This window comes from Pleurodeles waltl, chromosome 6 (assembly GCF_031143425.1).
Source record: "Pleurodeles waltl isolate 20211129_DDA chromosome 6, aPleWal1.hap1.20221129, whole genome shotgun sequence".
Lineage (NCBI taxonomy): Eukaryota > Metazoa > Chordata > Amphibia > Caudata > Salamandridae > Pleurodeles > Pleurodeles waltl.
In genome coordinates, this window is record NC_090445.1 from 1,286,070,023 (window position 1) to 1,286,214,201 (window position 144,179).

Consider the following 144,179-nt stretch of genomic DNA (forward strand, 5'->3'; position numbering starts at 1 on the left):
CACAATTGCAACCTCCTAATACGATTAAGAAACTCCAGTCGTTGTTGGGATTTCTAAATTTTGGCAGAACTTACATTCCTGATTATGCTACACGTATAAACCCATTGTATGAGTTGATTCGTCTGGATTTCTCGAGTAGGTTTTGGACGATTGAGCATACACATACTCTTCGAGACTTGCAAACTGATCTCCTAGCTGCAAAGCATTTACACACACAGGACAATAAGACACATCTGGTCATCAGGGTTGTAGCTGGGGCTGTTGGGTTTACGTATGTCACCTTTAATGAAGGTGAGACAGTCCCGATAGGATACAAGTCTCACTTGTATTCTACTGCAGAACAACGATTTGCACCAACAGAGAAGATTCTCACTGCTGTACAGATGGCTGTTATTAAAGAACGACCTCTTGCCCAGGGCAAACGCATCATAGTCGTTTCCCCGATTCCGGCCCTAGAGGCTGTTACGAAGGCGAGTGTTCCTAATGCGATAGTATTACACCCGCAATGGATACAATGGGCTACGTCTTTGACAGCCACTGATGTAGATTACATTTTTGACCCAAAGCTACAGACACAGGAATTTCTCCAATATGAAATAGAATATCCAGTTCCCACTGGCACGTTGCCTATTGATCAATATCAAGTGGTCATGTACACCGATGGCTCTGCGCAACCTGCGGTGGGAACAAAACACCAATATTCTGCTGCATGTGCAGTAGTGAGTGGCCATATGCAGGGGGAGAAGTTCTGCCCCCAACATACTTATACACAGACATTGGGGGACTGTACGGTACAGTTGGCTGAGCTGAAAGCTCTATTGTTGGCCTTGGAACATACAGATCCGGCACAGTTTACACTGGTTGTTTGTGATTCATATTACTGTGTCCAGTCTTTTAATGAATATTTGCATTACTGGCGGTTGAATGGGTTCAGAGATTCAAAGGGTAACACCATCAAACACAGATTGCTGTGGGGGAAGGTAGCGGATCTGAAGGAGACGCTTCCTAAAGTCCATGTTGTACATACTCTTGGACACCAGCGCGTTCGAATACACGTTGCTGGAAATACTTTGGCTGATGAAGCCGCGAAATCGGCAGTGGCAGTTGCCACTGTGGCCACAGTTACTCGTTCGAGTTCCAAACCAGACACAGAGATTTTGGCAGCCATAAAAGCTACGGCTGATGGCACGCTTTATCCTAGGGGATTTCCATCTAAATATTATTACTCACTGGGTGGTATGCTGAACGCTGAGGTTAAGATTCCAGGCGTGGGGGTACGCGAAATGCCCAATAAAATAGTGCGACTTCAATTAATTACTGCAGCGCATGAGGGGGTGGCATCTGCACATGTTGGCGTGACCGCCACAATTTCGCTGTTGCAGGCCCGTTACTGGTGGCCTGGTCTCTATAAAGAGACGAAGCAGTATGTCCTTTGTTGTGACATCTGTCAACAAATTAAAGTTTCGCCGGCTAAACGCCTGCAGCAGACGCCCCTTCTAACATCAAATAAACCATTACAGTGTGTGTACTTGGACCATTGTGGTCCGCTGACACCAGATAGTGCATACAAATATATTTTGGTGGCTGTAGATTCTTGCTCCAGATTTGTGTGGGTGTGGCCACAGCGCTCGGCTGACGCTCGAACTGTTATTAAAGATTTGCGTATCTTTGTCGGTATATATGCAGTTGCGGCTTTCCATTCGAACCAGGGCCCTGCTTTTGCCTCTAAGGCATTCAGGGACGCCATGGCTTCGTTGGGGGTCCAGCTCCAGTACTCGTATCCATTTCATCCCGAGGGAAATTCTGTTGTGGAGCGTTTAAATTGCAATTTAAAGCAATCCTTAACGGCTAGAGTTATAGGTACGGGTCGTAGTTGGCTAACCCACCTGTATGGAGTACAGAGAGCACTGAATAACTTGCCTAGAAGGTCCCTGGGGGGTCGTACTTCATATAGGTGCCTGTTCGGAACACAAATGTTTGTTCCAGATCTAGATGGTCCGGGTGTGGAGGCGACGGAAATGCCTTATGACATAAATGATGATGTCACTGTTTTGCAGGATTTACAACAATTCCGTGATGATAACTCTTCTGCAAGGGCTGCCTCCACTGGAATTAAGGATGAGCCAGTAACGCCTACTGGTTGGATTCCCAGACTTGGGGATCTTGTGCGTGAAAAGGTCGCAGTGAAAAAATAATTTGGCCCTTCGTATCGAGCACCAGTACCTGTGCTGGGAATCCACAGAACAAGAACTGTGATTTTGCCACCGTTGCCAGGTGCCAAGGAAAATCGCTTTGTCTCCATCGACAATGTCAAGTTACAACATATGGCCGATTCTGCACAGCAGACCAAGAGGAACGCCCAGTAGTTCCCGAATCCCTCTCACTACTGGGGAAGATGTTCCGCTGCAGGTGGTTTGCACCAACGTTGCTTCCTCCCGGGCATGGGGAGGGTGGAAGATGATCTTACGATTGTTCCACTGATGTCAAATACTTTGGAATCCTTTGATCAAGTCACTGTGACTGCTGATGTTGCTGAAGGTGTTATCTACAGTGTACCACAGTGAGAGACACCTGCTACTCCTTTGTTTTCGGTGGCACCTTTTGCGAGAACTGCCTCCGGATGCTTTAATACCAATGACGATGGTCTAGCAGACTCTTTGTCCTCTTCAACACCTGACCCGGGTCCACGTAAGCTGGTGTATTGGCTTAAAGATACGTATTTTGTTTTTCCTTGGAACTATCTGTGGATTTTCATGACTGATGGCTTTTTTTCTGTGGATAGGGTTTGTCGTTACCTTTTTTCTAGTAATACATGGTCATTTTCTTCCTGAGAGATCAGAGGTTGAACAGGTGGAAGAGGTGTTGAAGCCACATTTTTCATCACATAAGGTTCGAAGAGACTTGTCCTTTGTGAACATTTCCGCTGTGCCAATTCCGGATGGGATTGTGTGGGATAGGGTAATGTTTGATATATATGGTCCCACTGAGATAATTCAAATACTGTATGTTCTAAAGTTATCAATGAATGATATCGTGATACCGGGCATTGTATCTGATGATTGGAACGTGAAGACAGTTGATTCTATGTTAACAGAGTTACAATATTATACTGTCTATGAAAATGAAGATGCTTACCAGTTTAGAGATAATTATGGTGACATGTTTTGTTACAATTATTATGGGCACCACTTTATTCATAAAGCCAGTAGTCCTAAAACAATATTTGACTATACGCAATGGGAGCATTGCCCGACTCCTCCGCAAGGGAGTTCTAAAACATATTCTGACAAATTTGCATATTTTTCTGGGCATCATCAAACCAGTGCTAAGACCTATTATTTTAAATTAACTCTGCATGCAAATAAGCAAATACTGTTGACTAATACGGAATTCCTGTATTCAAATTCGTTTGTTTCCCAATTGTCTATTGAGGGGTATGAATATTGGCCAAAAAATGTTGATTTGAAAAGTGTTTGGGGCACAAAACATTGGCAAACGCAGGGTAGAGAAACATTGTTTAGAGCATGTCTCATTCCTGTCCAAATGATTTTCTTAAATGACACTGTACAACAGACTAGCTGTTTGGGTTTAGCGACCATTAGAGAATTGAATATGCCTGGCATACCTGTCCCTTCAAAAATGAATGATTGGCAGCAATATATCAATGCCACTTTTAGTGAGCTTACAGAGTGGGTCCAGAATGGTATGTTTAACACTTCATTGACACGTCCAGGCGGGTGGTTATTGTGGCCCATAGACACTAATGGGTGTCATCACTGTTTTGTCACCTCCTCAGGGGGTTTCAGGACAAGTAGGGCAGACCCTCGCTACATATCACCTGAACATACTGATATCATTACTACATATAGCGTGGGGAAACTATGTCAACAATGGTTAAAATCATCCAGGCTAGATGCAGTTAAAACACATCTCACGCTTCTGTCTAATTATACTGACTTGCAAAACATTCTGTCAGGCCCGAGAGTGCTCCGGAGAAAATGTTTTTTGTACGAAGTGTACAATGAGATATGGAAACTTTCACAACAGGAGGTGGCGGCCCGGTTGAGGCAAATAGATCAGGAAAATTTGAAACAGGCATTATATGTTGTGGATAATGGAATACACACCCTGTCCGACCGTATATATATGATTGACAACATTGTTTCCTCTGCTATAGACATTATTAGATCAGATACGTCTTCTTTATATCACGGACAGAGTCAGACGCGGTCCATTATGCAGTTGGATTGGACACTTCAGACACTGAAGGCGGGTCGTGTTCCGTGGCAGCACATCAGAGCCAGGGAGATATTTTTTTCCTTTAATTTGACACGTCAACAACAGCTAATGGGGAAACAGGGAGCGACATATGTTATTTTGAATATTGAAAAATTGGAGAGGTTGCCTTTTACCGTGGCGAGATTCCCTCAGCTGAATGGTTAATACACGGGGTTATTAATCTGCCTATTTCCACATTACAATTCACTTCTTGTTTGAAACATGTTCCGGTGGGCAGATATGAGAGATTGGGAGACAGTTATATACATGAGGTGTGGGAGCTTCCCTTTTTATACAGATGTCTTAATGGCATGAGAGAGGTTTTTCTTAGCGGTAGTGAATGCGAAACTTCTGTCAGCCATTCGATGGTTTGTAAGCAGCTGTCCTTGCATGGGGCGTGTAATGCCTCATTTGCGAACTTGGCTTGCTATCTAAAGGGAGTTCCAGTCCCAGTGATTAAAAACACATTCCAGGTGCTTTCAAACAGCAGCTACATCCTTCTTAACAGTGAAGACTGTTGTGGCATGCGTGCCAGAATAGTTTATGTGGTTTTGGTCACCAAGGTCGTTACTTGCTGCGGAAATGTGTTATTTCCCCCCACTAAATTGAGGGAGGTGGCAGATATCTGGCCTCACATTGCTACTTCCAAGGTGAATTTTGACAAGTTGAGTCGACTAAAGGCTCTATTGTTTCAGAAGCATGTGGCCCTTACATCTGCACGCGATACCTACGCACTTCAGGTGGCGAGGTCATCAGCAGAAATACAGTCCCTGTTAAATACTAACTTTCCGAGCCACTTTGGTGAACTCGTGGGACGTATATTTAATGCGTCCAGCACTACTGGACTAGCACATTTTTTCAAAGCCGTTGGTGTTGGTTTTGCTCATACCTTCTCCTCCATATTCGGTTTGATACCTTCGGCTATTCATTCTATTTTCGGAAGCATTTTTGGAGGATTTCCGATAACTTTGGCTTTATTGGCTGGTGTTTTGCTGTTGCTGTTATTCTTCCGCAATGGCTGTCCCGCCGCAACAAGAGCGAATGTGGGTGCTCCCATCGGTGTAGCTGTGTCGTGAACGCATGATGCAGCATTTTGGAGCGACACTCCTGGGACATTTGGAGTGTGACTGGTCCCTGTCATTCAGACCAGTTTTGGATTATGTGCAGCCCGTGTTTCGGTGCCTTTGGTGCTCGTTTGAACATGCACTAGCTCTCTGTCTCTCACTGCAGCACCCCCCAGTGGTTGATGCTGATCTGTTGATGTTCCCGGTCAGGGCTCATTCTCAGACATGCGCCCTGTGACTGAGTTTGCTTCGTGAGGCAGTTTACGAGATTCCCTTCCTGGAGGAAGATGGTATTGAGTCGTTCATAGGCCCTGCACGGGATGCCGCCTTGGATAGTTATGGGGCTTTGGAACACACCTGCTCCATGATGGTGTTTGGCGTGGATTTTCCGGTCTTGTCATCTGCCGAAGTGGAGAATATCCTGCTTTCCGTGACTTCCATTTGAATTGGATTTGTTCAAAATTGACATTGTTATTTGAATTTGGCTCTCAAGTCACATGCTTATTTTAAATTTAGAGTTTTGTGCTTTGGTGTCCTCTGGACTTGTCGAAATGTGTGTTTTGTAGATTTTTATATATAGGGCATTTTTTATGCTTCGATTAGGACCACTTTCTACCGACAAGGGGAGGGTGTAGTATAGCCATTTTTATGTAGCCTTTGCGCATTTGCTTCAGGCGTTAGGCCTTTGTGCACTTTGCCCTGGATGCATTTTATTCCTTTGTTCGCAGCACCAGGCCTCTGTGCACTTTGCTCTAGATGCATTTTATTCAGCTTCGTACTGTTATTTTTTCAATAGCCAGTTCTACGGTCTTGTTTTATTTTTTATATCACACTGTTTAGCCTACTTCAGCACTGGAGTTCTCAATCTCACTCACTCTGTGCTTCAGTCAAGGACACGGTCTGGTACATTGCCGATAGACGTGGTAGGAGTTTAGTTCTTGGGATGTAGACAATACACATTCTTGCGTAGGGACGTTTTGTTACCACATCGACAGGTTAGTTATAAAAACACTTCCTTGTCCTAATACACGCAAGAGGGAGATTCCGACCAGGGAACCACAGCTATACACTGACTGCCCTGTTGCAGATGCTGATCCAGAACACAGGCCTTTGCTCAGGTATGAGGGTTGATGTCTTCCCAGGGAATCTGAAAGGCAAGCTTAGAGCTTAACATGCTGTGCTCGAAATAGAACTTAATTAGAGAGAACGTAATCTATTAACACTATGATAGCGTTATTCTTATGTTTCACTCTGCTCGTGACTATTTCAATCCTACTGTGTTGTATGGTTCTGGTTATTGTGGCTCATGCCTTATTATCTAAAATGCTGTCGTTTTATTAAATCAATCTATAAAACTTAAACTGCCTTTGTCATTTATATATGAGATCATACAGTAAATGAGAGAGCTGGTTGGGATCTGAGCGACCACGACTTCCCTGAGAAGTTCTAAAGATGTCATGCGCTCGGCTGCCCAATCATCCCTTCCTCTTGGGAGAGATGAGGCACTGCTAGTTAGCCGGAGCAAAACCGGATTGAAGGTGAGAGGGGTCCTTCTAAGTGGGTCAGACTTAGTCCCCCACAACAGGAACGACTCTGCTACCTAGAAATCCAGTAGTCTCATTTAGGATAATGAGAGCCAACGCGACAGGTCAACAAGGTTGGGTGCAAGTGCACTCTTGTGCTTCTTTTGCCAATAACTTTGTAGTTATTGGCATCACTTTCTCTGACAGTAAGTAGTCTATCCCTACCCTTTCCAGTGAAAGATAGCCACAAAATAGCAGCCCACTGCCTTTGAGGGACCAACTGTACCATACAGGCCCTCTCAAGTGCAGCAAACCACTTATTAATGTCATCCCCCTCCTTGTAAGGGGGTCTATCTTGTGTAGATTCCTGGAATCTTGCTCTTTAACAGGATTGCTATCAGAAATACTGCTGCTGCCACCAATGGGGAACTAACCCCAACCTCTGTCTTTCCTTCTCTATGTCTTGGGATTCCCTATCTAAGGTCAACTGCTGCTGTTTAAGCTTCAGTCTGGTCTCTTCAACCCTGAGCTTTTTGAGTTCCCTTTCTAACAAGTTATCCTCAGGGTGGGTGGGTTGGGAATGTTTAGACACAGAAGAAATGTGGGAAGTTTCAGAGGGAGACCTGTCCCTATCTGTCTGGACCCTAGTCATCTGGCCTCTAGGGGTGAAAGATGCCCTTCTGATGTGGGAGCCTCTATCACTACCAGCATCACTAGGTGCACTGCTAGGGGGCAGGACCTGGTAAGAGCCCTCCCCAGCTTTCTCATGGAACTCCCCTGAGTCAGACTGGGAAGCTTCCCTATTTTCTAACCTCTCCTGAGATGGGCCAGACTGGTTCTGGTCATCTACAACGAGCATGTTAAAGAGAAGCTCTTTTGTAGGATTCTTACCTATACTCAAACCTCTATCCAGGCAGAGACCCCTCAAACTTTTAAAGTTTAAACTCTCATATGTTGCATTAACAGTTTTGGGAGTGGGCTCTACAACAGACATGATAGTATAGGTTTAAGGATAGTGAGAAAGAAAAAAGTTTTAGAACTTTAGAAAGCACAGAAAAAACTTTTTCAAACTTTGGGAAAACTTTCAGAAGTTTTAAGAAACTTTTCAGAACTTTGTAAAACGTTTTAGAATAGAAAAGTAAACTTTTTTGGTTAAGTGTATACACACTGAACTATTTGGTATATGATTCTCTTATAAAAAGTACAAAATGACAAAGTGGTAAAGCAGTTGCAAGTACTTATCACACCGCTGCACCACCAATGTATGAGGCTGGCCTGGCTTATACTGGGTACCTTGTGGTACTTACACCCTGTGCCTAGTCCAGTTATCCCTTATTAGTAGAATAGAGGTGTTTCCAGCAGCTTAGGCTGATAGAGGGTAGCTATGGCAAAGCTTAGGCTGAACTAGGAGACATGCAAAGCTCCTACTATACCACTTATATCATGTAGCACCATATCAAAAGAAAACACAATACTCAGAGTTACTAAAAATAAAGGTACTTTATTTTTATGACAATATGCCACAAGTATGTCAGTGGGTACCCTCAGTAAGAAGGTAAGCAATATACACAAGTTATATGTACACAAATCCAAAACAGGTAAGTAAGAGTAAGAAAAGTAATGCAAACAGTGTAGAATTACAATAGGATGCAATAGGCAAACATAGGTCTTGGAGCAACACAAAACCATATACTCCAGAAGTGGAATGCGAATCATGAATGGACCCCAGACCTATGGGAGCTTGTAGAGGGTCGCTGGGACTGTAGGAAAACAGTCAGGATGTCCAAAACACCTTTAGGAGGCTGGACTGGCTTGTAGTGAGTACCAAGGGGTACTTGCACCTTGCACCAGGCCCAGTTATCCCTTATTAGTGTATAGGGTGTCTAGCAGCTTAGGCTGATAGATAATGGTAGCTTAGCAGAGCAGCTTAGGCTGAACTAGGAGACGTGTGAAGCTACTACAGTACCACTTAGTGTCATATGCACAATATCATAAGAAAACACAATACACAGGTACTTTATTTTTATGACAATATGTCAAAGTATCTCAGAGTATATCCTCAGTGAGAGGATAGGAAATATACACAAGATATATATACACAATAGCAGAAATATGCAGTATAGTCTTAGAAATCAGTGCAAACAATGTATAGTTACAATAGGATGCAATGGGGAAACATAGGGATAGGGGCAACACAAACCATATACTCCAAAAGTGGAATGCGAACCACGAATGGACCCCAAACCTATGTGACCTTGTAGAGGGTCGCTGGGACTATTAGAAAATAGTGAGAGTTAGAAAAATAACCCTCCCCAAGACCCTGAAAAGTGAGTGCAAAGTGCACTAAAGTTCCCCTAAGGACAAAGAAGTCGTGTTAGAGGAATAATGCAGGAAAGACACAAACCAACAATGCAACAACTGTGGATTTCCAATCTAGGGTACCTGTGGAACAAGGGGACCAAGTACAAAAGTCACAAGCAAGTCGGAGATGGGCAGATGCCCAGGAAATGCCAGCTGCGGGTGCAAATAAGCTTCTACTGGACAGAAGAAGCTGCGGTTTCTGCAGGAACGCAAAGGGCTAGAGACTTCCCCTTTGGAGGATGGATCCATCTCGCCTTGTAGAGTCGTGCAGAAGTGCTTTCCCGCCGAAAGAACACCAACAAGCCTTGCTAGCTGCAAATCGTGCAGTTAGCGTTTTTGGATGCTGCTGTAGCCCTGGAGGGACCAGGAGGTCGCAAATTGGACCAGCAGAGAGAAGGCGCGTCGCGCAAGAAAAGAAGCCCTCTCAGCAGCAGGTAGCAGCCAGAGAAATGCCAGAAACAGGCACTACGAGGATGCGTGAAACGGTGCTCATCCAAAGTCGCACAAAGAAGTCCCACGTCGCCGGAGAACAACTTAGGAGGTCGTGCAATGCAGGTTAGAGTGCCGTGGACCCAGGCTGGACTGTGCACAAAGGATTTCCGCCGGAAGTGCACGGAGGCCGGAGTAGCTGCAAAAGTTGCGATTCCCAGCAATGCAGTCTAGCGAGCTGAGGCAAGGACTTACCTCCACCAAACTTGGACTGAAGAGTCACTGGACTGTGGGGGCCACTTGGACAGAGTTGCTGGATTCGAGGGACCTCGCTCGTCATGCTGAGAGGAGACCCAAGGGACCGGTAATGCAGCTTTTTGGTGCCTGCGGTTGCAGGGGAAAGATTCCGTCGACCCACAGGAGATTTCTTCGGAGCTTCTAGTGCAGAGAGGAGGCAGACTACCCCCACAGCATGCACCACCAGGAAAACAGTTGAGAAGGCGGCAGGATCAGCGTTACAGAGTTGGAGTAGTCGTCTTTGCTACTATGTTGCAGTTTTGCAGGCTTCCAGCGCGGTCAGCAGTCGATTCCTTGGCAGAAGGTGAAGAGAGAGATGCAGAGGAACTCGGCTGAGCTCTTGCATTCGTTATCTAAAGTTTCCCCAGAGACAGAGACCCTAAATAGCCAGAAAAGAGGGTTTGGCTACTTAGGAGAGAGGATAGGCTAGCAACACCTGAAGGAGCCTATCACAAGGAGTCTCTGACGTCACCTGGTGGCACTGGCCACTCAGAGCAGTCCAGTGTGCCAGCAGCACCTCTGTTTCCAAGATGGCAGAGGTCTGGAGCACACTGGAGGAGCTCTGGACACCTCCCAGGGGAGGTGCAGGTCAGGGGAGTGGTCACTCCCCTTTCCTTTGTCCAGTTTCGTGCCAGAGCAGGGCTAAGGGGTCCCCTGAACCAGTGTAGACTGGCTTATGCAGAATTGGGCACATCTGTGCCCAAGAAAGCATTTCCAGAGGCTGGGGGAGGCTACTCCTCCCCTGCCTTCACACCATTTTCCAAAGGGAAAGGGTGTCACACCCTCTCTCAGAGGAAGTTCTTTGTTCTGCCATCCTGGGCCAGGCCTGGCTGGACCCCAGGAGGGCAGATGCCTGTCTGAGGGGTTGGCAGCAGCTGCAGTGAAACCCCAGGAAGGGCAGTTTGGCAGTACCAGGGTCTGTGCTACAGACCACTGGGATCATGGGATTGTGCCAACTATGCCAGGATGGCATAGAGGGGGCAATTCCATGATCATAGACATGTTACATGGCCATATTCGGAGTTACCATTGTGAAGCTACATATAGGTAGTGACCTATATGTAGTGCACGCGTGTAATGGTGTCCCCGCACTCACAAAGTTCAGGGAATTGGCTCTGAACAATGTGGGGGCACCTTGGCTAGTGCCAGGGTGCCCTCACACTAAGTAACTTTGCACCTAACCTTTACCAGGTAAAGGTTAGACATATAGGTGACTTATAAGTTACTTAAGTGCAGTGTAAAATGGCTTTGAAATAACGTGGACGTTATTTCACTCAGGCTGCAGTGACAGGCCTGTGTAAGGATTGTCAGAGCTCCCTATGGGTGGCAAAAGAAATGCTGCAGCCCATATGGATCTCCTGGAACCCCAATACCCTGGGTACCTTAGTACCATATACTAGGGATTTATAAGGGTGTTCCAGTAAGCCAATGTAAATTGGTAAAATTGGTCACTAGCCTGTTAGTGACAATTTGAAATAAATGAGAGAGCATAACCACTGAGGTTCTGGTTAGCAGAGCCTCAGTGAGACAGTTAGGCACTACACAGGGAACACACACATATAGGCCACAAACTTATGAGCACTGGGGTCCTGACTAGCAGGGTCCCAGTGACACATAACAAACATACTGAAAACATAGGGTTTTCACTATGAGCACTGGGCCCTGGCTAGCAGGATCCCAGTGAGACAGTGAAAACACCCTGGCATACACTCACAAACAGGCCAAAAGTGGGGGTAACAAGGCTAGAAAGAGGCTACTTTCTCACAACACCCCACCCCAAGATCTTGAAAAGTAGGACTAAAGTACCCCTACTACCCCAAAAGGACACAATAGTCGTTATAGGGCGATTCTGCAAGAACCACAAACACCAGCAAAGCACTGAAGATGGATTCCTGGACCTGAGGACCTGCAAGGCAAGGGGACCAAGTCAAAGAGTCGTGATAGTGTCCGGGGGGGGCAGGAGCCCAGGAAACCCCGGATGAAGTTGCAAGGAAGCTGCCTCCGGATAGAAGAAGCTTAGGATTCTGCAACAACGAAGAGAGATAGGAACATCTCCTTTGGATGGAAGATGTCCCACGGCATGCTGAATGTTGCAGAAGTGTTCCCACACAGAAATATTGCAAACAAGCCTTGCTAGCTGCAAGGGTTGCAGTAAAGGTTTTGGGATGCTGCTGTGGACCAGGAAGGACCAGGATGTCGCCCCTTGGAGGAGGAGACAGAGGGGGCGCTCAGCAACTCAGAGAGCCCCCACAGAAGCAGGCAGCACCCACAGAAGTACCAGAGCAGGCACTTAGAAGATTTGTGAAGGGGAGCTGGCTCAGAGTCACAAAGGAGGGTCCCACGATGTCGGAGTCCAACTCAGAGGGTTGAGCACTGCGGAACGGAGTGCTGGGGACCCAGGCTAGGCTGTGCAGGAAGGAAATCTTGGAGGAGTACCGGAGCAGCTGCAAATCATGCAGTACACAGGTATGCAGTCTAGCGTGGGGAGGCAAGGACTTACCTCCACCAAACTTGGACTGATGGATCACTGGACTGTGGGAGTCACTTGGATAGAATTCCTGTGTTCCAGGGACCACGCTCGTCAGGATGAGAGGGGACCCAGCGGACCGGTGATGCAGTCTTTTGGTGCCTGCGTTAGCAGGGGGAAGATTCCGTCGACCCACAGGAAATTTCTTCTTGGCTTCCAGTGCAGGGTGAAGGCAGATGACCCTCAGAGCATGCACCACCAGGAAACAGTCGAGAAAGCCGGCAGGATGAGGCGCTACAATGTTGCTGGTAGTCATCTTGCTACTTTCTTGCGGTTTTGCAGGCGCCCTGGAGCAGTCAGCGGTCGCTCCTTGGCAGAAGTCAAAGAGGGAAGTGCAGAGGAACTCTGGTGAGCTCTTGCATTCGTTCTCTGACGAATTCCACAGAGGAGAGATCCTAAATAGCCAGAAAAGGAGGTTTGGCTACCAAGAAAGGAGGATTGGCTACCAAAAGCGCTAAGAGCCTATCAAAGGGGTGTCTCTGACGTCACCTGCTGGCACCGGCCACTCAGAGCAGTCCAGTGTGCCCCCAACACCTCTGTATCCAAGATGGCAGAGGTCTGGGACACATTGGAGGAGCTCTGGGCACCTCCCCTGGGAGGTTCTGGTCAGGGGAGTGGTCACTCCCCTTTCCTTTGTCGACTTTCGCGCCAGAGCAGGGCTGCGGGATCTCTGAACCGGTGTAGACTGGCTTATGCAGAGATGGGCACCATCTGTGCCCATCAAATCATTTCCAGAGGCTGGGGGAGACTACTCCTCCCCAGCCCTTCACACCTATTTCCAAAGGGAGAGGGTGTAACACCCTCTCTCAGAGGAAATCCTTTGTTCTGCCTTCCTGGGCTGGGGCTGCCCAGACCCCATGAGGGCAGAATCCTGCCTGAGGGGTTGGCAGCAGCAGCAGCTGCAGTGGAAACCCCAGAAAGGCAGTTTAGTGGTACCCGGGTTCTGTGCTAGAGACCCGGGGGATCATGGAAGTGTCCCTCCAATACCAGAATGGCATTGGGGTGACAATTCCATGATCTTGGACATGTTACATGGCCATGTTCAGAGTTACTATGGTGACGCTACACATAGGTAGTCACCTATGTGCAGTGCACGCGTATAATGGTGTCACCGCACTCACAAAGTTCAGGGAATTTGCCATGATCAATGTGGGGGCACCTTGGCTAGTGCCAGGGTGCCCACACACTAAGTAACTTGGCACCTAACCTTCACCAAGTGAGGGTTAGACATATAGGTGACTTATAAGTTACTTATGTGCAGTGAAAAATGGCTGTGAAATAACGTGGATGTTATTTCACTCAGGCTGCAGTGGCAGGCCTGTGTAAGAATTGTCTGAGCTCCCTATGGGTGGCAAAAGAAATGCTGCAGCCCATAGGGATCTCCTGGAACCCCAAATAACCTTGGTACCTAAGTACCATATACAAGGGAATTATATGGGTGTACCAGTGTGCCAATGAGAATTGGTAAATTTAGTCACTAGCCTGCAGTGACAAATTTAGAAAGCAGAGAGAGCATAAACACTGAGGTTCTCGTTATCAGAGCCTTAGTGATACAGTTAGGCACCACACATGGAACACATATAGGGCACAAACCTATGAGCACTGGGGTCCTGGCTAGCAGGATCCCAGTGACACATAACAAGCACACTTCATTTCACTTCATTTTGTTTGTGCACTTTTTTGTTTCTTATTTGCGTTCATTACCTTGTTTGTTTTCCGGTTGATGGTTGTTGCGAGCTTCCCATTTACCAGACCCCTGTTGGTTTAATCATGGACGAAATAAAAACATTTGGATTTTAGGAAGAAGATCTGATTAAACTGTTAAGGCAACCTAGATCAGGAGTAGGATCAAGCTCAGGGTTTAATCAACCCAAAGAAGGCTGGTTTAGACTAGTGGAATTAAAAAAGAAGGCTAGACGAACGGAACTACATGCGGACTTCATGTTAGAATACCTGAGAGCAGGGGTAATACCAGCAGGCCTTAAGGTGAGAAATATACCAGGTCTTTTTACAGAAATACGCAAATTCTTAGAAAAATGGTCTTTAATATCAAACAGATGTTCCCGCGATTGGATGATTCTCATCATAGAAACTGCGAGGGAACTCATTGAAACATTAGCCACTGAAATCCAGACCCTTGAAGAAGAATTAAAAAATCAAGATTCCGTGCTTGAAGCTAAGAAACAACTAGAGATGGTTAACCAGGAATTAGATTCTTTTGATGCCCATCTGACAAAAAGAAAGTCAGATAAATTAAGAAAAGACATCAGATGGTTTACCCAGGAGAAAGCCTACCCCTATTTATCTGAGAAATATTATCAGAACTATAATCAAACAGGACAATCTGTAGACCAGCAGTTTTGGACCAGTAAAAAAATTGCCACTTTCTCAGACACATCTGAGTCCGAGGGGGAAGGTACTAGCAAGCGATTGGAACAGCCCGACAATAAGAGCCCCTACCACGATGGCTTTAATCAGTCAAATCATTTTTTATCTGGGAGAGGATCGCAACGGACCAGATACAGAGGCCAACAGAGAGGCAGATTTTACAATACAGAAAACCCCACACATTTTCTGCAGACGAGGAGACAACAATACGGGAGGGACTAGATCCCATACCAGTATTCAATCTTACATCTTTTCAATTGGATACAGATATGGAAGCAATCTTGAAAAAAGGCTTATCCTTTGTTGCCAGTGTATCCATTAATTATTTTGGACTCTTTACTTATTTACATGCCTTCTTTAGACGGATTAGACTCAGGAGATTTTTTGAGAATAGGAGTGACATCGTAGAGAACAATCTGTCTGGGTTGAAACATATTTCCACTTTTACTCCCAGTCTTGACATGGTGGGACCAGAAATAAGAATATTTGAGAATTTGGTGCTTGAGAAAGTAAAAAAATTGTGTGAATTTACTCCGAAGCCTAACCCGAACCTTACAAAAAATGAACAACAAGCCCTGTTGAAATTACAGCAAAACAAGAATATCGTTATCAAACCTTGTGATAAAGGGGGAGGGATTGTGTTGCTTGAAACAGATCAATATAAGCAGAAGGTTAATCTCATGCTAGGAGTATCAGAACACTATAGCAAAGCCAACAATAGTTGGCAAAGGGAGCTAAAAAAGGTAATTCATGAAGTGAGTCTAAAAGCATACAATGAAGGACTGATTTGCGACAAGGAATATGCATTTTTGAATCCCACAACCACCAGAGTTCCCATTCTGTATGGCCTACCGAAAATACATAAGAATGAGATAGACCCTCCTTTTCGCCCTATAGTTTCTACGGTAGGGTCCATCACTGAACCACTGTCCAAATTTGTAGAAAAATTCCTGAAAGTAAGAGTGGTACAACTCCCTGCATATATCAAAGATACGGGCCATATTATCTCAAAATTGGAAGGGGTCAGCTTTAATCCAGATATTGAATTCTTGGTGACAATGGACATTGAGGCTTTGTATACGAATATCCTCCAATATGAAGCCTTGCAGGCAATGCGTCTACTATTTCTTAAGGAGGCGATGACTGATCATCTGCTCTTTGTACTTGACTGTTTAAAGATCGTTTTGGAAGGGAACTTTTTTGAATTTGATGGGAAAGTGTACCAGCAGAAGAAGGGAGTAAGCATGGGGGCAGCACGTGCCCCGAGTGTTGCGAATATCTATGTGGGTCTATTTGAACAGACCCACATTTATAATGAAATGGCCTCTTTCTATGAGAACATCAGACTATGGTCTAGATATATAGACGATGTGTTTTTCATCTGGTCAGGATATGAAGAACAATTGAATGAATTCTGTGAATGGATTAATCTATGTGATTCCAATCTTAAATTTTCCATTCACAGAAGTAGGGATCAAATTGAGTTCCTTGATATTTGGATAAAAAATCACAACTCTCACCTAGAAGTTTTATTATACACCAAACCTAGGGTAAAGAACACCATTTTACATTTTGATAGCTATCACCCAAGATGCCAGAAACTCCGTTCAGTCAGTTTCTTCGGATCCGCAGAAATTGTACAGAACTTAGCGAATACAACACACATGCGGATGTTCTCCAGAAAAAATTGTTGCTGAGGGGTTATCCCAAGAGATTGATCAGGGAATCATATAAACGTGCAAAATATTTAAATAGAGAGAGTATGTTTCAACAACGTACAAAAGAAGTGAAAGCACAACTTGTTTGTGTTATTCAACATTCTAATATGAACGATAGAATCAGGAAAATTATCAACAGTAATTGGCAAATCCGGAATAGTGATCAAACTATTACTCCTCTAGATAGACCTATTTTGGCGTTTAAGAAAAACCAGAACATCCGCAATAAATTGGTTAAGGCAGCCTTACCGAGAGACAGTGAACTCAGTCAAAAGTCCATTACTGGACTAGCCCAGTTAGGGGAAATCACAAGTGTGGAACCTGTAAAGCATGTCCTAAAGCTGTGGTGGGTGACCTATTAGTGTGGAACCAAAGGAAGTATAAGCTGAGTGACATGACTAATTGCAAAACATCAAACTGTATTTATTTGATTACCTGTCCCTGCCCGGATGGGTATGTGGGAGAGACTGGACGCGAAATGAGAGTTAGAATTTCAGAACATCTATCCAATATTCGCAACAGGAGGGAGGGAGCTCACTTGGTACAACACTGGTCGAAAGAAAAACACTGTCTGGATAAATTGTCTTGGACGAATCTGGAAAAAATTAAGGACATACCAGGGAAAGAAAGGGAGAACACTAGAAAAAAGAGGGAAGTCTTTTGGATTTTTATCTTGGATACACATGGTAATGGGCTTAATGAATGTATGCCTTGGGAAAATGCTTTAGTTTGAATTCCTTTAGGTATTTAGAATTCTTTTCGGTCTAAATTCAGAGGTTTTCTATTAGTCCTGTGAGACTATGAATATTCTGTCTATGATCAATAGTGTTCTGTGTTATTTTCAAGTTCTCCCCTCTGGCTTTTTAAGAGCTGACTGATCCGCGATGGCCACTATAATACACCTGATAGTCTGTGTGGTCGTTTTCAGATTGTAAGTGAGTAGACCAAATATAAGTGGTTGTGGCCTAATGATTGTTACTGCGAGGCAAGCTTGTGACTTGTGAGTCAAAGAGTTTTTATTTTTATTTTTGCCCATTTCAATATAAGTTTGTTGTTTTGATGTCCCCGAGGAAGTCCATCACCATGAAAATGAACCATTAGTATTGGGGGAACTGGTGTACGTATTGGAGTGCATCCTTACTCTGGTACTATTAGAACCAAGGGATATCTGTACCCAGAGGCACTACAAAATGGCCGACACTGTTTCTTGTGTGAATCGGCAATTCAACACTCACGCGAGTAGTCTCGCGTTCTTTGAAGTGAGAACAGGAATTTGGTGCCTGACTTTATAATGGAGTCAGCACTATCGGGCAATATGTACTTCGGCACATATAGGGCACAAACTTATGAGCACTGGGGTCCTGGCTAGCAGGAGCCCAGTGACACATAACAAGCACACTGACAACATAGGGTTTTCACTATGAGCACTGGGCCCTGTCTAGCAGGATCCCAGTGAGACAGTGAAAACACCCTGACATATACTCACAAACAGGCCAAAAGTGGGGGTAACAAGGCTAGTAAGAGGCTACCTTCCTACAATTTGTGTATGTGTTTGATGAATGCTCGGTTCTGTAATTTATGTGTATTGTTTTGCAGTTCTAATCATCAACAATGTTTAGGCCAGGGTCCCTGCCATCCAATAATGACTCAGTGGGGGGGGTCCACTGATCTCAAAAGTGATTCAGTAGGGTTCCCTGGGTTCCCGTAATGATAAAGTGGGGGTTCATAGTGAAAAGTTTGGGAACCACTGTCCTATGGAACATGAAGTGCAAAGAACTCTCAGCAAACATAACTAGGGCCATGGCGTGGGGAGCATTCTATAGAGGTTATTAACTTGGTGAGAAGAACATGGGAGGGGGACAGGATCTCTATGTAGAAGACAAAACTTTTGACTGAACCCAACCCGCTTTTATCGCACAACACTATTTACCAAACAACCATCTGTGGATTTCCCTCGGGGGTCTCAGAGCCCTTATCTCTGCCTAGGCCTTACACTGGCACCTTCACAGGTTCCTTGAGCTGAGGTATCTCCTGAGTTATGGCCAGTATTCCAATCTCCAGACACCTCAAGCAGTGGTACCATGGAGTCCCCCACCCCGTTTCTGTGGCGGTCTCTCATAATCTCAGTGCTTTTAGATGGGCCGGTCCACTCACTAATCTTGGCTATGACTCGACGGAGTCCATCCCAAAACCCCCGGGCCCTTCGCAGGTGCAGTTGAGAACTCCCCTCATCCGTTCGGCATTTAGTGATGTTCCCTTTTGTCAGGGAGTCGTCCTTATTTGAAACATCTCATCGAAGGTCTATCAAATGGATTAGGCAGTATTTGCGGCCTGACCGGAATAGTTTAATAAAACTGCTGCCACCGTGCAATTTGGCTCTCTGGCATCCCTAGCTTTGCCAAAACCTGTCATAATTCTCCTCCATCTTCCTGCTTTTCCCTCAGTTTTCCCCTGACGCATTGTAATGTATTGTGTTGCTGAAAGGCTGGCTACCAAAAGTTTTAAGAAAATAAAATCAAATCCTATCTAGTCAGTCTTTAATGTCATCAAATCGAATTAAATATTGCCTGTGGAAATGTAACCTCAGTTAAAATGGTCGTAAATTTCAAAACGGTCATACTGGGCTCATCTTTCGTCCATCAGAGCCTTTTTATGGACCTCTTTGCGTCTCAAAAATAAAATGCGCGAGAAAAAACAGGTAAAAAACTCATCAGTGGCTCACAACAATTCTTAGTCTGCTTCCTTCGTCTTCGTCCACTCGCATGTTGCTGTTTCTTGTATGACATTTTGAATTCCTACGACATTGGTGCGGTACAAATTATCAAAAAAAAAGTAAAGTTCTTAAACAGTTGCTAACGTTTTCCAGAAATGAATTGTCAAAAACGTTGCTATTTCTTTAAATTCCTTTAGTTTATTTGGACTGCTTTGAAAAGCAATAATTCGGTGGCTTGTGTATTTGTACTAGGGTATTTGTACAGTCTAATACCATTTTTCCTATTTGCATAGCAACTATTTTTAAATCTTACCACCAGACACCTGCTTTTCATATAAAAATGTCGGCAGTGAGTTTGTTACTAATTTAGAAATTAATTCATACTTCTTACAAAGAAAAGCTACATAGTACAGTAAAGTACTGTTTTTAATAAAACCTAGAACTCTTTAGTACAACATTTATAATTACCTCTAGTAATCACATTGTTTTCAAAACTCTAAAAAATACAAGGCTTAAGTAGGTAAATTCGCCAGCGCTGCATTCAGAGACCACAACATTGTACAACTGAGTATGCCTGATATCTATTCAAAAGAACACATATAAATCATAATATATGATTAACTTTTTGTACACTCCAAATGAGCAAAGCAATTAGCATTCATCAAGTAATTGATGGTTTGGTTTTCGGACATGATTTAAAAAGTAATTACACCATTTTTTTCCCAGATGACTAATATTACGGTTGGGTAACTGATCCGCCATGTGCCACTAGGAAAGCAAAACGCCTTTCCATGAACTATCCTCCACAATGAAGCAGCATAACTTAGTGCTCCACTCCTTTATTTGCAACATATCTATACAACTTGTGTGTTTACAGTATTATTCTGTGTGCTTTATATTAATCATGTGTAGCAGATGGCTACATTCACCATAATGAGAAGTTTCCTGTATATCTAGTTGAACTTTATTTGATGTGTCCACATTCAATGGAACAATGTATAGTTTCTTCATATACAATCACTGCATTTGTTTACGCTAAGTGTATTTGCTTGGAAGCCATTTTGACTTGAACACTGGCCTGACTTATACCAAGGCCTCAATAATGTGAGCATCGTTTTATTGAATGCTTTGCCAGAGTTTTGTTTTTCTGTTCTCTGCAGGCGTCTTAGTGTGTGCCTCGTTAGCTAGAATAGTCTTATTGTTTACTGTACTAGACTGATAGGTAGAAGAAATGTGTTTATAAGTTGGCTTCGACATGAAGATTGAGATGGTTGGGTAGAGTTTTTCATACAAGGCAGGCCAGACCAATGCTACATCCAAAGCCATGGAGCTGTGCACCCTATAGCTAAATGCTGGGAAATTAGGGAGTCTACCTGCTCCCAAAGGGTGCTGTCCTGGGCAAAGAGTGGAGCTTCTAAGTGTGTGCTTGGGGTGTTAGACCCTTCTGATAAATGTAATTTCTGGTAAATACTTGGTGTTAGAAATGGGGTCTCTAGTTGGCAGGGGTATACACCCTTGTCCAAGTAACCACAATCCTAGTCACGGTGAGTCACACACAATCCACATTATCCTGTGCCCACCCGCTGGTAGCTTGGCACTGAGCAGTCAGGCTTAACTTAGAAGGCAATGTGTAAAGTATATGTGCAGTAAATCTTACAGTATCACAGTGAGAACACCACAAAAATACACCACACAGGATGAGAAAAATAGTTGATATTTATCTGAATAAAATAAGGTCAAAACAACAAAGATTCAATAAGCACAAGTTGAAATATCACTTTTGCAAGTTTAAAAAGAGTCTGAAATCTTAGAAATCAGCAGTAGTCTCTTGATTACACAAAGTACCTGGTTTGCATCAAAAATAACATGCACAGAGACTGCAGAGAAGGAGATGCATGGAAAAATAAGGTGTGCATCAGATTCCCTGATGCGGCACAGACGTTGCGTTGTTTCTTTCCACGCTGCAAGGGGCTTGCATCGCTTTTTGAGGCGCAGTCTTGATTTCTCACTGCGATGCGGGGATCTATTTGATGCCCAGGGATCATGCGGGTAAATCCTTGATGCGCTGGAAGCAGGCACGGGTGTTGTGTAGATCTGGTAGGCAAAGTGTCGAAGTTTACGTCGCAAGGCGGGAGCTGCGTAAAATTTCCACTCGGGAAGTTGGGCTGAGTCATTCTAGTTCGGATGTGGGGTGATTTCTCAGTCACAAGGCAGGCTGTGCATCATTTCCGGCAGGCTGTGCATTGATTTTTGCCACACAAGGAGTTTCTTGAAGAGTTGACGTATGTTTGGCCCTGAGACTTCAAAAAACAGGAGGCAAGCTCAATTCAAGCCCTGGGAGATCACTTCTCAGCAAAGCCAGAGGCCAGCAAGACACCAGGGCAACAGCAGGGCAGCAGTCCTTCTCAGCCAAGCAGTCCAGATGAGTCCTTTGGGCAGCCAGGCAGTTCATCTCGACAGGTTGCAGGTTCAGGGCTAGAAGTGTCTGAGTTGGTGGGATCAGAGACCTAGTTTATACACCCAAAATGCCTTTGAAGTGGGGGAGACATCAAAGAGTGTTTTTAAAGTGTGCAAGTTCCCCTTACAGTAGAGGTCTGTCTGCAGGGTCCCAGTAGGGGTTTGGCAGTCCATTGTGTGAGGGCAGGCCACTAGGCTTTGAAGTGTAAGTGTCAGGCCCTCCACTCTTCCAGCCCAGGAAGACCCATTCAGTATGCAGATGACTGCAGGTGTAACTGAGTGTCCTGTGTTTGTGGTTGTCTTAGTGAAATGCACAAGGGAGTTGTCAGCCAGCCCAGCCCTGACGTTTATAGGAGACAGGCTGTAAGGCACAGATGATTTTTAAGTGCAGAGAAATCCTCACTTTCTAAAAGTGGCATTTCTAAAATAGTAATATAAAAACCAATCTCACCAATAAGTAGGATTTTATATTATCATTCTGGCCATACATAATATGACCTGGTTACCCCTTTCTGATCAGAATCTATCACTCAAACACTATATGAGGGCAGTCCTAATGCTTGCATTTGAAAGGAGCAGGCCTCACAGTAGTGGAAAACAAATTTAGGAGTTTTTCACTACCAGGACATAAAAAACACACATATGCACATGTCCTACCTTTTACCTACATAGCACCCTGCCCTATGGGTTACGTAGGGCCTACCTTAGGGATGACTTATATGCAGAAAAAGAGGGGTTTAAGGCTTGGCTAGTACTTTTAAATGCCAAGTCGAAGTGACAGGGAAACTGCACATACAGGCCTTGCAAGAGCAGGCCTGATACACGGTTAAGGGGCTACTTATGTGGGTGGCACAACCAGTGCTGCAGGCCCACTAGTAGTATTAAATTTACAGGCCCTGGGCACATGTAGTGCACTTTACTAGGGACTTACAAGTAAATCAAATATGTTAATTGGGAATGAACCAATGTTACCATATCTAAGGGAGCGAGCATATGCACTTTAGCACTGGTTAGCAGTGGTAAAGTGCGTAGAGTCCTAAAACCAGCAAAAACAGTGTAAAAAAGTGGAGGGAGGCAAAATGTTGGGGGATAACCATTCTAAGGCCTTCAAGTCTAAGACGTGGGTACAGCTGCTTTCATTCTGGTATGGTGAGGTATCCGTTGAAATTCACCAGAACGTTTTATATACACACAGACATTAACGTGCACACACTCTCTCCCTCTCTCTGTTTTGAAGTCTTCAAATTTGTTGGTTATTTTACAAATATAGGCCCTCATTATGACCCTGTTGGTCGGTGGTAATATGGTGGAAAGTACTGCCAACAGGCTGGCTGTACTTTCCACCATATTATGACATTGGCGGTTTGGATGAAGCAAAATTGCCAATGTACTACACCGACCGCTACCGCCGTAACGGCCGCTGGGCTGGAGATATCAATCTCCAGCCCGGCGGCCATCACTGAACCGCCTGTGTGGATAATGATCCCGCCTACCGCCATGGTTTCGTGGCTTCCTTACTGCCACGAAAACCATGGCGGTAGGCACTGTCAGTGACAGGGAATCCCTTTGCTGTCACTGATCGAGGCCTTCCCTGCCCCACCCCCCTCCCCAGATACTCCCCTCCTTCCTCTCCAAACACCCCCTTCATTGACGCCCCTCTCTTCACACACGCATACACACACCGATTCCCACTGTCATCCATGCATGCATACATCCATTCACACACACACATCTGCACACACTTTCATACATACACGCATTCACAGAACCCAACATACACGTACTCACACATCCATACATGCACACACATACGACACGGAACACACACCCGCGTACCCGCACGCACAAACATTCACACACACCCTCACACACACAACACCCCCTGTTGGATCACCCACTTACCTGTGTTTAGGAGGTCCCCCGCAGGAGACGGGATGGTGCGCTGCTGCCAGCAGCAGTGTCTGCCAGCAGAACACTGCCAAGCCGTATTATTTCTCACAATACGGCTGCCAGCGGTCTACTGGCAACCTTACCGCCATCCGCCGGCAAGGCCACAGCCGGATTTCCACCATCCTTCTGGCGGAAATCCGGCTGTGGTCATGATACTGCTGACGGCTGGTAGCTGCGGTGACGGTCTTTTGTCGGCCATCGCCGCAGCGGTGGGTGTTTTTTGCAACTATCATCATAATGAGGGCCATAGTGTTTTCTCTCAGTAGAACCGTCACAAATCTGTGTTCCTCTCCCTTTCCACTGCCCCTAGAGCCTCCCTTATGTCCTCTGCTTAATTTTAACATGATATGCCAATACGATTGTTAGAATATCTGATACTAACATACCCCAAATCCACCAACCAAGCTATGTCCCAGGTCTCCAGATTAGTCCAGTTGGTGGGAAAAGATATGGAGAATCTTTCAGAAGTTACTTCCCTGCATTTGGTTATGAGTTATTAGAGTAGTTTAGGGCAGCTTCCATACTGAGTTCACTGAAAGAAGGCCCTCTTCTCTACTGATTTCTCCTATCCAGATTGCTCAGCTTCATGTTCGAGCTGCTTTGTTTCGCCCATGCACCTTAAATTTGGTCAACTAATGCCTTCCTCATAGGAATCTCTTTATCACTTTCAAAGCTTTATTTAAAATAGGGAAGTTCCTTTATGGGACATTTATATTTGGTATGTTTCCTCTCTTACATGTTTATATTTTGCATCCTTCTCCTCATAATATACAAATTATGTTTACATGATCATTTTAATATGTATGCTCCTATATTTTTACTAAACTTTGCTAACCAGTTTGGATTGTGATTTGACTAAAATTGTAAAAGCCCTTTTGGTTTGGACATCATTCTATCATTTCTGTAGAGCTGAATTAGTTGGCTGTATTGAAATGTATTGCTGATGCTTGCCCCTTTCTTCAGCTTCAGGTTCACAATCAAATACTCATACGATCAGTGGAGAGTCCTATTTGATGTTTTTTCTAAGCGACTGAGCTAAAAGGATGTCTGCTTGAGCAATAGTCTATTACATTCTTGTGTTGACTCTGCACATTGGGTTGTGTGTGTATGGGTCTTTAAGTATCCATTACTGGGATTTTGTAGATTTTGCAAATGCAGAATAATTGTTTGTCAATGTTAAACAACAATCACTTTCATGATCTGTCCTTCCTGAAATATCACCAGTGTGAAGCCGAATTGCTTGAGAGTTAGGATGTGAGCAAGGTATCCTTTGTCCTTATCTCACCTGCTTAGTGGTAACTGAGAGGGAGACTTGATGAAATCTTTAAAAAATGAACTAAAGTAGTTTTCTTCCTGTTCTGATTGACTTAATTTTCTGGGGCCCAGACATTTTTTGGAGTGACCAATATGTGTCACCAGTGCCCATTTCTGACAAAAATTAAATCTGACTAGAGGATGGGTACTTTTCCTTATTTTGATTGATTTGTACCATACTACATCCTGAAAGGAATCTGCTTAGAGGCACAGTGATTTAATAACAGACCTTACCTGTTGCAGTGTTTTCACTAGTTATTAGTGAAGATGCTGGCTGACTTATTGAAATGTATGCCATCTGCTGATTTCTGGACTTTTGGTCTCTTCCAAGTGCTGATACTAATAATGGACATAATTGTAAACTACATCCCTCAGAATGCACCGCACCAAAGTTTAAGAGTGCAGGATTGACTAGAGGAATCATATGTGAATGATATGTGGCAGGAGGCCACTGGGCAAATGTGGATGTATGTAACAAACTGGGAGTTTGTTGGCTGGGTAACTTGGGTAGTTTCTGTGGAGTATATAGACAAAGAATGTTCCATTTCTTTAGACCTGGCTACTTATTCAAGAGTGCAGCCTTGCTGGCTATGCCCCAGCCTTCAAGTCTTTCAAAAGTACATGTATTTTAGACAATGTCATATTTTCCTTATAAATCAATCTGCCTCTTTGTCACTTAGACAACTTACAGTTTTCCTAGGCTTCAGGAAGTAAGTTTATTGGAAGGTGTGGCAGAAAATTGTGATCTTAAGCCTACACAGCATTTCAGTGATTGTTTTTAGCTCTTAGGTTAGAAAAGAAAGATGGGAAAGAAAGATTTAAAAAAAATGTTTTGGTTATTTCCTGCCTCTCTTTTAAATAAGAATGTGTTCTTTTGTTAATGTATGTTTTTGGTGATGTGGCCTCAGGCGTAGCTGCTAAGTGGGTGAGTGTGAGCTAGTCCTGTGTTATGAAATCTCTCTTCTTGTGTATGTCCATGTGTTTGAAGTTGTGGGGAAATGTATGTGCATAATCATGTCTGTGTATATTTTCTTGCGTGTGTGAGTAATACGTGCCATGCAGTGAGTGTAATTATCATGTGTTTGGCTATGTGTGTAAGTAGAGCTTGCATGTGTCTGGGTATGTGTGTATGCAGTTGTAGGAAGCTGGCCTGGTTTGTAGTGGGTACCTTGGGTACATACACCTTACACCAGGTCCAGTTATCACTTATTAGTGAAATGTAGTAGTGCTCTAGGAGCTTAAGCTGATATAGGTAGCTATAGCAGAGCAGCTTAGGCTGAACTAGGAGACATGCATAGCTCATGCAATACCACTTATAGTTACACAGTAATTAAACACAAGTAAAGACAATACTCAGTGTTACCAAAAATAATGGTAGTTTATTTGGGTGACACAGTACCAAAATATGCTAGAGGTAATACTCCTTCAGGAGGTAAGTATTATAGACAATATATACACTAGACACCAAAATAAGGTAAGTAATTAGACATAGGATAGTGCACACAATAGGAAATGCCATAGAATGCAATAGGAGAAAATAGGTCTAGGGCCAACACAAACCATATACTAAGAAAGTGGAATGCGAATTTGAGAGCCCTCAGAACACCAGATAGCACCCACAGGAGTCCTAGGATACGGGAAAAGGAGGTGCAAAATGCAGCTGGTGCAGCACTACAAAGTAAGGCCCTACTCCGCCGGAGAACAACTCAGCAAGATGAGCGTTGCAGGATAGAGTGATGGGGACCTGGGCTAGGATGTGCACGAAGGAATTTTGCAAATAGTGCTCAGAGGCCTTATGAGGTGAATAAGACGTGGTGCACAGGGGTACTGTCTTTCTTGGGGAAGGCAAGGTCTTACCTCCTTCAAATTGGGACAGCAGGACCTCAGGACAGTCTGTATCGATGGGGTCCTGTGAGAAAGTAGTATCTTTCTAGCATGGTTACCCCCACTTTTGGCCTGTTTGTGAGTGTGTGTCAGTGTGTTTTTACTGTGTCACTGGGATCCTGCTAGCCAGGACCCCAGTGCTTATGGATAACAACCTATTCGTCAGTGTGTTGTGCCTGTCTCACTGAGATCCTGCTAGCCAGGACCCCAGTGCTCATAGTTTGTGGCCTAATATTTGTTTTGTCAGTAGTGCTTGTCTGTGTCACTGAGGCTCTGACAACCAGAGCCTCAGTGCTTATGCACTCTCTGCTTTTAAATGTGTCACTGTAGGCTAGTGACATCATTTACCAATTTGAATTGGCAAACTGGACCCCCCTTCTAAAGTCCCTAGTATATGGTGTCTAGGTACCCAGGGAATTGGGATTCCAGGAGATCCTTTTGGGCTGCAGCATTTCTTTTACCACCCTTAAGGAGCTCAGACAAACCCTTTCATAGGACTGCCAGGGCACCCTGCGTGAAATAGTGCTCACACTATTTCACAACCATTTTCACTGCACTTAAGTTTAGGGCTATTTTCCGGGACTTTGTGAGTGTGGAGACGCTATTACATGTGTGAACTACATATAGGTCAATACCTATATGTAGCTTCACAATGGTAACTCCGAACATGGCTATGTGAGGTGTCTAAGATCATGGAATTGTCCCCCTTTCCAAATCTGGTATTGGGGAGCCAACTCCATGCATCCTGGGGGCTCCACTATGGATCACCCAGTACTGCCAAACCAGCTCTCTGAGGCTTGCACTGCAGCTACAGCTGCTGCCACCTCACAAACAGGGTTCTTCCCTCCTGGGGTCTGAGCAGCTCAGTCCCAGGAAGGCATAACAAAGCATTTCCTCTGAGAGCAGGGTGATACACCCTCTCCATTTGGAAATAGGTGTTCCAGGATGGTGAGGGTTAGACTCCCCCAGCCTCTGTAAATGCTTTGAAGGCCACAGATGGTGCCCTCCTTGCATAAGGCAATGTACATTGGTTCAGGGATCTCTTGTCCCCTGCTCTGGTGAGAAACTGGACAAAGGAAAGGGGAGTGACCACTACCCTGTCCATCACCACCCTAGGGGTCGTGCCCAGAGCTCCTCCAGTGTGTCCCAGACTTTAGCCATCTTGCTTTGAAAGGTGTGGGGCACTGTGGATGGCTCTGAGTGGCCAGTGCCAGCCGGTGACGTCAGAGACCCCTCCTGATAGGTCCTTACCTGATAAGGTAACCAATCCCCCTTTCAGGGCTATTTAGGGTCTCTCTGGTGGGTTCTCTTCAGATTATGCTTGCTAGTAACCTTCAGGAATGATCTGCAAATACTACTTCATCCTCTGACCTCAGATCAACCGCAGCATGCTCCAGGAACTGCTGTAACAGCAACAAAGTATCCACAAGGAATACTTTTCCTCTGCAACTTGTGCTCCAGCCAGCAACTGCAACAGTTGCCACGGTCTGTACGCTCTGAGGACTCCCTGTCTTCACTCTGCACCAGAAGGACCAAAGAAATCTCCAGTGAGGTGATGAAGTCACTCCCCTGCTCACGCAGGCACCTTCCAAGATGACGACCGGTACTCTTGGAGTCCTCTCACAATGACGAGCATGCTCCTAAGGACACAGAGGGTGGACTCTATCGACGTAGACTGTCCTGAAATCCTGCTGACACAATTTGGAGGAGGTAAGACCTTGCCTTCCCTGAGAGGGACGGTACCCCTGTGTACTGCGTCTTCTTTACCTACTGAGGCCTCTGTGCACTATTTGCAAAATTCCTTCGTGTACAGTCTGGCCCAGGTCCCCAGCACTCTCTCCTGCAATGCTCAACTTGCTGAGTTGTTCTCCAGCGGCATGGGACCTTCCTTTGTTGTGTTGCACCAACTGCATTTTGCACCTCCTTTGTCCCCGTGTCCTGGGACTCCCGTGGGTGGTATCTGAGAGCCCCCTCTTCGTGCTCACTTAGAGTTGAGGCCCCCAGGTCCCTCCTGGGTCCAGCCAGAGCCCTATTGACACAAGACATATATTTGTCATAACCAAGGCTTGTTGGCGACTTCCAACACAAAATCAAATCTGCATCTATCTTCACATGGTGGGACATCTTCTGTATCATGCAGGAATCTGCTGGCATCTTCCTAGGGTGCATTTCTGTAGTCTTCGTCCAACCGGGGACTCTTCTTTTGCACCCTCTTCTGGATTGGCAGGGGCTTCTGCCATTCCTGGAACTTCTTTCGACTTCTGGACTTGGTCCCCTTCTTTTGCAGGTCTTCAGGTCCAGGAATCCACAATTTGTTGTTTGCATACTTACTTGGTTACTGCAATATCTAAATCACAAGGTGTAGTGTGTCCTAAGGAAACTTGCAGTTATTTACTCCTGCTTTTCTGGACTCTGGGATGGGGTAATTTACTTACCTTTACTGTATTCTTACTATCCCAGTGATTCTGCACAAACTACTCTTGTCTAGGGTGGAATTCGTGATTCGCATTCCACTTTCTTAGTATATGGTTTGTGTTGCCCCTAGACCTATTTTCTCCCATTGGATGCTATAGCATTTCCTATCGTTTGCACTATCCTATGTCTAATTACTTACCTTACTTTGGTGTCTGGTATATATATTGTGTATAATACATACCTCCAGAAAGAGTATTGCCTCAAAGATTTTTTGGGTACTGTGTCACCCAAATAAACTACCTTTATTTTTGGTAACACTGAGTATTGTCTTTACTTGTGTATAAGTACTGTGTAAATATAAGTGGTATTGCATGAGCTTTGCATGTCTCCTAGTTCAGCCTAAGCTGCTCTGCTATAGCTACCTCTATCAACCTAAGCTGCTAGAACACTTCTTCTTCACTAGTAAGGGATAACTGGACCTGGTGTAAGGTGTAAGTACCCAAGGTACCCACTACAAACCAGGCCAGCCTCCTACAGGTCCACTCTCTGTGTTCCAAGGAGCACGCTCGTCGCCAGGAGAGGAGTTCAAGAGAACCGTTCGTTGACTTGGAATGTGCCTGCTTTAGCAGGGAATTGAATCCGTCACTCCACAGGAGATTTCTTCGGTCCTTCTGGTTAAGGGTGAAGACAGGGAGTGCTCAGAGCGTGCACACCGTGGAAACTGTTGCAGTTGCTGACTGGAGCTGAAGTTGAAGAGGAAAAGTAGCCCTTCTGGATACTTTGTTGCTGTTACAACGGTTCCTGGAGCAGTCTGCGGTTGATCCGAGGTCAGAGGATGAAGTAGTAGTTGCAGAGGATTCTTGCTGGAAACTTGCAAGTAGAATCTGGAGAAAACCCACAGGAGATATCCTAAATAGCCCTGGGAGGGGGATTGGCTACCTTCTCAGGTATGGACCTATCAGGAAGGGTCTCTGACTTCACCTGCTGGCACTGGCCATTCAGAGGCCTCCAGAGTGTCCCCACACCTTGGAAAACAAATTGGCTAAAGTCTGGGACACATTGGAGGAGCTCTGGGAATCACCCCTAGGGTGGTAATGGACAGGGGAGTGGTCACCCCCCTTTCCTTTGTCCAGTTTCATGCCAGAGAAGAGACTGGGGGTCCCTGAACCGATGTAGACTGGCGTATGCAAGGAGGGCACCATCTGTGCCCTTCAAAGAAATTTCCAGATGCTGGGGAAGGCTACCACTCGACCAGCCTGTAACACCTATTTCCAAAGGGAGATGGTGTAACACCCTGCTCCCAACAGAAATGCCTTGTTCTGCCTTTTTGGGACTAAGCTGCTCAGACCCCAGGAGGGCAGAACCCTTTCTGTGAGGTGGCAGCAGTTGTAGCAGCATTGCAAGCCTCAGAGAGCTGGTTTGGCAGTCCTGGGAGTCCATGGTGGAGACCCCAGGATGCATTGAATTGCCTCCCCAATACCAGATTTGTAGTGGGGGACAATTCCATGATCTTTGACACCTTACATGGCCATATACGGAGTTGCCATTGTGAAGTTACATATTGGTATTGACCTGTATGTAGTACATGCATGTAATGGCGTCCCCGTACTCACAAAGTCCCGGGAGTTGGCCCTGAACTATGTGGGGTCACCTTTGCTAGTGCAAGTGTGCCCTCTCACTTAGCAACTTTGCACCTAACCTTCAGCAATTGAAGGTTAGACATATAGGTGGCTTATAAGTTACTTAAGAGTGGTGAAAATGGCTGTAAAATAGTGTGTGCACTATTTCACACAGGCTGCAATGGCAGGACTGTGGAAGGGTTTGTCTGTGCTCCATATGAGAGGCAAAAGAAATGCTGCAGCCAATAAGGATGTCCTGGAACCCCAATGTCCTGGCTACCTAGGTACCATATACTAGGGACTTATAAGGGGGGGTCCAGTGTGCCAATTGAAATTGGCAAATGAAGTCACTAGCCTATAGTGACAAATTTAAAAGCAGAGAGAGCATAAGCACTGAGGTTCTGGTTAGCAGAGCCTCAGTGACACAGTCAAGCACTATACACAACACACACATTAGGCCACAAACTATGAGCACTGGGGTCCTGGTTAGCAGGCTCCCAGTGAGACAGGAAAAACACACTGACACACACTCACAAATAGGCCAAAAGTGGGGGTAACCATGCTTAAACGAGGCTACTTTCTCACACAACCTCCCCAAACGAAGGACAATAAGGCTAACCTTGGCCAGTTGAGACTTTATTGTCTAAGTGGTGAGAAGAGGAGAGCAGATCTGCAATAGAGTGGTTACTCCCTTTATCATCCACTATATGGTTACCTCCCTGTGGGGATGTAAACCACCCTGTTTGGAGATTTTTACCTAACCAACAGAGTGAGTGTAAATTCTCAAAGTTTCTATTAGTATGTTTTAAAGTATGGCAGTGGGATCGGTCCACTGGGCCTATGTCAAATGCAGGACATGCTAGAAAGGGAAGCTTTCTCAATAAAGCTGTGGCTCGGTAGAACCTTTGTCCATATGGCTGAAAGAGAGAACAGGGTTGCTCTTTCTCTTGAGTTGGAGCAGAGCAAGGCTGCTGTCTTATAAATTCCACACCAGGACAGGGCTGCTGTCCTAGCTTTTTAGAGGTAATGCAGGGCTGCTGCACTAAAGTTTCTCTGGGAGGGCTGGAGGGATGCTCCATATTTACTAAAATGGTGCAATTTTGCACATCTGGATTAGTAATTCCACGGAGAAGTACTTTTACCTTTGGGAGTCAAACTGTGGTAGCTGAGGGCTCCTTTGGTACAGCTTCCAACCAAGGAGAGGATTCTCCCACCACAGGAATGGTATCTCTAGTGGCAGGGTGGGGAAGGGATACTTTGATACCCTTCTTACCTGTTGGTGGTGAGGGATCTTGAGATTTCAGGCTTTTTCTCTCCTTTGATTTTTCATTTTACCAGAAATGAGAGGAAGCAATTCCTCAGGGATACCCAGCATGGATGCATGGGTCCTAAACTCTACCTCAGCCCAACCTGAAGCCTCTAAATCATTTCCTAAGAGACACTCTACAGGTAAGCTAGGTGATACCACCACCTTCTTAGTGACAGGAACTCCATCCCAACTAAGTTGAACTACAGCTAAGGGAAGAGACTGAATGGGGATATTGACATCAGTAACTTGGTACTTCTGTCCAAGGAAGTGGTGTTGTGCAGGTGACAGTAGGTTTTCAGTCACCAAAGTGACAGTGGCACCTGTGTCCCTGTAGGCCTGGGCCTCATCACCATTTATTAAGATTGACTGCCTGTACTTATCCACGTTAAGGGGACAAGCATCCAAGGTGGCAAGGCCAATGCCACCGGGTGTGACAGAAACTGTCTTGGGACTGTCTACCCCAGTTTCTATTATGGTCTCAAAAGTGAACCCAACTACACATTTAGGGGGTTATTCTAACTTTGGAGGAGGTGTTAATCCGTCCCAAAAGTGACGGAAAAGTGACGGATTTACCACCAGCCGTATTACGAGTCCATTATATCCTATGGAACTCGTAATACGGCTGGTGGTATATCCGTCACTTTACCGTCACTTTTGGGACGGATTAACACTCCTCCAAAGTTAGAATAACCCCCTTAGTTTGAGTATTGCCAGTAGTCCCACCACTATTACCACTACTGCTAGTGGCACTAGAGTCTGATGTCTTAGTGGTGGTAGGCTGAGGGGCTTTATGTGTGCAAGATTTATCCCCTGGCCAATGGCCTTTACCTCTACACACATAGCACCAAGGCTTTTTCTGATTGTGTGGAGAGCCTGAAGAAGATGAAGAAGTTTAGTCCCCACCCCCAGAGGAGTGTTCAGGACCTGAAGAAGGATCTTTGTGTTTACTTTTATCCCCATGCTTGTCCTGTGATTTTTCACCATCTTTCTTTTTGATGTCTTTGTCACCTCCTGAATGAGCTTTTCTGCTCACCCTTGTTCTGACCCATTTGTCTGCCTTCTTTCCCAATTCATGGGGAGAGGTCAGATCTGAGTCCACAAGATACTGATGTAACAAGTCAGACACACAGTTCTTCAACATATGCTCTCTCAGAATCATGTTAAATAGGCTTTCATTGTCAGTCACCTTACTGCCATTTATCCAATCTTCCAGGGCCTTCACAGAACAGTCTACAAAGTCTGTCCAGTCTTGTGATGACTCCTTTCTGGTCTCTCTGAACGTAAGTCAGTACTGTTCAGTGGTTAAGCCAAGACCATCCAGGAATGCATTTTTCAGAATGTTATAGTTATCTGCATCATCCTCTTTGACAATAAGGAGTCTGTCTCTCCCTTTACCAGAGAAGGATAACCAAAGGATAGCAGCCCACTGTACATGAGGGACCCTCTGAACTTTAAAGGCCCTCTCAAGAGCTGCAAACTACTTGTAGATGTCATCACCATCCTTGTAAGGAGGGACAACTTTGTGCGTATTTCTAGAGTCAAATGAAGGTTCCCTAACATTTGAGTTTCCAAAACTGCTGCTGCCACCATAGGGAACTAAACCCAAACCCTACCTCTCTTTCTCCACAGCCAGAGATTCCCTGTTTAAGGCCAACTGTTGATGTATTAGCCTCGTTCTGACCTCCTCTAACCTCAGCTTTCTGAGTTCCCTATCTAGGGACTGGTCCTCAGGGATAGAATTGTGGGATGCCTCTGAAACAGAGGTAACATGACAGTGTGCAGAGGTAGTCTCTAACAGGGGCCACTCTAGTGACCTGGCCCCTAGGGGTGAAGGGAGCCCTACTTGTGTGTGAACCCTTCCCACTACCAGTTATACTAGGTGGCTTATTGACAGATAGATCTGTGGAAGGACCCTCCCCAGGATTGTCAGTTTGCTCCTCTGAGCCTTCCTGGGTGGAATCATCCTCTATCTCTTCCCCTGTCTGATCTGGTCCAGTGCTGACTCCCTGGTCATCTTGGAGGAGAAGATTTAAGAGGAATTCCATATTGGGGTATTTCCCAATCCCCAAACTTCTTTCAATAGAGAAACCCCTCAAACTTTTAAAGTTGAGATTTTCATATGTTGTTTTCACAACTCTAGGGGTAGCTTGTATAGAATACATATTGAAGGAGAAAAATAAAATTTGGGAAAGTGAGTAAAAAGTTAGTAGAATAACAGAGCTAACGTTTTAGAGAAAAGAAGAAAACTTTTCAGAACTTTGTAAAAACTTTTGCAAAGTTAAACAGAACTTTTAGAAAGTTAGAAAATTACTGCTAGGTATATATTATATATGCTCTAAGTATTGGAGCAAGCTTTTCTTGTGGAGAGCACAGGTAACAAAGTGGTAAAGCAATTGCAAGTACATATCCTGCACCACCAATAGAGGAGGCTGGCCTGGTTTGTAGTGGGTACCTTGGGTACTTACACCTTATACCAGGTCCAGTTGTGCCTTATTAGTGAAGTAGTAGTGTTCTAGCAGCTTAAGCTGATAGAGGGAGCTATAGCAGAGCAGCTTGGGCTGATTTAGGAGACATGCAAGGCTCATGCAATACCACTTATAGCTACACAGTACTTAAACACAAGAAAAGACAATACTCAGTGTTACCAAAAATGCAGGTAGTTCATTTGGGTGACACAGTACCAAAAATATCCTAGAAGCAATACTCCTTCTGGAGGTAAGTATTATACACAATATATACACTAGACATAAAAATAAGGTAAGTAATTAGACATAGGATAGTGCAAACAATAGGAAATGCTACAGAATGCAAAGGGAGAAAATAGGTCTAGGGGCAACACAAACCATATACTAAGAAAGTGGAATGCGAATCACAAATTCCCCCCTAGACAAGTGTAGTGTTTGCAGAATCGTTGGGAGAGTAAGAATACAGTAAAAGTAAGTAAATTTCCCCACCCCAAAGCCCAGAAAAGCAGGAGTAAAGTACTGCAAGTTTCCTTAGGACACACTACACCTTGTGTTTGGGATTTTGCAGTAACCAACCGACTCTGCAAACAACAACTGCTGAATTCCTGGACCTGAAGACCTGCAAAAGAAGAGGACCAAGTCCAGAAGTCAATAGAAGTTCCAGGAAGGGCAGGAGCCCCTGCCAACCCAGAAGAGGGTGCAAAAGAAGAGTCCCTGGCTAGTTGAAGACTGCAGGAATGCACCCTAGGAAGATGCCAGCAGGTTCCTGCAAGATGCAAAGGATATCCCACGACGTGGAGATGGAAGCAGATGTGATTTCAAGTCACCAACAAGCCTTGGTTACAACAAAAGTGTGTTTTGCGTCAAAATGGTGCTGGATGGGCCCAGGAGGAACCTGGGGGCCTCAACTCCGTGTGAGGAGGAAGAGGGGGCTCTCAGCACTTTAGAGAGCCCTCAGGATGCCAGACAGGACCCACGGGGGTCCCAGGACACAGGGACAAAGGAGGTGCAAAACGCAGTAGGTGCAGCACAACAAAGGAAGGTCCCACGCCGCCGGAAAGCAACTCAGTGAGTTGAGCGTCGCAGGATGGAATGCTGGGGACCTGGGCCAGGATGTGCACAAAGGAATTTTGCAAATAGTGCACAGAGGCCTCAGGAGGTGAAGAAGACACATTACACAGGGGTACCATCGCTCTCAGAGAAGGCAAGGTCTTACCTCCTCCAAATTGTGTCAGCAGAACCTCAGGACATTCTATGTCAATGGGATCTACCCTCTGTGTACTTAGGAGCATGCTTGTTGCTGTGAGAGGAGTCCAAGGGTACAGGTCATCATCTTGGAAGGTGCCTGCATGAGCAGGGGAGTGACTCCGTCACCCCACAGGAGATTTCTTTGGTGGTTCTAGTGCAGGATGAAGACAGGGAATCCACAGAGCGTGCACACAGTGGAAACTGTTGCAGTTGGTGGCTGAAGCTGAAGATGCAGAGGAAAAGTATCCCTTGTGGATACTTTGTTGCTGTTACAGCGGTTCCTGGAGCAGGCTGCAGTTGATCCAAGGTCAGAGGATGATGCAGTAGTTGCAGAGGATTCCTGAAGGAAATTTGCAAGCATAATCTGAAGAGAACCCACAGGAGAGACCCTAAATAGCTCTGAGAGGGGGGTTGGCTACCTTATCAGGTAAGGACCTATCAGGAGGGGTCTTTGACATCACCTGCTGGCACTGGCCACTCAGAGCCCTCCAAAGTGCCCCCACACCTTGCAAAGCAAGATGGCTGAAATCTGCGACACACTGGATATGCTCTGGGCAACATCCCTAGGGTGGTGATGAACAGGCCATAGGGATCTCCTGGAACTCCAATGCCCTGGATACCTAGGTACCATGTACTAGGGACTTATAAGGAGGGTCCAGTGTACCAGTTGAAATTGGTAAATGAAGTCACTAGCCTACAGTGACAAATTTAAAAGCAGAGAGAGCATAAGCCTTGAGGTTCTGGTTAGCAGAGCCTCAGTGACACAGTCAAGCACTACTGACAACAAACACATTAGGCAAACTATGAGCACTGGGGTCCTGACAAGCAGGATCCCAGTGAGATAGGCAAAACACACTGACATTTAGGTTTTTATCTATGAGCACTGGTGTTCTGGCTCGCAGGATCCCAGTGACACAGTAAAAACACACTGACACAGACTCACAAACAGGCCAAAAGTGGGGTTAACCATGCTAGAAATAGGCTACTTTCTCACAATCTTACAGCTTGGCTTGGCAATTAGGTTGTGGCAGATTAGGAGTGGTTGGGTATTGCATGACACATGGTGTGTTGATGTGACAGAAATGTTGCAATCAGTTTCCTTAGGCTGCTTGTGTGGCAATGGGATGTCTTAGGAGTACTAGCTGTGGTGTTTGTCCATGTGTGCCTCATGCATGCAAACAATTGCCACCTGAGATGTGTGTTGTCTGGCCTCAATAACAGGTTTTGCCAATTGTTGTATGGTGTGTGAGGGTGAAGTTGTTATGGTGCTTAGTCCAACTGGTGTAACTGCATGTGTGGTGGTATGGGAAGTGGTCCATGATGTGGTATGTATGTTCCAGAGGTACATCTTTTGTGACTATGCACTCAGTGGATGTGTTCATTTGTTTAACATGTGGTACATGGCCCTTTGTAGATGCCCTTAGAAGTATGCTAAGTGGTGATATATGTGTTTTGTGTCAGCAGCCCTGGCTCTGTGATGGAGTCTGTCTGCTCACATGTCTAAACCACACATTCCATATTACACATATGATGTGAAGTGTTTGGGTGTCTGACTGGCAGTGGCTAAATCTGAGTTGTCCTCCATGATGGCAGCACCATACTGAGTGGCCAGGCATGTGTAAGGGCAGGTAGATGATGTGTGCTCAGTGAGTGGAGTTGTCTTCACTGTTGTGAGAAAGTAGCCTCTTTCTAGCCTTGTTACCCCCACTTTTGGCCTGTTTGTGAGTGTATGTCAGGGTGTTTTCACTGTCTCACTGGTATCCTGCTTGCCAGGGCCCAGTGCTCATAGTGAAAACCCTATGTTTTCAGTATGTTTGTTATGTGTCACTAGGACCCTGCTAGTCAGGACCCCAGTGCTCATAAGGTTGTGGCCTATATGTATGTGTTCCCTGTGTGGTGCCTAACTGTCTCACTGAGGCTCTGCTAACCAGAACCTCAGTGGTTATGCTCTCTCATTTCTTTCCAAATTGTCACTAACAGGCTAGTGACCATTTTACCAATTTACATTGGCTTACTGGAACACCCTTATAATTCCCTAGTATATGGTACTGAGGTACCCAGGGTATTGGGGTTCCAGGAGATCCCTATGGGCTGCAGCATTTCTTTTGCCACCCATAGGGAGCTCTCACAATTCTTACACAGGCCTGCCACTGCAGCCTGAGTGAAATAACGTCCACGTTATTTCACAGCCATTTTACACTGCACTTAAGTAACTTATAAGTCACCTATATGTCTAACCTTTACCTGGTAAAGGTTAGGTGCAAAGTTACTTAGTGTGAGGGCACCCTGGCACTAGCCAAGGTACCCCCACATTGTTCAGAGCCAATTCCCTGAACTTTGTGAGTGCGGGGACACCATTACACGCGTGCACTACATATAGGTCACTACCTATATGTAGCTTCACATTGGTAACTCCGAATATGGCCATGTAACATGTCTATGATCATGGAATTGCCCCCTCTATGCCATCCTGGCAAAGTTGGCACAATCCCATGATCCCAGTGGTCTGTAGCACAGACCCTGGTACTGCCAAACTGCCCCTTCCTGGGGTTTCACTGCAGCTGCTGCTGCTGCCAACCCCTCAGACAGGCATCTGCCCTCCTGGGGTCCAGCCAGGCCTGGCCCAGGATGGCAGAACAAAGAACTTCCTCTGAGAGAGGGTGTGACACCCTCTCCCTTTGGAAAATGGTGTGAAGGCAGGGGAGGAGTAGCCTCCCCCAGCCTCTGGAAATGCTTTGTTGGGCACAGATGTGCCCAATTCTGCATAAGCCAGTCTACACCGGTTCAGGGGACCCCTTAGCCCTGCTCTGGCGCGAAACTGGACAAAGGAAAGGGGAGTGACCACTCCCCTGACCTGCACCTCCCCTGGGAGGTGTCCAGAGCTCCTCCAGTGTGCTCCAGACCTCTGCCATCTTGGAAACAGAGGTGCTGCTGGCACACTGGACTGCTCTGGGTGGCCAGTGCCACCAGGTGACGTCAGAGACTCCTTGTGATAGGCTCCTTCAGGTGTTGCTAGCCTATCCTCTCTCCTAGGTAGCCAAACCCTCTTTTCTGGCTATTTAGGGTCTCTGTCTCTGGGGAAACTTTAGATAACGAATGCAAGAGCTCAGCCGAGTTCCTCTGCATCTCTCTCTTCACCTTCTGATGAGGAATCGACTGCTGACCGCGCTGGAAGCCTGCAAAACTGCAACAAAGTAGCTAAGACGACTACCGCAACTCTGTAACGCTGATCCTGCCGCCTTCTCGACTGTTTTCCTGTTTGTGCATGCTGTGGGGGTAGTCTGCCTCCTCTCTGCACCAGAAGCTCCGAAGAAATCTCCCGTGGGTCGACGGAATCTTCCCCTGCAACCGCAGGCACCAAAAAGCTGCATTACCGGTCCCTTGGGTCTCCTCTCAGCACAACGAGCGAGGTCCCTCGAATCCAGCAACTCTGTCCAAGTGACTCCCACAGTCCAGTGACTCTTCAGTCCAAGTTTGGTGGAGGTAAGTCCTTGCCTCACCTCGCTAGACTGCATTGCTGGGAACCGCGACTTTTGCAGCTACTCCGGCCTCCGTGCACTTCCGGTGGAAATCCTTTGTGCACAGTCCAGCCTGGGTCCACGGCACTCTAACCTGCATTGCACGACTTTCTAAGTTGGTCTCCGGCGACGTGGGACTCCTTTGTGTAACTTCGGGTGAGCACCGTTTCACGCATCCTCGTAGTGCCTGTTTCTGGCACTTCTCCGGGTGCTACCTGCTGCTGAGAGGGCTCCTTGCCTTGCTCGACGTCCCCTCTCTTTCCTGGTCCAATTTGCGACCTCCTGGTCCCTCCAGGACCACAGCAGCGTCCAAAAACGCTAACCACACGATTTGCAGCTAGCAAGGCTTGTTGGCATTCTTTCGGCGGAAAAACACTTCTGCACAACTCTCCACGGCAAGAGGGATCCGTCCACCTAAGGGGAAGTCTCTAGCCCTTTTCGTTCCTGCAGAAACCGCAGCTTCTTCTGTCCAGTAGAAGCTCCTTTGCACCCACAGCTGGCATTTCCTGGGCATCTGCCCATCTACGACTTGCTTGTGACTTTTGGACTTGGTCCCCTTGTTCCACAGGTACCCTAGATTGGAAATCCACAGTTGTTGCATTGTTGGTTTGTGTCTTTCCTGCATTATTCCTCTAACACGACTACTTTGTTCTTAGGGGAACTTTAGTGCACTTTGCACTCACTTTTCAGGGTCTTGGGGAGGGTTATTTTTCTAACTCTCACTATTTTCTAATAGTCCCAGCGACCCTCTACAAGGTCACATAGGTGTGGGGTCCATTCGTGGTTCGCATTCCACTTTTGGAGTATATGGTTTGTGTTGCCCCTATCCCTATGTTTCCCCATTGCATCCTATTGTAACTATACATTGTTTGCACTGTTTTCTAAGACTATACTGCATATTTTTGCTATTGTGTATATATATATTGTGTATATTTCCTATCCTCTCACTGAGGGTACACTCTAAGATACTTTGGCATATTGTCATAAAAATAAAGTACCTTTATTTTTAGTATAACTGTGTATTGTGTTTTCTTATGATATTGTGCATATGACACTAAGTGGTACTGTAGTAGCTTCACACGTCTCCTAGTTCATCCTAAGCTGCTCTGCTAAGCTACCATTATCTATCAGCCTAAGCTGCTAGACACCCTATACACTAATAAGGGATAACTGGGCCTGGTGCAAGGTGCAAGTACCCCTTGGTACTCACTACAAGCCAGTCCAGCCTCCTACATTGGTTGTGCAGCGGTGGGATAAGTGCTTTGAGACTACTTACCACTCTTGTCATTGTACTTTTCATAAGAGAAAAATATACAAAACAAGGTCAGTGTATATACACATAGCCAAAAAGTTTTGCATTTCCTCTTTTCACTCTGTTCTAAGTGCTGAAAAGTACTTCTAAACTTTCAAAAAGTTCTTAAAAGTTTTAAAAGTTTTTTTTCTGTCTTTCTAAAAAGTTCTGAAAACTTTTTTCTCTTTTTCTATCACTTTAACTCTCTCTAAAAATGTCTGGCACAGGCCAAAATGTTGATCTGTCCAAACTTGCATATGATCACCTTAGCTGGAAAGGAGCAAGGAGTCTCTGCATAGAGAGAGGTTTGAGTGTAGGGAAGAATCCTTCCTTGGAACTGTTACTTAACATGCTTAGAGAACAAGATAAGGCTATAGGTGCCCCATCTGTTGAAAAAGTACCTAATAGTTCCCAATCTGATTCAGGGACTCCCCCAGGAAAAGATTCAGGAAAGAAACTTCCTAGCCTGCCCATTACTAGACAGTCTAGCATAGTTGGTAATGATGATGAGCCACACCATACAAATAGTGTTGTCTCACATCATAGCAAAAGCATTTATTCTTACCATACTGGTAGTAATGTTTCTGTTATCCAAGCTGTTAGGGTGGCTTCTGTAAGGGACAGGTCTCCTTCTGTTCATTCCCATCATACCTCTGTATCTAGGAATGTCCCTCCCACCAACCCTGATGACAGAATGTTAGAGAGGGAACTCAATAAGTTGAGGGTGGAACAAACCAGACTGAAGCTTAAAAAGCAACAGCTGGATTTGGATAGACAGTCTTTTGAACTAGAGAAGGAAAGACAGAAGTTGGGTTTAGAAACCCATGGTGGCAGCAGCAGTATTCCCCATAGTCATCCTGCAAAAGAGCATGATTCCAGGAATCTGCATAAGATAGTTCCCCCTTATAAGGAGGGGGATGACATTAACAAGTGGTTTGCTGCACTTGAGAGGGCCTGTGTTGTACAGGATGTCCCTCAAAGGCAGTGGGCTGCTATCCTATGGCTATCATTTAGTGGAAAAGGTAGGGATAGGCTCCTTACTGTGAAAGAAAGTGATGCCAATAATTTTACAGTTCTTAAGAATGCACTCCTGGATGGTTATGGCTTAACCACTGAACAATACAGGATAAAGTTCAGAGAGACCAAAAAGGAGTCTTCACAAGACTGGGTTGATTTCATTGACCATTCAGTGAAGGCCTTGGAGGGGTGGTTACATGGCAGTAAAGTTACTGATTATGACAGCCTGTATAACTTGATCCTGAGAGAGCATATTCTTAATAATTGTGTGTCTGATTTGTTACACCAGTACTTGGTGGACTCTGATCTGACCTCTCCCCAAGAATTGGGAAAGAAGGCAGACAAATGGGTCAGAACAAGGGTGAACAGAAAGGTTCATACAGGGGCTGACAAAGAGAACACTAAGAAGAAAGATGGTGAAAAATCTCAAGATAAGCATGGGGACAAGGGTAAAACCAAAGATCCCACTTCAAATCTTAAACACTCTTCAGGGGGTGAGGATAAAACAAATTCTTCCTCTTCTTCTCAACCTACACAATTTAAAAAGCCTTGGTGCTTTGTGTGTAAAAATAGAGCCATAGGCCAGGGGATAAGTCCTGTCCAGGTAAACCCCCTGAGCCTACCACCACTAATACATCAAGCTCTAGTGCCCCTAGCAGTAGTGGTACTAGTGGTGGGACTGCTGGCAACAGTCAAGCAAAGGGTGTAGTTGGGTTCACTTATGGGTCTTACATAGAAACTGGGGTAGTCAGTCCCAAGACAGTTTCTGTCACACCTGGTGGCATTGGCCTTGCCACACTGGCTGCTTGTCCCCTTACAATGGATAAGTACAGGCAGACAGTTTCAATAAATGGTGTTGAGGCCTTGGCCTACAGGGACACAGGTGCCAGTATCACTTTGGTGACTGAAAACCTAGTGGCTCCTGAACAACACATCATTGGACAACAGTATAAAATTATTGATGTCCATAACTCCACTAAGTTTCTTCCCTTAGCTATAATTCAGTTTAGTTGGGGTGGAGTTACTGGCCCTAAGCAGGTGGTGGTATCACCTAGCTTACCTGTAGACTGTCTCTTAGGTAATGACCTAGAGGCCTCAGGTTGGGCTGATGTAGAGTTTTATGCCCATGCAGCCATGCTGGGCATCCCTGAGGAATTGTTCCCTCTCATTTCTACTGAAATGAAAAAGCAAAGGAGAGAAGGCCTGAAAACTCAGGATCCCTCTCCATCAACAGGTAATAAGGGTATCACAGTATCCCCTAACCACCCTACCATTCAGGATACCATTCCTGTGGTGGGAGAAACCTCTCCTGGGGTGGCACCTGTTCCAAGGGAAACATCAGCTGGCAAAGCTGTACTCCCTGAGGTAGAAGTACCTCTCTGTGGGATAACTAACATTGGTGAGAAAAAGAGCACCATTTTAGTTAACATGGAGCATCCCTCCAACCCTCCCAGAGAAACTTTAGTGCAGAAACTCTGCACTGCCTCACAACACTTAGGACAGCATCCCTGCCCTAGTGTGGAGCTCATAGGACAGCATCCCTGCCCTGCTCCAATCCAGGAGAAACAGCATCCCTGTTCTCTCTTCCAGCCATATGGACAACGTTTTTGCCCAGCTATGGCTTTTCTGAGACAGCATCCCTGTCTGGCATTTCCATCACTACAAATAGATTCAGTGGACAATTCCCACTGCTCTAAACTAAAACTTACTGATAGAAACTCTGAAAATACATATTCACATTGTTGCTTAGCTAAAAAACTTCAAACAGGGTGGTTTACATCCCCACAGGGAAGTAACCATATAGTGGATGATAAAGGGAGTAACCAGTCTATTGCAGAGCTACTCTCTACTTATCACCACTTAGACAATAAAGTCTCAACTGGCCAAGGTTAGCCTTATTGTCCTTCGTTTGGGGGGGGTTGTGTGAGAAAGTAGCCTCTTTCTAGCCTTGTTACCCCCACTTTTGGCCTGTTTGTGAGTGTATGTCAGGGTGTTTTCACTGTCTCACTGGTATCCTGCTTGCCAGGGCCCAGGGCTCATAGTGAAAACCCTATGTTTTCAGTATGTTTGTTATGTGTCACTGGGACCCTGCTAGTCAGGACCCCAGTGCTCATAAGGTTGTGGCCTATATGTATGTGTTCCCTGTGTGGTGCCTAACTGTCTCACTGAGGCTCTGCTAACCAGAACCTCAGTGGTTATGCTCTCTCATTTCTTTCCAAATTGTCACTAACAGGCTAGTGACCATTTTACCAATTTACATTGGCTTACTGGAACACCCTTATAATTCCCTAGTATATGGTACTGAGGTACCCAGGGTATTGGGGTTCCAGGAGATCCCTATGGGCTGCAGCATTTATTTTGCCACCCATAGGGAGCTCTGACAATTCTTACACAGGCCTGCCACTGTAGCCTGAGTGAAATAACGTCCACGTTATTTCACAGCCATTTTACACTGCACTTAAGTAACTTATAAGTCACCTATATGTCTAACCTTTACCTGGTAAAGGTTAGGTGCAAAGTTACTTAGTGTGAGGGCACCCTGGCACTAGCCAAGGTACCCCCACATTGTTCAGAGCCAATTCCCTGAACTGTGTGAGTGCGGGGACACCATTACACGCGTGCACTACATATAGGTCACTACCTATATGTAGCTTCACAATGGTAACTCCGAATATGGCCATGTAACATGTCTATGATCATGGAATTGCCCCCTCTATGCCATCCTGGCATAGTTGGCACAATCCCATGATCCCAGTGGTCTGTAGCACAGACCCTGGTACTGCCAAACTGCCCTTCCTGGGGTTTCACTGCAGCTGCTGCTGCTGCCAACCCCTCAGACAGGCATCTGCCCTCCTGGGGTCCAGCCAGGCCTGGCCCAGGATGGCAGAACAAAGAACTTCCTCTGAGAGAGGGTGTGACACCCTCTCCCTTTGGAAAATGGTGTGAAGGCAGGGGAGGAGTAGCCTCCCCCAGCCTCTGGAAATGCTTTGTTGGGCACAGATGTGCCCAATTCTGCATAAGCCAGTCTACACCGGTTCAGGGGACCCCTTAGCCCTGCTCTGGCACGAAACTGGACAAATGAAAGGGGAGTGACCACTCCCCTGACCTGCACCTCCCCTGGGAGGTGTCCAGAGCTCCTCCAGTGTGCTCCAGACCTCTGCCATCTTGGAAACAGAGGTGCTGCTGGCACACTGGACTGCTCTGAGTGGCCAGTGCCACCAGGTGACGTCAGAGACTCCTTGTGATAGGCTCCTTCAGGTGTTGCTAGCCTATCCTCTCTCCTAAGTAGCCAAACCCTCTTTTCTGGCTATTTAGGGTCTCTGTCTCTGGGGAAACTTTAGATAACGAATGCAAGAGCTCAGCTGAGTTCCTCTGCATCTCTCTCTTCACCTTCTGATAAGGAATCGACTGCTGACCGCGCTGGAAGCCTGCAAAACTGCAACAAAGTAGCTAAGACGACTACTGCAACTCTGTAACGCTGATCCTGCCGCCTTCTCGACTGTTTTCCTGTTTGTGCATGCTGTGGGGGTAGTCTGCCTCCTCTCTGCACCAGAAGCTCCGAAGAAATCTCCAGTGGGTCGACGGAATCTTCCCCCTGCAACCGCAGGCACCAAAAAGCTGCATTACCGGTCCCTTGGGTCTCCTCTCAGCACAACGAGTGAGGTCCCTCGAATCCAGAAACTCTGTCCAAGTGACTCCCACAGTCCAGTGACTCTTCAGTCCAAGTTTGGTGGAGGTAAGTCCTTGCCTCACCTCGCTAGACTGCATTGCTGGGAACCGCGACTTTTGCAGCTACTCCGGCCTCCGTGCACTTCCGGCGGAAATCCTTTGTGCACAGTCCAGCCTGGGTCGACGGCACTCGAACCTGCATTGCACGACTTTCTAAGTTGGTCTCCGGCGACGTGGGACTCCTTTGTGTAACTTCGGGTGAGCACCATTTCACGCATCCTCGTAGTGCCTGTTTCTGGCACTTCTCCGGGTGCTACCTGCTGCTGAGAGAGCTTCTTGTCTTGCACGACGTCCCCTCTCTTTCCTGGTCCAATTTGCGACCTCCTGGTCCCTCCAGGGCCACAGCAGCGTCCAAAAACGCTAATCGCACAATTTGCAGCTAGCAAGGCTTGTTGGTGTTATTTTGGCGGGAAAATACTTCTGCACGACTCTCCACGGCGAGTGGGATCCGTCCACCTAAGGGGAAGTCTCTAGCCCTTTTCGTTCCCGCAGAAATCGCAGCTTCTTCTGTCCAGTAGAAGCTTCTTTGCACCCGCAGCTGGCATTTCCTGGGCATCTGCCCATCTACGACTTGCTTGTGACTTTTGGACTTGGTCCCCTTGTTCCACAGGTACCGTTGATTGGAAATCCACAGTTGTTGCATTGTTGGTTTGTGTCTTTCCTGCATTAATCCTCTAACACGACTACTTTGTTCTTAGGGGAACTTTAGTGCACTTTGCACTCACTTTTCAGGGTCTTGGGGAGGGTTATTTTTCTAACTCTCACTATTTTCTAATAGTCCCAGCGACCCTCTACAAGGTCACATAGGTTTGGGGTCCATTCGTGGTTTGCATTCCACTTTTGGAGTATATGGTTTGTGTTGCCCCTATCCCTATGTTTCCCCATTGCATCCTATTGTAACTATACATTGTTTGCACTGTTTTCTAAGACTATACTGCATATTTTTGCTATTGTGTATATATATCTTGTGTATATTTCCTATCCTCTCACTGAGGGTACACTCTAAGATACTTTGGCATATTGTCATAAAAATAAAGTACCTTTATTTTTAGTATAACTGTGTATTGTGTTTTCTTATGATATTGTGCATATGACACTAAGTGGTACTGTAGTAGCTTCACACGTCTCCTAGTTCAGCCTAAGCTGCTCTGCTAAGCTACCATTATCTATCAGCCTAAGCTGCTAGACACCCTATACACTAATAAGGGATAACTGGGCCTGGTGCAAGGTGCAAGTACCCCTTGGTACTCACTACAAGCCAGTCCAGCCTCCTACATTGGTTGTGCAGCGGTGGGATAAGTGCTTTGAGACTACTTACCACTCTTGTCATTGTACTTTTCATAAGAGAAAAATATACAAAACAAGGTCAGTGTATATACACATAGCCAAAAAGCTTTGCATTTCCTCTTTTCACTCTGTTCTAAGTGCTGAAAAGTACTTCTAAACTTTCAAAAAGTTCTTAAAAGTTTTAAAAGTTTTTTTTCTGTCTTTCTAAAAAGTTCTGAAAACTTTTTTCTCTTTTTCTATCACTTTAACTCTCTCTAAAAATGTCTGGCACAGGCCAAAATGTTGATCTGTCCAAACTTGCATATGATCACCTTAGCTGGAAAGGAGCAAGGAGTCTCTGCATAGAGAGAGATTTGAGTGTAGGGAAGAATCCTTCCTTGGAACTGTTACTTAACATGCTTAGAGAACAAGATAAGGCTATAGGTGCCCCATCTGTTGAAAAACTACCTAATAGTTCCCAATCTTATTCAGGGACTCCCCCAGGAAAAGATTCAGGAAAGAAACTTCCTAGCCTGCCCATTACTAGACAGTCTAGCATAGTTGGTAATGATGATGAGCCACACCATACAAATAGTGTTGTCTCACATCATAGCAAAAGCATTTATTCTCACCATACTGGTAGTAATGTTTCTGTTAGCCAAGCTGTTAGTGTGGCTTCTGTAAGGGACAGGTCTCCTTCTGTTCATTCCCATCATACCTCTGTATCTAGGAATGTCCCTCCCACCAACCCTGATGACAGAATGTTAGAGAGGGAACTCAATAAGTTGAGGGTGGAACAAACCAGACTGAAGCTTAAAAAGCAACAGCTGGATTTGGATAGACAGTCTTTTGAACTAGAGAAGGAAAGACAAAAGTTGGGTTTAGAAACCCATGGTGGCAGCAGCAGTATTCCCCATAGTCATCCTGCAAAAGAGCATGATTCCAGGAATCTGCATAAGATAGTTCCCCCTTATAAGGAGGGGGGTGACATTAACAAGTGGTTTGCTGCACTTGAGAGGGCCTGTGTTGTACAGGATGTCCCTCAAAGGCAGTGGGCTGCTATCCTATGGCTATCATTTAGTGGAAAAGGTAGGGATAGGCTCCTTACTGTGAAAGAAAGTGATGCCAATAATTTTACAGTTCTTAAGAATGCACTCCTGGATGGTTATGGCTTAACCACTGAACAATACAGGATAAAGTTCAGAGAGACCAAAAAGGAGTCTTCACAAGACTGGGTTGATTTCATTGACCATTCAGTGAAGGCCTTGGAGGGGTGGTTACATGGCAGTAAAGTTACTGATTATGACAGCCTGTATAACTTGATCCTGAGAGAGCATATTCTTATTAATTGTGTGTCTGATTTGTTACACCAGTACTTGGTGGACTCTGATCTGACCTCTCCCCAAGAATTGGGAAAGAAGGCAGACAAATGGGTCAGAACAAGGGTGAACAGAAAAGTTCATACAGGGGGTGACAAAGATGGGAATAAGAAGAAAGATGGTGAAAAATCTCAAGATAAGCATGGGGATAAGGGTAAAACCAAAGATCCCACTTCAAATCTTAAACACTCTTCAGGGGGTGGGGATAAAACAAATTCTTCCTCTTCTTCTCAACCTACACAAGTTAAAAAGCCTTGGTGCTTTGTGTGTAAAAACAGAGGCCATAGGCCAGGGGATAAGTCCTGTCCAGGTAAACCCCCTGAGCCTACCACCACTAATACATCAAGCTCTAGTGCCCCTAGCAGTAGTGGTACTAGTGGTGGGACTGCTGGCAACAGTCAAGCAAAGGGTGTAGTTGGGTTCACTTATGGGTCCATCATAGAAACTGGGGTAGTCAGTCCCAAGACAGTTTCTGTCACACCTAGTGGCATTGGCCTTGCCACACTGGCTGCTTGTCCCCTTACAATGGATAAGTACAGGCAGACAGTTTCAATAAATGGTGTTGAGGCCTTGGCCTACAGGGACACAGGTGCCAGTATCACTTTGGTGACTGAAAACCTAGTGCACCCTGATCAACACATCATTGGACAACAGTATAAGATTATTGATGTCAATAACTCCACTAAGTTTCTTCCCTTAGCTATAATTCAGTTTAGTTGGGGTGGAGTTGCTGGACCTAAGCAGGTGGTGGTATCACCTAGCTTACCTGTGGACTGTCTCTTAGGTAATGACCTAGAGGCCTCAGGTTGGGCTGATGTAGAGTTTTATGCCCATGCAGCCATGCTGGGCATCCCTGAGGAATTGTTCCCTCTCATTTCTACTGAAATGAAAAAGCAAAGGAGAGAAGGCCTGAAAACTCAGGATCCCTCTCCATCAACAGGTAATAAGGGTATCACAGTATCCCCTAACCACCCTACCATTCAGGATACCATTCCTGTGGTGGGAGAAACCTCTCCTGGGGTGGCACCTGTTCCAAGGGAAACATCAGCTGGCAAAGCTGTACTCCCTGAGGTAGAAGTACCTCTCTGTGGGATAACTAACATTGGTGAGAAAAAGAGCACCATTTTAGTTAACATGGAGCATCCCTCCAACCCTCCCAGAGAAACTTTAGTGCAAAAACCCTGCACTGCCTCACAACACTTAGGACAGCAGCCCTGCCCTAGTGAGGAGCTCATAGGACATCATCCCTGCCCTGCTCCAACTCAAGAGAAACAGCATCCCTGTTCTCTCATCCAGCCATATGGACAAAGTTTTTGCCCAGCTATGGCTTTACTGAGACAGCATCCCTGTCTGGCATTCTCATCACTAGAAATAGGTCCAGTGGACAATTTCCACTGTTCTAAACTTACACTTACTGATAGAAACTCTGAAAATATATCTTCACATTGTTGCTTAGCTAAAAAACTTCAAACAGGGTGGTTTACATCCCCACAGGGAAGTAACCATATAGTGGATGATAAAGGGAGTAACCAGTCTATTGCAGAGCTACTCTCTACTTGTCACCACTTAAACAATAAAGTCTCAACTGGCCAAGGTTAGCCTTATTGTCTTTTGTTTGGGGGGGGGGGGGTTGTGTGAGAAAGTAGCCTCTTTCTAGCCTTGTTACCCCCACTTTTGGCCTGTTTGTGAGTGTCTGTCAGGGTGTTTTCACTGTCTCACTGGGATCCTGCTAGCCAGGGCCCAGTGCTCATAGTGAAAACCCTATGTTTTCAGTATGTTTGTTATGTGTCACTGGGACCCTGCTAGTCAGGACCCCAGTGCTCATAAGTTTGTGGCCTAAATGTATGTGTTCCCTGTGTGATGCCTAACTGTCTCACTGAGGCTCTGCTAACCAGAACCTCAGTGGTTATGCTCTCTCTTTACAAATTGTCACTAACAGGCTAGTGACCAATTTCACCAATTCACATTGGCATATTTGAACACCCTTATAATTCCCTAGTATATGGTACTGAGGTACCCAGGGTATTGGGGTTCCAGGAGATCCCTATGGGCTGCAACATTTCTTTTGCCACCCATAGGGAGCTCTGACAATTCTTACACAGGCCTGCCACTGCAGCCTGAGTGAAATAAGGTCCACGTTATTTCACAGCCATTTACCACTGCACTTAAGTAACTTATAAGTCACCTTTATGTCTAACTTTTACCTGGTAAAGGTTTGGTGCTAAGTTACTTAGTGTGTGGGCACCCTGGCACTAGCCAAGGTGCCCCCACATCGTTCAGGGCAAATTCCCCGGACTTTGTGAGTGCGGGGACACCATTACAACCGTGCACTGGACATAGGTCAATACCTATGTACAGCGTCACAATGGTAACTCCGAACATGGCCATGTAACATGTCTAAGATCATGGAATTTTCACCTTTATGGCATCGGGGAGACAATTCCATGATCCCCCGAGTCTCTAGCACAGACCCAGGTACTGCCAAATTGCCTTTCCCGGGGTTTCACTGCAGCTGCTGCTGCTGCCAACCCCTCAGACAGGTTTCTGACCTCATGGGGTCCAGCCAGGCTTGGCCCAGGAAGGCAGAACAAAGGACTTCCTCAGAGAAAGGGTGTTACACCCTCTCCCTTTGGAAAAAAGGTGTCAGGGCTGGGGAGGAGTAGCCTCCCCCCAGCCTCTGGAAATGCTTTGATGGGCACAGATGGTGCCCATCTCTGCATAAGCCAGTCTACACCGGTTCAGGGATCCCCCAGCCCTGCTCTGGCGCGAAACTGGACAAAGGAAAGGGGAGTGACCACTCCCCTGACCTGCACCTCCCAGGGGAGGTGCCCAGAGCTCTTCCAGTGTGCTCCAGACCTCTGCCATCTTGGAAACAGAGGTGCTGCTGGCACACTGGACTGCTCTGAGTGGCCAGTGCCAGCAGGTGAGGTCAGAGACTCCTTCTGATAGGCTCTTACCTGTGTTGCTAGCCTATCCTCCTTTCTAGGTAGCCAAACCTCCTTTTCTGGCTATTTAGGGTCTCTGCTTTGGGGAATTCTTTAGATAACGAATGCAAGAGCTCATCAGAGTTCCTCTGCATCTCTCTCTTCACCTTCTGCCAAGGAATCGACCGCTGACTGCTCTGGATGCTTGCAAAACCGCAACAAAGTAGCAAAGACGACTACTGCAACCTTGTATCCCTGATCCTGCGGCCTTCTCGACTGTTTTCCTGGTGGTGCATGCTGTGGGGGTAGTCTGCCTCCTCACTGCACTAGAAGCTCCGAAGAAATCTCCCGTGGGACGATGGAATCCTCCCCCTGCAACCGCAGGCACCAAAAGACTGCATCACCGGTCCTCTGGGTCCCCTCTCAGCATGACGAGCGTGGTTCCTGGAACTCAGCAACTCTGTCCAAGTGACTCCCACAGTCCAGTGACTCTTCAGTCCAAGTTTGGTGGAGGTAAGTCCTTGCCTCCCCACGCTAGACTGCATTGCTGGGTACCGCGTGATTTGCAGCTGCTCCGGCTCCTGTGCACTCTTCCAGGATTTCCTTTGTGCACAGCCAAGCCTGGGTCCCCGACACTCTCACCTGCAGTGCACGACCTCCTGAGTTGTCCTCCGGCATTGTGGGACCTTCTTTTGTGACTTCGTGTGAGCTCCGGTTCACTCTTCTTCGTAGTGCCTGTTCCGGCATTTCTGCGGGTGCTGCTTGCTTCTGAGTGGGCTCCTTGTCTTGCTGGGCGCCCCCTCTGTCTCCTCACGCAATTGACGACATCCTGGTCCCTCCTGGGCCACAGCAGCATCCAAAAACCCTAACCACAACCCTTGCAGCTAGCAAGGCTTGTTTGCGGTTGTTCTGCACGGAAACACCTCTGCAAGCTTTTTCATGACGTGGGACATCCATCCTCCAAAGGGGAAGTTCCTAGTCCTCTTCGTTCTTGCAGAATCCACAGCTTCTACCATCCAGTGGCAGCTTCTTTGCACCCACAGCTGGCATTTCCTGGGCATCTGCCCACTCCTGACTTGAGTGTGACTCTTGGACTTGGTCGTCTTGTTCCACAGGTACTCTCATCTGGAAATACATTGTTGTTGCATTGCTGGTGTTGGTGTTCCTTGCAGATTTCCCCTATCACGACTTCCGTGCTCTCTGGGGAACTTAGGTGCACTTTGCACCCGCTTTTCAGGGTCTTGGGGTGGGCTATTTATTTAACCCTCACTGTTTTCTTACAGTCCCAGCGACCCTCTACAAGCTCACATAGGTTTGGGGTCCATTCGTGGTTCGCATTCCACTTCTAGAGTATATGGTTTGTGTTGCCCCTGTACCTATGTGCTCTCATTGCAATCTATTGTGACTGTACATTGCTTGCATTGCTTTCTATTGCTATTACTGCATAATTTTGGTATTGTGTACATATATCTTGTGTGTATTTGCTATCCTCATACTGAGGGTACTCACTGAGATACTTTTGGCATATTGTCATAAAAATAAAGTACCTTTATTTTTAGTATATCTGTGTATTGTGTTTTCTTATGATATTGTGCATATGACACCAGTGGTATAGTAGGAGCTTTACACGTCTCCTCTTTCAGCCGAAGCTGCTCTGCTAAGTTACCTTTTCTATCAGCCTAAGCTGCCAGACACCTCTTTTACACTAATAAGGGATACCTGGACCTGGTGCAGAGTGTAAGTACCCCTTGGTACCCACTACAAACCAGGCCAGCCTCCTACAACTGGTACATCCATATAATTCCCTAGTATATGGTAATGAGGTACCCAGGGTATTGGGGTTCCAGGAGATCCCTATGGGCTGCAGCATTTCTTTTGCCACCCATAGGGAGCTCTGACAATTCTTACACAGGCCTGCCAGTGCAGCCTGAGTGAAATAACGTCCACGTTATTTCACAGCCATTTACCACTGCACTTAAGTAACTTATAAGTCACCTATATGTCTAACCTTCACCTGGTGAAGGTTGGGTGCAAAGTTACTTAGTGTGTGGGCACCCTGGCACTAGCCAAGGTGCCCCCACATCGTTCAGGGCAAATTCCCCAGACTTTGTGAGTGCGGAGACCCCATTACACGCATGCACTGTACATAGGTCACTACCTACGTACAGCGTCACAATGGTAACTCCGAACATGGCCATATAACAAGTCTAAGATCATGGAATTGTCACCCCAATGCCATTCTGGCATTGGGGGGACAATTCCATGATCCCCCGGGTCTCTAGCACAGAACCCAGGTACTGCCGAACTGCCTTTTCATGGTTTGCACTGCAGCTGCTGCCAACCCCTCAGACAGGTTTCTGCCACCCTGGGGTCCAGGCAGCCCTGGTCCAGGAAGGCAGAACAAAGGATTTCCTCTGAGAGAGGGTGTAACACCCTCTCCCTTTGGAAATAGGTGTGAGGGCTTGGGAGGAGTAGCCTCCCGCAGCCTCTGGAAATGCTTTGATGGGCACAGATGGTGCCCATCTCTGCATAAGCCAGTCTACACCGGTTTAGGGATCCCCCAGCTCTGCTGTGAAACTGGACAAAGGAAAGGGGAGTGACCACTCCCCTGACTTGCACCTCCCAGGGGAGGTGCCCAGAGCTCCTCCAGTGTGTCCCAGACCACTGCCATCTTGGAAACAGAGGTGTTTGTGGCACACTGGACTGCTCTGAGTGGCCAGTGCCAGCAGGTGATGTCAGAGGCTCCTTCTGATAGGCTCTTACCTCTCTTGGTAGCCAATCCTCCTAACCTGGTAGCCAAATCTCCTTTTCAGGCTATTTAGGGTCTCTGCTTTGGGGAATTCTTCAGATAACAAATGCAAGAGCTCACCAGAGTTCCTCTGCATCTCCCTCTTCACCTTCTGCCAAAGGATCGACCGCTGACTGCTCAGGACGCCTGCAAAACCGCAACAAAGTAGCAAGACGACTACTAGCAACCTTGTATCGCTTCATCCTGCCGGCTTTCTCGACTGTTTCCTGGTGGTTCTTGCTCTGGGGGTAGCCTGCCTCCTTTCTGCACCAGGAGCTCTGAAGAAATCTCCCGTAGGTCGACGGAATCTTCCCCCTGCAAACGCAGGCAACAAAAGACTGCATCACCTATCCTCTAGATCCCCTCTCAGCACAACGAGCGTGGTCCCTGGAACTCAGCAGCTCTGTCCAAGTGACTCCCACAGCCCAGTGACTCTTCAGTCCAAGTTTGGTGGAGGTAAGTCCTTGCCTCCCAACGCTAGACTGCATTGCTGGGTACCGCGTGATTTGCAGCTGCTCCAGCTCCTGTGCACTCTTCCAGGATATCCTTCGTGCGCAGCCAAGCCTGCGACCCCGACACTCTAACCTGCAGTGCACAACCTTCTGAGTTGTCCTCCGGCATCGTGGGACACTCTTTTGTGACTTCGGGTGGACTCTGGTTTACTTTTCTTCAAAGTGCCCGTTCAGGTACTTCAGCAGGAGCTGTGTGGTTCTGTGAGGGCTCCCTGACTTGCTGGGCACCCCCTCTGTCTCCTCATCCAAGTGGCGACATCCTGGCCCTCCTGGGCCGCAGCAGCATCCAAAAACCCTAACTGCAGCCCTTGCAGCTAGCAAGGCTTGTTTGCGGTCTTTCTGCATGGGAACACCTCTGCAAGCATCTTCACGACATGGGACATCCGTCCTATAAAGGGGAAGTTCCTAGTCCTCTTTGTTCTTGTAGAACACCAAGCTTCTTCCAACAGGTGGCAGCTTCCGTGCACCCTCAGCTGGCATTTCCTGGGCTCCTGCCCACTTTCGACACTGTCGCGACTCTTGGACTTGGTCCCCTTGTCTTACAGGTACTCCGCTCCAGAAATCCACTGTTGTTGCATTGCTGGTGTTTGTTCTCCTTGCAGAATCCCACTATCACGACTTCTGTGCTCTCTGGGGGTTGTAGGTGCACTTTACACCTACCTTAAAGGGTCTTGGGGTGGGCTATTTTTCTAACCCTCACTGCTCTTTTACAATCCCAGCGACCCTCTACAAGCTCACATAGGTTTGGGGTCCATTTGTGGTTAGCATTCCACTTTTGCAGTATATGGTTTGTGTTGCCCCTATACCTATGTGCTCCTATTGCAATCTACTGTAACTTTACATTGCTTGCATTACTTCCTTTTGCTATTACCTGCATAATTTTGGTTTGTGTACATATATCTTGTGTATATTTCTCATCCTCATACTGAGGGTACTCACTGAGATACTTTTGGCATATTGTCATAAAAATAAAGTACCTTTATTTTTAGTATATCTGTGTATTGTGTTTTCATATTATATTGTGCATATGACACCAGTGGTATAGTAGGAGCTTTACATGTCTCCTAGTTCAGCCTAAGCTGCTTTGCCATAGCTGCCTTCTATCAGCCTTAGCTGCTAGAAACACCTCTTTTACACTAATAAGGGATAACTGGACCAGGCACAAGGTGTAAGTACCTCTGGTGCCCACTACAAGCCAGGCCAGCCTCCTACAGCCTGTAGTGACAATTTTAAAAGCAGAGAGAGCATAAACACTAAGGTTCTGGTTAGCAGAGCCTCATTGATACAGTTAGGCACCACACAGGGAACACATAGAGGGCATACTTTATAAGCACTGGGGTCCTGACTATCAGGATCCCAGTGACACATAGGCAAAAACAAACATACATACAGTAAAAATGGGGGTAACATGCCAGGCAAAATGGTATTTTCCTACAAGGTCACCGGATGGTTGGGTGAAGAGCAGTAAGGTAACAATGTATGAGAGATTTTACAATTGCTTGGGAGTACTTGCACAGTTTTTTTTTTCCAGAGCTGCACCAGCACCTGATTGACAGCAAGTCGATAGATCCCAAGAAGCTTGCACAGGAAGCAGACCATTGGGAGAGCACCAGGGTCCAGAAGAGATATGGGAGCAACCACGCCAAGGGTGGGTCACGCCAAGGGTGGGTCACCCCCATTCTCACAGAAGAACGGGGGGTAAGGGTATACAGGGGGAGTTCTCTAAAGGGCCCCAACCTAGTTTCCAATGTAAGGATTCCCAGACCCCCAGTGAAAAGAAGCCATGGATCTCCAAAGGGAAACCTTCAGAAGGGGGTCCCTGCAATTGTTATGCATGTGACCATGTGGGTCATGTAAGAGGGGATCCCAAATGTTCCAAGGGTACACCGGCACCCACTGATGCTCAGTCACATGGTTTGGCTAGTATAGCTCTGGATGAGGAGTTGGTTCCAGGTGGGTGGGAGCCAGCTGAAATGGGTTATCTCACTAGGGGACAGTGAGATGGTCCAGAGAACCCTTGTGCCTGAGAACACTAAGAAGTACAGGCAGTGGGTGACCATCAATGGACAGAGGGTGGAGGCTCTGAGAGACACAGGAGCCAGTGTGACCACAGTGAGGAGTCACCTGGTGTCTGAAAAGCTGATAGATCCCCATGTACTTCACCAAGTAGTTGTAGTTGACAACTCTGCGCACCTGTGCAGAGTTTTGCAGGTTACCTTTGAATGGGGGGGGGGTCTCAGGTTCCTTAAAAGTAGCTGTGAGTTCAACCATGCCTGTAGATTGTATGCTTGGAAATGACCTGGATGGTTCCCCTTGGAAGGAGGTGGAACACAGGTCAGACTTGGAGATGTTGGGTCTGCCTGGGTGTGTGTGTGTGTGTGTCTACCCGATCAATGGCAGCCCGCCAGGGTGGTCAGAAGCCCCTGGAGTCTTAAACATTGGCCCAGAGGTCTGCTAGTAGTAGGAACGGTGAGGGGCACGGGAAACAGGCCCCAAAAGTCCCCATGGTGTGAGAGGAGGCTGAGCCTGAGAGTGATGCCCTGGAGCCTACAGGGGAACAGGTGGCTGAGCCGGAGAGGTCCCTGAGCTGTCACAGTGGCAGCAGGAAGGGGGACCAACCAGGGAAGCATTCTCTGAGGCACAGAGAGTATGACCTACTCTATGACCTACGCTTGCAAAGAGCTAGGAGCTAGGATCACACCTGATCTATTAGGAGGAAGGACTCCTATATAGTGAGCCTAAGGTTGCTGAGCCTGGGTCAGCCTGTGTACTGGTGATTCACCAGTGCTTCAGGGCCTTCCTTCTCCGTCTGGCTCATGATATGCCTTTAGCTGGACATTTGGGGCAAAACAAGACCTTTGACAGGCTTGTCACCCACTTTTACTGGACCCTAATGTGCAGGCACTCAGATGCACATTGTGGGTCTTGCCAAATTTGTCAGGCAAGTGGTAAGATTGGGGGGAAATGCAAGTCTCCCCTCTAATCTTTTCCTGTGGTTAGTACTCTCTTTGAAAGGGTTGGTATTGACATTGTGGGGCATATGGATCCCAAGACAGCCATGGGCAACAGGTTTATCTTGCTCTTAGTGGACCTTGCGACTCGGTACCCAGAAGCCATTCCTCTGAAGTCACTCACCTCCCCTATGGTGGGACGTGCTTTGATTTTTACCCACATGGGGTTCCCAAAGGAAGTGGTATCTGATAGGGGTACCAACTTCATATCTACTTATATGAAGTCTCTGTGGCAGGAGTGTGGGGTAGCGTATAAGTTCACCACTCCTTACCACCCCCAAAGTAATGGTCCGGTTGAAAGGTTCAACTGCACCTTGAAAGGCATGATCATGGGCCTGTCAGAGCCCTTGCGGCGGAAGTGGGACGTCCTCTTGCCATGCATTCTGTTCACCTACAGGGAACTGCCTCAAAAGGGGCTTGGATTTCTTCCTTTTGAGTTACTGTATGCCTACCCTTCTAGGGGACATTTGAGTCTGGTTAGGGAAGACTTGGAGAAAGCCTCCAGTAAGCCCCCCTCAATGTATTCAGTTACATGCTGGCTTTTAGGAACCAGACAGCTCGCTTCAGGAAGTTCTCCCAATGGTATGAAGCGCTGGTACTACCAAAATGCCATTCTGGTTGAGTACCAGCCTGGCCAAAAAGTGTGGGTGATGGCACCTGTAGAGCCAAGGGCGCTCCAGGACAAGTGGACTGGGCCATTTGAGGTAGTGGAGTACAAGAGTGAAGTCACCTACCTGGTGAACTTTGGGCTCCCAGGAATCCCTTGAGGGTCCTACTGGTGAACTGCCTCAAGTTGCACTTTGAGTGAACTGAAGTGCCAATGCTCCTAGCAACAGATGATGTGGTGTAGGAAGAGAGTGAGCCTCTTCCTGACCTCCTGTCTGCTAAGGAGAAGGATGGGTCTGTGGAGGGTATGAACCTCTCCCCCTCCCTGACCACAAAACAACAGAAGGACTGTCACCAGGTGATGGGTCAGTTTGCCTCCCTTTTCTCCTTGATCCCAGGGGTCACACACTTGTGTAAACATGATGTGGACACTGGGGACAGTCCACGTGTTAAACAGAAGGTTTACAGAGTGACTGACAAGGTCTGGGCTAGCATCAAAGATGAGGTATCAAATATGTTAGCCTTAGGAGTAATTATGCTTTCCAGTAGTTCTTGGGCCAGCCCAGTGGTCTTGGTCCCAAAGGCTGCTGATCCTGGTGCCACACCAGAACTCTGGTTCTGTGTGGATTACTGGAGTCTCAATGCAGTCACTAAGACTGACGCACACCCATCAGCCGAGCTGATGAGCTCATTGATTAGTTGGGAGATGCCAAATACCTTAGCACCTTTGACTTGACATCTAGGTATTGGCAGATTGCCTTAACTGAGGGGGCAAAGGAGAGGTCAGCATTTTCTACCCCAGATGGGCACTACCAGTTTAAAGTAATGCCCTTTGGAATGAAAAATGTCCCTGCCACCTTTCAGAGGTTGGTCAACCAGGTGTTGGTTGGACTGAATGATTTCAGTGCAGCCTATCTGGACAACATTGTTGAATTCAGTTCTACGTTGGAGTAACAGTTGTGCAGCACCTCTACAACGTGTTGGAGGCCCTGCAAAAGGCAGGCCTCACTATTAAGGCAAGTAAGTGCCAAATAGGGCAGGGTTCTGTGGTGTACTTGGGACACCAGGTGGGGAGTGGCCAGGTGGCATCCCTACAGCCAAAAATTGACACCATTCTGGTTTGGGAGCCTCCCAAGACCCAGACAGAGGTGATGGCCTTTTTATGTCTCACTGGCTATTGTAGGAGGTTTATCAAGGGCTATGGCACCATTGTTGCTCCCGTGAATGAGTTGACTTACAAGAAGCAACCAAAGAAGGTGATCTGGACAGAGTCTTGCCAGACAGCTTTTGATTGCCTGAAGTCAGCCATGTGCACAGCACCTGTGCTGAAGGCAACTGATTTCTCCAAGGAGTTGCTTCAGAGCATGGTATAGGAGCAGTGTTATCACAGCTAAATGAAGAGGGCCTAGATCAACCTGTAGCCTTAATTAGCAGGAGGTTATTTCCCTGGGAATTTATGTGGTGTGCTGTTGAGCGTAAGGCTTTTGCTGTGGTCTGGGTGCGGAAGAAGCTAAGACCCTAATTGTTTGGGACTCACTTATGGGTTCAGATAGACCACAGGCCCCTCAGATGGTTAATGCAGATGAGGGATGAGAACCCAAAACTGTTGAGGTGCTCCATTTCCCTACAGGGGCTAGACGTTACAGTGGAACACCGTCCTGGCCCAGAACACACCAATGCTGATGGTCTGTCCAGATTCTTCGACCGTCATAATGAGAAACTCCCATGAGGTTAGGTAGTTTCTCCCCACTTTCAGCTGCGAGGGGAGGTATGTGTTAGTCTTGGCATCCTTGGTGTGATCTCCCCTAACTTTTTGACTCTGCTTCCCAGGTTGTTGATTTGTGGTAGACTTTTCTTTCTGTTTTTGATACTCTAGGCACTTTACCACTGTTAACCAGTGCTAAAGTGCAAGTGTTCCTATGTAAAATGTATGTTAAATGGCTTATCCATGAGTGGCATATTTGAGTTACTAGTAAGACCCTGGTAAAGTGCATTAGAGGTGCCCAGGGCCTGAAATTCAAATGCTACTAGTGGGCCTGCAGCACTGGCTGTGTCACTCACATGAGTAGCCCTGTAAACAATCAATCAATCAATCAATTTGTAAAGCGTGCTACATACCTGTGAGGGTTTCAAGGCGCTGGGGGGGGAGGGGAGGGTGCTGCTACTGCTCGAAGAGCCAAGTCTTGAGGAGTTTTCTGAAGGAAAGAAGGTCCTGGGTCTGTCGTAGATCCGACGGGAGGGTGTTCCAGGTCTTGTCGGCGAGGTACGAGAATGATCTGCCGCCGGAAGATTTGCGTCGGATGCGGGAGATGGAGGCGAGGGCGAAGTTAGTGGAGCGGAGATGCCAGGTGGGGGTGTAGAAGCTGAGTCTGTTGTTCAGGTATGTTGGTCCGGTGTTGTGGAGTGCCTTGTGTGCGTGGGTGAGGAGCTTGTAGATGATCCCCTTGTTGACGGGGAGCCAGTGAAGGTCTCTTAGGTGGGGGTGATGTGGCAGTGGCGAGGGATGTTGAGGATGAGTCGGGCGGAGGCATTTTGGATTGCGTTGGAGGCGTTGGAGGAGTTTAGATGAGATACTGGTGTAGAGGGCGTTGCCGTAGTCGAGTCTGCTGCTGACGAGGGCCTGGGCTACTGTTTTTCTTGTTTCTGTTGGGATCCATTTGTAAACTCTGCGAAGCATGCAGGGGGTGTTGTAGCAGGAGGAGGAGATGGTGCTGACCTGCTTTGACATGGAGAGTGAGGAGTTGAGGGTGAAGCCGAGGTTTCGTGTGCTTTCGGTGGGTGTCGGTGGGGGACCCAGCGTGGTCGGCCACCATGAGTTGTCCCAGACGGAGGGGGTGCGCCCAAGGATGAGGACCTCTGTTTTGTCCAAGTTCAATTTTAGCTGGCTGTCTCTCATCCAGTCGGCGATGGCTTTTAGTCCCTCATGGAGGTTTGTTTTGGCGGTGTGCGGGTCCTTGGTGAGGGAGAGGATGAGTTGGGTGTCGTCGGCATAGGAGATGATGTTGAGGTTGTGCTGACGGGCCACTTGTGCGAGGGGGACCGTGTAGATGATGAACAGCGTTGGGCTGAGGGATGAGCCCTTGGGTACACCGCAGATGATGTTGAAGGCTTTGGATTGGTACGGGGGAGGTGGACTCTTTGGGTTCTGCTGGCGAGGAAGGATGCGGTCCATTCGAGGGCCTGGTCCTGGATTCCTGCTGCGTGTAAGCGGGATTTTAGGGTGTGGTGACAGACGGTGTCAAAGGCGGCTGATAGGTCTAGGAGGATGAGAGCTGATGTTTCTCCATTGTCGAGGTGGCTTCTAATGTCGTCTGTGGCTGCGAGGAGGGCGGTTTCGGTGCTGTGGTTGCGTCTGAAGCCGGACTGGGAGGGGTCGAGGATGTTGTTGTCTTCGAGGTACCGAGTGAGCTGAGTGTTGACAATTTTCTCGATGACCTTTGCCGGGAAAGGGAGCAGAGAGATTGGCCGGATGTTTTTCAGGTCATTGGGGTCCACCTTTGGTTTCTTGATAAGGGCGTTGATTTTGGCGTGTTTCCAGCTTTCTGGGAATCTTGCAGTTTCGAAGGAGATGTTGATGGCTCTCCGTAGGTGCGATGGCTGTGTCCTCTTTGTTGAAGATGTGGTGTGGGCAGGGGTCTGATGGGGACCCAGAGTGGATGGAGTTCATTGTCTTGCGGGTTTCGTCGTCGCTGATGCTGGTCCAGGAGATCAGTCGGCTGGAGCGGGTGGAGTTCATGGTGGGTGGGGTAGGAGCGTCCGGAGTGTGAGGGGAGTTGAAGCTGTTGTGGATGTTCGTGATTTTTTGGTGGAAGGCGGTTGCTAGGGTGTCGCATAGTTCTTGGGAGGGGGTGATGTAGTTGACGGTGGCATTTGGGTTGGAGAGTTCTTTTACAATGCTGAAAAGTTCTTTGCAGTCGTGGGCGTTGTTTTCTAGGCGGGTTTTGAAGGAGGATCTTTTTGATAGCCTCATGAGTTGGTGGTGTTTGCGTGTGGCATCCTTGAGTGCCGTGTGGTTGTCTGGAGTGCATTTGAGTAGCCATATTTGCTTGAGTTTTCTCAAAATGGCTCAGAACTACCACTGCAGTGTCTGTGTGTGCAAACTGACAATTCGATTTGGCAAGTGTACCCACATGCTAGGCCTGAACCTTCCTTTTTTATACATGTAAAGCATCCCTCGGGTAGGCCCTAAGTAGCCCCATGGGCAGGGTGCAGTATATTTTAAAGATGGGACATCTACTGATGTGTGTTACATGTCCTAACAGCGAAATACTGCTAAATTCAGTTTTCACTGTTGTAAGGCCTATCTGTCTCATAGATTAACATGAGGGTTGCCTTTAAATATCATTAAAGTATAGATTCTCTTTGAGAGCAGATAGAAATATGGAGTTTGGGGTCTCTGAACAGGTTTTTAGATTGTTAGTTTGAAAATGCCACTTTTAGAAAGTAAATAACCACACTTAGGGGCAACCCAGTATTCCCCTAGGAACTGGGTACAGACAATGTCTCACTTAAAAATGCTCCTCGAAGAATTATTTAGATATAGTATGCATATATATATGTTCCAGTCTTCAGTTAATGAATAAGACAACTCTGTACTGTTAAAATCCAATTTATTACTCAATAGGATTCAGGAAGTTCAAAAATAAAATATACAACAATTCCAACGAATGTCCATTTCATAAACAACAACACTGTATATAACCCCTCTAGATCATACGATTGAATCCCAACTGCAGATCCAGAAAAGGGTTGTAACCCTCCTCATGACACAGTTCTGCACAATAATTGCCTGGTTTTCAGTCCCAGTTCAAGCAATATCATGGGCTTTCAATTCAGCTTGTCAAATGAGAAGTTAATGTTGACGTTTCGGCCTGTAGTGGCAGTCAGAGGTTTTAAAGGGTACAAGTGTCCCTTTCAGCTCAGTCCTGTCCGCAAGGGTCCCAGTAGGGGGTTTGGCAGTATGTTGTGTGAGGGCAGGCCACCAGCCTTTGAAACGTAAGTGTCAGGCCCCCCACCATTCCAGCCCAGGGAGATCCATTCAATATGCAGATGAATGTAGTGTTTGTGGTTGCCTGGCTGAAATGCACAAGGGGGCTGTCAACCAACCAGACCAGATGTTGATTGGAGACAGGCGGTAATGCACTGATGGATTTAAGTGCAGAGAAATGTTCACTTTCTAAAAGTGGCATTTCTAAAATAGTAATATAAAATCCAACCTCACGAATGAGCAGGATTTTCCATTACCCTTCTGGCCATACTAAATATAACCTGGTTACCCCATTCAGATCAGAATATACCACTCAAAAAGTATATGAGGGCAGACCAAATGCTAGTCTATGAAAGGAGCAGATCTCACAGTAGTGGAAAATTAAGTAAGGAGTTTTTCACTACCAGGACATATAAAACACATATGTAAATATCCTGCCTTTTACTTACATAGCATCCTGCCCTATAGGTTACCTAGGGCCTACCCTAGCTGTGACTTATATGTAGGAAAAGGGGATTATAAGGCTTGGTAAGTACTTTTAAATGCCAAGTCAAAGTGGTAGTGAAACTGTACACACGGGCCTTTCAATGGCAGATCTGAGACATGGTTAAGAGGCTACTTATGTGAGTGTCACAATCAGTGCTGTAGGCCCACTAGTAGTATTTAATTTACAGGCCCTGGGCACATGTAGTGCACTTTCCTAGGGACTTATAAGTAAATAAAATATACCTATTGGGGATGAACCAATGTTACCATGTTTGAGGGAGAGAGCATATGCACTTCAGCACTGGTTAGCAGTGGTAAAGTTTGCAGAGTCCTAAAACCAGCAAAAAGTGTCAGAAAGTGGAGGGAGGCAGGCAAAAAGTTGGGGGATGACCACCCTAACCCTAACATAGTTTGATTAAAAATCTCCTTGTAGGAAGGTAGCCTATTTCTAGCCTTGTTACCCCCACTTTTTGCCTGTTTGTGAGTATATGTCAGGGTGTTTATACTGTCTCCCTGGGATCCTGCTAGCCAGGGCCCAGTGCTCATAGTGAAAACCCTATGTTGTCAGTATGTTTGATATGTGTCACTGGGATCCTGCTAGACAGGACCCCAGTGCTTATACGTTTGTGGCCTATATGTGTTCCCTGTGTGGTGCCTAACTGTACCACTGAGGCTCTGCTAACCAGAGCCTCAGTGTTTCTGCTCGCTCTGCCTTTATAATTGTCACTGCAGGCTAGTGAATAATTTTACCAATTCTCATTGGCACACTGGAACACCCTTATAATTCCATTGTATGTGGTACCTAGGTACCCAGGGTATTGGGGTTCCAGGAGATCCCTATGGGCTGCAGCATTTCTTTTGACACCCATAGGGAGCTCAGACAATTCTTACACAGGACTGCCACTCCAGCCTGAGTGAAATAACGTCCACATTATTTCACAGCCAGTTTTCCCTGCACATAAGAAACTTCTAAGTCACCTATATGTCTAACCCTCACTTGGTGAAGGATAGGTGCCAAGTTACTTAGTGTGTGGCCACCCTGGCACTAGCCAAGGTGCCCCCACATTGTTCAGGGCAAATTCCACGGACTTTGTGAGTGCGGAGACACCAATACCCGCTTGCACTACATATAGGCCAATACCTATATGTAGCGTCACAATGGTAACTCCGAACATGGCCATGTAAAATGTCTAGGATCATGGCCCTTCTGGTATTGGGGGGACAATTCCATGCATCCCCAGGTCTCTAGCACAGATCCGGGTACTGCCAAACTGCCTTTCCGGGGTCTCCACTGCAGCTGCTGCTGCTGCCAACCCCTCAGGCAGGTTTCTGCCCCCCTGGGGCCTGGGCAGCCCCAGCCCAGGAAGGCAGAACAAAGGATTTCCTCTGAGAGAGGGTGTTACACCCTCCCCCTTTGGAAATAGGTGTGAAGGGCTGGGGAGGAGTAGCCTCCCTAGCCTCTGGAAATGCTTTGATGGGCACAGATGGTGCCCATCTCTGCATATGCCAATCTACACCGGTTCAGGGATCCCCCAGTGCCAGCAGGTGACGTCAGTGACCCCACCTGATAGGTGCTTACCTCTTTCAGTAGCCAAGCCTCCTTTCTCATTAGCCAAACCTCCATTTTGGGCTATTTAGGGTCTCTACTCCGGGCTATTCCTCAGATAACGAATGCAAGAGCTCACCAGAGTTCCACTGCACTTCCCTCTTTGACTTCTGCCAAGGATCGACTGCTGACTGGTCCAGGACGCCTGCAAAACCGCAACAAAGTAGCAAGACAACTACCAGCAACATTGTAGTGCCTCATCCTGCCGGCTTTCTCGACTGTTTCCTGGTGGTGCATGCTCTGAGGGCTGTCTGCCTTCACCCTGTACTGGAAGCCAAGAAGAAATCTCCCGTGGGTCAACAGAATCTTCCCCCTGCCAACGCAGGCACCAAACTTCTACATCACCGGTCCTTTGGGTCCCCTCTCAACCCTGACGAGCATGGTCCCTGGAACACAGGAGCTGGGTCCAAGTGTGTCCCACAGTCCAGTGGCCCTTCTGTCCAAATTTGGTGGAGGTAAGTCCTTGCCTCCCCACGCCAGACAGTAATCCTGTGTGCTGCGTGATCTGCAGCTGCTCTGGCTTCTGTGCACTTTTCCAATGATTCCTTTGTGCTCAACCTAGCCTGGGACCCCATCACTCCGTCCTGCATTGCCCAAATCACTGAGTTGGACTCCGATGTCGTGGGACCCTCCTTTGTGACTCTGAGTTGACCGATGTCCTCAGATCTTCTAAGTGCCTGTTCTGGTACTTCTGCGGGTGCTGCCTGCTTCTGTGGGGGCTCTCTGAGTTGCTGAGCGCCCCCTCTGTCTTCTTCTCCAAGGGGCGACATCCTGCTCCTACCTGGTCCCCAGAAGCACCCAAAATCATCAACTGCGACTCTTGCAGCTAGCAAGGCTTGTTTGCAGTATTTCAGCGTGGAGACACTTTTTCAACCTCCAGCACGCCGTGGGACATCTTCTTACCAAAGGAGAAGTTCCTGGCACCTTCCGTTGTTGCAGAATCTTCAGTTTCTTCAGCCTGGAGGCAGCCCTTTTGCACCTTCGTTCGGGGTTTAGTGGGCTCCTGCCCCCCCTGGACACTTGCGTGACTCTTCGACTTGGTCCCCTTCCTTTACAGGTCCTCAGGTCCAGGAATCCGTCTTCAGTGTTTTGCTGGTGCGTGTGGTTCTTGCAGAATCCTCTATCTCGACTTTACTGTCTTTCTGGTGTAGTAGGGTAACTTTGCTCCTAATTTTCAAGGTCTTGGGGTGTGGTATCGTAGACACCCTTACAGTTTTCTTACAGTCCCAGTGACCCTCTACAACCTACCATAGGCCTGGGGTCCATTTGTGATTCGCATTCCACTTTTGGAGTTTATAGTTTCTGTTGCCCCTAGGCCTATTCCTACCTATTGCATTCTATTGTGATTCTACATTGTTTTCACTACTTTTCTAACTGTTACTTACCTGTTTTGGGTTTGTGCACATGTAATTTGTGTATATTTCTTACCTCCTAAGTACCTTTATTTTTAGTAACTCTGAGTATTGTGTTTTCTTATGATATTGTGCTATATGATATAAGTGGTATAGTAGGAGCTGTGCATGTCTCCTAGTTCAGCCTAAGTTGCTTTGCCATAGCTACCTCTATCAGCCTAAGCTGGTAGAAACACCTCTATTCTACTAATAAGGGATAACTGGACCTGGCACAAGGTGTAAGTACCACAAGGTACCCACTATAAGCCAGGCCAGCCTCCTACACTCCTCCTTTGTAGTTCATGAGTTGCACACACTATGCCTTGGGCACTTAGCACTGGCCTATTCTGCACGTCTCATAATCAGGACCACTGGGATTTAGCAATTATGCAACAGAGGATTTTCACGCATGATTATGGTTTAGTACACTTGCCACGTTATCCCTGATCTGCAGCATAATATGCAGATTTCAACAAAGCAATATTGATTCTAGCTCAAACTGACCATACGTTAATTAAAGGAGAGTGAGGTTGTGTAGCTGGCCAGTTTTCAGTAGCCAATTTTTGTGTTCAGGTTTTAAACTGGTAGTAATAAGGTGAATCTTTTGCTCAATTAATACCACTTCGACACTGCTTTAAAAGTGCAATACTGCAATCATGAAAATTACCTAATAATCTAACCACAACAGTTGAGTCACACCTGCTTTGGACTTTATCACCCATCTACACAGAAAGACATTCCAAAGCATCAAAAATTCAGCTCTCTGGTCCCCTGAATCTCTCAGATTATGTAAATGCCTGTGCAAGCTACATGACTCCCACTGGCCTGTAAATTATGGCCAAAAGCCAAAACCAGGTATTGAATGGTTAAGAAAAGCTATAAATGCTGCTAAAATTGGCAAAAGACTGATATTATGCAGCAAGGAAATTATTAGGGGTCTACACACTAAAACAGAACTTTTTCTATTGTATAGGACCTAATCCAGCATTGGGCAGGCACCTCCTCCTCACCGTCTTCCCAGCACTTTGGTGATGAACCAGTGGCGGTTGGTGGCAAATCACACTGAAGGGGGCATGGAAAATATATAAACTAAACATAATAATATACACAATAATATAAAAACTGATATAAATATAAACATAAAAAAATCAGTTACCTTACTCTGCCTTTTGATGTTCTGCAGCATGTCCTCTAAGTGCTAAACCCACAGCCAACTCTCTCACTCAATAAAGGCACTGTTCTCATGCTGTTATGCAGCATGAATAAAGCGTCTTCACTGGCTGGAGCAGGCCAGCTGCTTGCTCCAAAAAAGCCCTGTAGGCCTGTGCCTGCTCTCCAATCTACCTTTCCAAAACAGCTGGTTTGGGTTTTAATTGCTCATGTTGGTTTGGCTGTGGCAAGGTAGCTGGCCAAACCAACATGCGCACTTTAAACTTAAGTAGCCATTCCTCACTGCTGCCAATCATTGTCAGCAGTAACACACTGGCCCTGCTTTGCCCCCTCATGCTGTTTGATGTCAGAAAACATCAAAAATAAAATGTTAATAAAATCATTTTATTACCATTTTACTTTTGATGCTTTCTGTACAGCAGCAAAAGGGAGCTATCCACATCTGCTCCCATGAAGGAACCGCTACTGTAGACAGGCCATTTTTTCAGTGAAATAAATCTCTAAATCAGTCAGTAATTCTCTGCCAGTTTCAATTATTCAAGGAGTGATCTTCCAGTAATTTCATGTGTTGGATCTTCAGTGCATGGGTTCATTCTCCTGCAGAAAGATCCAAAATATCAACCCATATTTATACTTTTTAGCGCCGCATTTGCGCCGCTTTTGATGCAAAAAGGCACAAACTTACAAAATACAATTGTATTTTGCAAGTTTGCGCAGCTTTTGCGTCAAAAAATTATGCAAATGCAGCGCTAAAAAAGTATAAATATGGGCCCAAATATCTTAATAAAGTATAACTTGGCTGTGACAATATTTGTTTCATAAGTGGCAGAAAATCAACAAGATTTGTAATTTGTACTCTAATATACTGATATTGAGTGGTGCATCAAAATCACTACTCAAGGTGCACTCACAAGTAGAAATGAAAAAAAGTTATATGCATGTTTTGATAATGACATTTATCAAATGAAATATAACATTTGCATTATTACAGTATTACAGTTTATGGATTATAGTATTAAAGTTAAACATTATATAATCACAGCTATTTGCCAATTATTATTCTTATGAGGAAAATTGCACATATAGCCATGTTTCTAATGTTTTGAATTGTTCTTTAAATTGACTTAAGTGAAGACCTGAAATGTTTTTCTAACCTTAACCTTCAGTGTGGAGTGTTTGCTCGCTTTGCATTTTCTTTATTTTCAGGTGTGTTTGCACAAGTCTACAGTTAAGGAAAGGCATATTGTGAGTGTGAGATAAAGGGGACTGGGAAGATATGTTGGCAAGGATGAGAAACACTAATGAACGGCTGAAAGGGAAGATCTCTTTGGTGAGCTCCTGGACTCGGGAGGTACCTAAATCATCCTGATGTTTAGTTCATGGGATAAAAGTCTGTTGGGAGTTGTAAATTCCAAACTATGCATGCAAGATGGAAAAATACAGGTGATGATGGTGTGGATTGTGGAAGATTCTGCAAGGCGTAAAGTGGTGTTTAGTTAGATAAGAGAGGTAGACTGTTTCTGCCCTTTGTCTAGAGTGGATTCCCTTGAAACATAGAGGGGTAAAGCTCTCTCTATTTTTACTTTGGCTGAAGTGGCTTCATGCTGCACACATCTCTCTTGCAGAACTTTTACTTAGGTTTCTGTTATGCTGACACTTTTGACTACTTTATTTCCTACATTTATGGAGAAATATTAGGTTTCTTCCTAGATTAATTAGCACATTTAGATTTAATTAGTTTTCAAATGACTAAACAGGAGGATCCCATTTGGACTCTGAACACCAAGCGCTGTTTCCTATATTTTGTTCTGCAGCGACAAAAGTCCTTGTATGCCTTATCCTTGTATGATTTAATCTGATTAGGCACTTTAATTTGCCTTTGGTGATTCTCTACTTATATAGTATGTTTCTGAGATTCATTTACATAAGTCTTGTTATGAATTTATAATAACACTTTTTAACTTTAACTTCCACCTCTGAGATTTAATGTGTGACCAAATGGGTTACATTGTAAAATGATTTTAAAGTGTTTATTTGTTTCTACTCACCCCTCTGAACTCCTGAAAAGATTTGTAGGAACCAGAAAAATTTGAAAATGGTCCAGATGCAATTTCAGTTTCAACTGCTTAACAATACCAATCTTTCACTTATTAATTTGTGTTTCCCTAAAATTCTCTAGATAGCTGCACTTCAAATTAACCACTGCTTAAAATCAATCTGCAAAATATTATTTTCCATGGCCGTGTTTCCTACAGCATGGAAACAAGCTAGAGTAATCCATTTTAGGAAGAAACCTTCAGCTACCCTCCTACGTTTCCTAACTACAATTTCACTTTTACCAATGCCACAAAAAAGTATAGAAACTTCTGTTAGCATATAGCTTTCAGAATACCTGGAAACCAACAGACTCCTTGATTGGTCCCACTCGGGCTATATAACAACACATGGTACCAAAATTGCACTGTTAACATTCAAAAACGAATTCATTTTGAACTGTGGAGTGTCTTCGGCACTAGTTCTACTGGACATATTTGTGACCTTTGACATGGTCTCCTCATTATACTACTATTTAGGGTTGCAGAGTTTGGAGTGGTGCATTCTCTCTGGTGTTCCTCAGGACTCGTCCTTGAGCCCCAATTTATTTAATGTGTATCTTGCACCTTTAGCCACCCCTGGGAAAACTTCAGGCTTTCACATAAGATATCATGCAGACAATAGTAGGGGTGTGTGAAACTTGTGTAGTCGGCGGTACCGTATTTACGTGAAATGTCTGCAAAATGATGCATAATTACGCTAAATGTATCTCGTGCTCAAAAAATACATGAATTGTCCATTTGGGTGAACATTGAACTCAGTAATTCAAAGTTCATTCACAGCCGCCTGTCTTCAAAAAATTGCTCCTTACTTACGGATTTGGTGCTAAAAAAAATGACCAAAGTGGTCTTCTCAGTTAAAACAATCTACCTTTCAATCAGTATGAACTATTTCAACCGATCCAATATTACAATAATGCAGAGTGCAAGTACCTTTGCACTCATAGAATGATTTTAAAATAACAAGGACAGTATTAAATACGTGGACCAATTTCTATTACCTTTCTGTTGCACTGTTTAAGTGAGGGATACTAGGAATAGTTCATACAATGCTGGTGTGCACAAATAAAGGTCTTCACTGTACCCCACTGCTGCAAATAGCTGATCTAGATATGAACAAGGTTTTGCGATCATGAATATTTTCTTGTACTACTCCTTCCATGACGTCAATAAAGTCAAGATTATGGGGGAGGGAGATTACTTGAAGCTACATGAAAAAGCAAGGTGACAACATCTGCAGAAGCAGAAGTATCTGTGCACTCATGGTAGTTAGTCTTGGTGCAACTGTTTCGTAATGAGCCTTGAAGGCCAGGGTCAAGGGGGAAATTTGTTGTATTTCGATAGCAAGCAAATCCAAACCAATTTCTTCAAATCCTGCTGTTATCGAACAATTGCTGCCTCTTTTGGTTTTATACTGTAAAACACTGGTTTCAAAGGCCAGTCCAAAGGCCAGTCCATAACTTATAATGAGTTTTGTGCTGTGGAAGAAGTTGAGAGGGATTCAAATTTGATTGAAGGTTATTTAGATGGACATTTCTGTAAGTTTTGGACTTTAGTCCTTGTAATTGATATAGCGATAATAGAAAGGGTGTGTAGTGATCAAAAGTGATTTAAGATCTGATAACTTCATTATGTGAGAATCCTAAAATATTAACGCTTTGATTTCCTCCTTCCACAGTGACTACCTTTTCCTCCTATTACATCACAGTAAGAAAGTGTCTATTTTAGCAAAAACGGAAACCCATCTGTTTCAATGAGCTCACCTCTTGCCTCTTGATTCCTTCAGACTTGTAAGTGCATGAATATTATTCCTGTGATCTAATACTACACAAATTAATTTTACAGGAACATCTATCTATCTATCTATCTATCTATCTATCTATCTATCTATCTATCTATCTATCTATCTATCTATCTATCTATCTATCTATCTATCTCTCTATGATAGAATGTGTACTAACAACTTTGTAGGTATAGTTAAGTTGCTCCATCAATAAGAAATTCAATTTTCATTTCTAATAGCTTTGGCCCCGTTTTGAGGAATCTGCGGGAAACCTTACAATAAAGAACATGCAAATAGCTTGATTCTGGATAATGTCATACAATTTGATCAGGAGAAATCTAGGCTGAGGCAAAATGGTATTCTCCCTCTTTTAATTCCCTATCTGTATGGTTGCTTTGCCAATGATTGATCAAAAGCCACAGGACACAACACACAATTTAACAAATAGATAATGGTTCCAGACTTCTGTAGTTTTTTTTTATATTTGTTATGGAAAGTTAGATTCTTGAGTGCATACTAAGAGGCAATACAAAATTGGCAAAATCCATATGAAATTCAAGGGACAAGAACACAAACTCATGGGAAAACAAGACACAACTCAGAATGCTAAAACAAATCCTTTATTTAAAACAAAATGGGACACAAACAGACCCCAACTCAGGCGCAGTGATTATGGTGCCAGTGGTTTGAATCCACTCCCACTTAAAATATATAGCTGGCTCCTGTTTAAAAATGTGATTTGCCTAGCACCTGATGGTTTATAATTGTCCACTATATGGCAAAGGCACTGACTGTGTGGACCTTCCTGTTTCACAACCCCCCACTGACCCTTCACAGCTCCGGAGTTTTCTCCAAATGATGGGCTGCAATCTCATGACATGACTTCATATGTGCTCTTCTGTCTCCACAACTCTTGCCAAAGTTATTATAAAAATAATCCCTTAAATGGAAGCCATCGCACATCATGTCCATTGCTTGCTTCCTTGTGCAAGCACTTGGAAAATATGCATTTTCTAACCTTCACAGCTTCCCCAGCCCGGTACTCCAAATCAATAACCATTAAGCAAATCATTAATCAGCAGTTAATAGCACCAAGTATTTCTTGAATAATCACAACTCAATATATGTTTTAGCAATTTTATTTCCCTATTGGTTACAGTACTAATTCATGGGATTAATATAAACTTTATTCAATCAACTCAAGATTAATTCATTAGTGACCACCAATAACATAATCTAATCAGAATTTGAGGAAACATACACTCTAGCGCTTCAGCATAAGCCAACATGTGAATCAAAGATGAATGCGTCAACATCAGTAGCAGAGTTCAGCAAATCAGTCCGTCAATCATTTGTCACCATGTATGTCAGCGTCTTAGAATAGGAACCTTACTTAACCCAGATTAGCGTTAGCATGTGGGACTTCATGTGAAAACAATTTAGAACATGAATTTGGAAAAACATCTAGCTAAGAGAAAAATGTAGTTAGCGCAGTTGGTACCTAGAGAATTTAGATAGCGCAGTTGGTACCTAGAAAGAAAAGGCACAAAAATGAATTCAGTCACATTGTCATAGCTACTTATCCAAGGTATGGATCAGCAACAAAGTCAGTCTTTGTCTGCAGGTCATCAATCGATCAGCATCGTATCAGGTTCTCAAGAGCATGAGCCCAATGACAGAATCTCAAAACTCTTTGTTCTCGTAGTCTCTCTCCGGACATCTGCACCTAAAATCTCTCCATCAGTTCTGACGTTTTCTCCCTTTGTCACGACATTATATCAAAGTCACCCAGACTGTCCCCCAATTCCTAGTTGGTCAGTTAATCACCTATGACTCTATCCAATAATTTTAGGCTTTCAAATCTTTGAATTCTAGTATTACACAGTTCTCAAGGTGTCGATTGGTTCACTGTATGATGTTCTGATCATCCAGCTCATCAGGTATCGAAAATGTTGCATCTTCCTCTCCAGTCAGTGTCTCCATTGTTCGAGTCCTGGGAAAGTACATCCTGTCTACTTTGCACAGTCCTTGATACAATTCTGATTCCATCATTCCCTGTCTGTCGGTTCATCGCAGAGAATTCTAACTAAGCACACTTTATTAAACAACGAGCGGTTCATGGTCAGTTCAGCACATTACCTTCTCTACATTGCGTTATTATTCAGCTTCTGCATGAGGCCTGGCAAAACTAGGCCACAACTTCGGCTAAGTTAGCTCTACAATATAAACATACGTCATATACCTCAATATGATGTATTAGTACATCATTATTACACATTTTCAACATTTCACATATTGTAGTCACTTTTTATTATAATTTGTGAATCTTGGTGACCACTCTCCATGGACACATTTTCAAACGTGCACATTAATTCTACTACATTACTTATTTCTACATTTGTTATTGTCCAAAATGCATAAACACTCATTAACATTTCTAATTAACATAGCTGCCACAGTAATCCCTCCTCTGATGACTAAATATGCCATCATGCCACTTTTACCATCAATATTTTCATAACTCAATTTCTTCAGTATTTTATCTCCTTCTCAAATCTTCTCTATAAATTCTTCCCCTGTTTCGTTCTCCCCTCCTCTGATTATTTTTAGACCTTTTCAATTTAATCTTTTGACACAATTTACATGAACCCAATAATCCTAATATGCAAGCAATCACAATTAATATTCCCTGTATGATTTTTAATAATACCCATTCCAAATGTTACTGAACCCATTTCCCACTGAAGCAAATCCCTTTCTAACCTTTTCCCAAACACCTGGTTCCTCAATTCTTTTAAATCCTTACTTGAGGTAGTCAGGTTAGTAAGTAAGGGCCAGATGTAGCAAAACAAAAAATTGCGACTCGCATTTTGCGAGTTGCAATTCGGAATGCAAGGAAAAAAAACGTGCCGAAATAGCGACTCGCACCCGGACTCGCAACGCATTGTGCGAGTCCGCAGATTGCGAGGTCGCTTTTTGCGAGTGTGCAAAAAACGAACTCGCAATTAGCGAGTAGATGTCGCAAATTGCGATTACCTTGAAAATTGATTACAGGTGCAGCAGAACACTCCAGAAACCACTCCAGAACACTCTGGAAACACTTCCTGGCACATGATGATGACATCACAGCCAGGAAGTTTACAAATACACCTGGGAGGAGGCAGGACCACACCCTTTTATAACTGCCAAATTTCACACAGGACAAACAGCAGCTGCCATGGAGGGAACACCAAGAAAGAGGAAGCTGAAATTCTCTGAGAGGGAGCTGGAGGTGCTGACAGAGGAATGCTGTCAGCACTATGATGACTTGTTTGGGAGATCAGCCCTCAATGTTCCTGAAGCCACCAAGAAACAGCTGTGGCAGGACATACAGGACAAGATTAATTCCCTGGGGGTGAGCCATAGGACCATCGACGACATCAAGAAAAGGTGGTATGACCTCCGCTCCCGGACCAAGGAGAGGGTGGCTGAAAGGCTCCGGGAGATGAGAGGCACAGGAGGGGGACCATCGTCTGTGCCACCACCCACACCCCTGGAAGAAAGGGTGGAAGAAACCTTGGAGCAGGAGGCAGTGTCTGGATTTGGGGACCTGGACACCTCAGAGCCCAGCACATCAACCGGTGAGTACCATGTGATATGCCTGTACCCCTATCAATGCCATACCCCCACCCACCATGTACACAGGGGCATGCACAACCAAGATAGCTCCATTTCAGGGTAGCAAATGCCAGAATGATGCATTATGGGAAATGTAGTCAAGTAGGCAGTTCATAGGCAAATGTTTATTATGAAGTGTGCAATAGATAGTAGACACTAACAGTCTGTTCCCCATGTCCCACAGGTCTCCAGCAAGACACAACCAACACTCCAAGCAGCCAGGCCCATGAGGACACCCCAGGACCCGCCAGCACCCCCACCTGCACGGTCAGCAGCATCCCTGCAGTAGCCACACCTGCTGCAACAATTCCACAAGAGGCTGCCCCAGCAACAGGCAGGGATGAGACAGGTGGAAGCACAGGGCAGCCACCGCTGCGCAGGTGTCGCAGGTCCATACCATCAGGGCTGCAGTCTGCATCCGGGCTACTTCCTCCCAGCACCAGTGAGGCACATCTGCTTCGTGGTCAGCGCCTACAGAATAGAATTTTGGGGAGAATTAGTGGTGTGCTGCACCGCTTTGTGCGCAACAACCATGCCAGCATGCAGCACCTCAACACACGGATGGACATGATCTGCAGTAACACTGGGGACCTTGCCCTTGCCAGGAGGGAACTGGCGGGAGGACTACTGGCCCAGGCCGAGGGTGGGCGGCGCAGGGATCAGCAGCTCCTGCACAGACTGGACAGGATGGCCACATCCATCGGCAGGCTCGCCATGAACACCACAGGCCTGTCGAGGAGGACAGTTGGGCTGCAAGTGGAGATGGGCCATTTCGCTGGGGATGTGGCTAGGGGCCTGGGACGTCTGACCCACATTATAGAAATGATGGAGACACGGGAAATGTCGAGGGCCACAGGGGAAACACCCCAGGACAGTGAGGAGGGCTCAACAGTGAGCAGTGTCTCTGTCACTGACAGCAGGGTGCTCAGGAGTGGCAGGCAGAGCACCACGGAAGCACCAGGGACCAGCCAGGCTGGCAGGAGGGGCAGAAGGTCTTAGAGATCGCCCTGGACCATAAAATGTGGCACATGACGTTAATGTGCCACATTCCTGGTTAGCATTTTCCTGCCCATGGACAATCTTTACTTGTGAATAGTTTCATTAATGCACTAATAAATCAGTCATTTTTGATCCACTTAACAAATGGAGTTTTTGGTTAATAGGTGAGTATGGTGGGAGTTGACACGTACCGTCCAAAATATTGTGTTGCAATGTGTTCCCGTCTCAGTCTGCCTTGATTTGCCATACTCCTATCCCGTTGATGGCGATGTGGTTGTTCTTGCTCTTCATCATCAGGATCTGGGTCTGCAGGGGTGAGAGGTAGCCCACGTCGGGTGGCTATGTTGTGGAGGATGGCGCATGCGACCACAATTTTGAATGCGGTAATGGGGGTGTATTGGAGGGCACCTCCACTGCGGTGGGGGCATCTGAATCTTGCCTTCAGGAGTCCGAAGGTGCGCTTGATGAGGTTCCTGGTCCTCTTATGTGCACTGTTGTATTGCCTCTCTGAATCATTGCTGGGTGTTAAAAACGGAGTCATGATCCAAGGCCTGAGAGCATATGCACTGTCACCTGTTGGGCACAAAAGTACACTGTTAGGAAGTCCAGATTGTCGTGCACAGTGACCTGTGTGTATGTCTGCAAGTGTCTGTGGCTCTACCTAGAAGGTAACCGTCTCCGAATTCCCCACGTTCCAGGCGTTGATGTATCCCACTATGCCTAAAAATGTATGAGTCATGGGTACTGCCTGGAAACTTAGCTACAATGTCAGTGATGACATAATGGGCGTCACAAACAACCTGAATATTGATTGAGTGGGTACACTTTCTGTTGCGGAAAAGGTGTTCTAGATTAGCAGGGGGGCATATTTGAATGTGTGTCCCATCTACACACCCTATGACATGGGGAAAGTGGACAATTCGGTAAAAGTCCAGCTTGGTGCTGTTCATTTCTGCCTCATTCCTTGGTAAGTATATGAAGTGGGACATGTGCGTGACTAAGGCATCCAGGAAGGCCCTGAGGAACCTTGACACTGCACTTTGGGATACCCCACCTGCCACAGCAATGACCCCCTGATAGCTCCCTGAGGCCAAGAGGTGCAGTGAGCATAGCACTTGCACATGCGTAGGGATGGCGCAGCCACGCAGAGTCTGGTGTTCTAGCTGTGGTTTGAGTAAATCAATTAATTCTAGTATGGCTGCGCTGCTAAGGCGGTATTTGTCATAGATCTCTTCCTCAGTTTGCTGAAAAAGAGTCTGCCTTGTTCTATATATCTTCTCCTGTCTGTGGCCCCTCCTCTTCCTCTGCTATGCTGCGTGGACTCTCCTTCTCACTGCTATCAGGAATATCTCCGCCATCTTGTGTAACCCAGATGCCTTCTGGGTCTCCTTTTATACTTTGGTAATGGTTACCACCTGCTCTGAGTTAGTGGTAAATGGGACATGCAAAATGGGCTTTTTGCGACTAGTCGCAATTTGCGAGTTGCAATTGCATAAGGTTTGCGACTCGCAAATTGCGACTTGGTATTTGCGGGTCGCAAAATGGGGTCGCAACGGATGCGACTCGCAAACGGGTCCCATCGCTTTTTGCGAGTCGGAAATGGGCTTTTTGTATCCCATTTCCGATTTTGCACTGTTGCAAATAGCGATTCGGCCCGTTTGGGACTCGCAAACCTTTGCTACATCTGGCCCTAAGTCTCTTATCTCTTTACTATTGTTAGGTATGTACGAGCAGCAATGCCTGGAGTTAATCATTTTACAGACTCCGCCATCCTGCGCTAGAAGGATGTCTAATGCAAGATGATTTTGAAGCGTCATAGTTCTATCTGCAGCTAATTCAGTGTCTATCAGGAGTATTGCCCCTGTAAAATTTATCAGCATGTTATCCACAATAGTAGACAGCTTTCGTATCTTGATCAAGTTCAGGATGACTCCCAGTGAAGGAATCACTGCACAAAAGATATCTCCCACAACTGCAGAAGAGGATTCTCTCCTCTGTCTCTTATGATGTAATTCAGTCAATTTCAGAAACTTCTTTAAGTCATATATCTGATAAATATTTGGAAAAACTATCCCCAAATAACATGTCCCATACCATCTTCTTGGAAGACGGTAATAAGCATTAAGTCCACAAATATATTAGATACCAGGAATCGCAGGGTCCTGACCATTCAGCATAAAGGTCCATTTACTCTGAAACAAAAAAACACATGCCTACATTCACTCGTTCCCGCAAAAAAAGTGTCAGTGCATGATTTTAGCCTATATATCCAAAGCCTCCCTACTTGTAATGCATCTAGTGCTAATTTTCCTTGCGTTTTAATTGCAGTGTAAGCATAATCATTCTTAGAAGTCCTTTTCTCTCAGCCTTTTTCTAGTTTTTCTTTTAATGCCTTTCTCCTGTCATCAGTATGCCCTATGAAGCTCTTCTCTAAAGGTGTAAGCATGCATGTGAGGTTGCTTGTAGGCGCATATGCAGTTCCAAATGTTAGTGTAGGCTCAAAGAATCCTTTAACTAATACTATATCATGATCCTTAGCTACTCTACTCAAATACCTAATAATAGGACAAACGTAAACAGCAGGTCATAGTTTGAATAAAAATACTGTATATATTCTTGATTATAGAATCTTGTAAGTAGCAAACTACAGCTTATTCCGTAGATTAGTGGAAGACTGTGTTACATAAGACTCATTCCTCTACTGATGAAGGAATTTGTGTACACACAAGACAATTTCTTGCATCCATCGTCTCAACATATTCACTCAACATGCGATAGAAGGCATTAGAAGAAAGCTCTCCTTGAGCATTAATATACTCATGCAAATATTTCTCATCTAACTTACATTTTTCTAAAGCCGTTAGTGTAGTAGTCTCAAAAGCAGAAGTACGATTGGCTCCTTTCACATCAAGAACAGACATTCCCACAATCACCAGTATAAACAAAATTCCATACATAATTGCCAATCAAACACTCATATATCTACAGAGCCTAACACTTCTAACTTGATTATTCAACTCAGCAATGATCTGTAAAGAATCAGAAAGCAGAAGTAACTCTTATATAAAGTGCAGTAAAAATCATAAGGAACAATTATTCTCTCACAGTTTAGTCTTACATTCAGGAACCCTTTTCCTTTGTCAAAATCGGTTAGCAGCTTGTCACATCTGGTTTAATGTCAAATCAGGTTATCAATGTCTCTTCCGGTTTGTTTCTCTTTAAGGTTTTTCAATTTAGTTCAACAATTCAGCTTCTTTGTTCACCTTCAGGTTACATCAAAGTACTGACTCGGAACCTCACTATCAAAACAAAAAGGACATGAACTTGTGTTGCCATTCATTAGTAGTTCCATATGCCCATCCAGGACATGCGTAAGGCCGACTTGCTATTCTCTTTCTTTTCAACTTTCGATCACCACTTAGTTCTCCTTTACTTAATTCTTCTTTTCTCGTGGTATCTACTTCTTCCTCTATTGTTTCATTTATGACCACTTCTTTCCTTTTCTCTATTTGAGACTCAGGCCAATTATCTATTTTTCTTGATAATTTTGTCAACATTCTTTTCAGAAATGGACTCTTTTCCTTCTCCTTCTGTGTGGTGTTTTCTCTTCATGGACCTGCAACGGGCTAAGGAGGAGTCGGATCGCTTTGACTTTGATCCGTCTCAACTCTTTCCCCCTCTTTGTCTGGTACTTGCTCTGTTTGCCTCTCTGCACTGTCTGCTTCTGGGAGAACCCCTGCTGAGCTAGGCTCTCCTGCTGTATCTGTTGAGATTGATACTTCCGTACCTTCCTGTAATTCTTCACTTTTGTCTCTTACAGGGGTAAGAGAACCATCGTCCACAAGCTCTTGTTCAAGGTCAGGCTCTCTTGGTTCTTTTTCTGGTTCAGGTGCGGCAACCTGTTTCACTGTTGTTGGTGATCTCAACAACGCTGTAGGAAAGTACCATCTTCCTTGGCAAGTTACCCCCAATTTTACCTGTATGTCAGTATGTTTTTGCCTGTCTCACTGGGATCCTGCTGGCCAGGACCCCAGTGCTCATAGTTTATGGCCTAATGTGTGTGTCTGTATAGTGCTTGACTGTGTCACTGAGGCTCTGCTAACCAGAACCTCAGTGCTCATGCTCTCTCTGCTTTTAAATTTGTCACTGTAGGCTAGTGACTTCATTTACCAATTTCAATTGGCACACTGGACCCCCCTTATAAGTCCCTAGTATATGGTACCTAGGTAGCCAGGGCATTGGGGTTCCAGGAGATCCATATGGACTGCAGCATTTCTTTTGCCACCCATAGGGAGCTCAGCCAAACCTTTGCACATGCCTGCCATCGCAGCCTACATAAAATGAAGCACACGTTATTTCACAGCCATTTTCACTGCACTTAGGTAACTTATTAGTCACCTATATGTCTAACCTTCACTTGCTGAAGGTTAGGTGCAAAGTTACTAAGTGTGAGGGCACCCTTGTACTAGCAAAGGAACTCCCACATAGTTCAGGGCCATTTCCCGGGACTTTGTGAGTGCGTGGATGCCATTACACGCGTGCACTACATATAGTTCAATACCTATATGTAGCTTCACAATGGTAACTCAGAATATGGCCATGTAACATGTCTAAGTTCATGGAATTGTCCCCCCATTCCAAATCTGCTATTTGGGAGTCAATTCCGTGCATCCTGGGGGCTCCACCATGGACCCTGAGTACTGTCAAACCAGTTCTCTGAGGCTTGCACTGCAGCTACAGCTGCTGCCACCTCACAGACAGGGTTCTGCCCTCCTGGGGTCTGAGCAGCTCAGTCCTAGGAAGGCAGAACAAAGCATTTCCCATGAGAGCAGGGTGTTACACCCTCTCCCTTTGGAAATAGATGTTACAGGCTGGGAGGGGTAGCCTCCCCATGCCTCTGGAAATGCTTTGAAGGGCATAGATGGTGCCCTCCTTGCATAAGACAGTCTACACCGGTTCAAGGACCCCTTGTCCCCTGCTCTGGCGTGAAACTGGACAAAGGAAAGGGGAGTGACCACTCCCCTGTCCATCACCATCCCAGGGGTGATACCCAGAGCTCCTCCAGTGTGTCTCAGACTTCAGCCACCTTGCTTTGCAAGGTGTGGGGGCACTCTGGAGGCCTCTGAGTGGCCAGTGCCAGCAGGTGACGTCAGAGACCCCTCCTGATAGGTCCTTACCTGATAAGGAAGCCACTCCCCCTCTCAGGGCTATTTAGGGTCTCTCCTGTGAGTTCTCTTCAGATTCTACTTGCAAGTTTCCTTCAGGATTCCTCTGCAACTACTAATTCACTCTGACCTCGGATCACCGCAGCCTGCTCCAAGAACTGCTGTGACAGCAACAAAGTATCCAGAAGGGATACTTTTCCTCTGCAACTTCAGCTCCAGCCAGCAACTGCAACAGTTTCCACTGTGTGCACACTCTGAGGACTCCCTGTCTTCATCCTGCACCAGAAGGACGAAGAAATCTCCCGTGGGGTGATGGAGTCACTCCCCTGCTCATGCAGGCACCTTCCAAGATTACAACCGGTACCCTTGGACTCCTCTCACAGCAATGAGCGTGCTCCTAAGGACACAGAGGGTGAACCCCACTGACATAGACTGTCCTGAGGTCCTGCTGATGCAATTTGGAGGAGGTAAGACCTTGCCTTCCCTGAGACCGATGGAACCCCAGAGTCACCTCCTGAGGCCTTGGTGCACTATTTGCAAAATTCCTTCATGCACAGCCTGACTCTGGTCCCCAGCACTCCATCCTGTGACGCTCAACTCCCTGAGTTGTTTTCCGGCGGTGTGGGACTTTCCTTTCTTGTGCTGCAACAATTGTGTTTTGCACTTCTTTGTCCCCAAGTCCTGGGACTCCTGAGGGTGATGTCTGGCATTCTGAGGGCTCTCTAAAGTGCTGAGAGCTCCCTTTTCCTTGTCACACAGAGTTGAGGCCCCCCGGTCCGTCCTGGGTTCAGCCAGTGCCATTTTGAGGCAAAACATTTATTTGTCATAACCAAGGCTTGTTGGCAACTTCCAACACAAAATCACATCTGCATCCAACTTCACGTTGTGGGACATCCTTTGCATCATGCTGGAATCCGCTGGCATCTTCCTAGGGTGCATTGCTGCAGTCTTCGTCCAACCGGGGGCTCTTCTTTTGCACCCTCTTCTGGGTTGGGAAGGGCTCCTGCCCTTCCTGGAACTTCTTTCGACTTCTGGACTTGGTCCCCTTCTTTTGCATGTCTTCAGGTCCAGGAATCCCGCAGTTGTTGTTTGCAGACTTTGTTGGTCACTGCACAATCTCAATCACGAAGTGCAGTGTGTCCTAAGGAAACTTGCAGTACATTACTCCTGCTTTTCTGGGCTCTGGGGTGGGGTAATTTGTTTACCTTTAATGTATTCTTACTCTCCCAGCGATTCTGCACACACTACACTTGTCTAAGGGGGAATGTTTGATTCACATTCCACTTTCTTAGTATATGGTTTGTGTTGCCCCTAGACCTATTTTCTCCCATTACATTCTAAAGCATTTCCTATTGTTTGCACTATCCTATGTCTAGTTACTTACCTTATTTTGGTGTCTAGTGTATATATTGTGTATAATACTTACCTCCAGAAGGAGTATTGCCTCTGAGAGTTTTTTGGTACTGTGTCACCCAAATAAACGACCTTTATTTTTGGTAACACTGAGGGGGTCATTCTGACCCTGGCGGCCACCGACCACGGGAGCACCGCCAACAGGCTGGCGCTGCTCCCACAAGCATTCTGACCGCGGCGGTTCAGCCACGGTCAGAAGCGGAAAGTCGGCGGTCTCCCGCCGACTTTCCGCTGCTCGGGGGAATCCTCCATGGCGGCGGAGCGCGCTCCGCCGCCATGGGGATTCAGACACCCCCTACCGCCATCATGTTCATGGCGGGAAACCCGCCATGAACAGGATGGCGGTAGGGGGTGCCGCGGGGCCCCCGTAAGAGGGCCCCAAAAAGAATTTCAGTGTCTGCCTAGCAGACACTGAAATTCGCGACGGGTGCTACTGCAGACGTCGCACTCCAGCAACTCCGCCGGCTCCATTCGGATCCGGCTTCATCGTTGCTGGGTCTTTCCCGCTGTGCTGGCGGGCGGCCTTTTGGCGGTCGCCCGCCAGCACAGCGGGAAAGCCAGAATGGCCGACGCGGTCTTGTGACCGCGGTGCGGTCATTTGGCGGTAACCGCATGGCGGGCGGCGACCGCCGCCCGCCGAGATTAAAATCAGGCCCTGAGTAGTGTCTTTACTTGTGTATAAGTACTGTGTAACTATAAGTGGTATTGCATGAGCTTTGGATGTCTCCTAGTTCAGCCTAAGCTGCACTACTATAGCTACCTCTATCAGCCTAACCTGCTAGAACACTAGTACTTCACTAATAAGGGATAACTGTACATGGTATAAGGTGTAAGTACCCAAGGTACCCACTACAAACCAGGCCAGCCTCCTACATTGGTGGTGCAGCGGTGGGATAAGTACTTGCAATTGCTTTACCACTTTGTTAAATGTGCTTTTCCCAAGAAAAGATTGCTCCAATACTTAGATCATATATAATATATACCTAGAAGTAATTTTCTAACTTTCTAAAAGTTCTGTTAAACTTTACAAAAGTTTTTACAAAGTTCTGAAAAGTTTTCTTCTTTTCTCTAAAAAGTTAGCTCTGTTATTCTACTAACTTTTACTCACTTTCCCAATTTTTTTCTCTTTCAACATGTCTTATGTAGAAGCTACCCCTAGAGTTGTGAAAACAAAATATGAAAATCTTAACTTTAAAAGTTTGAGGGGTCTCTGTATTGAAAGAAGTTTGGGGATTGGGAAGAACCCCAATAAGGAGTTCCTCTTAAATCTTCTACTCCAAGATGACCAGGGACTCACCACTGGTCCAGATCAGACAGGGGAAGAGGTAGAGGATAATTCCAATCAGGAAGGCTCAGAGAAGCAAACTGACAATCCTGGGGAGGGTCCTTCCACAGATCTATCGGTCAAGAAGCCACCAAGTATAACTGGTAGTGGGAAGGGTTCACACACAAGTAGGTCTCCCTTCACCCTTAGAGGCCAAGTCACTAGAGTGGCCCATGTTAGAGATAGATCTACCTCTGCACACTCTCATGTTACCTCTGTTTCAGAGGCATCCCACAATTCTAACCCGGAGGACCAGTCCCTAGATAGGGAACTCAGAAAGCTGAGGTTAGAGGAGGCCAGACTGAGGCTAATGCAGCAACAGTTGGCCTTAGACAGTGAATCCCTGGCTGTGGAGACAGAGAGGCAGGAGTTGGGGTTAGTTCCCCATGGTGGCTGTAGTAGTTTTAGAAATTCAAATGTTAGGGAACCTTCATTTGATTCAGGAAATCTGCACAAAGGTGTCCCTCCTTACAAGGATGGTGATGACATCTACAAGTGGTTTGCTGCACTTGAGAGGGCCTGTAAAGTTCAGAGGGTCCTTCATGTACAGTGGGCTGCTATCCTTTGGTTACCCTTCTCTGGCAAGGGGAGAGGCAAACTTCTTATTGTCAGAAAGGATGATGCAGATAACTATCAAATTCTTAAAGGTGCACTCTTGGATGGTCTTGGCTTAACCACTGAACAGTACAGACTTAAGGTCAGAGGGACCAGAAAGGAGCCCTCACAGGACAGGACAGACTTTGTAGACTGTTCAGTGAAGGCCCTAGAAGGTTGGTTAAATGGCAGTAAGGTGACTGACTATCAAAGCCTATATAACTTGATTCTGGAAGAGCATATATTGAATAATTGTGTGTCTGCCTTGTTACATCAGTATCTTGAGGACTCAGATCTGACCTGTCCCCAAGAATTGGGAAAGAAGGCAGACAAATGGGTCAGAACAACAGTGAACAGAAAAGTTCATAAGGGGGTGACAAGGATCTCAAGAAGAAGGATGGTAAGTCACATGACAAGGGTGGGGACAAAGATAAAAAAATCATCAGAGTTTTCATCAGGCCCACAAACATCATGAGGAGGTGGTGGGACCAAATCCTCTTCTCACAAAGACAAGAAACCTTGGTGTTATATGTGTAAAGCCATAGGCCATAGGGCAACTGACAGCGATTGTCCAAAAAGAAATAACAAACCTCCCACCACCACAACCCCAACTACAACCACTAGTGCCCCTAGTGATAGCAGTGGTGGTGGGAAAAGAACTACTAATAGCCAATCAAAGGGTGTAGCTAGGCTCAGCATTGGTAATGTAGTTGGGGTTGGTGTAGTTAGGGAGATCACTGAGGCTGTTTTAGTCTCTGATGGTGCCATTGACCTAGCCACTTTAGTTGCTTGTTTCCTTAATATAGATAAGTACAAGCAGCTACCCCTGATTAATGGTGTTCAGGTTTAGGCCTACAGGGACACAGGGGCCAATGTCATTATGGTGATGGAAAAACTGGTTGCCCCTGTGCAGCACATACTGTCAGACAGACCAGATCCTCGGGGTCTGAACACGTTCCCAACATGTCAACCACAAGACAGCTCCAATACTCTGATAAGAATATCACAGAGTCTAAGAGAGTCCAAGTGGGGAAAAGGGGATTAGGTAGGGAACAGCTGGGAAGGAGACCTGTAGGAAGCAAAAGGTTAAACAACACAACTTCAGAATATAATCACATTGACTTTCACTAGAATATGGTTCTAAGTATTGTCTTACTGTAACCATGGATAAACTAAGAAGTGACTTAAAACTAGACCTCAAGAACTGTAGGTACCTGAAACAAATCAAGAATGATTAATGCAATGTTTCATGTGAGCTTTCAGAAAATGTGACATAATGCTTAGAAATACATGAGCCTTCTAGAATACTGTTTTCAGAATAATACTGCCTTTTTAACATGAGGACCAAAGTCAATCTGCAAAAAGGTTACTGGAAAACAATTGGAATTGTACTGGGGACTCAATATGCCAAGAGAACGTCACATTTTGAATTTAGCTTCTTCACAGGAAAAACATAGACTCAGAATAAATGTGTGCACTTTAACAAACATTACATATCAAAGTTTTAGTTGCCAAGAAATGATCGCGCACACCTTTGCTGATCTGAACTCCAAGATTTACACGTAGGAAATGAATCGCGGACTCAGCTGTTTCGAACAAGTATATGCAAATGCCATGAAATGATCGCGCAAGCCTTTGCCGATCTGAACACTAAGATTTACATGCAGGAAATGAATCGCGCACTCAGCCGATTCGAACAAGTATATGCATATGCCATGAAATGATCACGCAAGCCTTTGCCGTTTTGAACACCAAGGATTACAAGCGGGAAATGAATCGCACACTCAGCCCGATTCTAACAAGTGTATGCAAATGCCATGAAATGATCGCGCAAGCCTTTGCCGATCTGAACACCAAGATTTACATGTGGGAAATGAATCGCGCACTCTGCCGATTATAACAAGAATATGTAAATGCCATGAAATGATCGCACAAGCCTTTGCCGATCTGAACATCAAGTTTTACATGCGGGAAATGAATTGCGCACTCTGCCGATTCAAACAAGAATATGTAAATGCCATGAAATGATTGCGCAAGCCTTTGCCGATCTGAACACCAAGATTTGCATGCACTAAATGAATTGCGCACACTGTTGATTCTAACAAGAATATGTAAATGCCATGAAATGATCGCGCAAGACTTTGCCGATCTGAACACCAAGATGTGTATGCAGTAAATGAATCGCACACACTGACGATTCTAACAAGAATATGAAAATGCCATGAAATGATCACGCAAGCCTTTGCCGATCTGAACATCAAGTTTTACATGTGGGAAATGAATCGCGCACTCGGCCGATTCGAACAAGAATATGTAAATGCCATAAAATGATCGCGCAAGCCTTTGCCGATCTGAACACCAAGATTTGCATGCAGTAAATGAATTGCGCACACTGCCAATTCTAACAAGAATATGCGAATGCCATGAAATATTTGTGAAAGCCGTTGCCGATCTGAACACCAAGATTTACATCAGAGCAATGATTTGCATACTCTGAAAGTTTCACGAGTAGGCCCAAAAACTCAAGAGTCTTTTTAGAACGGGGTCAGGGGCCCAACCCGACCTCTGCCTTACCACCCTGCTCAAGGATCACCAAGATAATGCGGGGCAGGCCTGGAACATCAAGGTAGGCCTCCGGAACAGGAGCTTCAGGCGATTGCTGCTGTTCTGCACTGGGACCTCTGGATAGTGAGCACGTGGAGCTGGGCTGGCTCCCTTATATAGAGTCTGCCCCAGCCCACAAACCACACCCAGTCATGCTGCAGAGAAAGCTTCTAGAAGGTCCTAGAAAGGGACCACACCCTAACACACTCAGTAAGTCTGCAGCAATACCTTGCAAATGAACAGTTATTGCAAACATCATTAATAGTGTTTTACAAGGTTAAAGTCTGCAATGCAAAAAGTTAACATACTGCATATAAACACAATGCGTAAATTATGCTCTTGCAGAAAGGCTGGGTTTTTGCATTTTCGTTGCCCATGGAGCGTGCACTGTCCTGATGTTGACACATACTTGGTCACCAGTACTAACTGACAGAACAACACTGTAAGCCACCCCATGGCTGTTGTGAATCTCAACTTGGAGGGGGGGTACTGGTCCAAAGAAAGTTGTGGTAGCCACTGACTTACCTGTAGAATGTCTGATAGGCAATGATTTGGAGACTTCAGCTTGGGCTGAAGTGGAGTTGGAGGCCCATGCAGCAATGCTGGGCTTTCCTGGGCACATCTTTGCTCTTACCAGGGCTCAGACCAAGAAGCAAAGAGGAAAGGGAAACTTGGATATTGGAATAATGGACTAAGTGCTCCCAAAAACTAGGGGTAAGAAGGGCAAACCCTTGTCCACTATCCCTCCCTCCAGAGATGATTCCTCTCTTGAGGAAGAGGAATGCTCTCCCTCTGCCAAACCAACACCAGAGGAGCTGGAAGCTGATACAGCTGAGCTTTTAGGTGCAGGGGGCCTGCCAGGGAAGAGCTGAGTGTGGCACAGCAAACCTGTCCCACATTGGAGGGCCTCAGACAGCAAGCTGTCAAGTAGCAAAATTGTGATGTAAAGACTTGTTCCACCTTTGCACTTGGAGTGCCGCTGCACGAGGGAGGGTACAGGGCCCCAGAGGGGAAGGCCACATGCAGGTTGTAGGAGGCTGGCCTGGCTTGTAGTGGGAACCAAGGGGTACTTACACTCTGTACCAGGTCCAGTTATCCCTTATTAGTGTAGAAGAGGCTGATAGAGGTAGCTATAGCAGAGCAGCTTAGGCTGAACTAGGAGATATGCAAAGCTCCTACTATACCACTGGTGTCATATGCACAATATCATATGAAAACACAATACACAGAGATACTAAAAATAAAGGTACTTTATTTTTATGACAATATGCCAAAAGTATCTCAGTGAGTACCCTCAGTATGAGGATGCCAAATATACACAAGATATATGTACACAATACCAAAATTATGCAGTAATAGCAAAAGGAAGTAATGCAAGCAATGTAAAGTTACAGTAGATTGCAATAGGAGCACATAGGTATAGAGGCAACACAAACCATATACTCCAAAAGTGGAAGGAGAACCACGAATGGACCCCAAACCTATGTGAGCTTGTAGAGGGTCGCTGGGACTGTAAGAAAACAGTGACGGTTAGAAAAATAGCCCAATCCAAGACCCTGAAAAGTAGGTGTAAAGTGCACCTATAACCCCCAGAGAACACAGAAGTTGTGATAGGGGGTTTCTGCAAGGAAGACCAACACCAGCAAAGCAACCAAAGTGGATTTCCGGACCTGAGTACCTGTGGAACAAGGAGACCAAGTCCAAGAGTCGCAACAATGTCGAGAGTGGGCAGATGCCCAGGAAATGCCCGCTGAGGGTGCAAAGAAGCTGCCACTGGATGGTAGAAGCTGTGATTCTGCAAGAACGAAGAGGGCTAGAAACTTCCTCTTTGTAGGATGGATGTCCCACGTCATGAAGAAGCTTGCAGAGGTGTTCCCACGCAGAAAGACTGCAAACAAGCCTTGCTAGCTGCAAGGGTTGCAGTTAGGGTTTTTGGATGCTGCTGTGGCCCAGGAAGGACCAGGATATCGCCACTTGGATTAGGAGACAGAGGGGGCGCCCAGCAAGTCAGGGAGTCCTCACAGAAGCAGGCAGCACCCGCAGAAGTACCAGAGCAGGCACTTGCAAGAGGAGTGAACCGGAGTCCACCCGAAGACACAAAAGGGAGTCCCACGACGCTGGAGGACAACTTAGAAGGTTGTGCACTGCAGGTTAGAATGTCGGGGACCCAGGCTTGGCTGTGCATGAAGGAAATCCTGGAAGAGTGCACAGGAGCCGGAGCAGCTGCAAATCACACGGTACCCAGCAATGCAGTTTAGCGTGGGGAGGCAGAGACTTACCTCCACCAAACTTGGACTGAAGAGTCACTGGACTGTGGGAGTCACTTGGACAGAGTTGCTGAGTTCCAGGGACCACGCTCGTCATGCTGAGAGGGGACCCAGAGGACCGGTGATGCAGTCTTTTTGTTGCCTGCGGTTGCAGGGGGAAGATTCCGTCGTCCCACGGGAGATTTCTTCAGAGCTCCTGGTGCAGAAAGGAGGCAGGCTACCCCCAGAGCATGCACCACCAGGAAACAGGCATGAAAGCGGCAGGATCAGCGATACAAGTTTGCAGTAGTCGTCTTTGCTACTTTGTTGCGGTTTTCCAAGCGTCCTGAGCAGTCAGTGGTCGATCCTTTGGCAGAAGGTGAAGAGAGAGATGCAGAGGAACTCTGGTGAGCTCTTGCATTCGGTATCTGAAGAATTCCCCAAAGCGGAGACCCTAAATAGCCAGAAAAGGAGGTTTGGCTACCTAGGAAGGAGGATAGGCTAGGAACACAGATAAGAGCCTATCAGAAGGAGTCTCTTACGTCACCTGATGGCACTGGCCACTCAGAGCAGTCCAGTGTGCCAGCAACACCTCTGTTTCCAAGATGGCAGAAGTCTGGAGCACACTGGAGGAGCTCGGGGCACCTCCCCTGGGAGGTGCAGGTCAGGGGAGTGGTCATTCCCTTTCCTTTGTCCAGTTTCGCTCCAGAGCAGGGCTGGGGGATTCCTGAACCGGTGTAGACTGGCTTATGCAGAGATGGGCACCATCTGTGCCCATCAAAGCATTTCCAGAGGCTGGGGGAGGCTACTCCTCCCCAGCCCTGACACCTTTTTCCAAAGGGAGAGGGTGTAACACCCTCTCTCTGAGGAAGTCCTTTGTTCTGCCTTCCTGGGCCAGGCCTGGCTGGACCCCAGGAGGGCGGAAACCTGTCTCAGGGGTTGGCAGCAGCAGCAGCTGCAGTGAAACCCCAGGAAAGGCAGTTTGGCAGTATCCGGGTCTGTGCTAGAGACTCGGGGGATCATGCAATTGTCTCCCCAATGCCAGAATGGCATTGGGGTGACAATTCTATGATCTTAGACATGTTACATGGCCATGTTCGGAGTTACCATTGTGACGCTATACATAGGTAGTGACCTATGTATGGTGCACACGTGAAATGGTGTCCCCGCATTCACAAAGTCTGGGGAGTTTGCCCTGAACGATGTGGGGGCACCCTGACTAGTGCCAGGGTGCCCACACACTAAGTAACTTAGCACCCAACCTTCACCAGGTGAAGGTTAGACATATAGGTGACTTATAAGTTACTTAAGTGCAGTGGTAAATGGCTGTGAAATAACGTGGACGTTATTTCACTCAGGCTGCAGGCCTGTGTAAGAATTGTCAGAGCTCCCTATGGGTGGCAAAAGAAATGCTGCAGCCCATAGGGATCTCCTGGAACCCCAATACCCTGGGTACCTCAGTACCATATACTAGGGAATTATAAGGGTGTTCCAGTATGCCAATGTGAATTGGTGAAATTGGTCACTAGCCTGTTAGTGACAATTTAGAAAGCAGAGAGAGCACAACCACTGAGGTTCTGGTTAGCAGAGCCTCAGTGAGACAGTTAGTCATCACGCAGGGAACACATACAGGGCACACTTATGAGCACTGGGGCCCTGGCAGGCAGGGTCCCAGTGACACATACTCTAAAACAACATATATACAGTGAAATATGGGGGTAACATGCCAGGCAAGATGGTACTTTCCTACACAAGTTAACACCCCTGCACTGGTGGAAGAATTGTGCAGGGCTGCTTCTATAAGTACCCTGACAATGTTGGACTCTGGGGGTGCCGCTCTTGGAGGGAGGGTACAGAGCCCTAGAGGGGAGGACCAGGGTCTGGCTGTCATCCCTGACCTGGTGGAAGGGGGAATGGTCAAAGGGTACCCGGCACCTGGGGCTACCGCCCCCACTCTCCACAGTCACAGTGGTTGTAGAGCTTTGAGATGTCTGGGGCCTGGCTCTCATCCATGACAGCTGTCAGTGGCCACTGTGGCTTGCTGCCCTGGTGGACAGAGTTACCCCTGGGGGGGGGACAAGAATCACACCTCGGGGTGGAGTGGGCAATACCACTGTGTTGGCCCTGGTGGTACTATCCAGCCCCTGGGATACATCTGTGAGCAAAGTAAGGTTAGGTGCTGTTTAATGGGCTCTGAGAGTATGGAAAGAGGGATCCAAGTAAAGTCAGGAGGGCGTAGAACTGGAACATGCCCCTGCTGCTGTGGGCCTGGGTCCTTGTTCTATCGCCTCAATCAGGGAAGTACATCAGGATAGTGATTGTTCTCCCCGGGCTTTAGGCTGGTGGTGGGTCATGTTGGACCTGGCCCTTTTTACAGGTTCATCCCCAAACGTTTTGCCTCCTTCCTCCTATTTTTCCTGACCTGTTTTTGTTGGCTTTTGAACTCTGAGCTCTTTACCACTGCTAACCAGTGCTAAAGTGCATATGCTCTCTGTGTAAATTGTACTGTTGATTGGTTTATCCATGATTGGCATATTTGATTTACTAGTAAGTCCCTAGTAAAGTGCACTAGAGGTGCCCAGGGCCTGTAAATCAAATGCTACTAGTGGGCCTGCAGCACTGATTGTGCCACCCACATAAGTAGCGCTGTAATCATGTCTCAGACCTGCCACTGCAGTGTCTGTGTGTGCTGTTTCAAACTGTAAATTCGGCCTAACCCTTCCCTTTCCCTACATGTAAGACACCCCTCAGGTAGGCCCTAGGTAGCCCCATGGGCAGGGTGCAGTGTATGGTTAAGGTAGGACATATAATAATGTTTTTTATATGTCCTGACAGTGAAAGACTGCCAAATTCGGTTTTCACTGTTGCAAGGCCTATCTATCTCATAGGTTAACCTGGGGGCTACCTTTAAACATAATTAAAGCGTAGCTTCCCTTTGAGAGTAGATAGACATGTGGAGTTTGGGACCTCGGAACTCACAATTTGAAAATACATATTTTAGTCAAGTTGGTTTTAAGACTGTGGTGGTCATTACAACCCTGGCGGACGGTGTTAAAGCTGCGGAAATACCGCAAACAGGCCGGCGGACAAAAAAAGGGAATTATGACCCTGGTGGAAACTGCCAACAAAGACAGCCACTTTAACACTTCGCCCGCCACGGCGGTACAGACAAACAGCGCAGCGGTCACCGCCAACAGACAGGCGGAAGACAATGTACAGCCCACAGTATCACAACACACCAATCCGCCACCTTTTCCGGGGCGGATTCTCCGTGGATAAAAACACGGCGGAAACAGCTTTTGCTATGGGAAAACGCTCACCTGAACACACTCCACGAGGAATGACGACTCCATGGAGCCGGAACTCCAAATCCTACCTGCCCTTGCCTTTCTGCTCCTCTACGAACAACAGCGACGTAGGCGCAGAACATACCGGTGAGTACTGCATCTACGACACGGGGAGGGGGAGGCAAAAGTTAGGGGGACACCCACCAAACACCCCCACCCTCGCATATCACAACATACACACCAATGCAGTCAAAAATATCACATTAACAACCCACAATTCCCCCGGAAGAATGCAAAGACAAAGCGAATTTCGGTCAAACATTGTAATGTGCCAATATACATGTCATACAAAAATATACTGATTTATATCTCGAAATCTGTCATAATTATATATACAATACAAGAAGTAGTGCAGATATGTACACAACAATGTCCGTGCACCAACAGTCCAAAAATGCATGGGCGAGGCCTACAATAGATACCTGACCAAAATCGGAGAGAACACTGCCGGGGCATCAGATTGAAACACTACAGGCACCTCAGGGGGAAGGGAAGGGGGGCACCTCAGCCGGATGACTGCAAAGCCAGATCCACGATGGGGCTCCATGCCCATTGATGTATCCTGGGGAGTGCAAAGCCACAGTCTCTCAAGTCTTTACAGTGGGTGGTTTGCCCACTGTACCATCCTGGGGAGTGCAAAGCCACAGTCTCTCAAGTCTTTACAGTGGGTGGGTAGCCCACTATACCATCCTGGGGAGTGCAAAGCCACAGTCTCACAAGTCTCTACAGTGGGTGGGTTGCCCACTGTACCATCCTGGGGAGTGCAAAGCCACATTATCGCAAGTAGATGCAGTTCTCAACTGGCGGTGGTCTCTGGACCAGTAACGATACTTGGGCCCTCCTGGGCACTGACTCCGGCGGTGGTCTCCTGACCAGTAACGATACTTGGGCCCTCCTGGGCTGTGACTCCGGCGGTGGTCTCCTGACCAGTAACAATACTTGGGCCCTCCTGGGCTGTGACTCTGGCGGTGGTCTCTGGACCAGTAACGATACTTGGGCCCTCCTGGGCACTGACTCTGGATGTGGTCTCTGGACCAGTGACGATACTCGTGCCCTCCTGGGCTGTGACTCCGGCGGTGGTCTCTGGACCAGTAACGATGGTGCTGGCGGTTGTGTCTGGACCGCCGGAAATGATGGCGCACTTCTCCGCCGTGACACCCAAAACAGGCTGGGGAGACTTCCTCGGGACCTTCCCCACCTTCTTTGGAGTTACAGCTGACTCACCAATCGCCTTCGATCCCATTTCACTTGTTATCCCACCAGGAGTCTTGACACGGTCCCGTCGTCCACTCTCCAATTTCAGAGCCTTTACAGGGGGTGGGCTGACAGTGCCTTGGCTCCGGGTCATGCTGCCTGCCCTGGTGGACGGTGCACTCCAAAAACCTGGAACACGCTCCACTGGTACTGGAGGCTGTTTGGCTGAGGTGCTACGACGGGACTGATGAATTGGAGGGGGGGTGGGGGCAAAAAGGTCAATTTGACAGAGGGACAGTTTCTGACAGACACTGGGATGGGTAGCTGGAGGGGGTCTGGGAGTGGAGGAAGAGGAGGTGGTTGTAGGAAGTGTCACTTTAGCTGTTTTGGGTGCAGGTGCATGTACTGGAGGATGTCGTGAGGTGGATGGATGTTGGGTGAGTGATTGCCGGTGTTTGTGTACTTTGGGAGGGGGCGTCACAGACACAATGGGAGAGGACACAGGTGACGTGTAAATGGAAGTGGAGGTGGTGAGTGCAGGTGAGCGGCTTGTGGTGCTGGGTGTCCTGGTGCGAGTCCTAGTGCCTGTAGATGTGGTGTATGCAGGTGTGTGTGTAGACTACACTGGGAGGGAGGAGGGAGAAGAGGAGGAGGGGGACACAGTGGAGGCAGTGGATGTTGCTGTGTCTGTATGGGTGTGATGCTTGTGTGAGTGCCTGTGGTGTGTGTGGTGCCTATGTTTGCTTGAGCTACCTTTGGGTGTTGACTTGTGTGCATGCTGGTCTGTAGGTGTGCTTGGGATGGGCTGTGGTACAGGGGATTGGGTCTTGGTGGAGGAGGTTGGAGGGGGGAGGCTGGACACAGGGACAATGGCTGCCATCAGTGCTGAGGCCAGAGATTGCAGGGTTCGCTGAAGGGCAGCCTGACTGAATGAATGCCCTCCAGGAATGCATTACCGTGTTGCAACTCTCGTTCTACACTCTGGATGGCATTCACAGTGGTAGACTGCCCAACAGTGAGTGACCTGAGGAGGTCAATGGCCTCCTCACTGAGGGCAGCAGGGGTGACTGGGGCAGGGCCTGAGGTGCCTGGGGCGAAGGTGATGCCCACCCTCCTGTGTGAGCGGGCACGGGGCGAACGCTGAGGGGCTGCTGGGAGGGCGGTGCTGGTAGGGGGGGTGGCGGCTGTACCTGTAGAAGTGGGGCGCACAGATGGTGCCCCCACAACAAGGGAGCTCCCATCGGCGGACGAGTCAGTGTCGCTGGTTGGTGATCCTGTGGCCGACGTGAAGCTCCCCTCGCCCTCCTTCCCACTGGTGTATTCAGAGTCTGTGGTATGGCCCTCCATGGCCATGTGGGATGCAGCTCCCTCGTGCTCCGGTGCCACTGTACCTCCGCCTGATGATGCTGATGTACAAAAGGACAGTGTAGGAGGCTGGACTGGCTTGTAGTGAGTACCAAGGGGTACTTGCACCTTGCACCAGGCCCAGTTATCCCTTATTAGTGTATAGAGTGTCTAGCAGCTTAGGCTGATAGATAATGGTAGCTTAGCAGAGCAGCTTAGGCTGAACTAGGAGACGTGTGAAGCTACTACAGTACCACAAGTGTCACTTGCACAATATCATAAGAAAACACAATACACAGTTATACTAAAAATAAAGGTACTTTATTTTTATGACAATATGCCAAAGTATATTAGAGTGTACCCTCAGTGAGAGGATAGGAAATATACACAAGATATATATACACAATAGCAAAAATATGCAGTATAGTCTTAGAAAAGAGTGCAAACAATGTATAGTTACAATAGGATGCAAAGGGGAAACATAGGGATAGGGGCAACACAAACCATATACTCCAAAAGTGGAATGCGAACCACGAATGGACCCCAAACCTATGTGACCTTGTAGAGGGTCGCTGGGACTATTAGAAAATAGTGAGAGTTAGAAAAATAACCCTCCCCAAGACCCTGAAAAGTGAGTGCAAAGTGCACTAAAGTTCCCCTAAGGACAAAGAAGTTGTGTTAGAGGAAAAATGCAGGAAAGACACAAACCAACAATGCAACAACTGTGGATTTCCAATCTAGGGTACCTGTGGAATAAGAGGACCAAGTCCAAAAGTCACAAGCAAGTTGGAGATGGGCAGATGCCCAGGAAATGCCAGCTGCGGGTGCAAAGGAGCTTCTACTGGACAGAAGAAGCTGCGGTTTCTGCAGGAACGCAAAGGGCTAGAGACTTCCTCTTTGGAGGACGGATCCGACTCGCCTTGTAGAGTTGTGCAGAAGTGTTTTCCCGCCGAAAGAACGCCAACAAGCCTTGCTAGCTGCAAATCGTGCGGTTAGCGTTTTTGGATGCTGCTGTAGCCCAGGAGGGACCAGGAGGTCGCAAATTGGACCAGAAGGTAGAGGGGACGTCGAGCAAGACAAGGAGCCCTCTTAGCAGCAGGTAGCTCCCAGAGAAGTGCCAGAAACAGGCACTACGAGGATGCGTGAAACGGTGCTCACCCGAAGTCGCACAAAGAAGTCCCACGTCGCCGGAGAACAACTTAGGAGGTCGTGCAATGCAGGTTAGAGTGCCGTGGACCCAGGCTGGACTGTGCACAAAGGATTTCCGCCAGAAGTGCACGGAGGCCGGAGTAGCTGCAAAAGTCTCGGTTCCCAGCAATGCAGTCTAGCGAGGTGAGGCAAGGACTTACCTCCACCAAACTTGGACTGAAGAGTCACTGGACTGTGTGGGCCACTTGGACAGAGTTACTGGATTCGAGGGACCTCGCTCGTCGTGCTGAGAGGAGACCCAAGGGACCGGTAATGCAGCTTTTTGGTGCCTGCGGTTGCAGGGGGAAGATTCCGTCGACCCACGGGAGATTTCTTCAGAGCTTCTAGTGCAGAGAGGAGGCAGACTACCCCCACAGCATGCACCACCAGGAAAACAGTTGAGAAGGCGGCAGGATCAGCGTTACAGAGTTGCAGTAGTCGTCTTTGCTACTATGTTGCAGTTTTGCAGGCTTCCAGCGCGGTCAGCAGTCGATTCCTTGGCAGAAGGTGAAGAGAGAGATGCAGAGGAACTCGGATGAGCTCTTGCATTCGTTATCTCCAGTTTTCCCAGAGACAGAGACCCTAAATAGCCAGAAAAGAGGGTTTGGCTACCTAGGAGAGAGGATAGGCTAGCAACACCTGAAGGAGCCTATCAGAAGGAGTCTCTGACGTCACCTGGTGGCACTGGCCACTCAGAGCAGTCCAGTGTGCCAGCAGCACCTCTGTTTCCAAGATGGCAGAGGTCTGGAGAACACTGGAGGAGCGCTGGACACCTCCCAGGGGAGGTGCAGGTCAGGTGAGTGGTCACTCCCCTTTCCTTTGTCCAGTTTCGCGCCAGAGCAGGGCTAAGGGGTCCCCTGAACCGGTGTAGACTGGCTTATGCAGAATTGGGCACATCTGTGCCCAACAAAGCATTTCCAGAGGCTGGGGGAGGCTACTCCTCCCCTGCCTTCACACCATTTTCCAAAGGGAGAGGGTGTAACACCCTCTCTCAGAGGAAGTCCTTTGTTCTGCCATCCTGGGACAAGCCTGGCTTGACCCCAGGGGGGCAGAAACCTGTCTGAGGGGTTGGCAGCAGCAGCAGCTGCAGTGAAACCCCGGGAAAGGCAGTTTGGCAGTACCAGGGTCTGTGCTACAGACCACTGGGATCATCGAATTGTGCCAACAATGCCAGGATGGCATAGAGGGGGCAATTCCATGATCTTAGACATGTTACATGGCCATATTCGGAGTTACCATTGTGAAGCTACATATAGGTATTGACCTATATGTAGTGCACGCGTGTAATGGTGTCCCCGCACTCACAAAGTTCAGGGAATTGTCCCTGAACAATGTGGGGGCACCTTGGCTAGTGCCAGGGTGCCCTCACACTAAGTAACTTTGCACCTAACCTTTACCAGGTAAAGGTTAGACATATAGGTGACTTATAAGTTACTTAAGTGCAGTGTAAAATGGCTGTGAAATAACGTGGACGTTATTTCACTCAGGCTGCAGTGGCAGGCCTGTGTAAGAATTGTCAGAGCTCCCTATGGGTGGCAAAAGAAATGCTGCAGCCCATAGGGATCTCCTGGAACCCCAATACCCTGGGTACCTTAGTACCATATACTAGGGAATTATAAGGGTGTTCCAGTAAGCCAATGTAAATTGGTAAAATTGGTCACTAGCCTGTTAGTGACAATTTGGAAGAAATGAGAGAGCATAACTACTGAGGTTCTGGTTAGCCGAGCCTCAGTGAGACAGTTAGGCACTACACAGGGAACACATACATATAGGCCACAAACTTATGAGCACTGGGGTCATGACTAGCAGGGTCCCAGTGACACATAACAAACATACTGAAAACATAGGGTTTTCACTATGAGCACTGGGCCCTGGCTAGCAGGATCCCAGTGAGACAGTGAAAACACCCTGACATACACTCACAAACAGGCCAAATGTGGGGGTAACAAGGCTAGAAAGAGGCTACTTTCTCACACAACCCCCCCCCCCCCAAACAAAGGACAATAAGGCTAACCTTGGCCAGTTGAGACTTTATTGTCTAAGTGGTGATAAGTAGAGAGTAGCTCTGCAATAGACTGATTACTCCTTTTATCATCCACTATATGGTCACTTCCCTGTGGGGATGTACACCACCCTGTTTGAAGTTTTTTAGCTAAGCAACAATGTGAAGATGTATTTTCAGAGTTTCTATCAGTAAGTTTTAGTTTAGAGCACTGGGAATTGTCCACTGAACCTATTTGTAATGATGGAAATGCCAGACAGGGATGCTGTCTCAGAAAAGCCATAGCTGGGCAAAAACTTTGTCCATATGGCTGGAAGAGAGAACAGGGATGCTGTTTCTCTTGAGTTGGAGCAGGTCAGGGATGCTGTCCTATGAGCTCCACACTAGGGCAGGGATGCTGTCCTAAGTGTTGTGAGGCAGTGCAGGGTTTCTGCACTAAAGTTTCTCTGGGAGGGTTGGAGGGATGCTCCATGTTAACTAAAATGGTGCTCTTTTTCTCACCAATGTTAGTTATCCCACAGAGAGGTACTTCTACCTCAGGGAGTCCAGCTTTGCCAGTTGATGATTCCCTTGGAACAGGTGCCACCCCAGGAGAGGTTTCTCCCACCACAGGAATGGTATCCTGAATGGTAGGGTGGTTAGGGGATACTGTGATACCCTTTTTACCTGTTGATGGAGAGGGATCCTGAGTTTTCAGGCCTTCTCTCCTTTGCTTTTTCATTTCAGAAGAAATGAGAGGGAACAATTCCTCAGGGATGCCCAGCATGGCTGAATGGGCATAAAACTCTACATCAGCCCAACATGAGGCCTCTAGGTCATTACCTAAGAGACAATCTACAGGTAAGCTGGGTGATACTACCACCTGCTTAGGGCCAGTAACTCCACCCCAACTAAACTGAATTATAGCTAAGGGAAGAAACTTAGTGGAGTTATGGACATCAATAATCTTATACTATTGTCCAATGATGTGTTGTTCGGGATGCACTAGGTTTTCAGTCACCAAAGTGATACTGGCACCTGTGTCCCTGTAGGCCAAGGCCTCAACACCATTTATTGAAACTGTCTGCCTGTACTTATCCATTGTAAGGGGACAAGCAGCCAGTGTGGCAAGGCCAATGCCACTAGGTGTGACAGAAACTGTCTTGGGACTGACTACCCCAGTTTCTATGATGGACCCATAAGTGAACCCAACTACACCCTTTGCTTGACTGTTGCCAGCAGTCCCACCACTAGTACCACTACTGCTAGGGGCACTAGAGCTTGATGTATTAGTGGTGGTAGGCTCAGGGGGTTTACCTGGACAGGACTTATCCCCTGGCCTATGGCCTCTGTTTTTACAGACAAAGCACCAAGGCTTTTTAAATTGTGTAGGTTGAGAAGAAGAGGAAGAATTTGTTTTATCCCCACTCCCTGAAGAGTGTTTAAGATTTGAAGTGGGATCTTTGGTTTTACCCTTATCCCCATGCTTATCTTGAGAATTTTCACCTTCTTTCTTCTTATTGTTCTCTTTGTCACCACCTGTATGAACTTTTCTGTTCACCCTTGTTCTGACCCATTTGTCTGCCTTCTTTCCCAATTCTTGGGGAGAGGTCAGATCAGAGTCCACCAAGTACTGGTGCAACAAATCAGACACACAATTATTAAGAATATACTCTCTCAGGATCAAGTTATACAGGCTGTCATAATCAGTAACTTTACTGCCATGTAACCACCCCTCCAAGGCCTTCACTGAATGGTCAATGAAATCAACCCAGTCTTGCAAAGACTCCTTTTTGGTTTCTCTGAACTTTATCCTGTACTGTTCAGTGGTTAAGCCATAACCATCCAGGAGTGCATTCTTAAGAACTTTGTAATCATTAGCTTCATTTTCTTTCACAGTAAGGAGCCTATCCCTACCTTTTCCACTAAATGATAGCCATAGGATAGCAGCCCACTGCCTTTGAGGGACATCCTGTACAACACAGGCCCTCTCAAGTGCAGCAAACCACTTGTTAATGTCATCCCCCTCCTTATAAAGGGGAACTATCTTGTGCAGATTCCTGGAATCATGCTCTTTTGCAGGATGACTATGGGGAATACTGCTGCTGCCACCATGGGTTTCTAAACCCAACTTCTGTCTTTCCTTCTCTATTTCTAAAGACTGTCTATCCAAATCCAGCTGTTGCTTTTTAAGCTTCAGTCTGGTTTGTTCCACCCTCAACTTATTGAGTTCCCTTTCTAACAATCTGTCATCAGGGCTGGTGGGAGGGACATTTCTAGATACAGAGGTATGATGGGAATGAACAGAAGGAGACCTGTCCCTTACAGAGGGCACCCTAACAGCTTGGCTGACAGTGTAATGTGAGAGCACATCATCTGTATGATGTGACTCCACCTCAGTACCAACTATGCTAGACTGTCTTGTAATGGGAAGGCTAAGAAGTTTCTTTCCTGAACCTTTACCTGGGGGAGACCCTGGATCAGATTGAGAACCATTAGCTACTTTTTCAACAGATGGGGCACTTTTAGCCTTATCTTGTTCTCTAAGCATGTTAAGTAACAGTTCTGAGGAAGGATTCTTCCCTACACTCAAACCTCTCTCTATGCAGAGACTCCTTGCTCCTTTCCAGCTAAGGTGATCATATGCAATCTTAGACAGGTCAACATTTTGGCCTGTGCCAGACATTTTTAGAGAGAGTTAAAGTGATAGAAAAAGAGAAAAAAGTTTTCAGAACTTTTTAGAAAGACAGAAAAAAACTTTTTAAACTTTTAAGAACTTTTTGAAAGTTTAGAAGTACTTTTCAGCACTTTAGAAAAGAGTGAAAAGAGGAAATGCAAAACTTTTTAGGTATGTGTACACACACTGAACTTGTTTTGTATTTTTTTCTCTTATGAAAAGTACAATGACAAGAGTGGTAAGTAGTCTCAAAACACTTATCCCACCGCTGCACAACCAATGTAGGAGGCTGGACTGGCTTGTAGTGAGTACCAAGGGGTACTTGCACCTTGCACCAGGCCCAGTTATCCCTTATTAGTGTATAGGGTGTCTAGCAGCTTAGGCTGGTAGATAATGGTAGCTTAGCAGAGCAGCTTAGGCTGAACTAGGAGACGTGTGAAGCTACTACAGTACCACAAGTGTCACTTGCACAATATCATAAGAAAACACAATACACAGTTATACTAAAAATAAAGGTACTTTATTTTTATGACAATATGCCAAAGTATCTTAGAGTGTACCCTCAGTGAGAGGATAGGAAATATACACAAGATATATATACACAATAGCAAAAATATGCAGTATAGTCTTAGAAAACAGTGCAAACAATGTATAGTTACAATAGGATGCAATGGGGAAACATAGGGATAGGGGCAACACAAACCATATACTCCAAAAGTGGAATGCGAACCACGAATGGACCCCAAACCTATGTGACCTTGTAGAGGGTCGCTGGGACTATTAGAAAATAGTGAGAGTTAGAAAAATAACCCTCCCCAAGACCCTGAAAAGTGAGTGCAAAGTGCACTAAAGTTCCCCTAAGGACAAAGAAGTCATGTTAGAGGAATAATGCAGGAAAGACACAAACCAACAATGCAACAACTGTGGATTTCCAATCTAGGGTACCTGTGGAACAAGGGGACCAAGTCCAAAAGTCACAAGCAAGTCGGAGATGGGCAGATGCCCAGGAAATGCCAGCTGCGGGTGCAAAGGAGCTTCTACTGGACAGAAGAAGCTGCGGTTTCTGCAGGAACGCAAAGGGCTGGAGACTTCCCCTTAGAAAGACCGATTCCACTCGCCTTGTACAGTCGTGCAGAAGTGTTTACCCGCCGAAAGAACGCCAACAAGCCTTGCTAGCTGCAAATCGTGCGGTTAGCGTTTTTGGATGCTGCTGTGGCCCAGGAGGGACCAGGAGGTCGCAAATTGGACCAGGAGGTAGAGGGGACGTCGAGCAAGACAAGGAGCCCTCTTATCAGCAGGTAGCACCCGGAGAAGGGCCAGAAACAGGCACTACGAGGATGCGTGAGACGGTGCTAACCCGAAGTCGCACAAAGAAGGCCCACGTCGCCGGAGAACAACTTAGGAGGTCGTGCAATGCAGGTTAGAGTGCCGTGGACCCAGGCTGGACGGTGCACAAAGGATTTCCGCCGGAAGTGCACGGAGGCCGGAGTAGCTGCAAAAGTCGCGGTTCCCAGCAATGCAGTCTAGCGAGGTGAGGCAAGGACTTACCTCCACCAAACTTGGACTGAAGAGTCACTGGACTGTGGGGGCCACTTGGACAGAGTTGCTGGATTCAAGGGACCTCGCTCGTCGTGCTGAGAGGAGACCCAAGGGACCGGTAATGCAGCTTTTTGGTGCCTGCGGTTGCAGGGGGAAGATTCCGTCGACCCACGGGAGATTTCTTTGGAGCTTCTAGTGCAGAGAGGAGGCAGACTACCCCCACAGCATGCACCACCAGGAAAACAGTCGAGAAGGCGGCAGGATCAGCGTTACAGAGTTGCAGTAGTCGTCTTTGCTACTATGTTGCAGTTTTGCAGGCTTCCAGCGCGGTCAGCAGTCGATTCCTTGGCAGAAGGTGAAGAGAGAGATGCAGAGGAACTCGGATGAGCTCTTGCATTCGTTATCTCCAGTTTCCCCAGAGACAGAGACCCTAAATAGCCAGAAAAGAGGGTTTGGCTACCTAGGAGAGAGGATAGGCTAGCAACACCTGAAGGATCCTATCAGAAGGAGTCTCTGACGTCACCTGGTGGCACTGGCCACTCAGAGCAGTACAGTGTGCCAGCAGCACCTGTGTTTCCAAGATGGCAGAGGTCTGGAGCACACTGGAGGAGCTCTGGACACCTCCCAGAGGAGGTGCAGGTCAGGGGAGTGGTCACTCCCCTTTCCTTTGTCCAGTTTCGCGCCAGAGCAGGGCTAAGGGGTCCCCTGAACCGGTGTAGACTGGCTTATGCAGAATTGGGCACATCTGTGCCCAACAAAGCATTTCCAGAGGCTGGGGGAGGCTACTCCACCCCTGCCTTCACACCATTTTCCAAAGGGAGAGGGTGTAACACCTTCTCTCAGAGGAAGTCCTTTGTTCTGCCATCCTGGGACAAGCCTGGCTTGACCCCAGGGGGGCAGAAACCTGTCTGAGGGGTTGGCAGCAGCAGCAGCTGCAGTGAAACCCCAGGAAGGGCAGTTTGGCAGTACCAGGGTCTGTGCTACAGACCACTGGGATCATCGAATTGTGCCAACAATGCCAGGATGGCATAGAGGGGGCAATTCCATGATCTTAGACATGTTACATGGCCATATTCGGAGTTACCATTGTGAAGCTACATATAGGTATTGACCTATATGTAGTGCACGCGTGTAATGGTGTCCCCGCACTCACAAAGTTCAGGGAATTGTCCCTGAACAATGTGGGGGCACCTTGGCTAGTGCCAAGGTTCCCTCACACTAAGTAACTTTGCACCTAACCTTTATCAGGTAAAGGTTAGACATATAGGTGACTTATAAGTTACTTAAGTGCAGTGTAAAATGGCTGTGAAATAACGTGGACGTTATTTCACTCAGGCTGCAGTGGCAGGCCTGTGTAAGAATTATCAGAGGTCCTTATGGGTGGCAAAAGAAATGCTGCAGCCCATAGGGATCTCCTGGAACCCCAATACCCTGGGTACCTTAGTACCATATACTAGGGAATTATAAGGGTGTTCCAGTAAGCCAATGTAAATTGGTAAAATTGGTCACTAGCCTGTTAGTGACAATTTGGAAGAAATGAGAGAGCATAACCACTGAGGTTCTGGTTAGCCGAGCCTCAGTGAGACAGTTAGGCACTACACAGGGAACACATACATATAGGCCACAAACTTATGAGCACTGGGGTCCTGACTAGCAGGGTCCCAGTGACACATAACAAACATACTGAAAACATAGGGTTTTCACTATGAGCACTGGGCCCTGGCTAGCAGGATCCCAGTGAGACAGTGAAAACACCCTGACATACACTCACAAACAGGCCAAATGTGGGGGTAACAAGGCTAGAAAGAGGCTACTTTCTCACAGACAGGGAGAGCAGGAAAAGGGGGGGAGACAGAAGAAAGAGAGTTTTAGTGCATGGCATACCTCTACCGTTGGCGGACAAGACAGACGCAGCAGCCCCATGCATTACGCCGTGCTCCTGCCCTCTGCACATGCAATTTCTGGGATATGGCCTACATGGCAATGGTAGAAATCTGCGCACATGGATGGCAAAGGGGCAACTATACCTCAACTTGCCACTGTTCTGAGCTGGAGTAGAGTGCCACATGGCCTACATTACGGAGGGGCCTTGCCTACCTAACTCGCCCTGGCCTAGGGACACCCACAGCCCACCTCCCCCACCCAGACCCCTCTACTGCGCGCAAAGTCCACAGAATGAGGTTGTACTCACCCCCTTGTGTCTGCTGTGATGTCCTTAAGCGCCCATCCAACTCCGGGTAGGCCACCGCCAGGATCCGGAACATCAGGGGGGTCATGGTGCGACGGGCACCCCTCCCACGTTGGGAGGCCATCCCCAGCGGAGCCTCCGCCGTCTTCTTGCTGCAGCGGCGAATGTCATCCCATCTCTTCCGGCAGTGGGTGCCCCGTCTCTGGTGGGCCCCCAGGGTCCGGACTTCCTCTGCGATGGCATGCCAAATGTCCCTCTTCTGGTGGGCGCTGACCTACATGACATGCACAAGGAAAGAGGAACAGTCATTACCAACTGCACCGTCAATGTGAGTATCCCCCTCCCAACTCTGCCCATGTGGCCCATTCATCCCCATGCATTTCTGTTCTTAGAACTCTGCCCCCTTCCCTCTCCCACCCAGCCCTGTCCACCCAGGCCTAGCCCATCCAACGTGCTCCCAGTGTACTGACCTGTTGGTCTGGAGGACCTTAGAGTAGCATGTACTGGGGGAGGACCCCATACACAAGTTTCTCCAACTCCTGTGCAGTGAAGGCAGGGGCCCTTTCCCCAGACGCAGCAGCCATCGTCGCTTCCAGACCGAGGTCACAGCAGCACTAGCAGTGTAGGTCCTCTCCTATCGAAGGTCAGGTGTCTAGTGATTGAACAGATAGAAAATGGACGTGACGTCCGCGGCCGTGACGTCCGCGACGGGGCGCATCATCACCGCCGGCGCACCTGTTCATTGGCTCCTGGGACCCATAGGGTCCAATGTTAACCAATGCAGCATTGCGCCGCGGTCTACGACCGCCTACCGCGACGGTGTCCAACGCCAGCGCAGTTACCCCACAATTCCATTGTCCAAGTTTTGAGGTCAGGCAGCCGCCATTTCAGGGGCCCACATGGCTTCATTTACTACTGCGTCACACATACCGAGGCCTACACTAAAAACATATCCCGGAAGGGTTAATTGTCTGTTGTAGTCTTGTGTGTGACTGTGGGTACATACCTGGAGGAATGGTGACTGTTTCTTTGCTGTTGTCCTTCTTAGGCACCGTCAGTTGGGACATATGGGAAGATGGCGGAATCCTCCGGTGTACAGACCGCTGGTGGACCTGTTGACAATGGAAGAGAGACATTTGATCGTGACCTACCGGTTTGACCGTGCCACAATCCAGGAACTATGTACCCAGTTGGAGCCAGACCTGATGTCACCAATCCGCCATCCGACTGGAATCCCCCCTGACGTTCAGGTGCTGTCAGTGCTCCATTTCCTTGCAAGTGGGTCATTTCAAACAACAGTGACCATTGCATCAGGGATGACCAAGCCTATGTTTTCCAACATTTTGTTCAGAGTGCTGTTTGCCCTGCTGAAACACGTAAGGAGATACATCATTTTCCCTGAGGTGGAGGATTTGCCTACAGTTAAAGGTGACTTCTATGCCCTTGGACATATCCCCAACGTCATAGGTGCCATTGATGGGACCCATGTAGCTCTGGTCCCCCCCGCAGGAGTGAACAGGTGTACAGGAACAGGAAGAGTTATCATTCCATGAATGTCCAGATGGTCTGTTTGGCAGACCATTACATCTCGCAGGTAAATGCTATGTTCCCTGGCTCAGTGCATGACACCTACATCCTGCAGAATAGCAGCATCCCTGAAATGATGGGTCAACTCCAGAGGCACCGTGTATGGCTATTGGGGGACTCTGGTTACCCCAACATTTCCTGGATACTAACCCCAGTGAGGAATCCCAGGACCAGGGCAGAGGAACGGTACAATAAGGCCCATGGGCGGACTAGGAGGGTGATCGAAAGCACCTTCGGCCTCCTGAAGGCCAGGTTCAGGTGCCTCCATATGACAGGTGGGTCCCTATTCTACTCACCGAAGAAGGTGTGCGACATCATCATCGCCTGCTCCATGCTCCATAACTTGGCATTGCGACGCCAGGTGCCTTTTCTGCAGGAGTATGATCCAGATGACGGTGTTGTAGCAGCTGTGGAGCCTGTGGAGCCTGTGGACAGTGATGAGGATGAAGCTGAGGAAGAAGAAAACGACAACCGGGAGTCAGTCATACAGCAATATTTCCAGTGAGACACAGGTGAGTACATTTTCATGTTTAACATAACATTAACTTTCACACGTCTACCTCTATCCTGTACCTACATTTCACTCACTATTTGTTAACTGAGTTGTCCCCTTCCATTTCAGTTTCACAAATGTGGTAACCTACGTGTCAACAGCTTGCACCCTTGAAGGGCTTGTGATGTGTGACATTGGTATGTTGGCCTTCCAATGGGTAACCCTTTTGGACACTGTAATTGACAATACAAATTTCAAAATCATAGACTGACTCCAGTTTTATTGGTGTTTCAAGGGTGTTTATTTAAGTGCTAAAAAATGAAGGGGGATTGTGAAATGGTGATGGGTTATGGTGGAAGAATGTCCATGGCAGAGTCCAGTCTATTAGTCTCACAGGTACATTGCACATCTGGGCATTGGAAGTAGAGCTGGGGCAGTTCCAATCTGGACAGGGTAACAAAGTGGGGCAGTGGGAGGACAATCAGGGTGGTCTCACTTCCTGGCGGGGTCTTGCCATCTTGCTCTGTCCTGTTCCTGGATCTCAGGGACCGCTTTCGTGGTGGTTGTCCGTCTGCAGGGGGTGGGGTGCTGGTGTGTTGGTCCTGTGGTGGGACGTCCTGTCCACTAGCGCCGGCGGAGGTGGTGGGCAGTTCATCATCGTGGCTAGTGTCAGGGGCCCCTTGGAGTGCCACGGTGTCCCTCAAGGTCTTTTGAATGTCCGTCAGCACCCCTACAATGGTGCCCAGGGCGGAGCCTATGGTCCTGAGCTCCTCCCTGAACCCCAAATACTGCTCCTCCTGCAGACGCAGGGTCTCCTGCAACTTGTCCAGGACCGTTGCCATCGTCTCCTGGGAGTGGTGGTATGCTCCCATGATGGAGGAGAGGGCCTCGTTGAGAGTAGGTTCCCTTGGCCTGTCCTTCCTCTGTCGCACAGCAGCCCTCCCAGTTCCCCTATGTTGCTGTGCCTCCGTCCTCTGGACCGTGTGCCCACTACCACTGCCCCCAGGTCCCTGTTGTTGTTGGGGTGGTGGGTTAGCCTGGGTGCCCTGTAGTGGTGGACGCACCGCTGATTGACCTGTCCTGGGTAGGGAGGTATGGGCCCGCTGGGTGGGTGCTGTGCTGGTGTTCCCAGAGGGTGGAAGGTCGGTGTTGGGCTGTGGCTGGGCAAGGGGAACCGACTGTCCTGAGGCCCACGATGGTCCGGGCTGGTCATCAAGATCCAGTAGGGCAGGGCTGCTGTCGTCACTGTGGGCCTCTTCTGGGGGTGGAGTGGTGTTGTCTGGACCCTCTGGTGTGGTGATGTTCCTTTGGGTTCCTGTGGGGGTATGAGTACATGATTATTGCATGTGTGTGTTTCATGGTGTGCAATGTTTGGGTGTGCGTGTACACCAGTGCAGGCATTCCTGTGTGGGGGCTTGTGTGCTTATGGTTGGGGGGTGTTCTGGGTCTGTGCAGTGGGCATGCTCTAGTGATGGGTATCCATGCTTAGTTATGTCATGCAGGACTTGGGGTTGGGATGGGTGGTTGGTGTCATGGGTAGATTAGTGAGGATTTGGGGTGATAGGGGAGGGTGTGAGGGTGTGGGTGTGTGATAGCATGCAGGTAGGGTGGAGGATATGATAGTTAAGATTTGACTTACCAGTGTCCGTTCCTCCAACGACTCCTGCGAGGCCCTCAGGATGCAGATGGACAAGACTTGCTCCTCCCATGTTGTTAGTTGTGGGGGAGGAGGTGGGGGTCCGCCGCCAGTCCGCTGTACCGCGATGTGGTGCCTGGATACCGTGGAACGCACCTTCCCCCGTAGGTCGTTCCACCTCTTCCTGATGTCCTCCCTATTTCTTGGATGCTCTCCCACAGCGTTGACCCTGTCAACTATTCTTTGCCATAGCTCCATCTTCCTGGCTATGGATGTGTGCTGTACCTGTGAGCCAAATAGCTGGGGCTCTACCCGTAGGATTTCCTCCACCATGACCCTGAGCTCCTCCTCAGAGAAGCGGGGGTGTCTTTGGCGTGACATGGGGTGGTGTGTGTGAGGTGTGGGGTGGTGTATGTGTTGATGAGTGTGGTGAGTGTAGTGGTATGTGGTGTTTTGTGTGTGGGTGTTGTGTGGGTGATGGTGTAGTGTGCCTCTGTGTGATGGGGTTCTCTATTCTGTGCTGTCTCTCTATGGCCTTCTCTCTAATTTTGGGTCGTAGGGGTTTGTGGGTGATGTGGGTGTGTGTTTTATATTGTGTTAGATGTGTGGGAGTGTTGTTTGTATGTGTATCAGGTGTGTGTATTTGGATTTGTCCAATGTGGCGGTGTTTTGTATATGTGTGTGTATTTTGAGCGCGGCGGTGTGTACCGCCAATGGAATACCGCGGTTGAAAGACCCCCACGTGGATTCGTGGGTCGTAATGGCATGGGCGTGTTTCTGTTGGCGTGGAGGTGGAGGATTTGTTTCCGCATGTTTATCGCTGACCTTTGGTGTGGCGGGATTGTGTGGGTGTCTGACTTTCGGCGGATTCCGTGATGTGTGTCATAATAGCTGTGGCGGGCCCCCGCCGCCGCCGCAGTGTATTGGCGGTCTTCTGCACAGCGGTAAGCGCCTTTTACCGCCAATGTTGTAATGACCCCCTGTGTCTTTAAAAATGCCACTTTTAGAAAGTGGGCATTTTCTTGCTTGAACCATTTTGGGACTCTGCTTGTTTGTGGATTCCCTGTCTGGCTTAGTTTGATAGTTGGGCTGATTGCATCTCTCTCCAGACAGTGACACAAAGGGGGCTGGGGTGTAGCCTGATTATTCCAATGAGCCATCTGTGCTAGGAGGGAGGGGAGGAGTGGTCACTCGAACCTGAAAGGGCTGTGCCTGCCCTCACACAATGCAGACTCCAACCCCCTGGTGTGTGTCTGGGGCCTTGCCTGGGCAAGGCAGGATTTCACAATCAAGTGAGACTTTCCTTTGAAGTAAGCCAACTTCAAAGGCCAAAATGGGTATAAGAAGAGGACCAAAAACCACAGACTTTAGACACTTCTTGGGATAGACACTCTACCTCCCAGACACTTCTGGACAAGAAACCTGTTGGTGAAGAATCCCTGAACCAGACCTGCCGAGAGGACCTGCCTGGCTGCCCAAAGGACTCACTGGGAATGCTTTTCTGACAAGGACTGCTGCCTTGCTGTTGCCCTGCTGCCTTGCTGCTCCCTGGTTGTGCTGAGAAGTGCTCTCCAATGGCTTGGATAGAGCTTGCCTCCTATTCCCTGAAATCATAGGACCAAAAATAATTCACTCCTGCAACTGGACTCCTTGTGCGGCAAAAAATTAGATGCACAGCCTGCTAAAAACGAAGCACAGCCTGCCCTGCGGTCAGAAAATCGCCACATGCCGAAATGGGACGACGCAGCGCGACTTCGCAAGGAGATGATCAACGCGGCTGCTGCGTTGCTAACAGAACTTCAACGCACGGCCCACTGGATCGATGCGCAGCCCGACTTCCAGACAGAAGATCGACGCAGCACTTGCCGTGCGGGAAAAATTTCCCTGCAGAGCCCAATGGATCAACGCAGCGCTTGTGACTTTGCCCCGCAAGCCCAGGATTCCACGCACAGAACCCGGGGCACCAGAAAACCCCGCAATCCGAAGAGGAACGAAGTCTACGTGCCAGAAATCGACGTGGAAAATAACAACGCAAGTCCGTGCGCGAAGGGGCGAAACCGACGCACACCTCTCCATCTTCCACGCATCGCCTCCTCTGTGGTCACTTGCAAACCTTTTGCAAGCGAACCAGGTACTTTGTGCTTGCAAGAGACCTTTATTATTTTTAAGAGACATTTACTTGTTTTTAAAAGACCTAAGACACTTCATATCACTTTTACAGTGATATCTCAACATCTACTTATTGCATTTTAATTGTTTTGACCTGTTTCTTATCAGATAAGTATTCTATATTTTTCTAAACACTGTGTGGTGTATTTTTGTAGTGCTATATGGTGTTATTGTATGATTTATTGCACAAACACTTTACATATTGCCTTCTAAGTTAAACCTGACTTCTCAGTGCCAAGCTACCTGTGGGTGGGAACAGGATAATTTGGATTGTGTGTGACTTACCCTGACTAGAGTGAGGGTCCTTGCTTGGACAGGGGGTAACCTGACTGCCAACCAAAGACCCAATTTCTAACAACTGGTTGAGAGGTTTAATAAAACTCTCAAAAGTATGATTATGGGACTCTCTGAAAAACTCAGAAAGAGAAGGAATGTCCTATTACCATGCCTTATTTTTGCCCACAGGGAGGTACCCCAGAAAGGAGTGGGCTACAGCCCCTTTAAACTCCTATTTGGTCACCCCTGTTAGGGGTCCCCTTGCTCTTGTTAAGGAGGTTTGGGAACAGCCTCTAAAAGCTGCAAAACAAGACGCTGTGGACTATGTACGTGGCCTAAGAAGTAGAATGGCTGAGTACATGAAAAAGGCCAGCAAAAACATTCAGGCCAGCCTAGAGCTCCAAAAGCAATGGCTTGACCAGAAGGCCATCCTGACAGAGTACAACTCAGGACATAAGGTGTGGGTATTGGAGCTTGTGGCCCCAAAAGCACTCTAGGACAAATGGAGTGGACCCCATCTAATTGCAGAAAAGAAAGGTGAGGTCACCTATCTGGTAGACCTGGACACTGCCAGAAGCACCCTCAGGGTGCTTCATGTCAATCGCCTAAAGCCTTACTATGGCAGAGCTGACTTAACCCTGCTCATAGCTTCAGATGAGGGACAGGAAGAAGAGAGTGATCCTCTCCCTGATCTCTTCTCCAACACTGAAGCTGATGGCTTAGTGGAAGGAGTGGTTCTGGAAGACTGCCTTACTGCTGAACAGAAGGAAGAATGTAAAAATCTCCTTGATCAGTTTTCTGAACTCTTCTTACTCACACCTGGTACAACTACTTGGTGTGAACATACCATTGACACTGGAGATAGTTTACCTGTCAAAAGTACAATTTACAGGCAACCCGACCATGTCAGAGATTGTATAAAAGCTGAAATTCTGAAAATGTTAGGCCGTGGAGTTATTGAGCCTTCTGATAGCTCCTGGGCCAGCCCAGTGGTGCTTGTCCCCAAACCATGTAGCAAAGAAGGAAAGAGAGAAATGCGGTTTTGTGCGGACTATAGGGGTCTCAATACAACAACCAAAACAGATGCTCACCCTATACCCAGGGCAGATGAGCTAATAGATACACTGGTATCTACCAAGTATCTAAGCACTTTTAACTTGACTGCAGGGTATTGGCAGATCAAAATGTCAGAAGATGCTAAAGAAAAAACAGAATTTTCTACCAAAGGAGGGCATTATCAATTCACAGTTATGCCCTTTGGTTTGAAAATTGCACCTGCCACTTTTTAGAGGCTGGTGAATAAAGTCCTCCAAGGTTTGGAAGCTTTTAGTGCAGCATATTTGGACGACATTGCTGTCTTTAGAGCCTCCTGGGATGATCAATTGGTCCACCTCTGGAAAGTTTTGGAGGCACTGCAAAAGGCAGGCCTAACTATCAATGCTTCAAAGTGCCAGATAGGGCAGGGGATAGTGGTTTATTTGGGCCACCCAATAGTTGGAGAACAGATTGCACCACTGCAGGGGAAGATTCAGACCATTATGGACTGGGCTCCCCTTACTACTCAGACCCAGGTCAGAGCCTTCTTAGGTCTCACTGGGTATTACAGAAGGTTCATTAAGAACTAAGGCTCCATTGCAGCACCTCTTAATGACCTCACCAGTAAGAAAATGCCTAAAAGGGTATTGTAGACAGCTAGCTGTCAGAAAGCTTTTGAGGACCTTAATCGGGCAATGTGCTCTGCACCTGTCTTAAAGAGCCCAAACTACTCCAAAAAATTCATTGTTCAAACGGATGCTTCTGAATTAGGGGTAGGGGCTGTACTATCACAACTGAACTCAGAGGGCCAGGATCAACCTATTGGTTTCATTAGCAGGAGGTTGACCCCTAGAGAAAAGCGTTGGTCTGCCATAGAGAGGGAGGCCTGTGCTGTGGTCTGGGCACTGAAGAAGCTGAGGCCCTAGTTGTTTGTGACTAACTTCATTGTTCAGACAGACCACAAACCTCTATTATGGCTTAAACAAATGAAAGGTGAAAACCATAAATTGTTGAGGTGGTCCATTTCCCTACAGGGGATGGACTTTACAGTGGAACATAGACCTGGGAGTACCCACTCCAATGCAGATGGACTCTCCAGATATTTCCACTTAGACAATGAAGAATCATCTGTGCAAGGTTAGCCTTATTGTCCCTTGTTTGGGGGGGGGGTTGTGTAGGAAAGTACCCTCTTCCTTGGCATGTTACCCCCAATTTTACCAGTATGTCAGTATGTTTTTGCCTGTCTCACTGGGATCCTGCTGGCCAGGACCCCAGTGCTCATAGTTTATGGCCTAATGAGTTTGTCTGTCTAGTGCTTGACAGTGTCACTGAGGCTCTGCTAACCAAAACCTCAGTGCTTATGCTGTCTCTGCTTTTAAATTTGTCACTGTAGGCTAGTGACTTCATTTACCAATTTCAATTGGCACACTGGATGCCTCTTATAAGTTCCTAGTATATGGTGTAGGAAAGTACCATTTTGCCTGGCATGTTACCCCCATATTTCACTGTATATATGTTGTTTTAGTTGTATGTGTCACTGGGACCCTGCCAGCCAGGGCCCCAGTGCTCATAAGTGTGCCCTGTATGTGTTACCTGTGTTATGACTAACTGTCTCACTGAGGCTCTGCTAATCAGAACCTCAGTGGTTATGCTCTCTCATTTCTTTCAAATTGTCACTAACAGACTAGTGACCAATTTTACCAATTTACATTGGCATAGTGGAACACCCTTATAATTCCCTAGTATATGGTACTGAGGTACCCAGGGTATTGGGGTTCCAGGAGATCCCTATGGGCTGCAGCATTTCTTTTGCCACCCATAGGGAGCTCTGACAATTCTTACACAGGCCTGCCACTGCAGCCTGACTGAAATAACGTCCACGTTATTTCACAGCCATTTTACACTGCACTTAAGTAATTCCCCGGACTTTGTGAGTGCGGGGACACCATTACACGCGTGCACTACATATAGGTCACTACCTATGTGTAGCTTCACAATGGTAACTCCGAATATGGCCATGTAACATGTCTAAGATCATGGAATTGCCCCCTCTATGCCATCCTGGCATTGTTGGTACAATCCCATGATCCCACGGGTCTGTAGCACAGACCCGGGTACTGCCAAACTGCCTTTTCAGAGGTTTCACTGCAGCTGCTGCTGCTGCCAACCCCTCAGACAGGTTTCTGCCCTCCTGGGGTCCAGCCAGGCTTGGCCCAGGAAGGCAGAACAAAGGACTTCCTCAGAGAGAGGGTGTTACACCCTCTCCCTTTGGAAAAAGGTGTTCAGGCAGGGGAGGAGTAGCCTCCCCCAGCCTCTGGAAATGCTTTCATGGGCACAGATGGTGCCCATTTCTGCATAAGCCAGTCTACACCGGTCCAGGGACCCCTCAGCCCTGCTCTGGCGCGAAACTGAACAAAGGAAAGGGGAGTGACCACTGCCCTGACCTGCACCTCCCCTAGGAGGTGCCCAGAGCTCCTTCAGTGTGCTCCAGACCTCTGCCATCTTGGAAACAGAGGTGCTGCTGGCACACTGGACTGCTCTGAGTGGCCAGGGCCAGCAGGTGACGTCAGAGAGTCCTTCTGATAGGCTCCTTCAGGTGTTGCTAGCCTATCTTCTCTCCTAAGTAGCCAAACCCTCTTTTCTGGCTATTTAGGGTCTCTGCTTTGGGGATTTCCTGAGATAACGAATGCAAGAGCTCATCAGAGTTCCTCTGCATCTCTCTCTTCACCTTCTGCCAAGGAATCGACTGCTGACTGCGCTGGAAGCCTGCAAAACTGCAACAAAGTAGCGAAGACGACTACTGCAACTCTGTAATGCTGATCCTGCCGCCTTCTTGACTGTTTTCCTGGTGGTGCATGCTGTGGGGGTAGTCTGCCTCCTCTCTGCACTAGAAGCTCCGAAGAAATCTCCCGTGGGTCGACGGAATCTTCCCCCTGCTACCGCAGGCACCAAAGAACTGCATCATCGGTCCCCTGGGTCTCCTCTCAGCACGACGAGCGAGGTCCCTTGAATCCAGCAACTCTGTCCAAGTGACTCCCACAGTCCAGTGACTCTTCAGTCCAAGTTTGGTGGAGGTAAGTCCTTGCCTCCCCACGCCAGACTGCATTGCTGGGAACTGCGTCTTTTGCAGCTACTCCGGCCTCTGTGCACTTCCAGCAGAAATCATTTGTGCACAGCCAAGCCTGGGTCCACGGCACTCTAACCTGCATTGCACGACCTCCTGAGTTGTCCTCCGGCGGCGTGGGACTCCTTTGTGCAACTTCGGGTGAGCACCGTTTCACTCCTCTTCGTGGTGCCTGTTCCGGCACTTCTGCGGGTGCTGCCTGCTTCTGAGAGGGCTCCTTGTCTTGCTCGACGCCCCTTCTGTCCCCAGATGCAATTGGCGACATCCTGGTCCCTCCTGGGCCACAGCAGCATCCAAAAACCCTAACCGCATGAATAGCAGCTAGCAAGGCTTGTTTGTGGTCTTTCTTCAGGAAAACACTTCTGCACAACTCTCCACGGCGTGAGGGATCCGTCCTCCAAAGGGGAAGTTCCTAGCCCTTGTCGTTCCTGCAGAACCTTCAGCTTCTACTGTCCAGTAGCAGCTTCTTTGCATCCACAGCTGGCATTTCCTGGGCATCTGCACATCTCCGACTTGCTTGTGACTTTTGGACTTGGTCCCCTTGTTCCACAGGTACCCTCGACTGGAAATCCATTGTTGTTGCATTGCTGGTTTGTGTCTTTCCTGCAGAATTCCCCTATCACGACTTCTATGTCCTTTGGGGAACTTTAGTGCACTTTGCACTCACTTTTCAGGGTCTTGGGGTGGGCTATTTTTCTAACCCTTACTATTTTCTAATAGTCCCAGCGACCCTCTACAAGGTCACATAGGTTTGGGGTCCATTCGTGGTTCGCATTCCACTTTTGGAGTATATGGTTTGTGTTGCCCCTATCCCTATGTGTCCCCATTGCATCCTATTGTAACTATACATTGTTTGCACTGTTTTCTAATACTATTACTGCATATTTTGGTATTGTGTACATATATCTTGTGTATATTTGCTATCCTCATACTGAGGGTACACTCTGAGATACTTTGGCATATTGTCATAAAAATAAAGTACCTTTATTTTTAGTATATCTGTGTATTGTGTTTTCTTATGATATTGTGTATATGACACTAGTGGTACTGTAGGAGCTTCACTCGTCTCCTAGTTCAGCCTAAGCTACTCTGCTAAGCTACCATTATCTATCAGCCTAAGCTGCTAGACACCCTATACACTAATAAGGGATACCTGGGCCTGGTGCAAGCTGTAAGTACCCCTTGGTACCCACTACAAGCCAGTCCAGCCTCCTTCATTGGTTGTGCAGCGGTGGGATAAGTACTTGCAACTACTTACCACTTTGTCATTTTGTACTTTTCATAAGAGAAAAATATACAAAACAAGTTCAGTGTATGTACACCTAACCAAAAAGTGTTGCTTTTCTTCTCTTACTCTTTTGCTAAGTGCTGAAAAGTACCTCTAAAACTTACAAAAAGTTCTTTAAAAGTTTAAAAAGTTTTTTTTCCTGTTCTTTAAAAAGTTCTGAAACTTTTTCTTTCTTTTTCTGTCCCTTAAACCTTTTCTATCATGTCTGGTACAGGTCAAACTGTTGATCTGAGCAGAATTGCTTATGATCACCTTAGCTGGAAAGGAGCAAGGAGTCTCTGCATTGAAAGAGGTTTAGGGGTAGGGAAGAATCCCTCAAGAGAACTGTTAGTTAATATGCTCATTGAACAGGATAAGACCTTAGTTGGCACCTCTGGTGAGAGATTGGCTGATGGTTCACACTCTGATTCTGGGGCACCCCCAGTAAGAGGGTTAGAAGGGAACCTTCCCAAACTGCCCCTTAGCAGGCCACCTAGCAGGGCTGGTACTGATGTGAGTTCTCATCATAGTATAGAGGTTACTCCTTTAGGCCAGGTTGTTAGAGTGCCATCTGTTAGGGACAGGTTTCCCTCTGTTCATTCACACCATTCTTCTGTGTCAAAGCATGGCCAACCCACCCTCCCTGAAGACAGAGTGTTAGAAAGGGAACTCAATAGATTGAGAGTGGAAGAATCCAGACTGAAGCTCAAGAAGCAACAGCTGGATCTAGACAGACAAGCATTTGACTTAGAAAAATAAAGACAGAGGTTGGGGTTTGGACCCCATTGTGGCAGCAGCAGTATTACAGATAGTAATCCTGTAAAATAGCATGATTCTAGGAATCTGCATAAGATAGCTCCCCCTTACAAGGAGGGGGATGACATTAACAAGTGGTTTGCTGCACTGGAGAGGGCCTGTAATGTACAGGGGGTCCCTCAAAGGCAGTGGGCTGCTATCCTATGGCTATCTTTCAGTGGAAAGGGTATGGATAGGCTCCTTACTGTTAAGGAAAGTGAAGCCAATGATTTTACAGTTCTTAAGAATGCACTCCTAGATGGTTATGGCTTAACCACTGAACAGTACAGGATCAAGTTCAGAGAAACCAAAAAGGAGTCTTCACAAGACTGGGTAGACTTTGTTGACCATTGAGTGAAGGCCTTGGAGGGGTGGTTACATGGCAGTAAAGTTTCTGACTATGAAAGCCTATATAACTTAATCCTGAGAGAGCATATTCTTAATAATTGTGTGTCTGATTTGTTGCACCAGTATCTAGTGGACTCAGATCTGACCTCTCCCCAAGAATTGGGAAAGAAGGCAGACAAATGGGTCAGAACAAGAGTGAACAGAAAAGTTCATACAGGTGGTGACAAGGATGGCAAGAAGAAAGATGGTGAGAAATCTCAGGATAAGCATGGGGATAAGGGTGAAACTAAAGATCCTTCTTCAAATCCTAAACACTCTTCAGGGGGTGGGGATAAAACAAATTCTTCCTCTTCTTCCCAACCAACACACATTAAAAAGCCTTGGTGCTTTGTGTGTAAAAACAGAGGCCATAGGCCAGGGGATAAGTCCTGTCCAGGTAAACCCCCTGAGCCTACCACCACTAATACATCAAGCTCTAGTGCCCCTAGCAGTAGTGGTATTAGTGGTGGGATTGCTGGCAACAGTCAAGTTAAGGGTGTAGTTGGGTTCACTTATGGGTCCATCATAGAAACTGGGGTAGTCAGTCCCAAGACAGTTTCTGTCACACCTAGTGACATTGGCCTTGCCACACTGGCTGCTTGTCCCCTTACAATGGATAAATACAGGCAGACAGTTTCAATAAATGGTGTTGAGGCCCAGGCCTACAGGGACACAGGTGCCAGTATCACTTTGGTGACTGAAAACCTTGTGGCTCCTGAACAACACATCATTGGACAAAAGTATAAGATTATTGATGTCCATAACTCCACTAAGTTTCTTCCCTTAGCTATAGTTCAGCTTAGTTGGGGTGGAGGAACTGGCCCTAAGCAGGTGGTAGTATCACCTAGCTTACCTGTAGATTGTCTCTTAGGTAATGACCTAGAGGACCCAGGTTGGGCTGATGCAGAGTTTTATACCCATGCAGCCATGCTGGGTATCCCTGAGAAATTGTTCCCTCTCATTTCTACTGAAATGAAAAAGCAAAGGAAAGAAGGCCTGAAAACTCAGGATCCCTCTCCAACAACAGGTAAAAAGGGTATCACAGTATCCCCTAACCACCCTGCCATTCAGGATACCATTCCTGTGGTGGGAGAAACCTCTCCTGGGGTTGCACCTGTTGCAAGGGAATCATCAGCTGGCAAAGGTGTACTCCCTGAGGTGGAAGTATATCTCTATGGCATAACTAACATTAGTGAGAAAAAGAGCACCATTTTAGTTAACATGGAGCATCCCTCCAACCCTCCCAGAGAAACTTTAGTGCAGAAACCGTGCACTGCCTCACAACACTTAGGACAACATCCCTGCCCTAGTGTGGAGCTCATAGGACAGCATCCCTGCCCTGCTCCAACTCAAGAGAAACAGCATCCCTGTTCTCTCTTCCAGACATATGGACAAAGTTTTTGCCCAGCTATGGCTTTATTGAGACAGCATCCCTGTCTGGCATTCTCATCACTAGAAATAGGTTCAGTGGATAATTCCCACTGATCTAAACTAAAACTTACTGATAGAAACTCTGAAAATATATCTTCACATTGTTGCTTAGCTAAAAATCTTCAAACAGGGTGGTTTACATCCCCACAAGGAAATAACCATATAGTGGATGATAAAGGGAGTAACCAGTCTATTGCAGAGCTACTCTCTACTTATCACCACTTAGACAATAAAGTCTCAACTGGCCAAGGTTAGCCTTATTGTCCTTCGTTTGGGGAGGGGCGGGTTGTGTGAGAAAGTAGCCTCTTTCTAGCCTTGTTACCCCCACTTTTGGCCTGTTTGTGAGTGTATGTCAGGGTGTTTTCACTGTCTCACTGGGATCCTGCTAGCCAGGGCCCAGTGCTCATAGTGAAAACCCTATGTTTTCAGTATGTTTGTTATGTGTCACTGGGACCCTGCTAGCCAGGACCCCAGTGCTCATAAGTTTGTGGCCTATATGTATGTGTTCCCTGTTTGATGCCTAACTGTCTCACTGAGGCTCAGCTAACCAGAACCTCAGTGGTTAGGCTCTCTCATCTCTTTCCAAATTGTCACTAACAGGCTAGTGACCAATTTCACCAATTTACATTGGCATACTGGAACACCCTTATAATTCCCTAGTATATGGTACTGAGGTACCCAGGGTATTGGGGTTCCAGGAGATCCCTATGGGCTGCAGCATTTCTTTTGCCACCCATAGGGAGCTCTGACATTTCTTACACAGCCTGCCATTGCAGCCTGAGTGAAATAACGTTCACGTTATTTCACAGCCATTTACCACTGCACTTAAGTAACTTACAACTCACCTATATGTCTAACCTTTACCTGGTAAAGGTTGGGTGCTAAGTTACTTAGTGTGTGGGCACCCTGCCACTAGCCAAGGTGCCCCCACATAGTTCAGGGCCATTTCCCCGGACTTTGTGAGTGCGGGGACACCATTACATGAGTGCACTACATATAGGTCAATACCTACATGTAGCTTCACAAAGGTAACGCTGAAGATGGCCATGTAACATGTCTAAGATCATGGAATTGTCACCCCATTCCAAATCTGGTATAGGGGAGCCAATTCCATGCATCCTGGGGGCTTCACCATGGATCCACAGTACTGCCAAACAAGCTCTCTGAGCTTGCACTGCAGCTACCGCTGCTGCCACCTAACAGACAAAGTTCTGCCCTCCTGGGGTCTGGGCAGCCCATCCCAGGAAGGCAGAACAAAGCACTTCCTCTGAGAGCAGGGTGTTACACCCTCTCCCTTTGGAAATAGGTGTTACAGGCTGGGGAGGGGTAGCCTCCCCAAGCCTCTGGAAATGCTTTGAAGGGCACAGATGGTGCCCTCCTTGCATAAACCAGTCTACACCGGTTCAGGGTCCCCTTCTCCCCTGCTCTGGCCGGAAACTGGACAAAAAAAGGGGAGTGACCACTCCCCTGTCCATCACCACCCCAGGGGTAGTGCCCAGAGCTCCTCCAGGTTGTCCCAGACTTTAGCCATCTTGCTTTGCAAGGTGTGGGGGCACTCTGGAGGCCTCTGCATGGCCAGTGTCAGCAGGTGACATCAGAGACCCCCCCTAATAGGTCCATACCTGATAAGGTAGCCAATCCCCCTCTCAGGGCTATTTAGGGTCTCTCCTGTGGGTTCTCTTCAGATTCTGCTTGTAAGTTTCCTTCAGGAATCCTCTGCAACAATTTCAGACCCTTCTGACCTCGGATCAACCACAGCCTGATCCAGGAAATGATGTAACTGCAACAAAGTGTCTACAAGAGACACTTTTCTTCAGCAACCTCAGCTCCAAGTCAGCAACTGCAACAATTTCCATGGTGTGCACTCTCTGTGGACTCCCTGTCTTCATCCTGCACCAGAAGAACTGCTCCAAGCAGGTACATTCCAAGATGACGACTGATACCCTGAGACTCCTCTCACAATGACGTGCATGATCCTAAGGACACAAAGGGTGGACATCCTCGACATAGACTGTTCTGAGGACCTGCTGACGCAATTTGGAGGAGGTAAGACCTTGCCTTCCCCGAGAGCGACAGTACCCCTGTGTACTGTGTCTTCCTTGCCACCTGAGGCCTATGTGCACTCTTTGCAAAATTCCTTCATGCACAGCCTGGCCAAGAGGTCCCCAGCACTCCATCCTGCGACGCTCAACTCACTGAGTTGTTTTCCGGTGGAGTGAGACCTTTTTTTGATGTGCTGCATCAACTGCATTTCACACCTCCTTTGAACCCAGGTCCTGTAGCTCCTGGGGGTGCTGGCTGGCTGGCAACCTGAGGGCTCTCTACAGTGCTGAGAGCCCCCTTTTCCTCCTCACACAGAGTTGAGACCCTCAAGTCCCTCCTGGGTCCATCCAGCGCCATTTTGATGCAAAACGCACTTTTTTCATAGCCAAGGCTTGTTGGTGCATTCCAACACGTAATCTCATCTGCAACGATCTTCACGCCGTGGGGCATCTTTTGCATTACACAGGAACTCGTTGGCATCTTCCTAGTGTGCATTTCTGCAGTCCTTGACTAACCAGGGATTCTTCTTTTGCACCCTCGTCTGGGTTGGCAGGGGCTCCTGTCCTTCCTGGAACTTCTTTCGACTTCTGGACTTGGTTCCCTTCATTTGCAGGTCTTCATGTCCAATAATCCAGCAGTTGTTCTTTGCAGACTTGGTTGGCTGCTGCAAAATCCCAAAAACGAGGTGTAGTGTGTACTAAGGAAACTTGCAGTACTTGACTCCTGCTTTTCTGGGCTCTGGGGTGGGGTAATTTACTTACCTTTACTGTATTCTTACTCTCCCAGTGATTCTGCACACACTACACTTGTCTAGGAGGGAATTCGTGATTCACAATCCACTTTCTTAGTATATGGTTTGTGTTGCCCCAGACCTATTTTCTCCCTTTGCTTTCTATAGGATTTCCTACTGTTTGCCTTGTTCTATGACTATTTACTTGTCTAATTTTGTTGTCTAGTATATATATTGTGTGTAATACTTACCTCCAGAAGGAGTATTATCTCTAAGATATTTTTGGTACTGTGTCACCCAAATAAATACCTTTATTTTTGGTAACACTGAGTATTGTCTTTACTTGAGTATAAGTACTGTGTAGCTATAAGTGGTATTGCAGGAGCTTTGCATGTCTCCTAGTTCAGCCTAGGCTGCTCTCCTATAGCTACCTCTATCAGCCTAAGCTGCTAGAACACTACTACTTCACTAATAAGGGACAACTGGACCTGGTATAAGGTGTAAGTACTCAAGGTACCCACTACAAACCAGGCCAGCCTCCTACATTGTGCATCCCATATTTAACAATATCAGTGTTAAAGTGTTGTGGGATTATGAGCCACAAAATACAGAGGACCTGGAAGAGGATGCAGACAATGATGGGAATATGCAGCACAGAATGGCAGGACTGCGGAGACAGGATCCAGTGATGGCCACTTTGTTTGATTAAACAATAGACAGAACATTGGACAACTTATCATCCAATAAATACTTTTTTACATACATTGTGTTTTGAATTTGTGAATGTCAATGTACAAAGCTAGTCACTCACATCTTGTCAACTAGATGTAGGCCTCAAAATGTATGAACCATGTTGTTTGATCTATTTATAAACATGGGGCCATAATTCAAAAAAATAAATATTCATTGCAGCAAGCCAAAGTGATACAATGCACTAGAGGAAAAGGACAGGGCAGAATTACCACACATCCAGATAGATATGGGGCATTCCTCTCCTCGTGCACTTAAGCAGGGCAGTACAGCACAGCAAGCTGTTTTGCTATGTTCTGCAGCATCAAGGTGTGTTTCATATAGTACTCAGTGCATGATGGATAACTAATCTCACAATAAGTCAGTCCATGAGGCATACTCATGATCAAAACATGTCTCACATATTGTAGGAAAGTACCATCTTGCCTGGCATGTTACCCCCATTTTTGCTTGTGTCTCAGGTTGTTTTTGCATGTCTCACTGGGATCCTGCTAGCCAGGACCCCAGTGCTCATAGTTGTGGCCTGAATGTGTTCCCTGTGTGGTGCCTAACTGTCTCACTGAGGCTCTGCTAATCAGAACCTCAGTGCTAATGCTCTGTCTGCCTTTAAAATTGTCACTGCAGGCTAGTGACCATTTTTACAAATTCTGATTGGCACACTGGAACACGCTTACAATTCCCTAGTATATGGTACCTAGGTACCCAGGGTATTGGGGTTCCAGGAGATTCCTATGGGCTGCAGCATTTCTTTTGCCACCCATAGGGAGCTCAGACAATTCTTACACAGGACTGCCACTGCAGCCTGAGTGAAATAACGTCCACATTATTTCACAGCCATATTACACTGCACTAAAGTAATTTATTAGTCTCCTATATGTCTAACCCTCACTTAGTGAAGGTTAGGTGCAAAGTTACTAAGTGTGACGGCACCCTGGCACTAGCCAAGGTGCCCCCACATAGTTCAGGGCAATTTCCCAGGACTTTGTGAGTGCCGGGACACCATTACACACATGCACTACATATAGGTCAATACCTATATGTAGCTTCACAATGGTAACTCCGAATATGGCCATGTAACATGTCTAAGATGATGGAATTGTCCCCCCATGCCAAATATGGCATTGGGGTGCCAATCCCATGCATCCAGCATGGACCCCGGGTACTGCCAAACTAGCTCTCTGGGGTTTTCACTGCAGATACCGCTGCTGCCAACCCACAAACAGGCTTCTGCCCTCCTAGGGTCTGGGCAGCCCTGTTCCAGGAAGGCAGAACAAAGGATTTCCTCTGAGAGAGGGTGTTACACCCTCTCCCTTTGGAAATAGGTGTTAAGTGCCTGAGAGGAGTAGACTCTCCTGGCCTCTGTGAATGCTTTGAAGGGTACAGATGGTGCCCTACTTGCATAAACCAGTCTACACTGGTTCAGGGATCCCCTAGCCCCTGCTCTGGTGCGAAACTGGACAAAGGAAAGGGGAGTGACCACTCCCCTGTCCATCACCATCCCAGGGGTGGTGCCCAGAGCTCCTCTAGTGTGTCCCAGACCTCTGCTATCTTGAATGAAGAGATGTGAAGGCACAATAGAGGCCTCTGAGTGGCCAGTGCCAGCAGGTGACGTCAGAGACCCCTCCTGATAGGTGCTTACCTGACTAGGTGTCAATCCTCCTCTGAGGGCTATTTAGGGTGTCTCCTGTGGGCTTCTCTGCAGATAACGAATGCAAGAGCTCACCAGAGCTGCTCTGCATCTCCCTCTTCGACTTCTGCCAAGGATCGACCGCTGACTGCTTTAGGATGCCTTCAAAACTGCAACAAAGTAGCAAGAAGACAACCAGCGACATTGTAGCGCCTAATCCTGCCGGCTTCCTTAACTGTTTCTGGTGGTGCATGCTCTGGGAGCTGTCTGCCTTCACCCTGCACTGGAAGTCAAGAAGAAATCACCCATGGGTCGATGGAATCTTCCCCTTGCTAACGCAGGCACCAAACTTCTGCTTCACCGATCCTCTGGGTCCCCTCTCATTGTGACGAGCATGGCCCCAGAAACACAGGAACTGGATCCAAGTGACTCCGACAGTCCAGCTGTCCATCTGTCCAAATTTGGTGGAGGTAAGTCCTTGCCTCCCCATGCCAGACAGTTATCCTGTGCACTGCATAAACTGCAGCTGCTAGGGCTTCTATGCACTTTTGCAAGGAATCCTTCGTGCACAGCACAGCCCAGGTCCCCAGCACTCCTTCCTGCATTGCTCAACTCGCTGAGGTGACCACCGGCTTCGTGGGACCCTCCTTTGTATTGTTGAGACAACCGTCATGCTCAGTTTTCTTGAACCTGTGTTCAAGTACTTCTGCGGGTGCTGCCTTCTTCTGCGTGGGCTCTCTGTGTTGCTAAGCGCCCCCTCTGTCTCCTCTCCCAAGGGGCAACCTCCTGGTCCTTCCGGGGCCGCACCCATTTTCTTGTACTGCGACCTTTGCAGCTAGCAAAGCTTGTTTGCATTCTTTATGCGTGGAAACAACTCTGCTTCCTCCAGCACTCCGTGGGACATCTTCTGTGCAAAGGAGAAGTTCCTGGCATCTTCCGTTGTTGCAGAATCTTCAGCTTCTTCCACCGGGAGGCAGCCATTTTACACCTTCATCCGGGATTTAGTGGGCTCCTGCCCCCCTGGACACTTTCGTGACTCTTCAACTTGGTCTCCTTCCTTTGCAGGTCCTCAGGTCCAGGAATCCATGTTCAGTGCTTTGCCGTCAGTTGTGGTCTTTTTAGAATCTCCTATCATGACTTTAGTGTGTTTCTGGGGAAGTTGGGTAACTTTACTCCTACTTTTCACATTCTTGGGATGGGGGATCTTGGACACCCCTAGTGTTTTCTTACACTCCCAGTTACCCTCTACACACTACACTAGGCCTGGGGTCCCTTAGTGGTTAGTATTCCACTTTCTTAGTGTATGGTTTGTGTTGCCCCTAGGCCTATTGCATCCTATTGTATTCTACAGTGTTTGCACCACTTTTCTGTTTACTTACCTGATTTTGGATTGTGTGTATATTTTGTGTATTTTACTTACCTTCTAAGGGAGTATATCCTCTGAGATATTTTTGCCACATTGTCACTAAAAGAGAGTACCTTTATTTTTAGTAACTCTGAGTATTGTGATTCTTATGATATAGTGCTATATGTATAAGTGGTATAGTAGGAGTTTTGCATGTCTCCTAGTTCAGCCTAAGCTGCTCTGCTACAGCTACCTCTATCAGCCTAAGCTGCTAGAACACTACTAATCTACTAATAAGGGATAACTGGACCTGGGACAAGGTGTAAGTACCATCAGGTGCCCACTATAAGCCAGGCCAGCCTCCTACGCATATGGACTAGCATGAAGAATGCTAGCACTTTACTGTACCAAATGTTGCAGCAGATAACATCACAGATCATGGGTGACAGCTGCCATGGACAGAGGCCTAGTCTCAGGTATAGAAGTCAGAATGTTATTTGTAAAGAAAGTATTCATTCATGTGAGAGATCCACAAAACAGCACACAAGTAAGACCTTTCCCTGGGCTGATTGATGTAAATACCACATTTGGCCACAGCTGACACAATACACATTCAGCATGTTTTGCATAGCTATGCACAGAGGCTCAAAGGCCTTTAACAAAACATAATAAACTACTAAAGTGGCAATATGTGTCAGTAACCAGAGAAATAAGACAAAGGAGATGTTTGCCAACCATTACATCACATCACATGAGGAAGACAAAGAATGTTAACGTGTGAAGTGCACATGTCAAATTTTGTGCACAAATGTATGTATACATACACATGTGAACATGGTGCAGTGAAGGTGCTGGGTAGGAAATTTCCCATGCATGGTAAAAGTAATGTACCCCTGGCCTGAGTGCGTAGCTCGCTAATTCTGATTTACTACCAAAGGGGAACATGTAATATGCATGTATGCCATGTTATAAGCCTGTGTCATGGATTGCAGTCTGGTCACGACAGGAGGGCCACACAAAGACCTACCCTCATAGTTGATGTACACTACTGACGTTGCCAGGAGCAAGATCGAGAGATAGTGGGGGTGGGAGCAAACTGTGTATTTAACATGACTGTTCAACCCTACTTTACTGCAGTGAGGCCAATTGGCTCACTCACTTCTTCTAAAGTTCTGTTGATGTGATTTATACTCACCCGACCAACATCATTGAGCTGAAAATGTGTGCATGATACAACCATGTGAGGAATGCACCTGCCTGTGCAAGACATACACAACACATAGTTTGAAATGTGGAACAGTGTGCACATGGTTAAAGTGCATGTGCTACTAGTGTTTGTTCAACCTGAAACAATCTAGTACAGTACAAAGGAACAGTAGAACTAAACACTGTGCAGACTGAGGTCCATATTTATACTTTTTGACGCAAATCAGCGCCAGGGCAGATTTGTGTCAAAAAGTTTACCGCCGGCTAATAAAATTCAACGCGCCAGCCAGGCGCCTTGTTTATGGAATGACGTTAGCCAGCGCTGCCGCCGGGCGCCTTATTTATGGAATGACGTTAGCCAGCGCTGCGGTCTGGTTTGCGCCAAAATAAATTACGGTAACTGGGCAGCGGAGGCGAAGGGAAGGCTGGGGGTTGTATGCCAAAGAATGGTGCACGTCAGATTAGAGTAAAAAAATATTGTCTTTAACCTGACTAGTGCCATTTTTTAACGCACAACCCACATGGAAATGACTCCTGTCTTAGTAAAGACAGGAGTCATGCCCCCCTGCCCAATGGCCATGCCCAGGGGACTTCTGGCCATTGGGCACAGTGGCATGTAGGGGGGCCCAAGTTAGGCCCCACTATTGGCACTTTAAAAAAAAATATACTTACCTGCACTCACCATGGATGGGCCCCCCCATCCATGGGTGTCCTCCAGGGGTTGGCTAGGGTGGCAGGGGTGTCCCTTGGTGCAGGGAAAGGCACCTGTGGACTGCTTCCATGGTCTCCCACCTTGGAAATGAGCCCACAGGTGTAGGAGGCTGGCCTGGCTTATAGTGGGTACCCTGTGGTACTTACACCCTTTGCCAGGTCCAGTTATCCCTTATTAGTAGAATAGAGGTGTTTCTAGCAGCTTAGGCTGGTAGAAGTTAGCCATGGCAAAGCAGCTTAGGCTGAACTAGGAGACATGCAAAGCTCCTACTATACCACTTATATCATATGCACAATATCATAAGAAAACACAATACACAGTTACTAAAAATAAAGGTACTTTATTTTTATGACAATATGCAACAGAGTTACTAAAAATAAAGGTACTTTATTTTTATGACAATATGCCACAAGTATCTCAGTGAGTACCCTCAGTAAGAAGGTAAGTCATATACACAAGTTATATGTACACAAACCCAAATGAGGTAAGTAAGAGTCAGAAAAGTAATGCAAACAGTGTAGAATTACAATAAGTTGCAATAGGCAAACATAGGTCTAGGGGCAACACAAACCATATACTCCAAAAGTGAAATGCGAATCACGAATGGACCCCAGACCTACGGGAGCTTGTAGAGGGTCGCTGGCACTGTAAAAAAACAGTGAGGGTGTCCAAGATACCCCAACCCAAGACCCTGAAAAGTAGGAGTAAAGAACACCTACTACCCCAAAATAGCACAATAGTTGTGATAGGGGGATTATGCAAGAACAACAAACACCAGCAAGGCACTGAAGGTGGATTCCTGGACCTGAGGACCTGCAAGGCAAGGGGACCAAGTCCAAGAGTCGCAATAGAGTCCTGGGGGGCAGGAGCCCCGAAAACCCCGGATGAAGGTGCAAGGAAGCTGCCTCAGGGTGGAAGAAGCTTGGAGTTCTGCAACAATGGAGAGGACTAGGAACTTCTCCTTCAGATGGAAGATGTCTCACGTCACGATGAAGGTTGCAGAAGTAGTCCCAAGCAGAAATACCCCAAATAAGCCTTGCTAGCTGCAAGGGTTGTGGTCAAGGTTTTTGGGTGCTGCAGGGGACCAGGAAGGACCAGAATGTCGTCCCTTGGAGGAGGAGACAGAGGGGGCGCTCAGCAACTCAGAGAGCCCCCACAGAAGCAGGCAGCACCCGCAGAAGTACCTGAACAGACACTTGGAAGATCTGAGAACCGGAGTCCACACAGAGTTACAAAGGAGGGTCCCACGACATCGGAGGCCAACTCAGAGGGTTGAGCACTGCAGGACGGAGTGCTGGGGACCCAGGCTAGGCTGTGCACGAAGGAAATCCTGGAAGAGTGTACAGGAGCCGGAGCAGCTGCAAATCACGCAGTACACAGGTTTGCAGTCTAGCGTGGGGAGGCAAGGACTTACCTCCACCAAACTTGGACTGAAGGATCACTGGACTGTGGGAGTCAATTGGATAGAGTTCCTGTGTTCCAGGGACCACGCTCGTCAGGATGAGAGGGGACCCAGAGGACCGGTGATGCAGTCTTTTGGTGCCTGCATTAGCAGGGGGAAGATTCAGTCGACCCACGGGAAATCTCTTCTTGGCTTCTGGTGCAGGGTGAAGGCAGGCGACCCCCAGAGCATGCACCACCAGGAAACAGTCAATAAAGCCGGCAGGATGAGGCGCTACAATATTGCTGGTAGTTGTCTTGCTACTTTGTGGTGGTTTTGCAGCCATCCTGGAGCAGTCAGCGGTCGATCCTTGGTAGAAGTCAAAGAGGGAGAGGTCCCTTAACGCCTGCCCTGACCCAGGCGTTAAAAAACGGCGCAAATCCGGCTGGGCACCTTGTTTTAAGGCCGCCTCCTCCTGTGCGTCATTTTGACGCCGGAGGATAAATGAGGCGCACATGCCTTAGAGTCATCTTCTACACGGGAACGCCTACCTTGCATGTCATTAGCGCAAGGTCGGTTTTCACGTTCAGAAAATGACTCAAACTCCATAACTTTGGCGCTGGACAGGTCTAGCACCAAAGTATAATTATGGAGTTAAGTTTGCGCAAAATTTGCATTAAAAAAAATTACGCTAATCCAGCGCTAACAGAGTATAAATATAGGCCTGAGTGTGTGTGCTACATGCCAGTATGCTGGTAGTAGCATGACACACATTGATTATAATGTTGGTCACTGAATGACTGCCCTGCTACTTTACATGGAGGACCTTGGCTTATTTGGTTGTTAATACATTGCTGACTGGTCAAAACATGAGGTTTAGAGGAATTACACCTTATGGAGTTTGACAATACAGTAAAGCGGCAAGCTGGATGGCACATACTCTGAAGTATGGGAGCCTGCCTCTGTGCTTCCCTAAGTGTGTGTTGCATCAGTGATAAATCACAGAGAAGGGAACTCAACACATTGCAGGAAGAGAGAGATTGGGCTGATTAGGGAATCTAAAAGTGAGGGACAAATGCCCCAGGATCCAACTTCACACGGGCAGATGACTGTGGTGGAGATGGTGTGCACTCTGGTAATGCATATGAAAATTGATTTGGGAGCATTCAGCTCTGGATTCCTGACTTGCTGTGCTTCATGCTGCCTGCTGTTTCTCTGGCTGGCTGATAAGGACTGCATGTGCATCTCTTGCAGCCAGAGTGGCTTCAAGGGCAGTATACCTGCCTTCCTGTCATGGAGTCTCTGGGACATGAAAGTCCTTCATCCACCTTCAGCACCTAGACACTGCCGTCTGTCACTCTGAACTGCTAAGTTTTGCCACCCCTGTCCTGGACCAACAGAACTGGGTCTAAGGTGTTTGTTCCAGCAGAAATCACGCTTCTACGATAGATCCAGTGCTTCACTCCTGCTGCATGGGTCAGAACTGTAGAAAAGTACCATCTTGCCTGGCATGTTACCCCCATATTTCACTCTATATATGTTGTTTTAGTCTATGTGTCACTGGGACCCTGCCAGGCAGGGCCTCAGTGCTCATAAATATGTGCTCTGTATGTGTTCCCTGTGTGATGACTGACTGTCTCACTAAGGCTCTGCTAACCAGAACCTCAGTGGTTATGCTCTCTCTGCTTTCCAAATTGTCACTAACAGGCTAGTGACCAATTTCACCAATTCACATTGGCATAGTGGAACACCCATATAATTGCCTAGTATATGGTACTGAGGTACCCAGGGTATTGGGGTTCCAGGAGATCCCTATGGGCTGCAGCATTTCTTTTGCCACCCATAGGGAGATCTGACTATTCTTACACAGGCCTGCCAGTGCAGACTGAGTGAAATAACGTCCACGTTATTTCACAGCCATTTACCACTGCACTTAAGTAACTTATAAGTCACCTATATGTCTAACCTTCACCTGGTGAAGGTTGGGTGCCAATTTACTTAGTGTGTGGGTACCCTGGCACTAGCCAAGGTGCCCCACATTGTTCAGGGCAAATTCCCCGGACTTTGTGAGTGCAGGGACACCATTACACATGTGCACTATACATAGGTCACTACCTATGTATAGCGTCACAATGGTAACTCCGAACATGGCCATGTAACATGTCTAAGATCATGGGATTGTCACCCCAATGCCATTCTGGCATTGGGGAGACAATTCCATGATCCCCCGGGTCTCTAGCACAGAACCCGGGTACTGCCAAACTGCCTTTCCGGGGTCTCCACTGCTGCTGCTGCTGCTGCCAACCCCTCAGACAGGTTTCTGCCCTCCTGGGGTCCAGGCAGCCCTGGCCCAGGAAGGCAGAACAAAGGATTTCCTCTAAGAGAGGCTGTAAAACCCTCTCCCTTTGGAAATAGGTGTGATGGCTGGGGAGGAGTAGCCTCCCCGAGCCTCTGGAAATGCTTTGATGGGCACAGATGCTGCCCATCTCTGCATAAGCCAGTCTACACCGGTTCAGGGATCCCTCAGCCCTGCTCTGGTGCGAAACTGGACAAAGGAAAGGGGAGTGACCACTCCCCTGACCTGCACCTCACAGGGGAGGTGCCCAGAGCTCCTCCAGTGTGCCCCAGACCTCTGTCATCTTGGAAACAGAGGTGTTGCTGGCACACTGGACTGCTTTGAGTGGCCAGTGCCAGCAGGTGATGTCAGAGACTCCTTCTGATAGGCTCTTACCTCTCTTAGTAGCCAATCCTCCTTCCTAGGTAGCCAAACCTCCTTTTCTGGCTCTTTAGGGTCTCTGCTTTGGGAAATTCTTCAGATAACGAATGCAAGAGCTCACCAGAGTTCCTCTGCATCTCCCTCTTCACCTTCTGCCAAAGCATCGACCGCTGACTGCTCAGGACGCCTGCAAAACCGCAACAAAGTAGAAAGACGACTACTAGCAACCTTGTATCACTCATCCTGCCGGCTTTCTCAACTGTTTCCAGGTAGTGCATGCTCTGGGGGTAGCCTGCCTCCTTTCTGCACCAGGAGCTCTGAAGAAATCTCCCATGGGTCGACGGAATCTTCCCCCTGCAACCGCAGGCAACAAAAGACTGCATCACCGGTCCTCTGGGTCCCCTCTCAGCACGACCAGTGTGGTCCCTGGAACTCAGCAACTCTGTCCAAGTGACTCCCACAGTCCAGTGACTCTTCAGTCCAAGTTTGGTGGAGGTAAGTCCTTGCCTCCCCACGCTAGACTGCATTGCTGGGTACCACGTGATTTGCCGCTGCTCCGGCTCCTGTGCACTCTTCCAGGATTTCCTTCATGCACAGCCAACCCTGGACCCCCGACACTCTAACCTGCAGTGCACAACCTTCTGAGTTGTCCTCCGGTGTCGTGGGACTCCCTTTTGTGACTTTGCGTGGACTCCGGTTCACTCTTCTTCCAAGTGCCTGTTCAGGTACTTGTGCGGGTGATGCCTGCTTCTGTGAGGGCTCCCTGACTTGCTGGGTGCCCCCTCTGGCTCCTGATCCAAGTGGCGACATCCTGGTCCCTCCTGGGCCACAGCAGCATCCAAAAACCCTAACCGCGACCCTTGCAGCGAGCAAGGCTTGTTTGCGGTCTTTCTGCATGGGAACACCTCTGTAAGCTTCTTCACGAAGTGGGACATCCATCCTCCAAAGGGAAAGTTCCTAGTCCTCTTCGTTCTTGCAAAACACCAAGCTTCTTCCATCCGGTGGCAGCTTCCTTGCACACTCAGCTGGCATTTCCTGGGCTCCTGCCCACTCTCGACACTGTTGCGACTCTTGGACTTGGTCCCCTTGTCTTACAGGTACTCAGGTCCGGAAATCCACTGTTGTTCCATTGCTGGTGTTGGTTTTCCTTGCAGAATCTCCCTATCACAACTTTTGTGCTCTCTGGGGGTTGTAGGTGCACTTTACACCTACCTTGCAGGGTCGGGGTGGGCTATTTTTCTAACCCTCACTGTTTTCTTATAGTCCCGTGACCCTCTACAAGCTCACATAGGTTTGGGGTCCGTTCGTGGTTCGCATTCCACTTTTGGAGTATATGGTTTGTGTTGCCCCTACACCTATGTGCTCCTATTACAATCTATTGTAACTTTACACTGCTTGCATTACTTCCTTTTGCTATTACTGCATAATTTTGGTATTGTGTACATATATCTTGTGTATATTTCTCATCCTCATACTGAGGGTACTCACTGAGATACTTTTGGCATATTGGTGGTCATTACAACCCTGGCGGACGGTGATAAAGCGGCGGTAAGACCGCCAACAGTAAAATTTTTGGAATTACGACCATGGCGGAAACCGCCAACAAAGACAGGCACTTTAAAACTCCGACCGCCACGGCGGTACAAACAAACAGCGCGGCGGTCACCGCCAACAGACACGCAGAAGACAATGTACCGCTCACACTATTATGACAGGCCAATCCGCCACCTTTTCCGGGGCGGATTCATCGCGGATAAAAACACGGCGGAAACAGGCATTTTGAAGGGAAAACGCTCACCTCTACACACTCCACGAGGAACGACGACACAATGGAGCCAGAACTCCATATTCTTCCTGCGCTAGTCTTCCTGCTCCTGTACCAGGAGCACCAACGCCGGCGGCGAAGACCACGGTGAGTACTGCACCTACGACATAGGGGAGGCAAAAAACAGGGACACACACACGCAACACCCTAACCCCCACCCCCACCCTCACCCACTACAACACACACACCAATGCATATCCAAACATTACAGTAACACCCCCCATCCCCCCGGAAGAATGCAAAGACAAAAGGAAATGAGTGTAACCATTGTAGTATATCAAAATTGAGTAATTCAAAAATATAGATATATACACTATTAACAAAATATACACCATGAATAGTAGTTCAGGTAATGCACCATTCATAGTCCGTGGACCAGTGGGCCCAAAATGCATGGGCGAGGCCCACACAAGATTCCCGAACATGACGGAGAGAACACTGCAGGGGCATCAGATAGAAATACAACAGGCACCTCAGGGGGAAGGGAAGGGGGGACACCTCAGCCGGATGAGTGCACAACGCCAGATCCACGAGGGGGCTCCATGCCCATTGATGTATCCTGGGGAGTGCAAAGCCACTGTCTCTCAAGTCTCTACAGTGGGTGGTTTGCCCACTGCTTTATCCTGGGGAGTGCAAAGCCACAGTCTCTCAAGTCTCTACAGTGGGTGGTTTGCCCACTGTACCATCCTGGGGAGTGCAAAGCCACAGTCTCTCAAGTCTTTTCAGTGGGTGGTTTGCCCATTGCTTTATCCTGGGGAGTGCAAAGCCACAGTCTCTCAAGTCTCTACAGTGGGTGGTTTGACCACTGTACCATCCTGGGGAGTGCAAAGCCACAGTCTCTCAAGGGGATAACAGTCTCCACTGACTCTGGAGGGGGCTTTGTGCCCAGAGTGCTTCATCCTGCCAAGGACTGAGGTAGTGGATGCATTTCTCCACTGGTTCTGGAGGGGGTCTGGTGCCCAGAGTGCTTCATCCTGTGCAGGACAGATGGAGTGGATGCATGTCTCCACTGGTTCTGGAGGGGGACTGGTGCCCAGAGTGCTTCATCCTGTGCAGGACAGACGGAGTGGATGCAAGTCTCCCCTGGTTCTGGAGGGGGACTGTTGCCCAGAGTGCTTTTTCCTGTGCAGGACAGACGGAGTGGATGCATGTCTCCACTGGTTCTGGAGGGGGACTGGTGCCCAGAGTGCTTCATCCTGTGCAGGACAGACGGAGTGAATGCAAGTCTCCACTGGTTCTGGAGGGGGACTGCTGCCCAGAGCGCTTTATCCTGTGCAGGACAGACGGAGTGGATGCAAGTCTCCACTGGTTCTGGAGGGGGACTGGTGCCCAGAGTGCTTCATCCTGTGCAGGACAGACGGAGTGGATGCATGTCTCCACTGGTTCTGGAGGGGGATTGGTGCCCAGAATGCATCACTCACCCCGTGATGGTCCCTGTTGCGTCACTGCCCCTGCTGCTCATGGGCTAGCGGTGCTTGATTTGGCATCCTTGCCCTGTTCAGCGGTGCTTGCCCTGTTCAGCGGTGCTTGATTTGGCGGTCCTTGCCCGGTTCAGCGGTGCTTGCCCTGTTCAGCGGTGCTTGCCCTGTTCAGCGGTGCTTGATTTGGCGGTCTTTGCCCTGTTCAGCGGTCCTTGCCCTGTTCAGCGGTGCTTGACTTGGCGGTCCTTGCCCTGTTCAGCGGTGCTTGACTTGGCGGTCCTTGCCCTGTTCAGCAGTGCTTGCCCTGTTCAGCGGTGCTTGCCCTGTTCAGCAGTGCTTGACTTGGCGGTTCTTGCCCTGTTCAGCAGTGCTTGACTTGGCGGTCCTTGTCCTGTTCAGTGGTTCTTGAGTTGGCGGTCCTTGCCCTGTTCAGCGGTGCTTGCCCTGTTCAGCGGTGCTTGCCCTGTTCAGCGGTGCTTGACTTGGCGGTCCTTGCCCTGTTCAGCGGTCCTTGCCCTGTTCAGCGGTGCTTGACTTGGTGGTCCTTGCCCTGTTCAGTGGTGCTTGACTTGGTGGTCCTTGCCCTGTTCAGAGGTGCTTGCCCTGTTCAGCGGTGCTTGACTTGGCGGTCCTTGCCCTGTTCAGCGGTGCTTGACTTGGCAGTCCTTGCCCTGTTCAGCGGTGCTTGACTTGGCGGTCCTTGCCCTGTTCAGCGGTGCTTGACTTGGCAGTCCTTGCCGTGTTCAGCAGTGCTTGCCCTGTTCAACGTGCTTGACTTGGCGGTCCTTGCCCTGTTCAGCGGTGCTTGACTTGGCGGTCCTTGCCCTGTTCAGCAGTCCTTGCCATGTTCAGCGGTGCTCGACTTGGCGGTCCTTCATTGCCCAGCTGGGATGGGGCTGGCAGTCCTTCATTGCCCAGCTGGGCTGTGGCTGGCGGGCCCTCCTGGACAGCTGGGCTGTGGCTGGTGGGGCCTTCCTGGGCAGCTGGGCTGTGGCTGGCGGGGCCCTCCTGGGCAGCTGAGCTGTGGCTGGCGGGGCCCTCCTGGGCAGCTGGGCTGTGGCTGGCGGGGTCCTCCTGGACAGCGACGATGGGGCTGGTGGTGGCCTCCTGGCTAGCGGGGATGATGGCGGTCTTCTCCGCCGTGCTGGTCCACACAGACTTTGCGGGTTTCTTCTGCCCCTTCCCCACCTTGGGAGGAGTCACAGCTGAGTCCACACTCCCCCCGGGACCCCTGTGAGCGGCTTGGGTGGCTGGAGTCTTCCCCCTCTCCCCCCGGGCACTGGCCAACTTCTGGTGCTTCACAGGGGCGGGACTGGCTGTGTTCTGGCTCTGTGATACACTGGCTGGCCTGGTGGCCGGTGCACTCCTCATACCTGTGACAACAGGCACCACTGGTCCCGGTGATTTTGTGGCTGAGGTGCTAGTACGGGACCTATGAGTTGGACGGGGGGGTGGTGGGAAATAGGTTAAGGGTGGACATGAAAAGTTTTTGAACACACTGGGACGGGTAGCTGGAGGGGGTTGGGAGTGGAGGAAGAGGTGGTGGTTGAAGGAGGTGTAACCTTTGTGGATTTGGGTGCAGGTGCATGCGCTGGAGGCTGTCGTGAGGTGGATGGCTGTTGGGTGGGTGTGTGCCTTCATTTGTGTATCTTCGGAGGGGGCGTCACAGACACACTGGGAGAGGACACAGGGGACGTGTGAATGGTAGTGGGGGTGGTGAGTGCACGTGAGCGGGGTGTGGTGGTGGTTGTGCTGGAGAGGGACGTATTGGCTGTAGTGGTAGTGCATGCAGGTGTGAGTGTAGACGAGACTGGAAGGGAGGAGGGAGACGACGAGGAGGGGGACACAGTGGAGACAGTGGATGTTGGTGTGTCTGTATGTGTGTGATGCTTGTGTGGTGCTTATGTTTGCCTGAGCTTCCCTTGTGTGGTGAGGTGTGTGCAGGCTGGTCTGATGGTGTGCTTGGGATAGGCAGAGGTACAAGGGATTGGGTCTGGGTGGAGGAAGTTGGAGGGGGGAGGCTAGACACAGGGACAATGGCTGCCATCAGTGCTGAGGCCAGAGTTTGAACGGTTCGATGAAGGGCAGCCTGACCAGAATGAATGCCCTCCAGGAATGCATTTGTGTTGCAACTCCCTTTCTACACCCTGGATGGCATTCAAAATGGTAGACTGCCCAACAGTGAGGGACCTGAGGAGGTCAATGGCCTCCTCACTGAGGGCAGCAGAGGTGACAGGGGCAGGGGCTGGGGTGCCTGGGGCGAAGGTGATGCCCACCCTCTTGAGTGAGCAGGCATGGGGCGAAGGCTGAGGGGCTGCTGGGAGGGCGGTGCTGGTAGGGGGGTTGGCGGCTGTACCTGTTGAAGTGGGGGGCACAGATGTTGCCGCCACCACAAGGGAGCTCCCATCGGAGGACGAGTCTGTGTCGCTGGTTGCAGATTTGTGACCGCCGTGGTGCTCCCCTCACCCTCCGTCCCACTGGTGTATTCAGAGTCCATAGTGTGGGCCTCCATGCCCATGTGGAATGCAGCTCCCTCGTGCTCCGGTGCCACTGCACCTCTGCCTGATGATGCTAATGCACACAAGAACAGGGAGACCGCAAAAAAAGGGGGGGGGACGACAGAAGAAAGACAGGTTGAGTGCATGGCTTACCGCTACCGATGGCGGACAAGACAGACACAGCAGCACCCTGCACTACATCATGCTGTTGGGTTCTACAGTTCAATTCCTGGGAAATGGCCTACAAGGCTATGGACGACATCTGCACACATAGATGACACCGGTGCATGAATAGCTGTACTTGGCACTCTACAGAGGTGGGGTGGGGGGCCACAGGGCCATGCCTTACGAAGGGGCCTAGCCTACGGAACTCGCCCTGGCATAAGGAAACCCACAGCCCTCCACCCCCACCCAGACCCCTCCACTGCGCGCAAAGTCAGCAGAATGAGAGTGTACTCACCCCCTTGTGTCTGCAGTGATGCCCTCAAGCGCCCATCTAACTCAGGGTAGGCCACCGTCAGGATCCAGAACATCAGGGGGGTCATCTCGTTAGACGGGCACCCCTCCCACGTTGGGAGGCCATCCCCAGCTGACCCTCCGCCGTCTTTTGCTCCAGTGGCGAATGTCATCCCATCTCTTCCGGCAGTGGGTGCTCCCTCTGTGGTGGACCCCCAGGGTCCGGACGTCCTTGGCGATGGCACGCCAAATATCCTTCTTCTGGTGGGAAAGAAGAGAAGTCATTAACAACTGCACCGTCAAAGTGAGTGGCCCCCATCCCTACCCTTGCCATGTGGCACATGCCCCCACCGTCTTTCATGCACGCAGAACTCTGCCCCCTTCATTCTTACAACCAGCCCTCTCCACACAGGCATAGCCCATACAACATGCTCCCTGTGTACTTACCTGTTGGTCTGGAGGACCATAGAGTAGCGTGTACTGGGGGAGGACACCGTCGACGAGCTTCTCCAACTCATCCGATGTGAAGGCAGGGGCCCTTTCCCCAGACGCACGAGCCATTGTCTCTTCCAGACCGAGGTCACAGCTGCACTTGCAGTGTAGGTCCTCTCCTGTCGAAGATCAGGTATCGAGTGATTCAACAGATAGAAAATGGCGGTCACGTCCGCGGCGGTGCGTACCATCACCGCCGGCGTACATCGACATTGGCTCCTGGGACCCATAGGGTCCAATGTTAACCAAAGCAGCATTGCGGCGCGGTCTTCGACCGCCTACCGCGACGGTGTACAACGCCAGCTCAGTTACCTCACATCCCATTGTCCCGCTTTAGAGGTCAGGCAGCCGCCATTTCAGGTGCCCAGATGGCCTAATTACCAACTGTGTCACACATACCTAGGCCTACTCTCAACACACATACAGGCCAGATTTTGTGCATGAATTGTGTTCTGTGTAGACTGTGGGTACATACCTAAGAGTTGTTTGACTCTGTGCTTGCTGTTGTCCTTCATAGGCACCGTCCGATGGGACATGTGAGGAGATGGCGGAATCCTCCAGTGTACCGACCGCTGGTGGACCTGTCGACAATGGAGGAAAGAAATTTGATCATCACCTACAGGTTTGACCGTGCCACAATCCAGGAACTGTGTACCCGGATGGAGCCTAACCTGATGTCAGCAATCCGCCATCCCACAGGAATCCCCCCTCAAGTGCAGGTGCTATCAGTGCTCCATTTCCTTGCAAGTGGGTCTTTTCAAACAACTGTGGCCATGGCATCAGGGATGTCCCAGCCTATGTTTTCCAACGTGTTGTCCAGAGTGTTGTCTGCCCTGCTGAAACACATGCGGAGCTACATCGTTTTCCCTCAGGTGAAGGACTTGCCTACAGTGAAAGGTGACTTCTATGCCCTTGGACATATCCCCAACATCATAGGTGCCATTGATGGGACCCACGTGGCTTTGGTCCCCCCCCCCCACAGGAGTGAACAGGTGTACAGGAACAGGAAGAGTTATCATTTGATGAATGTACAGATGGCAGGTTTGGCAGACCAGTACATCTCCCATGTGAATGCCATGTTCCCTGGCTCAGTGCATGACGCCTACATCATGCAGAATAGCAGCATCCCTTACGTGATGGGTCAACTACAGAGGCACCGGGTGTGGCTAATAGGTGACTCTGGTTACCCCAACCTGTCATGGCTACTGACCCCAGTGAGGAATTCCAGGACCAGGGCAGAGGAATGCTACAATGAGGCCCATGGGCTGACTAGGAGGGTGATAGAATGCACCTTCGGCCTCCTGAAGGCCAGGTTTAGGTGCCTCCATATGACAGGTGGATCCCTATTCTACTCACCAAAGAAGGTGTGCCAGATCATCGTGGCCTGCTGTATGCTTCATAACTTGGCTTTGCGACGACAGGTGCCTTTTCTGCAGGAGGATGGTCCAGATGGTGGTGTTGTGGCAGCTGTGGAGCCTGTGGACATTGATGAGGAGGAAGCAGAGGAAGAAGACATTGACAACAGGGACTCAGTCATCCAGCAATATTTCCAGTGAAACACAGGTGAGAATACATTCCTGCCTACTACAAGTACTTATACACTTCTACCTCTATCCTGTCTGTCGATTTCACCCAGTGTATGGTCACTTTCCCTTACGGTTTCACAGGTGTGGGTCCCAACGTGTGTCATCTGCTTAGATTCCTCATGGACTAGAGCTGTCTGTGTGAGATAGGTATGTTGACATTACTATTTCCTGGACATTTTGTCACTGTAATTGCAAATACGCTATTTCAAAATCACAGACATACCCCAGATCTTTTGGTGCTTTAGGTGTGTTTATTTACATACAAAATATTGGAGGGGGAAGTTAAATGGTGAGGGGTGATGGCGGAGGAGTGTCCATGGCACAGTCCAGTCTATTTGTCTCATAGGTGCATTGCCCATATGGGCATAGGAAGTGGAGCTGGGGCAGTTCCAATATGGACAGGCTGACAAAGTGGGACAGTGGGTTGACAATCAGGGTGGTCTCATTTCTTGGCGGGGGTCTTGGCATCGTGCTCTGTCTTGTTCCTGGATCTCAGGGACCGCTTGCGGGGTGGTTCTCCATCTGCAGGGGGTGGGGTGCTGGTGTGGTGGTCCTGTGGCGGTGCCTCCTGTCCACTAGCGCCGGCGGAGGTGGTGGGCAGTTCATCGTCCATGCTAGTGTCAGGGGCCCCTTGGAGTGCCACAGTGTCCCTCCTGTATTTGAGTATTTCCTTCAGCACCCCTACGATGATGCCCAGGGCGGAGCTGATGGTTCTGAGTTCCTCTCTGAAGCCCAAATACTGTTCCTCCTGCATGCGCTGGGTCTCCTGAAACTTGGCCAGGACCGTTGCCATTGTCTCCTGGGAGTGGTGGTATGCTCCCATGATGGAGGAGAGGGCCTCGTGGAGAGTGGGTTCCCTTGGCCTGTCCGCCCCCTGTCGCACAGCAGCCCTCCCAGTTCCCCTGTGTTCCTGGGCCTCCGGCCACTGGACCGTGTGCCCACTACCAATGCCCCCAGGTCCCTGTTGTGGTTGGGGTGGTGGGTTATCCTGGGTTCCCTGTAGTGGTGGACACACAGCTGATTGACGTGTCCTGGGGACGGAGGTATGGGCCCGCTGGGTGGGTGCTGTGCTGGTGTTACCAGAGGGTGGAAGGTCTGTGGTGGCCTGTGCCTGTGTGAGGGGAACCGACTGTCCCGAGGCCCACGATGGTCCGGACTGGTCATCTAGATCCAGTTGGACAGAGCTGCTGTGTAGGAAAGTACCATCTTGCCTGGCATGTTACCCCCATATTTCACTGTATATATGTTGTTTTAGTTGTATGTGTCACTGGGACCCTACCAGCCAGGGCCCAAGTGCTCATAAGTGTGCCCTGTATGTGTTACCTGTGTTATGACTAACTGTCTCACTGAGGCTCTGCTATCCAGAACCTCAGTGGTTATGCTCTCTCATTTCTTTCCAAATTGTCACTAATAGGCTAGTGACCAATTTCACCAATTTACATTGGCATACTGGAACACCCTTATAATTCCCTAGTATATGGTACTGAGGTACCCAGGGTATTGGGGTTCCAGGAGATCCCTATGGGATGCAGCATTTCTTTTGCCACCCATAGGGAGCTCTGACAATTCTTACACAGGCCAGCCCTTGCAGCCTGAGTGAAATAACGTCCACGTTATTTCACAGCCATTTACCACTACACTTAAGTAACTTATAAGTCACCTATATGTCTAACCTTTACCTGGTAAAGGTTGGGTGCTAAGTTACTTAGTGTGTGGGCATCCTGGCACTAGCCAAGGTGCTCCCACATTGTTCAGGGAAAATTCCCCGGACTTTGTGAGTGCGGGGACACCATTACACGCGTGCACTATACATATGTCACGACATATGTATAGCGTCACAATGGTAGCTCCGAACATGGCCATGAAACATGTCTAAGATCATGGAATTGTCACCCCAATGCCATTCTGGCATTGGGGAGACAATTCCATGATCCCCCGATTCTCTAGCTCAGACCCGGGTACTGCCAAACTACCTTTCCCGGGGTTTCACTGCAGCTGCTGCTGCTGCCAACCCCTCAGACAGGTTTCTGCCCTCCTGGGGTCCATCCAGGCTTGGCCCAGGAAGGCAGAACAAAGGACTGCCTCAGAGAGAGGGTGTTACACCCTCTCCCTATGGAAAAAAGGTGTCAGGGCTGGGGAGGAGTAGCCTCCCCCAGCCTCTGGAAATGCTTTGATGGGCACAGATGGTGCCCATCTCTGCATAAACCAGTCTACACCGGTTCAGAGATCCCTCAGCCCTGCTCTGGCGTGAAACTGGACAAAGGAAAGGTGAGTGACCACTCCCCTGACCTGCACCTCCCCTGGGAGGTGCCCAGAGCTCCTCCAGTGTGCTCCAGACCTCTGCCATCTTGGAAACAGAGGTGCTGCTGGCACACTGGACTGCTCTGAGTGGCCAGGGCCAGCAGATGACGCCAGAGACTCCTTCTGATAGGCCCCTCCAGGTGTTGCTAGCCTATCCTCTCTCCTAAGTAGCCAAACCTCCTTTTCTGGCTATTTAGGGTCTCTGCTTTGGGGAATTCCTTAGATAACGAATGCAAGAGCTCATCAGAGTTCCTCTGCATCTCTCTCTTCACCTTCTGCCAAGGAATCGACTGCTGACCGCGCTGGAAGCCTGCAACACTGCAACAAAGGAGCAAAGACGACTACTGCGACACTGTAACGCTGATCCTGCCACCTTCTCGACTGTTTTCCTGGTGGTGCATGCTGTGGGGGTAGTCTGCCTCCTCTCTGCACTAGAAGCTCCGAAGAAATCTCCCGTGGGTCGATGGAATCTTCCCCCTGCAACCGCAGGCACCAAAGAACTGCATCACCGGTCCTCTGGGTCTCCTCTCAGCACGACAAGCGAGGTCCCTTGAACTCAGCAACTCTGTCCAAGTGACTCCCACAGTCCAGTGACTCTTCAGTCCAAGTTTGGTGGAGGTAAGTCCTTGCCTCCCCACGCTAGACTGCATTGCTGGGAACCGCGTGTTTTGCAGCTACTCCGGCTACTGTGCACTCTTCCAGGATTTCCTTTGTGCACAGCCAAGCCTGGGTCCCCGGCACTCTAACCTGCAGTGCACGACCTCCTGAGTTGTCCTCCGGCGTTGTGGGACCCTCTTTTTTGACTTCGGGTGAGCTCCGGTTCACTCCACTTTGTAGTGCCTGTTCCAGCACTTTTGCAGGTGCTGCTTGCTTCTGAGAGGGCTCCTTGTCTTGCTGGGCGCCCCCTCTGTCCCCTCACGCAATTGGCGACATCCTGGTCCCTCCTGGGCCACAGCAGCATCCAAAAACCCTAACAGCAACCCTTGCAGCTAGCAAGGCTTGTTTGCGGTGTCTCTGCACAGAAGCACCTCTGCACGACTCTTCACGACGTGGGACATCCATCCTCCAAAGGGGAAGTTTCTAGCCCTTGTCGTTCTTGCAGAATCCACAGCTTCTACCATCCGGTGGCAGCTTCTTTGCACCCACAGCTTGCATTTCCTGGGCATCTGCCCACTCCCGACTTGATCGTGACTTTTGGACTTGGTCCCCTTGTTCCACAGGTACTCTCGTCAGGAAATCCACAGTTGTTGCATTGCTGGTGTTGGTCTTCCTTGCAGAATTCCCCTATCACGACTTCTGTGCTCTTTGGGGAACTAAGGTGCACTTTGCACCCACTTTTCAGGGTCTTGGGGTGGGCTATTTTTCTAACCCTCACTGTTTTCTTACAGTCCCAGCGACCCTCTACAAGGTCACATAGGTTTGGGGTCCATTCGTGGTTCGCATTCCACTTCTAGAGTGTATGGTTTGTGTTGCCCCTATCCCTATGTGCCCCCATTGCATTCTATTGTGACTATACATTGTTTGCACTGTTTTCTATTGCTATTACTGCATATTTTGGTATTGTGTACATATATCTTGTGTATTTTTGCTATCCTCATACTGAGGGTACTCACTGAGATATTTTGGCATATTGTCATAAAAATAAAGTACCTTTTTATTTTTAGTATATCTGTGTATTGTGTTTTCTTATGATATTGTGCATGTGACACTAGTGGTACTGTAGGAGCTTCACTCGTCTCCTAGTTCAGCCTAAGCTGCTCTGCTAAGCTACCTTTTCTATCAGCCTAAGCTGCTAGACACCCCTCTACACTAATAAGGGATACCTGGGCCTGGTGCAAAGTGTAAGTACCCCTTAGTACCCACTACAAGCCAGTCCAGCCTCCTACATGCTGTCATCACTGTGGGCCTCTTCTG